The 117,188-nt window shown below is 45.5% G+C and overlaps 3 protein-coding genes and 1 long non-coding RNA gene across 6 annotated transcripts; 2 read left to right on the top strand and 2 right to left on the bottom strand.

The window, feature by feature from the left end:
- Positions 1 to 2,567: 2,567 nt before the first annotated feature.
- On the top strand, positions 2,568 to 6,160 carry Vkor (Vitamin-K epoxide reductase). Its single transcript, XM_050169616.3, has 3 exons — positions 2,568 to 2,852; positions 3,644 to 3,753; positions 4,232 to 6,160. Exons 1-3 carry the CDS (start codon positions 2,665 to 2,667, stop codon positions 4,438 to 4,440), a joined length of 507 nt encoding a protein of 168 aa, XP_050025573.1. The 5' UTR covers positions 2,568 to 2,664; the 3' UTR covers positions 4,441 to 6,160.
- A 2,605-nt stretch (positions 6,161 to 8,765) lies between these two features.
- Tfb4 (transcription factor B4) lies at positions 8,766 to 25,871 on the bottom strand. Its single transcript, XM_050169606.2, has 12 exons — positions 25,708 to 25,871; positions 25,471 to 25,541; positions 24,858 to 24,964; positions 24,655 to 24,779; positions 22,743 to 22,805; positions 22,574 to 22,632; positions 22,434 to 22,508; positions 17,919 to 17,972; positions 16,767 to 16,835; positions 15,012 to 15,147; positions 10,816 to 10,852; positions 8,766 to 8,949 (listed from the first exon to the last, which is right to left on the bottom strand). The coding sequence occupies exons 1-12, from the start codon at positions 25,715 to 25,717 to the stop codon at positions 8,874 to 8,876; spliced, it is 882 nt and encodes a 293-aa protein (XP_050025563.1). The 5' UTR covers positions 25,718 to 25,871; the 3' UTR covers positions 8,766 to 8,873.
- Positions 25,872 to 30,902: 5,031 nt separating this feature from the next.
- On the bottom strand, positions 30,903 to 61,034 carry Snr1 (SWI/SNF related, matrix associated, actin dependent regulator of chromatin, subfamily b, member 1). 3 transcript variants are annotated; one of them, XM_050169598.3, is made up of 10 exons: positions 60,832 to 61,034; positions 60,606 to 60,711; positions 55,958 to 56,084; positions 53,678 to 53,812; positions 41,027 to 41,164; positions 37,434 to 37,561; positions 36,298 to 36,464; positions 34,458 to 34,648; positions 33,120 to 33,251; positions 30,903 to 31,214 (listed from the first exon to the last, which is right to left on the bottom strand). In XM_050169598.3, the coding sequence occupies exons 1-10, from the start codon at positions 60,910 to 60,912 to the stop codon at positions 31,175 to 31,177; spliced, it is 1,245 nt and encodes a 414-aa protein (XP_050025555.1). In that variant the 5' UTR covers positions 60,913 to 61,034; the 3' UTR covers positions 30,903 to 31,174. The 3 variants fall into 3 exon arrangements, with proteins under 3 accessions (XP_050025555.1, XP_050025557.1, XP_050025556.1); XM_050169600.3 differs by lacking the exons at positions 53,678 to 53,812; positions 55,958 to 56,084 and adding an exon at positions 56,224 to 56,350; XM_050169599.3 differs by lacking the exon at positions 53,678 to 53,812 and having other exon boundaries at positions 60,832 to 61,033.
- A 2,165-nt stretch (positions 61,035 to 63,199) lies between these two features.
- Positions 63,200 to 97,513, top strand: LOC140216350 (uncharacterized). The gene is made up of 3 exons (XR_011892995.1): positions 63,200 to 63,366; positions 94,726 to 94,845; positions 97,326 to 97,513. It is a non-coding gene; the product is annotated as an uncharacterized lncRNA (long non-coding RNA).
- Positions 97,514 to 117,188: the final 19,675 nt, after the last annotated feature.

The following is a 117,188-nucleotide window of genomic DNA, read 5'->3' as shown; positions in this document are numbered from 1 at the left end:
AAAGAGGAGCAGCTACAAACATTGTTAACGCCGTTCGAACGGTGCTTAAAATAAGGCGTTGAAACCTCCCAAATGACATTATTTTCAACATACCCTAACATTTTTTTTTACAACAATCCTCTCAGAAGTTTGGGGGCTTCTTGAATCAGAAGAAAAAGTATCTTGACGAGGTACAACTCGATGGTGTTCGGATTGCTGACAGGCCATTGCGGAACATGTTAACTTATATTTTCACAACGTGTTGTTTTCCGTCCCTTCTGAAACAATCAGTCTCCCCCCTGTGTCGTGCTCTGATCTCGAAGATATTGCATCACTACAAGGTGTTGTGGCTATGCTTCTTAACCTGCAGACTTACCTGTTCCAATTGTGGTCTTCCAAATGCGTTCCTTCGTCGCTACGATGAAGTGCTCGCCCCATTCCTTGCATGCGTTTTTCGCGCATCCATATCATCTGCGGATCTACCAGCTGACTGGCGAACGACACCTGTGGTGCCCATAGACAAGAAAGGCGACACTGCGCTGATTTCAAATTATCGTCCCACACCTCTCACTTCTTCGGGCTGTAAGATGCTCGAACACATTGTCGCTAATTGTATAACCAAGTTTTTAGCAGATAACAACATTCTCTCTTATGCTCAACACGGTTTTAGGAAGGGCTTTTCTACGGTGACACAACTAACCACAGTAATTCACAGTTTTGCAAGCGTTATCGACAAGTCTGGTGAAACTGACGTAATTCTTTTGGACTTTCTCAAAGCGTTGGACCTTGTTTCCCGTCTAAAGTTAATCTTGAAGCTAAAAGACGTTGGGATCCCCTCTTTCATGATACACTGGATTTCCGTCTTCTTAGAAAACCGCACACAGTCGGTTTCTGGTAATGGTCACCACTCGCGTCGTTTGCCAGTTGCTTCCGGGGTACCACAAGGTAGCGCACTGGGTCCACTCTTATTTTTTATTTTTATTAATGATGTTATTAAAGCTACAATTGAACCAGTACAAGTATGTTTATTTGCAGACGGCTGCATCTTGTTTCATGAGATTACTTGCCGAGAGGATCAGAAACTTTTGAATGCTGACCTTCATAACATTTATTCATGGTGTAAACAATGGGACATGAATCCGAATGAGAAAAAAAAAACAGTATACATGCAGATAATTAACCAAGTAAAAACGCAGGTGGGTGTTTCCCTATAGTCTTCCTACTCATCCTCTCGGTGAAGTAAATGAATATATAAATATTTGGGTATGACACTAACTAAGAACCCAAGTTGGAATTATCTCCAATGTATCTGCTGCATCATTTCGCAAACTCTGTATTCTGCACCATGAACAAAATAAGCGCCCCCAGAAACTAAACTCCATGCATACACTCATTAAGCTGAAACTGGAATACGTATGCATTATCTGCGATCCACATAATAGGCACAATATTATTGCATTAGAAATGATCCACCGGAAAGCAGTTAGGCTTACTTTTTCTAACTACCGTATGACAGACTCGCCAACAACTGTCACGCACCAATCAGGGTATACAGACGTTACAACCACGGCGGAAAATTCTAAGGCTTAAATTTTTTGTTACTGCTCAAAAATAATAAACTGTCGATCCATCCTGCTCCACATGTGCGCCCATTAACTACAAAACTAACCAGACATCGCCACTCTGAATCCCCAATTCCCTATCAAACAAGAACCAACGCAGAATGGAACGCACTACCTTTATCATTGTTAAACAGCACCGACTCAATTGATCTGGTTAATCTTTGATCGGTTAACTTGGTAACAGAGAAGTGAGCGTTTTGTTTGTTTGTTTTGCAATACATGTATGATTATTTTATGAGTTCTACCACTCCTGCTTGGGCCTGCAGTATTTTGTAAATAAATAAATAAATAAATAAATAAATAAATAAATAAATATCCAGTTAAAAAACAGAAGCCTAAACGACGGATATGTTTTCAAAGTTGGCTTATGCCAAAATCTGAGAAAATTTTCTTTCTAACGTAGTTATGGTGGCTATAGCGTAGTGAAACAGCCCTCCCCGTCTCCCTTAAGAAAACGAGCTAAATAACTATGAATTCTGCATCTGGATTTGCTTGTTATGACCCCTGAGATTCTGAACTACCTCCTTGTGCGCGGCAATCTCTAAGGCCGTTTATTTTTATTATGGCACACTACGATCTAGCTGCTCGTCCTCAGATAAACGCAGAGATGAGATAGAGAGGGAATGTAGAGTTCTTTCTACTGCAGTTCATTTAGGTCGTCGAGAGTAAACTGTTAAGGACCAAATCATAAACACCCGCTGTATACCAGGACTTAGTTATGTTCAACACATATAGTTTTTAAATAACTTCAAATAAATGTGAGACAACACATTAATGCCTAACAGACGGTGATTCGCATGTGGAAAGCCGCATGCAAAGTGCATTTGAACACCGGTGACTTAACGCTGGCCTCCGTGATTTGTAGTTTCAATCTTCAATGCTAGGTGACGCTAGCTACCAGAAAAATACGACACAGCCCAGTTTGCGTTGAACTATCCACGCGCGCTGCACTCGCTTTCTAAGCTATCAAACGCAGCAGTAGCCATTTGGTGAGATTTGCATTTTCTACGCTCCTGCGGCGACTTCGGCGGCTTCCGCATCCCGGAGTGTGTGTCGTTTGGATATGTTACCCGCGAACCATCAAGCGAGGCGAAGACGCCTCAAAATTTACAACACCGTGGTCTGCTTCTTGGGTGTTCTGGTTTCGGTCTACGCCTACATCGTCGAAACTCGTGTGGAGCACGACCCGAAGTACGCGCCGATGTGCGATCTGAGCCCGAACGTCAGCTGCACCAAGGCGTTCAATTCCTCGTAAGTATGCGCGATTTCCTCGTTCCGTGTTTGATTGTCTTTCTCAAAACCTGATGGTGCGTCGTAGCGCTTTCTACAGCACAAGCTGTACGACTAATTCCGTTGTTTTCTTCGGCGTCCTGCAACAGAAATGGACTTAGCGATTTCTAACAAACCCATACGGATGCAGTGCGGCGGCGCAGGTGTCAAAATTCGGAACATATTAGAACGCTTGCCATGAACAATAGCGTGACGTCAAGGTTATCGCAGTATATAAGCAGGAGATGTATTGGCGCTAAAGACAGTTGCGTTATCGATGGGGCGGACACGTATAGTTCGTTCACCCGAAGAACAACATGTGCACGAGGGGCGCCGTAGGGAACAGCAACGAGAATGTAAACGGCGCCGGCGCGAAACGACCACCAACGAAGGACGTTCGCGCGATGCTGAACGAAAACGACAATCGCGAACCCGTGCACCTCCGAACGAGCAATGACGCCAGACTCGCAACGCAAAATAACAACCATTCCACTCTGTGAAGATAGAATGGCAGCGAAAGCACTTTGATTTTCGTTTGAGAGCTTTGACTGTCGTCAGCTTTCGCTGCCATTCCATGGATCTTCACAGAGTGGAATGGCCCCCTTTCTTTTTTCTAATGTGCGAACAGAAGTGGCAGCAAAAGAAATAAACGGAAAATGCTGACGTGATGCGTTTTAATTGTGCGATACCGCACTGTGGGCAATTAATTGTGAAGAGCGTTAATCTATTGTTCATCATAATGCGGTCATTCATTTGATTTCTTTATTTCTCAGGTACGGCAAAGGATTGGGACTTCTCCAACGTTTCGTAGGTTCCGACTCTATACTCGTGCAGCCGAACAGTGTCTATGGAATCATATTCTACTGCACCGTTTTGATCTGTGGTAAGAGGCCAGGAAGCGCTGTTACAGTTCATTTTTCTCCGTTACTTTGTCACTGTAATAGAGGCCGAATACGTTTTCAAGCTGCTGGGACATATTTTTCGCTATGTAGGTATGATTGCGGTTCCCAGGATGTTTGCATGGAAAGGTACACCCCCTCTGATTGAAAGAGTCTGTCCTACTCAGTCTATCGGCATAAACAAAAAGACATGAGCTTTGCATTAAAGCCTGTCCGATTTCCAGGTGTCGCAGCTTGCTAAATGCAGTAATACTTTGTAATTCTGCCACTTTTGGAAAGATAGTAAATGATATTTTCGAATGAATTACCCCTCTCTGTAGAGCCTTCAAGCCTTCACTGTAAATAAATAAATAAGTAAATAAATGAATGAATAATACAGTCAGTAATAATTGGGACAAATTCCTTTCCGAGGTTCTTTTGCACCTCGCAGCGTTCTGTATGGGCACATTCTCTTGCTTGCAGGTATGTTTGATGGAAGACGCTGGGACAAATTGCACCTTGCTCTCTGCATCCTGTCAAACATCACATCAGTCTACCTCGCCTACCTCCTTTACTTCGTACTGTATGCCCTCTGCGTGGTTTGCGTAACAACATATGTGTGCAACGCCTTGCTCCTTGTAGGCAGCATATACCGTCTGAGTGCTGCTGATGTGAAAGCAAAAAAGGCGTAACTCAAATTTTCATTACCAAGCATAGCCGACCGTGCGCACATTTGCAGCTGACCAATCTGTTGTGTGATAAGGCAAAAGTATTTTAACAGCGGTGTGAATATCTATATGTAACTGTGCTGCCATGTGAAAATTAAGTCGTGACAATGAACTAGCAAGGTGCTTGATTCGCTTTTTGCACTTTTTGCATGGACATTGTACCGTTGTTTGCTTGGCATTTTGTTGTATGCAAGATTAGGTATGTCAAGAAACTGCATTGCATCCCTCTGATTCATGGAGGAAGCACTTCATGGTTAGTCTGTTTATACAGCCTCTCTTATTTCGCCTGCAACAAATTTCCCTGAAGAATGTGTTTATGTGAGCTCTCTGCAGCTTATTCTTACACAAGTGGCAGATGACTGCATCAGCCTCGTCTTGAAAAGGTGTACACGCCAGGTACCACAGATGTATACAGAGAAAGTTCACTTTCGGAAAACCACAAATGCCATGGAACAAGATGTGCAAAAGTGATAACCTTTTTACAAGGGATTGTGTGACACTGTTTATGTACACTCTGTCCCCATTGGATACACTTAAAGACACCTGAGCACATGGTCTAGTCATGTTGCTGTACCAATGCAATTGTGGGGTGTAAGCATGTATGTATAGAGTGCTCTTATAGTTGTCATTGTACACTTTAATAGTGAAACGTGGTACCTTATGTGGGTGGTTTCCTTTCTGTGGTTATCAACAATCTTTCACCTAGCCTCTACTGTCACTCCACAATGAAGTGCGAACTTGAGAAAACTAACTACAAGGCACATTTCCTTTTCCGCATTCGCTCATGTGTGACTCGTGTGATTCATCTATATACAATTACTTTTCGGTCTAAAGCACCTTTAGTGCCTGGCATGCGATGATGGTACATGATAATTTCGAGTACAACTGTACCTCCTTTTAGTGAACGCTGATAAAATGATCATATATAATAGAGTAAATCTACAGTAGTTATGTAATGAACACATGCTTATAACAAATATTAAATATAACACATATTTTCATGCTGGACGTGACTTCCTTGTAATACGGTTCAGCTGTAGTATGAAGCATAAAAAAAGCTGTGATTGCTTTGTTTCTCCTAAATGACCTTTCTGATGCGATAGTATGTATTCATTAGAGGTGCGAGGACTTCATGTGCAAGCATTCAGGTGTTACAAGTGATGGAATGAAGGCACTGTTGATAGGTAGGTGCATGGTAAGCCTTTGCCACTCCATTTCAAGCTATTGCATCATGTAAATTGTGCACTGTTCATTTATTGATACTGCTGTCGCCCAAGAATATGTATGCATGCGTGCATGCTTTGAGTTTGCTTAACATTACTAATGTGAAGTTATAGTCACTGTAGCAATTTACGCTCGCTAGTCTCTATAAGCACATGCACTGCACAACTGCTTTTAGTAGAGAGTCCACTTCATTGGTTGCTACACTGAACTAGGGTAATGAGACATGTGCACGAGATTACATATGCTCACAAGTTATTTACCAGCGCTGCTGTGCATTGTACCAGTGTCTCAAATGAGCCTTTAATGGTGTTCAAGTGTAGTACTTTTGTAACGTATATCTACAGATAAATATATATTTACTGCTTATTTTAATATACCATCTATACATGTATTTTTCATGAATGTCTGTATGGAGTCTTCTGAAATAAAGTGTGCACAGATTCTTCCTTTTTGAGCATGATTGGTGTCAATCTGGGTTGTCTGTTTTCCATAAGCGGTGCAATGGAGGTCCTAATACAATGGTCCCATGCACTGCAGTACTGAAGGTTTGAAAAGGCAATGGCTTGGTCTTTTTTTTTTTCTTCGTTGAATTGTTTACCAAAATAAAGGTTTCAAGCTCAGCAGGTTTGTGCAGTGGGTTGCAACTAAGGCTTACCATTCCTGTTTTATATTTTTGGAAAATAATATTACAAGATTTTCAGACCTTCATTCTCTACAAGAGTAAAAAAACATTTGTGTTCTCTAATGAATGATCACATAAATGTTTTACCTTGGCATTTAATATTTGCAATTCTTGTAGATGGTATACATTCTTGAACCGCGAGGGTTCAAGTTTCAGATGTTCCTGGAAACATCTACCTAAGTAGACAAATTCTGAATTCTCTACTGCATTCTTAGTTACTCACAGTAAATTATGCTTTCGTGTGCAATGTTACTTTGTGGGCTGGATATTACTAAACGATGGTGAATTAAAACAAATGGCATTACAAAGAGGAAGCAGAACGGTACTTTTGCATTTAGTGTTACCTTATTTGCACGAATATAATGCAATTTCTTTTTTGAAATTTTAGGCCTGTGAATGCATGTCGCATTCGGGTTCATGACATGAATACAGGAGAATCTCATTAATTTGAACTCCAAGAGGGCAGAGTTCAGACTAAGGAGAGCCCTTTAAATATAGCGCCCGATCAATTGTGCAGTACAGCGCACAAAACCGACACTAGGCTCGCATTGAAAGTTTCCTCCATCAGTGCGCAACAACATATGCTGGAAAAAGCCTATAGGTTTCATATAACTCCCGCATGCAAAATGCTGGAGATCACGTGATCAAGTGTGCGGCAATGTGATGAAGTGCGAGCTAAGGTCTTTCTGTTCTGATGGGAAAGGAGTGTGCACTCCGCTCTACTTGCTCCAGTTCGATCTCAGTTTCCCATGTGTCTTTCCTCATCATTCTTTTATGGCATGTGACATTATGGTAGCCAGCGAAGCAGTGAACCTTTGCCTTTGGCTCGGCCGGGTTTGTCTGAAAAGCAGTTCATGGGATTCAGAAAGTTTGTTCGAAATAAACACTGCACGGTTTTTCGGAGTTTGAATTCAGCTTTTTTTCTTTTTTCTCTATTGAAATACGTGGGTCATTGCCAATGCCAACAGAGCAGTTCATATTAAGGGATTTCGAATTATCGGGATTTCCCTCTAAATGTTTTTTTTTTTATTTGCTTCTGGAGCTTCAAACCGCAGCGAGTTAAATGACTATGCATCAATGCGATCACTACCACATGCGGAGCCCTCCTTTGTATGCCTCCACTGCATTTTGCGCCATCTTTGCTCTCCTAATTTAGGCTTTTTAGTGCTGCATGTCAAGAACATTCCCAGTAATACGCAATTACTAATTGCGAGTTAAATAAATGAAAAATATATGTCTGTGATCTCAAAATGAAGAAAAGTCATTTCATCTTTGCACTATGTGTAGCTGCGTCTGCTGTGCGTGGCCTCCAAAATGGCAGCGGCCTGCAGTGTAGCGTAGTCTGCCTTGGGGGTCGGGGCTGGCTATGTCGCAACACTCAACTTTTGGCTGGGGCTTTTACTCTCTTGGCTTCCCCGCTGTGTAGCTTTCAGCGTGCTAGCAGAGATGAAAAAGAGAGAGAAAGCTGTGTATCGATGCAATAACTCCACTTATAGTAAAAGGATTCAAACAATTTTTGCAGCTTGAGATTCGTGGGACGGCGTTCTTTAACAGTGAAGCCATGCTACGATTAGTTAGAAAATTGTTTCAGGGCTCCTTTAAGTTGCAATAAGCTGTAGACGGTGCCTAGATAATGATGAGGGCTGTCATGTAGTCTTGAAGGCAAGAAAGCTTATGCTTTCTGTTGATATAAGCAAAATTATGGTTAGAAAAATAAATCTTAATGCTTTATTCCATGATGTGCACCGGTTTCATACAAAATCTGCTTCCCTGCAACCAATTTTTTCCTGAGTGACATGTTGGAAGTACAACGCAGTGAAATGGTAAAGGAAGCAACAATGCTGTATGTCCACCTGGAAATGTGGCTGTGACATCATCATCATCAGCCTGGTTATGCCCACTGCAGGGCAAAGGCCTCTCCTATACTTCTCCAACTACCCCGGTCATGTACATCATGCTAAATAGTACTAGTTTCTTTTTTATATCACGTTTGTTTAGTAAGAAAGTGTTTACTGCACTTTATACTGCCTTGAAAACTACCAGCCTTACCTCAAGTAATAATTTAATGCCTTGAGGTTGCTGTCAATGCTTTGCCCTTTTGGTGAAATTGCAAATTTACTGCATCTGTGATCAACACTGCTAACTACAGGTACAGGCTGTACACCACAGGAACACGAGATGAACAAAAGTGGGCACAAACAGCACTGTGTGCATCTGTCCATGTTCATGAGCTGCACCTACAGTCAATCACCGCCAAAAAGCCAACATTCCATCCTCTTGCAATGCTGTTACATTTCTAACTTGCAGCCCATAATTCAATGCTGCTGTCCATTAGATGTTGCTCAGAAACTTGATGAGAATGTGGAGGAAGGACCAAATAAGCTGCCCTTGAGTGACAGTTTTAATTTTCCGATGCACGATTCTGGATGTTAATGAGGGTGCTGACGGCTCTGCTGGTTCTGAAATGATTTCCTTGTATTTGGCAGGGAAATTAGATCCCGAGTTTCTGTTTTTTCTTCTTGGCTTTAAGCAGTGATGGTAAAGGCCCAGTGAACTTGAAGGCAGTCCTGCAGGAGAAATGGAAGAGTTGTGCTATCCAAAAGCAGCAATGCTACAACGAAAGGGTATGACATATTAGGCCAGTTTTTGAAGGGGCGGAACACACACACCAAATAGAAAAACAGCAGCGCATTTCCAAAACGACAGATGGTACGTTTTGCATGGCATGATGAGCAGACGGCGCATGATGCAGGAAACCGAATAAGTAGTCAGTCAGTGACTAATTTGTGCTTTTCTCTTACTCTATCCATCTCCTTGTCTTTGTACAATTCGTCTCCTTGAGCAGCACTGTTACGTGCACATGTGTTTACATCAGGGAGGAAAAAACAACAGTCTTCACACACTGTTCACACAATGGCCAAGGTGGTCACAAACCCAGACGACTGTATTTTAGTAACGGAAGTAGCAGCCATGAGGCAACAGGCATCCCTGCGGGGAAAACTGAATGGAACACAGAAATTTGCATTCGATAGGCCAGGCAACTTCATTAACGCCTATGCCGAGCATGAAATTATTCCACGAGATGAAAAGTTTAGTAGGAAGTTATACAGCACACTTTCGCATATCAAGGCTGCATTCAGTTAATCACTCTTAAAACATACTTTCACTAAGGTTACTTTTGTCTAGCACAGAACACGTTGGTGTCTTCAAAGGGCAACATTTCTGGCACTGTTTGAAGGTAGCACAATTAGCGCTGTGCCAGGAATGCTATTGCATAGACACTAATGCATCCGGTACCAATTGGGTGAATCCTCATGAGAATGAAATTGTCCCCTGCGAATATTGCCCCAGGTTGAAATGCAGACATCACAATGAGCAAATATTGTTTAAAGAGAAGTTTGGTTTTCTTCTCGCATTGTTGGCATGCACGAAATGGGTACATGCTCCCATAGTGTATTCAGTAATGAATACATCAAAAATAGGTCTGCTGCCAAAGATAGCTAACCATGGAGGGTCACATTGTCAACGCAGCCATAGAGCCAAAGCTGGTGATTAGCTGGGCGAGAGGTATCCTTGGTGTAAAAAGCTGTTCGTGGATGCCACACTAGCCAATATAAGCGGGATAAGTTTGGAGATGTTCTCAATAGATGGCACTATGTGTCCGTTTCAGGGGTGGTCTGATTTCTTGCATTTGCCTTATATCTTTACTTGACATTTCTAGGACATCTGCACGTGCATTCTGGCAACTATGTGCCTTGAAGAGGCGCCGTGGGTGCATTTCTCATGTCAGATTCCACCAAACCCCGGCAAACGAAATCTGTCACGGCAGCGTGGACTATGCAGTGCAAAAAGGAAAATAAAAGAAGAAAGAAAAGGCGACAGCACGACTCGGCACAGCCTAGACCAATTGTGTGGGGCAAAACTGAACACATGTTTCGAACAAGTCTTACATCGTGTCCCAGGTCAGCATTTAAAAAGTGCTCCTTTCTAAATGACTGAGTGTTCCAAGCTTTTCCACACAAAAATGAATCTGTGAATGGCAGTTGGAGAGCTGAACTGAAAAGTGCTCATTCAGATTGTAAATGAGAGAGAAAGATAGAACATGTTTATTAAAGAAATGAATAAATAAAAGGCAACCCCTGTGGCACTTTTGGTGAGCTACCTAGAATTTTTTTTTGCATTTTTTCAGCATTTATTACCGAACAGCACTATTATAATGAATCCGATTATGGAAGTTTACATAGCGTGCATATGGGGTAATTGGAACAGAGGGCCACACAGGGCGCACAATACTATATGATAGCCAATGAGTTAAACACTGCGAAGACAATTCTTTTCACACGATGACTCAAAGGCATTTCACTGAAATCTTTTAACACCTGAAATGGTGCAGCACAGCCACAGGAAAGGTTCAGGTTAAGAGGAATACTTACTGGCATGTAGAGCAGATGGGACTGAATGCACAAAAAACTGAAAAGAAACAACAGTGTCATTACTTTTGCAGAAGTTCCATTTTGCAATCCAGGCACAGAGTGCTTGAAGCTATGCAATGCAAGACACCCAAACATCATTTTCGGCAGATTGTTGAGTGTGATTTACTAAAATTAGTTACACAGAACTGCAGCAACCCACCCTACACCAATCTTTGGCACCTTCTTAGTTGCCATGAGTTCACTCTATATCAGCTCACTGCAAAGCTACTGAACCTTCTTCAATGAACATGAAGGAAGGCAAACCTTAAGTAACTATGTGATGACCTTACATTTACCAAGTCTATTAATTAATTACATTCAAAGGTTTCATGAACCAAACCCACGATATGATTATGAGGCACATTGTAGTGGGGGTTATGGATTAACTTTTACCACCTCGGGTCCCTTAGCATGCACATAAATTTAAGTACATGAACGTTTTTCCATTTCGCCTCCACTGAAATGCAGTTGCTGCAGCCGGTATGGAACATGCAACTTCGAGCAAACGGCGCAACACTGTAGCCAGTGGGCTACTGCGGTGGGTGCCAAGGAGTATGAGACTGTTTTAAATTGCTTGTCTTTCACAGTTCACAACACTTGATTCAAGCAGTGGGTTGCTGGTTGAGAGATGGAGATCATTAAACAGTGTGTTGTTGGTGCTGTGAGCACTAACAAATTAGATCACAACGCTGTACTTACCATAAACACGTTATCTTTTTCCCCTTCAATTTTCAATATAAATCTGCACTCCGCGCTGTATTTGAACACTGCTACAAATATAAAACAAAAGCCTTTTCGTTTAGCTCCCTGTCATTGGGCTTTGCTTTTATGTGTCTCGGCCATGGGAGAAAGCTAACACTAGACCGGACGCGATATTTTCTTTGCGAACTTTCCTACACATCAGCAGAAGTGCGAGGATAGTGAAGGCCCGGCTACGTCAAAGCAAAGATTACAAACAGGCTTACTGCATGGATAAAGGACTCCCTTTTTCCTTTGCTTATAGGCACTAGTATAGACGCATGTCCATGATATTTCCCCTATGCCTTTGGGGTTGTCGTATATACCTGTAGCATCAGGTTGCATTTTTCTTTTAGTTTCCAATGAACCACAATATATTCAATGACACAAAATTCAGTGACGTTACTGAACCGTTCAGTAACGCCACCATACAAGTCTTCTGGCACACCAATCCCCGAAGTGAAAAGACAAATAAATGCTGTTGTGCAGATGTTCCCTTAAAGGGGCCTTAAACACTTTTCTAACCAACCATAGCATGGCCTCACTAGTAAAGCACGCCACCTCTCGAATCTCTTGCTGGAAAGGTATTTTAAATCCTTCAAGTATAAGCGGAGTTAGATGTAGTCATCGCACCGATGAGCAGCTTTCTCTCTCCTCTCATCTCCACTAGCGTGCTAGAAGCTACTCATGGGAGGTTGCAAAGGGGCATTGCCAGGAAGTTGAGTGTCACACTGGCAAGAGGGCTTGTCGCAGCACCCCGTAATGGCTGCGGCATTTACTTTACACAGCACGTCGCTGCTGTCTTGGAGCCCAGCAGCTACATGCAACTGTCCTGTGCAGACTGGTAGCGTAAAGATGATGTGCTTTTCCTGTCTTTTTGAGATCGCAGACACACACACTTTTCACTTATTTACCACAAAATTAGCAATAATAGTATTACAGTTGAACCCACTTATAACAATATTCAAGTGCAATGAAAATTCCACTGTTGTTATAACCAGGTTGCACGAAAAAAAGAAATCAAAATGGGATGGCATAGCCGTTTCTAGATAACTATAATGGCAGGGAGGCCAGTTCTCCTCCCCACCACCTTCCTCCATCCGGCTTCTGATTGCGTTGACTCGTTTAACTATTTAACTCTGCTTCCTGCATGCTGCGGTTACGTATTGTTAACAAGCCGGGGCTGTTGGTGTTCAAGAATGGCAATGCCATAACTGCAAACAGGGGTCAAGGGTGGTAAGTGACATACGAGCTTCGCCGAGGCATCGCTTTCGTGGCCTCAAAAGGCACCTTTTAAAAAATGCGGAAAGGTTGCCGTGCCACCATCTCAGCTTGTGAAATCCAGAAGAAATGCTGGGACGGGATAGCCACAAGCATCTCGCCACGTACTTCCCACTGGCTTGCACGAAAAAACCGAATGTCCGTCAACCTTGCTTGCTTTACACGAAGCTTGCCGACATCCTTCTCCAAGGCATCCAGGTGCTCTAGAGGTAGTGAAGCGGAAGGGCCCTCGCAAAAACAAATGAGGGACTGAATCATCTACAGGACCTCCAGCGGGGACAATGTTGAGGCAGCCTGCCCTATCACGTCAATGCTGCTGTCGTGGCCATCACTGTCGCTATCCGATGCAAGCATGTTCACGACGATTGCCTCATCAGTTAGAAGCACTTCGTTTCCAAACCTATAGCAGCGTGCTTTCTTTCCACCGTCAACATCAAGCATTGCCGATGATCAGCGGGCGAATCAGCCATGTTCCATTTCAGCGGCGAGTCAAATGAGGCTGATAGCTAAGTCACCAAGAACGACTTCAACGCAACAAACAAAGACAAGCACGAGTGACTTAAGCCATTAGCATAATTGCGCAGAATGAGGACCAGCGACCAATCTGGGAGCAGCATTGTCATTGCGGTTTGGACGGTCCATTCGCATTAAGGAGGGTGGTGCGGCACAGAGCTGTGGGCGCAGCCCATTCGTGTTTGGAGGGGTGGAAGGGTGACAGCAGAGATGCATGTGAGGCTGGCATGCATCTTTCATGGAGAGAAGCGCGCAGCGACAGTTGGGGTGGCGGGCGATTGCACAGCGGCTCGCATTTTACTTTTGTTTTTTTCTTTTCAAGGATTCCGCATTCCATTACCTTTTGGCACGGACACCCAGCAGCCAGACTTTATCATTATAACTGATAATGTGGCATGGGGACATTGTAGTAAGCGGGTTATTTCTCCATAGAAAATATACAAAAGTTCAAGGTGCAGCAGCAGCTTTTCATTGTTATATATATATATATATACTCAATTATAACGACACCGGTTTTAACACTATATATATATATATATATAGTGTTAAAACCGGTGTCGTTATAAGTGAGTTTGACTGTACCGAGAATGTTCCTACGATCACGAAATCAGCCATTAGCTATTGGTGGCCTTTTGCAATGACGACATTGCGAAGGTGATAGCAAGAAATTTTTTATTGTTTCAACACGAGATTGCAAATTCCATACTGCATGCAGTGCAATAATATTTGGCTCGAATGTTCACAGGGGCTTCTCCAGATCCCCCAAGGTTTTCTTTGTTGTGTTCCAGGGGACCTTTAACACTAAGTCGCCACCCGCACATTCTCTACTCTCAGTAAAAGTAACATGTCTGCCATGATTTCTATATTGTGGTCATCAGTCTATCTGAACTATTTTGCTTTAGTGTCCCTAAAGGAGGCCCTGCAACAATTTCTGAGCACAGTAAACATGCATAACCACTAGACAATGCTCTCGTGAACTGAATATTGCTGTACAGGCAGCAGAGCCTACAATTGTGCTCAGAAGTGTACGCATTTGGGCTGTTTGGTTCACAGTTTCTGCTCACTTCTGCTAAAGTGTCCTTTCCCTGAACTTCTTAAAAACTGGCCGTTTTTCCGTATGCATTGCGGTGCACTGATGGACATTATAGCCATCGGCCGGATTTCTGGAGGTGTCGCGACTAAGCAGTGCCTAAGGTAAAACTAAATCCAAAGGCATCTGACGACTAATAAGTGGATGGTGCCATCTGGTGGCCAGAAATGATTCCACTGTGCCAATACAATGATCTATGAGACCAACCAATGCAGTGACCCAAACTTGGAGGCCGTGCCGATTCCAAAGGTCAGAGCGACAATGGACAGTGCAATGCAAGGTGGCACAAATTCCAGTGCAGCACCAAGGATGAAAAGCAGAGGAAGGCTGTCTAAGCCCAGCAGGGACACCACTTGATTGCATCATAACTCATACAAGGTGCATTAAAAAATATCAGCGATATTTTTAACAACCGATAATACCAGGCATATTCCACACCTTTCTCAGAGCATGTTGGAGGGCTCCTTGAGTGAAGTAAAAAAACAAACACAGCCCTACATGGCCAAATTACATGGAACATCAAGAGAAAACTCACTGGAAAGGCAGACCGAGCATACGTAGCCGATCTCGATGAGATTCCTGTGGCAAAAACAGGCTGCTCTGTAGTCTACATGAACTGGTGGTGGGAATACCAAATAGTCCCTTGTTGACTTATCCGGAAGGAACAGCCACTGCCAAGGAATAGTCATAATGAGAAAGAGAAAAGACTCTTGAAAACTTGAGACAAATTGCTGTTTGAGTTGGTACTGTTCTAAGAAATCAGAATGCTGACTCGCCACATGTGCAGAAGGCTTTCATTATAAGCTGAATCTCATTACAAGAAATGCTTTGTGAATGATTTTGAAATTACATCGCTTGCAACCTTGCCGTCCAATGTCACTGGCTATCGGCTGTAGAAATTATTTGCACTCATTACATTCATTAATGTGAAATCACAATAAAGAATGCACTTGAAACTACCTAGAACATGCGAAACATAAGTAGATGCACTCAAGCTACATTAAAGGAGTTATGCAGATCCCACACACTGTAACAATCAATATTATGTGAAGCATTCTGCAGGTAGGTACCTAGCATTTATTGGGGTTCTAGAAAGATACTACAAGATGGTGCAATGCGTCCATGTAAGGCAAGCAATTTAGAGTGTGACACAAGCATGCAACTGCAAAGCATAAATGATGGAGATGACAATGGCTCAAGAACAACGACAGGGAGGATTGCCCTACAACTAACTTAATTACTGCACTCTGGTGAAGACACGTTACAACTTGTTCCATTACGACCTCGGTCAATACTGAAGGTAGCACATTGGGTAAACTGGGGCCAATCCCAAAAGGTGAAGGGTGCAATGTAGCATAAATATCACAGCGCTAGCTGCCACATGGGAAGAATGGTGGAAAACTGGCATGCTCCTGCGTTCATAAATTGTTGTTATGCAATTTGTTGCATAACAAATTGTGCATGCGAAGCGTGGCTGGCTTTGCCTAATTCGTGGCGCAGATGTGGAGATATCGTCGACGTACGCGGCACCAAGGCGCATCGTTCGTCGCCGACTGCCAAATTTATCAAAATGAATTGTTTTCTCATTCAAATTTGCTTTTTTCAATTGAGCGATAATTCGGAAAATTCTGTGGCACCTTTCTGTGAAAGAAAAATTTATCGGCGACTGTACTTATTTGCATGAAAGGTCGAATTTCAATAGAACGAAATTTTGATACAACAACACAAATTACCGATTTTACTGACTTCGTTATATCGAGGCTTAGCTGTGTGTGTGTGTGTGCGTGTGTGTGTATAACCGCTTGTTATTCCCCAGTGTCATGCATGTGTCATGGCCTGATGGGTAGAGCATCATGCTGTTGCCTTGGGGAAACCTATTTCAAATCCCACCATTGCATACGTAAATTAAAAAAAATATTAGAACGGCCGCAAACTAGGCGAGATCAGAACACATACCTTCTGCAAAGTGCTTGGTAAGAGGCCAAGAATGCTTTGCACTAGAAACATCAAAATGCACAGTACAGAGCCCTAGTAGAATTTTATGAAGTGACAGGTGTATCCTGACATTCTAGCACAAACTGGGTGAGAACATCTTGCATGAAAACACTTTAAAACTTGGCTGCTTTTGTGGTCCACTCTGTATTCTATTTAAAATGCTTCAGAACATTGCCTCACTGAACTCAGACATGTTACGTATATAAGGCATGACATGACTGACTGTCACATCATTTTAATATTGCTGACCCGCAAAATAACAAGAACTGCCATAGCTGGGACGAACAGGACTTACCAGTAAGTACTGTAGGAGACCTGTGTGGTTTGGCACCTTCATGTACTTCCCACCAGTGATGTCACAGCCCTAAGAAACAACAGCGACACAGAGTAGGCTTTTAGCATCTCCCTCATGTCACAATAAATGCAAACCTAATTGCACAACTGTGCCATTGTACAAACAAGATGTCAAGAACAATGCTACATCCAATCTTGAAATACGTTCCTGACTACACACATGATTTTCTCTCAAATAAATCTTGTAACATTTATAGTTCCTGTCCATCAGCTAGTAGTTCGCACACCCAAAGCAACATCTCTGGAAATTGGGTTTGGGCACAGAACAATGTAGTTAATCATATAGATTGCCAGCTATCATTAGATTAGCTGACTGGTAATCCAGTTGCACTAACGCACATAATGTCTCAAATGAAAACAAAACCAAACCACACGTATAGCAGTATTCAGCTGCGGTCGCTGTCTGTGCAGTGTTGCAATAACCGCAGAAAAGGTTGCTTGCATAACACAGATACCTTGCTGTCTTACTTTGTTAGCATTTCAAACTTGTGGTTCTTATCCTTATTTTATCTTGGCATGTCTTGAGAGGACAAAGGCTGCCGCAGAATTACCTCTTGCAGTGACAGAAAGCAGGTTTGTTAAGCACAGAGGTCATCTCTGCAAAACTGCATGCAGAATGTTAAAGAGCATGATGGGCTGATTAGGATCAAGTGACTTTGACTCATTTGCCAATTCTTAGTTCATCACAACTATGTCATTCACTGGTTAATTTGATCATCTATCCATTAGTAATTGAACCATACTAGAAATAGTCATTCCGGAGTATGGCAAACTTTAAATCAAGCAAATGTACTCAGCCACGTGTATGAGATTTCAAGAAGTACATTACTAGAGAGCAGCACATGCTAATTTGTGGAAAGCCCTCAATTAAGTTTATTTTTTTTACTATCAGGAAAGTTTTGTTTAAAAAACTTTAAATAAGTACAATTCATGACCACAGCAGATAGTGGTAGCATAGGTCCATGCCTAATTTCTTGAATCACTGGCTACCGTACAAGAAACAAATGCTACTATAAGATGCTGGACACCAAAACAGAAAGTGCACTGGTAACATGAAAAATAAGTGATGAGGGCAGAGTAAAAAAAGGCTCACCTGCTGAAGCAAGCCAGAGTCCTTTTCAAGGACACATGCATCTATGATGACGTTCTGAAAAAGTAATGCTTGGTATGAGGATCAATTCAAAAGCACAACTGTGAAGTGCCTACATATTAATTTTTTGTCAACTTACATTTGCCAGCACCACCATTAAAGCGCAAAACAAAACAACAAATTCTGCGGTTTTAGGTGCCAGAACCACATCTGATTATGACGCACGCTGCAGTAAGTAACTTCGAATTAATTTTGACCACCTGGGGTTCTTTAATGAGCACCTAATTTCCACTACAGGGTTGTTTTTGCATTTTGACCCCTTCGAAATGCGGCCACCGAGGTTTTGATTTCATCCTGTGAACTCGTGCTTCGCAGCACAGCCACACAGACACTAAGGCACCGTGGAGGATTATAAAACCAACTTTTGTTGGCATACATACTCCTCCTGAAAATCTGTTGGGATTGGTCACCCAGTGACGGTAAAAAAACAAATTACGTTATGTCAGCAGAAAGTCACTGATGTTGTGTACCGACACCACTCTGCTGGCACAGTTTCTGCACGTGCAGTGCCCCCTCTGTGCCAGCCTGCAACTCCCCTAGGATGCCAATGCACAGCCTCTGAGACTGTCAGAGCAGCAGATGGTTCCTGTGCAGTGCCAAGGATCTCAGAGTCGGGAGCACTTACAATCCTCTGTACATTATTGAGAAGTTTAAAATCATGGAGAGACATGCAGCCTTGAGTGGCAATTTGCACCTCAGCTTTGCTCTCGTTTGCCACACAATGAATGCTAAAAATTTTTGAAGAGTGTACCTTACAGTTGCAGAGATATGCATCATGTTTGTTGTTCACGCAGACTTGACAGAGCACCATTGCGTGCAGTTGCACACATCAATGCACAATCCTCCATGATAAGGCTGCCAGGTATATTTTAGCAGATTGAGTACGATATACTTCGTCACATCTGTGCCACTGTGCGAGACGCACTCACAATATGACTGTTCATGCAGTTCAAATGTTGTGGCCACATGTAGAAAAAAAGGACCATTTTATCAGAGTTTACCGATTATAGTGCGTTCTTGAACACAGAGGCCTATCTCAAGGGAATCTGGAATGTATGATGATACTCATGTAAATAGGGGACTGCATGATAGCAGCATCATATGATTCGATGACTACCTACTGCACTTTTTGCTTCCACCACCAGAGTTCTACTTTGGTTTAGAAGGCACAAGTTCACCCAATAAATAGTTACTTCCGCGTTTGTCGTTTTCCTGTTTGTCTGCCTGCCTACTTACCAGCGCATGTCACTACTACATGACAATGTAACCAGCCTGCATGCTGTACCTTGATAGGCATTCTTCTACAGGTGTAGAACAAGCACTCGATAGTGGTTAAAGAGGCACTAAAGGAAAACATAAGGCCAAGCTAGATCAATATATTATTTGTCTGGAAATCCACAATGGTTTCCTGCATGCCCACGCGTCATTTTGTAGCATAGAAAACTGTCACAAAATGTCCCACTTATGTCCCCAATTTGAACCACTCACATCTCGACAGACGAGTTGACATATTCTCCCTGTGACCTTCTTCTATGATGCTGTCTGTGAACGAGACAGTGCCGATGTGGCAGGTAAAGTAACATAATTCGCTAACAAATGGCACCACTTCGATTTTACATTTTTGTCATTTTCTCACTTCAGAAAGCTCTGTTCTTGCTACCAGTGATGAACTTGCTATTACAGAAGCCTAATCTTTCAATCTAGCTCGATTTAATATTGTCCTTTAGTGTCCATTTAAGGGGCAACTGGGTCTTTGAGCAAAATTTTACTAAAATCTTTACTCTCCATGTTACGGTGCTACAAATGCATGCACACCAGTAAACTTACGGGCTAATTTTGAATATGAGGCTTATTTCTGTTTATTTCATTTGGTTCTAATTTTATGGAAGTTTCCTTTACTTATAGGGCAACTCCGGCGATTTTTTGGTGTCCACTTACCTCAATCAAATTTTCAATACAAGTTCTCCTTTGCACTCTGACTATCTGTTCCAAACGGTATGGCTGCAAATCATTCAGTTTTCTTGAAAATTAATTTCAAATATTGTTTGCGTGTTCCCGACTCATGCCCATGAATGTATGACTGGCCACCCTGTGTTTGTACTGGCCAGCCTGTGCTTGGGACGTCAGAGACTACTACGCCACTTTGCCCAGAAACAACGAAGCTGGCTCCTTTCTCTACGAGACGGCAGTTGACAGCCATCGTTTTGACAGACATGATTCTCTCCGTCTTGCCAAAGCACAATGCGGTGAGCTTGGGCACGTCAGCTGCCCCGCACGATAGTAGCTGGTCAAAAGCAAATGGCAATCCTTCAGCACTCCTACTGTCGCTGAAATTGCCGCTGCCTAGTTCGAAAGAGCTTTAAAAGCTCCCTGTGTCATCAGGAGACATCACCAGCTTCGCTCTTTTGACGTTGGTGCCTTGTGTGCTGTGTGTTTACATTACGGTAGTGTATGATCTGATGTCATCGACTCATTGTGATGTCACATGAAGCAGCTACGAGTTTCGACTTTGGTACGTCGTTCATTGGTTATATAAAGCTATTAATGAATTTCTAAGTAAATTGCACCATCCTACCAGTTACAGGGCTGTCAAGCTATTTCAAAATGACAATATCCTAATATGGGCAACAAAAAAACGCTGGAGTTGCCCTTTAAAGGGGCTCTGCAATGCCCCTGACAGAGGTTGTTGGGCAGCACTAATAGCATCATCACGAGGTGGCGATTTCATGCACGTCTTGTGACAGACGTGACATCAACGTGCAACACTATGATCATCGTTTAAAAACGGAATGTGCGATTTCTGTTTGCATGATATTTGATTACGTTTATGTTTGCATGACATGACAAGACGAAAACTGTGGCCTGACCTTCAACGGCTATATTAGTTATCGCATAACTACCACACAGTCAGGTACAAAGTGTTGTAACCATGGCAATGATGCACCAATATGCCACGCACATGGCACGCCAATGTCCACCTTGCGGCAGCCGTTGTAACCGTAGTAAAGATGCTATGGCCTCTGAGAATGGACCATGCACTGCCAGATTGTGGAGGCCATGCTGACGCCATCAACAAGCTGAGTAGCCTAGACAAACAAGGTGTGCAAATGTTCGCTTTGTCACGCGAATGTCCTGCTGCTAGCGGGCACTGTAGTTCTACCTCATGGAAGAGCGAGATGCCACATCCAGAGCTGCGAAAAATTCTAGTTCAGGCAAACTCTCATTTTGCTTGTACCTTGAAGTTTCTGTAAATGCAACTTGAGTTTGTGTTCGTTATTTATCCTGATTACAGTGGTGGAAGAGGTGTGTGACCTATTGGCGCAGGCAAAAATCTGATTTGGCACAGCGACAAACACCTCTGGTGCAGTGTACAACACACCTAGATTCAAGATATGGTAACGATTCCAACTTATGTGTATGTGTGTAATTATGTGTATCAATGAGAGATTCAGGCTAAAAATTACCAGAACAGTTCAATCAATTTTTAACAGTATTACCAGAATGGCTTTCCTTGTGTGTATATCCCGCTACAGAGTTGCTTCTAGGACTTTGGCTTTGCCACATACGGCTCATCTCAAAAGAGCAAAAACAAAGAAGTTCGCTAAACTAGAGCATGTCAACAAGACCATGCCCTGGAATGTGCACGATTAAATCAAAGTTACAGTTAAGGCATCCAAGATGGCTTCTAATGTGCGCATGGCAGGAGGGATTGCCATGGTACATACACAACATGATGCATGTGAAAGCTGATTAAATTACAACAATGGAATCTGCTCTTCCGATCATGCAGGGATGTAAAGGACGTCCCCAGTCACAAGCAAGCATATTATAAGATTTAGTGGCACCGGACATTCAACGATGCTTCTTTTTTGGTCCAATATCCTCTTTTGCAAACTCCATGCCATGCTGGTACAAGATATAAACTGTAGCACGAACAGCAGTAACATGAATATCGCACACTGGCTGTACATTGGAACATTTGCCAAAGAAAAATGCAACAAAAGCATGAAAACAACGAATGAAGAACCGTCAGCATCTGTTATATCCATGGCTATGGCCACCTCGGTGACTTCCACAATGATGATGACGATGACGGCATGGCTTAAATGGTTTGTTTTACTGGCCCGAGACCTTTCGCTCTTATGCTTCATTTGACTCAGGCTTGGTGCCATTTTGCACTAAAATGCTACTTTGAGCAGGACGGCACAAGGGATCGCTCCTGGTGCAATCTGGTGCAAGTGGCACAGCTGTTGCAAACCTGTAATTCCTCCCCATAGTTCCAGAAAAACACGCAGGTGAGTGTTTCTCTGGAACTATGTTTTACTCGCACGTCTGTAGGAGCAACAGATACCCATTACACGGTATAGGTAAGCTTAACAATTTGCCTTAATGCCTGTTTAGATGCAACAAGAACAATAAAACTACAATGGTAATGAAGTGAATGGCAGCTGCAATTACCTTTTTTTGTGCAGTAAAGAAGACATTCATGAAGTTGAGGTACTGAGAAGCACTTTCACCTGATGCAGATAGCACCTGTACGGAGGAAGAAAACATTTAACTATTCGTAAAAATTACACCCATCATTAAGTTAAACTTACCAGTATTCGGGATGCTATTTTTTTCTGACCTGCCGTCTCCTTTTCTATCCTGTGAATGTCTATGGTTTTTATAGGTTCAGGAGAATATGCACCAAATTCAACACAAACAGATTATAACATTTCGAGCAAAAAAAAAAAAAGAAAAGCATCCAATTCCCGAAAAAGATACAACAAAGGGCAAGGCTGAGTCCTCCTGTCAGCAGGGTTTCCGAAATGGGTGATTCACACTTATCTGAAAGTGAGAAGGAATGCAGAAGACAATGTAATACTTCTCTGCACTGTGCCTAAATGACAGAAGTACTGCATTTGTTTCTCCTTCTGTTGCCCGACAGCAAATAGCATCCTAATAACAGTCACCATGTCTACCATGTTCACATTGCATGTGATGTCAAGGCATGGTTGGGACACTCAAGAAATGCTGATGGTCATGAGGTAGCACACAGTTTAACCCTTTGAGACGCTGTCTACACAATTGTGCACAGCAGGAGAGCGCATCAATAGCAAAAGCACTGATGAAAGTAATGGTATTTAAAATGTGTTCCATACATCTTGAAACACTTATTATTGGAACTGTGCTTCAATTTTGAATAATGTCCAGAATGTTTTAGAAAAATGAGTGAAAAGGTAGATGGCTGGGTGTTTTTTACTGTGTCAGTATGTTGTATGTAGCGGGTTCACTTTTCATTGTTTTTTACAATGTCATGCGCCAGGCATAATTTTCAAGTGGCTGGATAAGTGCTTTTCAAGCTTTTCAAAATACGAAATAGTACATGTCCTCATATTTTGTGTTCCTGTGGGGAGATTTCGCATGGAGTTGAAATTTTGTAAACTTGCCAAAACTCACTAAACAATTGAAAGTTCTTAATCTTTTCTGCAGCTGTACAATTTCTACGATTCTGAAGATGCAAGAGATGTAGTGAAAGCAACTTTTGAATCAACGGGATAAAGTGGTGTCTGAAAGGGTTAACAGAGTACAGGCAAGCTGCATCACTAACAGACTGTTGTGTTATGCCTTAATTATGGGCTTGAGCTGCCCAACCATGATGTTGCCTGCTCCACAATATACACCAGCTGCCTCGCATGACATCGAGGTGTGCACGTAAAGGTGCCCTGTTGGTTATTAGCCATAAAACGGTTCAATCAGATAAGATGCATGCATGAATCATAGGGTGAGTTTCCTTGCAGCGTGGATGCCAGGACAATAAAAATTGTCCCACAGTAAGACTGTTGGAATGGTGCAGGACTGATTTCAATAGCTGATGGTGAATGGTAGCTTTAAACAAATGACACAAGGGCATATAAGAGCACAGAGTGGCATGTGAAGCTTATAAGTTCCACGGCACACAATGTTACGAAGTACTGGAGTGTTCTCAGGAAATGGTTGCTGTAGACATGAAAACAAGTGAAATGTTCAGGTGTAATATGTCTAACTGGTGTAATAGGAGCAAAACTATGAAAGTGCATTTTCAAAGCATAAAATTAGCTTTGTGCATTCTCAAGTCGAGTACACATGAATAAATACCATATAATTCCAATTACTCCTCTGCACATTGACTGATTACTTTCGGTATGTGCAATGAAATCCATCAAATGAGAAGATCATTAGGTCACGTATATCTACTGGAGAAACCAAGAGGAAGAAAGCCCAGAAAAGCATAATGGAACCAGTGTTCTTAATTTCACGGAGCTATTTATGTTTGGCTCTTGATATAATCTTACAAAGGTAATTCCAAGTTCCAAACAAATGGTTTATGACAAAGCAATACAGTGTAACAATCGGCAACATTGCAATATTAGCGGTCACTAGTATCACTGTTTTCACTAGAATGTCTATTTGGGCACATCCATATTCAATAACAAAGCATTTAGTGCAGCACAATTAGCAATAGCAAGATCATGCAATGAGAACGCTGTCTGGCCGTTGTAACAGCTTGCTGACAATAAAAACATAACTTCTTTATTTGTGGCGTTATGGCATCACTTTTAGTACTATATTGCTACTGAAACACAGCTTTGCAACACACTTCTTAGTCCTTTCTTAGAATTCTCTAAACATGATTTGCACTTGAACTAAAACTTACCTGACAAAACTAGTTCTTTAACGCCTTCCTTGATGGCATTTGTAACCTCGCTGAAGAGTTCGTACTGCCCATCCACTGAAACGGTTTCTTGGGCAGAGGGCAGAGCTTTGGGGTACAGAAAAATGCTGAAAATAAAATGGATGCGTCACACACAAACCGTCACAGCCATTCCTTGCACCAACACACACTTTTGCCAACCGTACCTTTTGTGTGAATGGCAGGCAATGACTGCCAACCTGTTGCATGGGTTGAGCATCAGATGCGAATTGCAGAACACAGTGGCCGCATCGAGAAACCTTGATACTATCCCCTGCAAACATAATATACACTCAGTCATCAATCAGATGCAGCCACACACTCAGTCATCAGATACAAATGCCAAGTACACAAGCTACACGGTGCTGCAGCAGCCAGTAAAACTTCAACAGCTGACCCTTGGAAAGGCGAAAACATTACACTGTCCGGCAGTTCAACACAGGTACGTACGCACTGTATGCGTACACGCACAAATCTGCCTTATAGTAAACCAGAGCATTGCAATTATCTCCTTGTAGGTAACGTTAAGTGTGCGTCAAGGACGTGTGTGTGTGTATCGGCCTCCGTCAAGCTGAACCTCCGAATATCTTGATCCGTATCTAGGGTGCGCCGTTCACAACACTAAACTCGCAACAGTACGTTACATGAGAACATAATTTGCACATTTTCCAGCACTGCAAAGTGCATGAAGGATTGTGTTGCGACTTTTCGAGCCAGGGATAGATGCAAATGCAGAATACATGAAAAACAACATGATGAGACCTTGCAGCAGACGCTCACCTCTTCATTCTGAAGTAAACTGGCGCAAGGATTTGTGTCGATGATCGTGACCAACAAGCTCCCTTCATCTTCTGTTCAAAAATAAATTACAGAAGAAATGTGAACTATATGCAATCGTTCTTCATAATTATCCGACAAGCAAGATGAAATCGTCGGGACAATTATTAATGAAACGAAAATTGTTTGTTCGCTCGAAGATAGATTCTAAAGAGAACAAACGTCAATGAGAGAACATACCGCAGGGCATGGTGAACGATATTCAAATACTTTCGCTGTAGTATGCAGTTAGAAACAATACAGTATGAAAATAAACTTCGAAAACATTCCCAGTACATGAATGTACCGCGTCGCACGCACGATATGCCGGTATGCCGGCGACGGAAAGTTGCTTCAAAGCCCACAACCATAGAGTTTCTAAAAATACCCTAGAGGGAAATGTGGCGCTAGTGTCTACGGGGGTTCTCATGCGCGTTCCTCAACCTACATGGGAATGATGGGAAGTACAGGCTTCGGATTGACTTCGGTCTTTAGACTAGCGGCGTTTGTTTCTGGCGCAGTAAACAAAGCTATACTCAAATATTATCGCGTAAAATCTAATTCTATTTCTGCAGTGTGTTATATAATGTACAACACGCTGCATAAACTTTGTATGACTTTGAGATGGAAGCATGGTTTACTATGGTTTGTCACCAGGACACACCAGGGTGTGCATACTTGTGCGATTCTGTTCCCAATTTAACGCCAAAGAATAATTATTTATTCATTTCTTCAACAGCAAAACAACCGTGCAAGTACTTATATAAAAATATTCATCATGTATTTCTGGAAATAAAAATGTTGTATTGTGACAAAGCGTTGCGCCCTTGAGAGGAATGCTACAAGTGTCGTCTGCTACGACGCCTGCTCGCTGCAAACGCGAGACTTTTCTCGCAGACGACAGGCACTTGCGAACTCTCTCGCTCTTTCGAAAGGTTGCGTCGGCTGTCACGATTGCTGAACGTCTTCAAGTACTTTTAAGCACATCTGCTGCAGTGCTAGCTAGGACGCTAGTGGCCTCCTACGAGTATGCTGCATCATATTTTATATTGGCGTACCGCTTCCGAAGCGTTACAGCGTGGCTTTGCGGGTACCCATTGTGCGACACTAGACTACAGCTAGGAAGCAGCTATCTTTCCTACCACAAGTAAGTTTGTGTTCTCAAAGTCCTAAAACACGCATTTCAATGAGCACATAAATGAGCACATAATGAAGCCCTCAATAAAATTTGATTGTCAAGCCACTAGAAGTACAACTGTATATGTCTTGTATCAGTAGTGCCTTCTTTGTCCTATTCTGAAGTTTCATAAAGCACGTAACGCTACAGTGCGAACCTAACACACTTAACAAACAAAGGTCCAAACGCTCAAAACATGTTCTTTCAACGTTTACGATGCCGCCGCTTTCTCGTCACGGCTTCGACGCCACACCGCGACACAAGCATCGTCCCAGTCGCTGGCCCAGCGCGCTATCGCCACTCCGAGCAACATAACAAAGGCAAAGAGCTTTGCGTTGCACTGTCCAACTGCAGGTTATAGCAATTGCGCTTGGAGCGAAACCAAAACTGCCAAAAAAATACTTGTACACTAGTTCGCCAGTCAATAGAATGCCAATCCGAAGCCTGTACTTCCCATCATTCCCATGATGGTTGAACGATCGCAGCGCCAGATTTGCCTCTAGGTATACTAATATGAAACTCTATGCCCACAACCATCCAAAAACTATTTTGCTGTCAAAACGTGAAGTTTAAGGATGGCGGCTGTGACGTCAACAATTGCTTAAAAGCGTGGTTTTCGGAATTTTTTTTTTATGTCGCTTGTAGGTGTTAGACGTTCCAAACTTAAGAAATAAGCTTATCCACGTTTTATTCAAACGTTATTTTTATTTGAAAACTTAAGATGCACAAAAATACTTGCAAGCAGTCACATGGAGCCAACCGAGCCAACTGTAGCACTGGCTGCAGTCATCATCTGCAAGGACGAGTCGCATCGTGAGGTCGTCGGTGTACAGGCTGAACTTCTCTGCTTCTACACGCGCCAATCCCAGAACTTTTTCACGATGGCCGGTGGTTTTGCGACCACACTGTACAACGGTGTCTTCAAGAGATCCTCGACATTTGCGTTAGCCGCAATTGTGGGCGCATTTTTCGTGGAGCGCATCACGGACATCACAGCGAACACGATCTTCGAGTCGGTGAATAAAGGGGTACGTCCAAAACTTCATACATTACTTACCTCAGAGTAGTAAAAGGGCCTCCAAGTAACCCGCCTGTCAGCCTTGAGTCGCGCGGACCGTTTTACGTTTGCCCTACGTTGTTGGTTGCGACCCACTGCACCAGTCAACATACGCGTCTTTATCGTTTCATAGCTGGACTGTACTACACTTCAATAGTCGGAATCTTGCCCAGCAGAGCTCTCCTATGCCACTGCATGACGCAAAGGTGCCTCAGAAGCCACAGCCTATCTGGATATTATAAACTTTTCATATGGAGATTTGATAGGAAAGGGCACTAGTTCTGCTTCTCAGTAGGGAGCATAGCTCAGCGCCAATAAATCGTTTTATAGTTCTCGGAACTTTCTTCGAAACCTACTCGATGCATAATTGCTGTAATTTGTAAGGTTGTGCGAGGGCTTGCATTTTTATTTTGCCAACTGAATGTGCACTTACCGCTGTTTCGGTATCGCCAAGTTGCACAACAGAATTATTTGGTTCCCGGCAATAGCTGCGTCAGCGCTGCATTTCGCTTAGGCGTCGAGGTGCGCATAAAGCGGAGTTTTTTCTTTCCCCAGGATATACTGGAACATTGAAGACGCCATTTCTTTTTATCGAGCGGCACGGGCCAAAATATGAGCATTGCTACGAGTGAAGTTTCAGAAAATTTCAGAAGGGATGCTTCAAAAATTGAAAAAAGAACTCAAGTCGCTGTATATCTTCCGTTATCAGGTCATCTTCGTGCATTGGTATGTCTGCTAATTGCGTCTGCAGTTATACAGGATGCTGTGGTAACTGACACAACAAAATAGTAGTACTAAAGTGACATGAAAACAAAATAAAACATGTTAGGCTGCTGTGCTGCTCACACAATTTTTCTTGCATTATTTTTACTTGCAGAAGCTGTGGAAAGATATCAAGGGCCAGTACGAGTAGAAGCTGCATCGGTCGGCGTAGTACTTGGAAGACCCTGGAATGGCCTCTCCACCATTGAAAAGCGGATTGTAGGCCACCCAATTCGAACACTCACCTGTTTAATAAGTAAAGATGTGATATTCACATTTAAGCTTGGATGTTTGCATTTTGTCATTCTTGCAACACATCTCCGCTGTGCTGGCAGACATATTTAAGCCAAGGAAGGGAATGAAGCTGGGTTGGTTTCATCACTTGCATGGAGAACACCAGCAACCTCAGACATTTTCACCATGTGTGCAGGCTAACTGCCATCAATGTTACTTTTATGTCAGTCATTGCATGACAGGTTGTCGAATTGACTCATTCCAGTTCATGGAAATCAGTCCATTCCGGTTAAAATCCCAAATGAAAAATTGTCCAGAATATTGTATGTTCATACATATAAGTGAGGAAAGATTAGAAAAGAGAGCATATGTATTTTGTAGAGGAAGTTTCATCAGCAAATCAAATAAGTGGTCCTCGCAGTGACCTGACATTTTTGCACTAGAGAGAGAAAAAAAGGCATCCTCTGCAGTCTATGCCAATGTGAGTACTAGGAGTATATATGCTGGCTGTTCTCGATGATTCATCACATTCTCACCAACGCCTTGCTTTTACGGCCGCTTTGGGGCTCCAAAGCAGACTGCTGCTAGGTGCTCTTTACCACAACAGCTATACTAAGCACTGCTGACCTCTGATGCGGAGCTGGCACAGCATGATGTGATAAACAAAAATTACGGATTACTGGCTAAAAAAATGTTTCAAAGGTGCTGCCTGTCCATGCGAGGCGAGGTGTACGCAAGGTAACTTGTGTTGCATAATTACTGATAATTAAATTTCAAAGCAAAAATTTGGGACTCCAAGGCAGGTTGCGTTGCCGATTGGTACCGAGCATGCCACTGCACAATAACTGCTGTGAAACTACTTTAACAGTTTCGCTTTACAACTCGCAGGCGGAGTGACTAGGTGTAGGGTATAGTTAAAAGTTTCATCCCTGACCAGCTTGCACATCATTCTCTGTAGTTCATGTACCTTTAGTGGCTTTACAGCTAATTGAATTTTGTGTTAGAACAGTGAAGCATATTCAGGGCCATGACACTTGCTACGGCTGCCAGAAAGTATTGTTATATATAGAAGCTGGTGTTGTATGGATACTGGTTTGAGCACCTAGCTCAAATTTTTTTCTGTTTTGCTTGACGTACTGCACATTCTGCAGAGTAATCAACAGACTCTTGGCGATTAACGCCTTGGGGCTAAATGGCTAGTTACGGGCACAGGTGACTGTGCCACTTCTACCTCTTGTAATTGAGTGAAGCCAATGGTGAACAGAAGACCACAGGGCTGACAATGCAATGCACTAGAAATCCCAGCAATGTTCCACCTGTGCAAATTAAGGAATACATACTGCCCTTGCTAGAGATATATAATGTCCCTTAGTGCGTGGTATACCATGTTTACCGTAAATTATTGCATCTGCATGTTTTGAGTATACATTATCATAAGAGAAGTTGATGTGAACACAGTTTAATCTCAATACAGTCGAACCCAGATATATCGAATTTGAAAGGAAATTATTTGTTATGTGGGTACGATATAACCGGGTTAGAGTGTATTGCAAGTTATTGCATATAAGGGAAGTTAATCTAAAATGTTTTATCACCAGCATCAGCATGCTATGAATATACAATGTAACAAAGGTATTTCTGTGTTGGGTGCTACTTTATTATAATAATAATGAGGTGTAATTTTTTTGTGCAAGGTTTCCTTTTGGCTACTTAAGGCAGTCACATGATGCAGAGTACACATTGCTGTCACACCTACTTCAGTTATTTACGTATCCACAGGGTCTAATGCAACCAACTAGCTATGGGAAGTACTTTTTCAGTGGTGCTAGTGTAGGTAGCCTACCTCCACCAAAGTATTAAAATGTTGGCCAAACTTAATAGTGCCACTGCATTTAAAATTGATCTACAATATCTTCGGAACAGGAAATCTTCCTGTAGTTTCTGTAGTAATCGGTAACATTTTTGCTGAGTTCTTGCAGAATTTTTCATTTACCACTATTCAATTCAGTTACAATATGGCACACCCTGCTGCTTGAGGCATTTGCAGGATGTTTAACAGAAACTTTGCAAAGACACCATCTACAGTGAGGCGTCACACTGGACATGCGAAAGTTGCCATTCCAGGATATCGCCACATGCCATAACTCGCCTTGAACACTACGAATGTCATAATGGCAGTACTTTTATTTCGTTTACTTCACAATTGATCTTGGAACTGAGCACTGAAAGTATGACAATTCATTACTACATAAACAGGCAACATAGGTTCAGAGGCAATGTTTTTTCACTTATTAAATTTATATTGCATGCTGTTTTTTTTTCTAATATATATACAGAAATCACGATGATCTTGAGAAAAATGCCTGGACTGATGGTACGCAATGGGTTATTAGATTCAGTGTGTGATGATGATGGCCTCCTTGATGCAGTGGTCAATATTACCAAGTTGGTGCAGTGTTGGCAAGTCTTCTCATGCGCCTGAAATGAGAAAAAGCGAAAGGGGGGATGTGATCTAGCTGTTATACCTGCTGTGCATTGCATGCCTCCTCATTTAGATAACTCTTTCCAGTTATGTGCAGTAGCGCCATATCTACAGACAAGTCATTTGCTGCATGAAAGCATGGCAAATGAAATTTGTAAGCTTATGGAAATATCAATTTTGGGTTCGAAACAAACGTTTCGAATAGTTACAGAATTTGCCAATAGCCAACATCGAGCTACGATCGGCTACATGGTGTAGATACCATGGCTGCCATGGGGTGCAGCCATGAGTCTACTGGCTAAACGCACTGCGGCTCACTCAGGACAGCTGCATCATAGGCACCAAAGGTGGAAGTCATGGCGTCTACGTCAACATCCAAAATGAAATTTGAACTGCGCGCTATGGTGACAATTAGAAGGCAGGGTGTTGTAGGCATGCCCCGCTGCGCCGTAGCCTTTGCAGTGCAAGGCACTGAAGAAGGAACGGGAGCACAGAAGAGGCCGTGTTTGAGTTCCAATAATTCTGCTCAATGCATCGAAGTACTTTTTACAGCAAAGTATTTTTCAAATAGCCTATCTTCACTTCACATGCCTTTCCCCACTTCAATAAAATGTGGTTCAGGGCCCCTTTAACCCGCTCCATCCTGAAAGCGCACAGATGAACACGGTAGGCAAGCGCCAATGATCTCGAGCCTCATCACTAATGAACAAACTTTCTGTGACGGCGACGGTTTGCTGTCCGCCTTGGCTCTTAGGCCTTACCAATGCTGTTTAGCCTGGTGTTGGCCACTAAAATATAGTTTAGTGCCGCATAGACACAAATCTATTCAGAGCAGCTGTACGGGGCTCAGGAAAGCCGTATGGCCACTGCAAATAATAATCCAGCAGATGTAGAAATCAGTAGGCAAATGTAAATGAATTCGTCTTTGCCTTGGCTGGGCTATTAGCTATGCAATGCAAGTGGTCACTAAAAGCGAAGCTGTCATTTACACATCTTTTAAAATTTACTATATTGTTGCATGCACAACTTTTTTTTTTCTGCATTGAACAGTAAAATTGGGGTGCCAATTTTATGCGAATTTTGACTTGTGCAATTTCACAGCAGCGCTGATTTCCCCTGGAGGTGTGGTGTCACGGCAGTGCGGCCTGTGTGTCACGGCAGTGCGGCCTGTGCTGCCGTAAAACGTCCTTTAGGGCAAAGGTCTGCTCCATTAGCATCACTGCGGTGGTGCAGAACAAAGCCACTGGCGGAAGATACGACATAAATAATTCGTGCATCTGCGAATGGAAACTATTTTTACAAAGATTTGGACATCATATGGAGTTACACGTGGACATTTTCTTTTCCTGCAATGTTGTAATTTGGGGTGCGGCTTATATGTTAAAAATATGTATATTCATTTGTTTCGAAAACTTTGAATACTAAAATTTACGCCTAAGCAAATATCAAATAGCATAATATTCGATTGAATGTTTGCACAAGCCTAGAAATTTGATCACTCAATACCTCATAGTTGGTTCAATTGAGCCTAAGGACGGCTACAAAGAGGAAACATTTAGTGACATGCAAGCTTTTCTTGTTTCCTAGTGCCTTATCAAAAATGTGGACATTAGCGCAGAAGTTACAACTTTGAATGGCAGAATATAAGTGATTGCATTTGAGCTCACTCAATCATTCACTTGCTCGAGCTTGTTGGCATGTTTCGTAGCTCAGTTGCCATTTATGGTGATTAAGGCAGGAGGTGAAGAACATGCCAATGTCGTCAGATAAGGATGCAGGAATTGGACGGGGCACAAGTTATGTAAGGTAGCAATCTTAGCGAAACTGGAACAATGTTCTCAACAAGAACAGGTAATTCATTTGCATGGTGGTAAAGTGCAGGCTGTGTCGGCAATGCTTACCGAGTATTCCTGTCTTGGTCCCGAATCTTCTTTTCCATCTCTGCATCTGTAAGAGTCTCCAGGAATGGGCACCACTGGTCGGCCTCAGTCTGAGTACGGAACGGAAGCTCAACAGTCGGCAGTGGTGCCTCGCTGGATCAGAGAAAAAGAAATAGAGGCGTACATTTGAAAAGCTTTCTTCATTTTGCAATGAACATGTGGAAACCTAGTTTCTTTGTGGCATCTATGTTCTGACAACTTTATATTGGTATATTCAGCCGGTAGCTCCTTTCCTACAATTCCAAGCTGAAAGATCCAGCAGCAATTCCATCCCAGTTAAATATGCGTCAACATTTGAGGCACTGATATAGTCTGGTGTAATCTGCATGTGTAACAGGTTGAAAAATGGATGCTCTACAGTCTAGCGTCTTGGCGCTGTTATCGTGGCCAATAGCATCTGGCATGCTTTGGCACCATCAGTGAGGAAAAAGGATGTGGCCTATCTCATGCCATAGCCGCTTGACCATAATGCACCATGCACTAGCTTTGCATGCCGGTATACAGTTCATGTGCATGCAAGAATATGTGCTCAGTATGTGCCTGCACCAAATGAAAAAGCGCTTGCTCGGCATCATGCATGCACTGTGGTAATAGCCAATTGCCGCACCCTTTCCCACCCCGCTCAGCTCACCAAACAGTACGTGGGGCAGATTTTTAGTACATTTATCGCTGGTGCAACATATCCAACTTCATCGGCCGCTGCCTGGCACACCCGTAGCGCCAGACACTATATGCGGGCAATTAATTCAGAACCATGCATGAAGGAAACTTCTAAAGAGATTCAGGTACAGCACTGCCATTGTTGTGAGCGGGGATAAAGAATCCTGGTTGGACACAATGGGTAGCACTCCCAGTGACATTGTCCATCTTCACATTGACATTGTAACTTATGGTCAAACAAAACAAGGCCAGACAAACAAAAACGCAACATTGGACGACAGCACAGGGTCAAAGGTGTGAATGAACTGCCTTACTGCTGCTGCTTGAGCTCAGCTATGTTGCATGGCTGATATTTAAAGAACTCTGCGTGTTCCCACCTGTACGTGCTCCCACCTGTAACTGTAAGTGCTTCGGAGCACTCTCTCTCAATAAAAAAGAGATTCTAAAAGACAAATCAAATATGTTTGCAGCACTTTCTTAAGCAACTCAAATGTGCTGCATAATATTAGAGTGCTTGAAAATGATCAGCTTGAGATGCGGTCAGTGTTAGTAAATAAAAATATTCGAGGGATCTTCAAATTAGGCGATTTGTTTATTATAAAAAGTTCTGCAGCAAAAAAATTGCTTTTGTCACCCTACCTGAAGGCGTATGTTCGCTGGTGCCATGAGAGTTGACCACGGATGCTGTAGGCAATGGCGGTGACGAACTCCCCACCCAGGCCCAGCTCTGAGCAAAGCTTGAGTGCAAACTGCTCTGGGCTGTTCTCTTTCTCGGACATGTCCCATTCAAACTGGTCAACGAGGGAGATGTTGCCCACGTGAATGTTGAGCTGCATGAGAGGACAACAGCCTGCTGTACGAGCACGGTCTCAAGTGTTTTCTGAAGTCCCCACACTGATGCACTGCAGTGTGGGGAGCGTTTTAAAGCACAGTACTGCGTTGTAAAACAACGCGGTACTGGCTCCGACAAGTGGCACTTTGCTTTCCTCAACTTTGACCTCTTCATTTCGTTTACCACATACGTAACGATGATGCAAACATTTTTATCATTTAATGTTTGCTCGTAAGACTGGGAGAGTTGGTGAATTTTCAGATCTAGCACAGAAGTTTTACCACTGGCGCAAAACAGTGACAACAACATACCGAATAGACTTGTGTAAGGGCCGCACCCCCAACTTGGCAGCCCAAAATTTGGAAAAACATTTCTAATGGAGAAGCAATCGTGTTTGGCGCAGCGATGCCACATGCACGCATTGGAGCATTTTCGTGCGCGGCATACTTTCGCATGCCACTACTAGATGGCGAGAGCTGCGCGTTGACCTCTGATGCAGTAGTACATCCAGGGATCTGGGGTGTGCACAAGGAAGACTGCACCGGCACCACTTTGACCAAAAGGTTCAGTCGCGCGTAAGCGCCGCAGCTCGGCAAAATTGTGGGAAAAAAAAAGGTGCGGCCCTTAGAAGAGTCTATACAGTATATATATCTATGTGCACTGTTATGCGACAAAAAGGTTCGGTCATGTGTAAGAGCTGCAGCTCGTCAAAACTGTGGGAAAAAAAAGGTGCGGCCCTTAGAAGAGTCTATACAGTATATGTGCATTGTTATGCCAAGAAGGATGCTCAGCACGTCTGTTAACAGCTTTAACAGAGAGGAAATAAACATGTGTTCAGGATAACTACAGGATATGATTTCTTCTCTTTCTCATCCCGAGTGTAATTTTGCATCACTGGCTTCAATTAACTCCTTTACCATGAGTGTTCCATTTCTGCTGTCTCGTTCACCTTAGCCCACAGCTTGGTTGTAAGCCGCTGCCCACCCTTGGCACTCGGACATTATCAATATCCTGGAGACTGGTCGAAGTATAATTTTTATAGAAGGGAAAGTCCCAGGCCCGAACCAAATGAATTATCTTCTTTTTGTAACTTTACACATTTTACTTTACTGTCATAATGACATGATGATGATACTTACCAGGAAAATACTTCTGCATTTTATACTATTGCAGTAGTATTACTATTTACTGCTGTACAAGTTGCACTGCAATAACGTTCCTTTCACAACCGAACGTTCACATTTCCCTATGAACGCACTGCCCACAGTGACTGATCGTGTCTCCTGGTAAGCACATAATAACTGAAACCGAGCCACTGATTCTGAACTGTGCACCCAAATGCTAATCCGAAGCATTTACACGAACTAGTAGTGAACCAAAAAAAACTTGAGGGTTTTCACAACGAAAAAATGGAAGAAATGGCTTGTCATCCTATACGCCCATTTGGATGCATGTACCGTGCCTCTAGAGTTTTCTCTTCTTTGGATTACCAGTGGCTTACATGCAGTGATAAACAAATTTAGTAATGAATACTTATGCCACTTTGAGTTGCCAATGAAAGAACAGGCTTTTTATTCTAACAAACAAAGCCCCAACCAGATTTCCGAGATATACGCTCAGGAGACAGGTCCAAGACTCGCAACTTGCCTTGATGATGACCCGCTGGTCAGTCTGGTCGTCAAGCAGATTGTCAGTCGGAAAGGCGTCAATTTGCTGGCGAATCGACTGAGAAATGGCTGGCACAAAAGAGAGCGGAGGAAGGTCCAAGTCATCGCACAGGATTTCGGCAAACTGCTCCGGTGTAATCTGTGTCTCTGTAAAAGATGGCGCAAGGCTTTGTTAGAACAAAACATATTACATTTGCAAGACAACTACAAAATGAGCTGCGATTCTGCATTAAGGCAAAAGCACCTGCTTAGGAGAAAAAGAGCTGCAACATAGCCTGATACTTGGCAGCATTTATTCCCATGTTGTTCCTTCCTGGAAAAGTGCATGAAATTTCCTATATTTTTTACTTGAGCCACATTTTACAACATTTTCGATTAAAAATACTAACTATGGCTTATATTTCAAATTAAATAAAAATTTTGACGTGTAAGACATCAGCAGGAAGTTTTCCTCAAAGTACACAAAAGTGACCTGAATGGTGATCTGAATGATCGTAATCACCAGAGGCTCCTCAAATCTAGACCACTCTAGTGCAAGAATTTGATGGTAGCCTTTAGGCTATCACACCGACAACAAGAGTCCGGCCAAGCTCCCAAGAGAACCTTCTTCAGACAAAGGCTGGTTGAAGAAATTTGACAAAAGCAAAGCAATGTGCACGTCAATGAGTAGGATTCTCCGATGGCAACGTTGATACAAGCTGGCAGTACAAGTGAAGCTTCGGCTTGAGGAACGAAGCATTTAGACGCGTATACAAAAAAGTTCTTATGTTTTTCGATAGTAAAGGATTAAATTATTCTTACTGGAAACTGCCTTTTATTTAAGAGCATATTTTTGATTTCTGGTGGCCAATGTCAAGATCAACAGTAATTTGTGGGCACTAAATTCCATAAAATGTGTAAACTATTTGTGTATTCAAACACAACTGTGAATTAGTTGCCAACTCATTTTACTTGAACTGAATGCTGTTCCTAAAATGTAATGTTCTCGCAGAAATTAATGACGATAACATTATGCTGTTCAACATGTGCATGCAGCATGCAAAGCACGGCGACAGGTCAGACTCTGGTTCCGTAACGCCTAGCAAACAATCAAGTCATGGAGTGACATTAACCCACCATTCTTGTTCCATGTGAATGTGTCACGGAGCTTGTGGCCCTCTATTTCCATGTCAAGCCGTATGGGGACAAGCACCTCAGGCTGAGCTGAATTCTCATGCAGCGTTGCTGGGTCCAAGTCATCATATCTAAACACATCCATCCATACAAATATCATTAACTAAACAATATCTCAAAAAATATTTTGGCAGCAATTCAAATAATTCACCGGGTTTGCAACTCTGTACCAAATGTATAACAAACTACCTATGCGCATTTCATCAAAGCAACACTTCCTTTCTAATCAGGGGCCCTCATATACTTAATGCAAAACTTATAAATCTTGTACTATGCCTTTTGCATAAAGCAACATGATAAACCACTGCCATCAAAGATGGACACTTGACATTATTTAGTAGTTGTCTTTTATATTGTTGGTGCACTTTAAGAACTAGACAATTTGAAAACAATGCTGACCAGAAATTTTTTTTCAGGACTCCCTCTTTCACAGTTTAGCCAATCAATGTGCTCTCAAAGTGACAAACCTCAAATCAAGCAAGGTGACGCGACTGGAACTCATTAAAGAGAATATAACCCCAGAACATCTTATCCTGCTTACATTAGTTGCAAACCTCAGTACACATGTGAGGAAAAGCTTACAGACCAGAGGATCATAGGAAAGTATTCACAGACGATTATGACACTCCCTAATGCGAAATCTGAGTGCAGCTCTATAGCATGTGTTTTAATTTCGTGATATACTGGTGGGTGCGAACAATCTGTCTCGTGCAGCACGTTGCAAACGGAGTGAAGTGTGGCCTGTGCCACTGCCTCGCTAATCTGGAGATTGCGAGAGTCAGCGCATGGGTGACGCGTGAGTGCAATTCACAGCAGCCGCCAGTGACAGACCTCCCAGCCACCATCGCTACGCTACGCTTTTCCTCACCCTTTTGCCACGGCCTCTTCCTCCACTTTCTACCTCACGGTTTCGCTGCACTTTCCCCTCAGCTTTTCTCCTCGCGTATTTTTTCCCCCACTGCACTCCGCGTTCACTTTCATCTTTCGCTGTGCTCGTTCGCTCGGTTACGCCGTAGGACAACGCCGACACTCGCCGCAGAAACGGCCGCCTAAGAGCTGCGCTTCGGAAGCGGAATGCCTTTGCAGTTCAGTCATGCAATCCCCTAATATTGATTATTACAGTGCAAACTTGACCACACAAACACCACAGTGCTCCTGTAAATTTTCAGCTGTGTCTTAAAGATCCCCTCGCCAGGCCCCACAGCAAATTTTGGTTATACACTGGAAGTTGTTACGTGTCCTCTAGGGAGTGTTCTGCCACAAAAATTTTTCAAATCGGCTCATTAATAGCCGAGATAGAAATATGTCAGTGCCGCGAACCCATGATTTCAGCAGGCGGGCTCCAGTGCCAAGCAAGACGCTCTCTCCACTCGCCCCGTCTAGCCTTGGCAAGCGAAATTCCTTCCCTGCGTTCTCCCGTACCAAACCTTGAGGATCGCGTGACGCATACGTTGCAGGCCCCGCCTTAATTTTTTTCTCCTCATTTTTTTTTTCCCCTGGTGCTACGCATTTAGACTGACGGCTTAGCGCACAAGCTGTTGTCTCGTTCGCGCAGCGAACGATTTTGCATGCTGTGCACAAGGAAACATGACTTGCGGTATAATTCAGTGCCACATGAATACCGAGGCAGAACAAGCTGATTGCAGAGCATGATCACACGCTGGAGCATGGTAGAAAATGGCATAGTTTCGGTACCTATGCACGTGACCGCACAACTGTGGGAACATGCAGACAAAGCGGAAGTAAATCTCTTTTGCTTCAGTACAAAGTAAAACAAAAAACATGCAGACATTCCCTTTGTGTGTTTTATTATTTCTCTAAACTTCAATTCGTCAATTCAAGCAACAGATCACACAGATAACAAACGTCTTGAATAATTCTCAACGTCACGAGTCACCACGAACGACGTCACACTGTGGACTAGAGTACGTCATCCTCCAGCATGGAGCGCGGCGCCCGCGAGAAGGAAACACGGCGTTTGGTTTGAAATTTCAGATCTTTCCGCGGCGCGTAGCGATGTAATACTTTGCAGACACGATCATTATGCAATGTATGCTCTGCACTTGTCAGCTCAAAATGGCCAGACCTGGTGAAGGGCCCTTTAAGAATGAAAGAATTTAATTTCTTCTAGACACCTGTGGTGTATAAACTTTTGATAACAGTTGTACATATGCTGATGTGTGACACTGCAATAATACTGGAAATTACTATTTCATGAGTAACAGGCCAAGCACTCAGATGAGTTTATAGCCATTTGCACTATATTATAGTTCTTGAAGCAACATACAATCTTAGACAGTTTTAGTTTAGCGTGCGCTATACCATTGCATACGCTATAAAATAGCGGGTTGTCACTGCGCATGTGCAGAACGCTAAACAACCCATAGCGTATAGTGTACGCACACAATTTCTCAGATTTAACTTTTTTTTTTTTATTGAAGTGAGTATTAGGAGAGGTTGGCGCCTTTATGGTGGCACCGGCTACTCCTTGTCACTTGGCAAAGGAAACAAACTTGCGTAAAAAGGGAGAATAGCGACACGAAATATGGCACTCAATAGAACACTGGATGAATAAAAAATATACAGTCCAACAGTACATCAGGCGCAAAGTTCTGTGCATTAGTTCAGTCCACGTACGCATATATAAAGTCAGATATTTTGTACGGCCGAAACACACAGCACATGTACCGCACTGCAAGTACAGAAGAGAATTATACATACTGCGTAAAAGTTGCGATCACCACATAAACCAATTATGAACCACAGACATCGCTTGTGTTACTCATTTAGCGTATTCAAATCATCTGATACCTAATATTTTCCCAAAATGCTGGTGTCCTCTAAAAACTTTTTCAGAGCAAGAAGCGCTCTTTTTTGAAGGCCCGCAGTTGGCCATGGGCCAAGTATTAGCGTCCTTGGGTGGTTTCCGTAGTTTGTGTCAAACATGGCAGCGGTCCCAGCTGCCCGCTTCGAATTGAATTTGGTGCTGCTGTTGTAAAATGCACTTCGTGCATAGCAAATGACAGTGTAAATGACTTTCGCTTAGTCTCAGGGCGTTTCGATGACAGGGTATTATGGATAACTTTGTGGTGTTTTCAAGATAGCTTCTCATTTTGAATGAGCCGAAGCCTAATGAAAGAAACATTCGAGATGTCAGCACCACCTATTGCTGCAGTTGGGAGATAGCCGCAACGACGGCATATGGCCTTTGCGATCCGAAGATCTCGCAGGGCAACTAAAGCTGTAACAAACATGTGCTGCTTAGCATACGCTATAGTTGTGTACACTATACTATAACTGTCTATTAGCGTCACTGAGCCATCATTGTTGACCAAGAAAAACTACCTATTAACACTACTGTTACTAAACATGTCTCAAAACGCAGCTCATGCCTTAAAACAGTCCGTACAGATAACACACTTGCTCGTCCCCATATTTGCATATAGCTTTTTCCAATTAACTGTTGATGTCTTCCTTTGAGATTGCCACCAATAAAGACAAGCTGCATGCATGCACGTAAAAAGAATTGTACGTACAAAAGTGGAAATGTGCGTATCTTCTTATGTGCTATCCTATTCCGATTGACAGGTGTGGAGCAGGGAACAGCATCTAGATGGTGCGAACTGTTTGGCAGAGTTGGCATCCATGTGGAGCCACGCTTGGATTTGGTTTCCCTGAGAAAAAGCAGAGAAAGAATGTCAGACGTGATGCCAGTGATACACTTTGATCACCAAAGCACTTTCATTTTACCACTTAAAAGCCAGCTTCAATTAAATTTCACTTTTGCTGAATTGTTTATAAATGTGCAGTACATTACTATTGAAGGAATTTTTTCGCTATGCCATAGGGATAGTAGTAGTCTAATTTTCTTATTAAAGAGAAAGACTAAAACAGTTTTGACAGATAAAGCGTTATTTAAGAACTAACTTTTGTTAGTTCTGAAGAAATATATTATCAGAAAATAAACTGAAGATCAAAGTTCAATATTTTAAATTTCCTACTGAAACAACAGCACCAGTACGTCAGTGTGACATCACGGACTTGAAATATAGCCGAATTTTGGTTTTAGATGGTTGATGTGCCATACATACTTCATGAAAAATAAATGGTGCAACACAGACGTGGACGGAGAAACACGAACAGGACATGTACAGGATGTGTACGTGCACAGGCATCCATCCTGTTGGATATGTTTCCCTGCTTGTGTCTGTATTACGCAGTTTATTTTTAGTGAAGTATTTATATCATATTTATGGCCATTGTGGCTCAGTAAAATACTAAGTTTAGTCTTTGGCTCTTTTAGGATGACAATAAGTCCATCTTTACCAATAAAAAGTTAACTAGGCTCAAGCAGACGCACTTCAGATCCATGATGTCATGGAAAGCTGGTGCAGGTATTTGAAGGTGGCATCAGCAACCATGTTTGCTCTTGCATTTTCCTTGGTTTACCAAGCCTTCTCTCACAATAATAGTGGCTTCACTGGTATTGCAAAAGGATAACTTGCTATTACAGCTCAAATAATTGTTCTCTTTAATGTACCTTTAGGAGCCTTTACACAACACCTTGGCAGATGACCTGACACAAATGATGTGACACAAGTCCTAGCATGTAGTCTATGAGATTTTCTGTGTGCCATGGGCACCACCTGATCTCAAATGTCATGCCAAGGAGCCATGCTGGTTCTTAAAATTCTGGGTTCTGTGGCATTTCCGGTGAGTGCATATGGCGGTGTTTCTTTTGTTATTTTTTTTTTAATTCAGCGTAAAAAAATGCCCATTTTTTTAACTTTCATGATGCGCCCATTTGTATTTCAAACATAAAATTTTGTACGAAGGCTGCAATAAACCTACACTAGTATTTGAAGCTAGGCTTTTTCAAGCGCACCAAAATTTCGTCGCAGTTGGCGTTTAACAAAACATGCTACGCAGGATAATCAGATGAAACACACTAGCACAGACAAAATAACACTTTTGTCACAGATAGCATGTCAATGACATTGCAGTAAATCTTGCAGAGTTTCCAGAACAAAAACTTACAAAAGTACCCATGAAGATAACAAAAGTAGCAAAAAGCCACCGGATTGAAGATAGAAGGTGGCCAAATAGCGACTAAAAGGCACCAAAGTAATCCACACATTGCACAGCTCTTTGCAAATGTGGTAGGCAGTGGATAAACAAGTAATTTCTACGGTAACTCAAAATAACTTGTTCTAGGGCTAGTTGATTTATACATGTGAAGCCATTGTAGGACAAATTTCACAGGACAAAGAAGAGAAATGTGCGAAATGGCCTATACGAGAAAGACAATTCAGGAAAAACGCACGAATACATTCACGGCACAACACAACACAAATTTCCCCTTGTAAACCCACTATGTACTTCTAGGCGTCTTTATAATCATCTCAGCCTCAAGGAAATATTTGGTAGAACCAAACCTTTGAAATCCTCAGCATTGCCACAAGCCACTCTAGAACGATGTTGCTGAAAGCCTTGTCTCCATCGCTAACCGCTGAACATTCCATGAGAATTCATACACTCACTTCTTGTAAAGTTAAGTGTTAACTATTGTATAGAATTTTTAGTTATTAATAACACTCATGTGTTCCTGTTTGTGCTCTATGTAATTTTGTTGAAGTACTTCTTCCCACATCACTCAATGTTCCTTTTGGAACCTGTGGTGTATTTATAAATAAATAAGTACATAAATAAATAAATAAGAGGCATCAATCATATCAGTGACACTTCTAAGTGTCTATTTGAAAATAAGACTTTTTTTATTATTTTGCTGTGATGAACCTGTCTGCATGAGACTGTGCATAAAAACACAAGACTGGACACAAATTTCCAGTCTTCTGTTTACTGTGTCTATTTTATTTGAGCTACAATGGCTTCACTAAGTTATATGCAAGTACGCAAGGTGAAGGAAGTGTTTCGAAATGAATTGGCTTCATTTGTAGCTTTTTACAGCACCAGGGTGGATGACTATTTTCCCTTTCATATCAAAGACATAACCCAACAATGATGAAATTTGACAGATATATTCCAACAATGGTCTTGCATTTTAACATCATGGACAATTGTATTGAGCACAGCTGGGTACATGCTGGTGTAATAGTGTAAAATGCGGTTCTTTATTCAAAATTAAATTTTATGATAATTTTTTACTTACTGCAATTGTATAGGTAGTGGTGTTATACTCTATACTGTTAGCAACAGCAGCTCAAAACTAGGCAAGCAATAGAGTAGCTGAAATTTTTATGGCTAAGGGACACTGAAAGTAGGCAAGCCTGAAAAGAGGCCAATACTTGAATGCATGTGAACAAAAGCTACAAAAGATTTCGTTCTTTGTTCCTGTCTTGGCAGCCGGTAAGAAAAATAAGTGTTGTGAAACTAGTAACAAACGAAGTTACTTCTGTATTCTAGCACAGACAAAAAAAAGAAAATGATTAAATCAGAAGTGCAAGAACCAAAGACAGTGCGACAGGTGGGCAACATACTAGTGTTGTTCAATCTAATTTTGCGTCGCAAAGCACTTCTCTTTGGAAGTGAAAGCCTATGACATCTTTATGTGATGTCTATCAAGAGGCCCTAGCATTATTGTAAATTGGATTTTAGACTGTTCAGTTCGTAAAAATCATACTCGCATGAATGCAACGCGACAGTGAATATAACAGCAGGCACATTTGAGAACTCAACAAAAAAGAAAACAAAAATGCTATTCAATAGCAATGCAAGGTAAAGGTCAACATGCAACCACTAGCCAAGGGGTTAAAACAATGTTGTAGCATAGCGCAAAGCGTGATGTGCATAGACACAGGGCAACCTGCCCGTGTATCAAGGCCTGAGCACCACAATGATCTATAGAACTACTAGAGTGCCATGCAGCACTGCCCTCACTTTTAGTGCCTTTTCACACCTGTAGGCATGTTATTTTCGCTAGGACAGACACAGGCCGCTTTACTAACACAGCTCAGCCACAGTGAAACAGCTCACTGCAAAGCAAAATTTGAAGTCCTTGAGCACACAATATGCACACTATGCTGATAGATGTAACATGTATGCATATGCAAATTGCATATGCCTACTATGAATGCAAATACCATGGTGCATGATATTTTATTCTTGTTCCTTTGTCAATTAACTTAAAAGTGCATAAACGAAGCTGCATGTCCTTCTTTTTTATTATTTGAGAAAGTGGTATCCATACCATGCAGGGAGTGAGGAAGAAAATTACAGCAGAAGCCATCCCATGATCACTGTTGACGGTAATGCAATTAGCATTATTGTTCAAGTCACGTGAATACAAAAATTGTAGTGATAATTTGGGACCTCCGTTGCTTCAGCTATATGTAGCATACGCTGTCTCCAATATCAGCCCACTTTGCTATGGCCCTTACTTGCCAAGGCCACCCATAAGCATGATGGCAACTTTATGACGATGCAGTGAGGACGATGAGATTATGAAGAAGGAATGATGGCGATGGAACAACAAAGGCTGTATAAGAACAAATGTATAACAATGATGGCATGACGATGACAGTATGAGGACAACAGGGTGATGAAGCTGGACTGATGGCAATGGCAGGCCAATGACGGTATGACAATGGATGCATGACAGCATTTGTTGGATATCTCAATGACAACGATGGCATGACAACGGCAGCATACTCACAAGTGAATTATGTACAACAGCATGATTACAATAGAATGTGAAGAACGAATGACGTTGACAGAACGCCGAAGGTAGTACAACGACGTTGGCATGGCGACAATGGTATGGCGACAACTGTGTGTGAAGATGGCGTGGCGAGGACTGTATCACAAAGACTAAGACAACGATGGCATGACGACGACAGCATGATGAGAGCCGAACGACAAGGCTTGACTAATGAGAATGCAACGACCACTGCAGCCTCATGGCAACAGTATGAATAATGTATTATAACTGCATGACGACAATGGCATGACAAAATTACGATGGCAAAACTTGAATGACGACAATGCAAGAACATTGACAGCATCAGAGCCACAAGCACATAATTAGCTATTAGACAACTTGAACCACTGAGTCGGTGTAGGAGGCACGATGACGACGGCATGACGAGAGTCACATGATGAAGCTGGAATGACGGCAATGGAACAACCACGACGGCATCACGACCACAAGCAAATATGAAGTGGCCCGAGCAGGCAGAAAACTTGGGTCACTGAATTGACGTGACTAGACAGGCAGAATAGAAAGGCTCAAAATGCCTGAAATAGGCAAAGAATGCTAATTGCATTGGAAGCTTTAAGTTACTATTCACCCCCTACAAGGTGTACGGCAATGGCAAACATGATTTATCCTAATAAGAGAGAATAATGAAAACAGCTATGCACAGAATAACTACAGAACACCTACAGAATAGCGTTCATGCATGCAGGATCTGTTCATTCAAGAGATGTAGACACTGGCAAAGATTGTACTATGCAGCCTGAATAAGCAAATTACAATTTATTGCCTCTAAACTTGCAAAAGTGAACATAGGACAGTACAGTGATGGAAAGCAAACACACGAAATGCTGCTATTTCATTCCAAGTGCATTCTTGCAAATTTAAGGATGAATCAACAGCTTGCTCAAATCTATACTCTCATACTACCTTTGGCACAGGGGCCATTGTTTTTTCCGTTTGCTACATAGGTGACACACGAGACATGTTGAAGTGCCACTGCTGAATGACAGTAGGGCTACCTATTTATTATATGCTGCCCATCTTACCTTGGGACTACGACAAGTGCCTCAAGACAAAAATGAAAGCCTCACTGCAGTATGCTGCAACACGAGTGCCATTTCATTTGTATAGAGATTTGTTAGGTTTAGAAAGCACCAAAGCAATGAACACAGTTAATTTCGACAACAGCAGCAACAACAACAAAGAATGGCTTACCATCAGCATAACTCATCAACAAGACGGTTACATTATCACCAATTAGCACACTCACAGTGCAGTAGGCTCCACGCAAGATGTATGGTACACCCTAAACAAACCCTAAATATAACAACCATTATGGATGATCGCCACCAACACAGATGGCCACACAACTCTGCTGTGCCATTTTTACCGAAGTACATATATTTTTTTGCCACGTTAACTTCGCAAAGGTAAGCGCTTTACAGAAAAAGACTGAGAATTTTCAAAATATTTATCTCATGACCAACCACAGTATTCAGATTCTCAAAGCCTCTTTTCCAAAACATAAAATACTTGAAGCGAATCAGATTTGTACTTTCGAACTAATCCATCATTTTAAAAAAAAAAAAAAAAGAAACGAACGACAACCCAAAAATAAAAACCAATACTCAGTATTATCTGCGCAAAGGACTTTATTGAATAGTTATGGAAATAATATTCACTTATATTCATCTGCCCAAGATATCAGGTTACTGTTAAACCGCAATTAATATTTATATCCTAGCACATTTGTATAATTTTATATTGATCTTATAAATTTTATGTAGAATTATTTTTCTGCACAAATTTTATCAGTATTTCTGTTATAAAACTGAAAGCCAGTCTAGTTGGTGTTTATTAATAATTGACTCCAGCGCGACAAGGTGACAAAGGACTGAAACTAAGTGAACATGCAGAGCACGCTGTAGTGGGAGACTCCAGATTAATTTTTACCATCTGGGATTAATGAATGAATTTTAACAGGAAACTTCACAGTTAATTTTCAATGTTAATGCATTTTTGCCACCTAAATCTAAGTACGAGCGTTTTACATTTCTGTTGTTGAGTGTCCAATGCATGAAGCTTCTGCATCTAGTAGATGTCTTGTACTCGCACATCTTCCCGTATGCATGTGAAACTTGCACAAACAAAATGCCACATTGAGAAAGATGTCTTGCCAAGCATGTGCTTTTATCTCTCACTTCCTTTTTGTTCGAGTACAAAAGAAAGGACAAACTTCAATTTGAACGACTGTTGAAAGGCAAATACTTTTAAGCTGGCTTCAAGGTTCAGATTCCAGAATAGATGTCCTTCGAACCACAGCAGCGTTACAGCCAGCCACACAGGCGAGCTCCATGCCATTAGGTGTCGAGAACATTAAGCTTAATAGTTACATTGCTGCTACATACACATTTTTAATGACAATCAATGTTGTGATAATGGCAACTGTGGTGAATGTATTAAGTTCGTCTGCTGATCACAGTTAAAAAAAACATCTGGTTGATAAAAGGTGCGAGAATTGGCACTAAAAGCATTAACATATACCTAATCTATAACAACAATTTTAGTTTACTACAGAAATAGGTTTTTCATACGCACCAATAACTGCTTGCATTGGAAGTAGAGTACGCATTCAAAGGTTAAATGAGTCATTAAAATTAAACTAAATTCTGAGCTTTTACGAACCAAAATTACGACATGATTATGAGGTATGCTGCAGTGGGAGACTCCAGATTAATTTTACCACCTGCGGTTCTTTAACGTGCATCTAAATCAAAATACACGAGCATTTTTCCATTTCTCCTCCACCTGAATGCGGCCGCTGTGGCTGGGATCAAACCTGTGGCCTTGAGTTCAACAGCGCAATACCATAGCCACTACACTACCACGAAGAGCGCTGAATGAGTCGTAAAAATGGCACTTTGCAAATGACATTAACCACACAATGCACTTTATGTTTGAAACAGTGAGAAAAATGCATGAAAAAAAATTAGAAGTCAGAGTGCTGACTACCAATGGAAATTTAAGAAAATACAAATGCATATATATAAATTTCCCAAGCAAGAAAAAGAGTAGTGGAAGCATGCATACAAAAGAAGGTGTCATTCATGACTATCTAGGAACAATATATTTTTATATCTTTATTTGTTTTTTTCCAGCAGGGCGAGCGACGCCTCCCTAGCACACTTATTTCAAGCTTAAGCGACAAAAATGATGCCTCTGCAATTTCACATTCCTGATTAGGTTTGCCTTTTCTAATTTTTTTTTTGAACTTAGCTTTACTTAACAAAAGTGCACAAGCTCAATATGTACAGTGATCAACTAAGTGATTGCCATATCTGTTTCTTGAGCTGTTTGTTAAGTTTTGATGCCTTAAAGTAGGTCCATGGTGCACCATGCAAGTGGCATTGAACTTTAGTGTACCTTTAAAACAACCACTGCCATAAGTCCGTGTAGCGCAGGCATTAGTGCTAGAACGCGCCAGAAAATAAAGAAAAGTGTGGCAATATTTGTGCCCAAAAAAAAATCTCAATCTATGGCATGCAGGCACAAAAAGAAAGTTGGAAAACAACCTTCCTCTAGGAGATTGTGATTACAGAAAAAAAGAATAAGCTCGTGTTACTTTCAAAGCAAACAGAGCTGCTAGTTGTGACACTGACGAGCACTGGGGCTCAAAAATTTTTATATCAACAAAGCTCTCCTGCACCTTCAACGGTTAGCTGGCACGATAAGCAGCACACAGGGCAAGGGCAATAAGCACAAGCCATATTTTCATATTTTGTAGCAGCATAAGGCATAATGCCACATCACTAGTTTCAGAAACTAAGCATAGAGCATACTACATTGACCAGTTCTGCGAGTGCATGCAAGGCAAAAAACAATATAAAAAAAATCCAGCTTCATAAGAATTTTACACCAGATCCCAGCAAAAGTTGACATTTTTGCGACAATGTAGGTTTATACCAGTGCCAGCCAGCGATTTCCCACGCATAATTAAACAATTGAAGAATAAGAATTACCTTTAAAATTATTCTCACATTTACACTTGACCCTAACCATCCCTTGTTTCAGGTCAGCAGAGCTACAATAATCATACCATCATAATGCACAGAGTCGATTAATACAAAGAAATGCAACACTGTGCACTTAACCAAAAAAATTTTTTGCACTACCTTAATTAAAATAACTGTTAATAACGATACTAAGCTCGACACCTATAGTAAATGAACTGGTGTGTTCAAGAAGGGGACTTGTGCAGCAAATATGAGAGAAAGAAAGGTTGGGGCGCCTTGGTTGTTGCCAATGTCCTGGCGATAAACTAACAGACTTTACAGTAAAAGAACTAATTAACCACTCGAAGTTTAAGTCCAGCATAATAAGCAACCAGGATTCTCATATGCTGTCCTTAAAGCTTGTGGGGTTTAATTACCGTTTCTACGGGTTGGATCCTACATTAAAGCTACAGATTTCATCGAACTTATTCCACCTTGATGCAACTTTACTGTGCCGCCTCTGGTTAGGGGTGGCTCTTAAGAAAGCCAACTCATAATGACCTTATTGGAATGTCTGACACACCGATCTGTGACTCGTGCAACTGTGAAGAGACGATTGAGCACGGTATGTGCTTTTGTGATTTCTATGACAACGAATGTGACGTTCTTTAGAGGGTGTAAAACCGGTTAGACAACAGACCATTTTAAAAGACTAAGATTCTCGGACCCTGGCCCCATGCGTCGCAGACTTACAAAACGATGCGGGCACTGCTACGTTGCATGAAGGCGACTGGCCTCAGTGACCGAATATAGGAGCGAAGTTATGGACATCCGCGTGTACTCACACCGACAGTACCTCCTTCCCTCCCTCTCCTTTCTTTTCTTCCCTTAAACCTCTTTGCCTGTGTAGGGTAGCAAACTGGACGTGCATCTGGTTGACCTCCCTACCTTTCTCCTTCCTTCCCTATCATACTCCTCTTTGTGAGGCTTCCGTAGGATAGTTGTTTACAGCAGATATTCCGGGCAAGTCTAGAGCTTCTAGACTTGGTATGGCATTTCAGCCAACATGAGAACGAATAGTAGATGAATTTGCCTAAAATTAGTCCTTTTGGCTTCTGGTGGGTTTGTGACTTGGCACATTGATCATTTTCGATAAGATATTGCAATATACAGTCGAACACCTTTACAATGAAGTGCACAGGGCCTCTGAAATCATTCGTTATATGAGTCACATTGTCGTAAAGGTCAAGCCTCACTCCCCCACAATAGAACTTGGACAGAATTTGTCCCACTGTTATACATGTCATTTCGTTATAGAGGCGTTCATTGCAGAGGGGCTCGACTGTAAATGCAACGAGTCACAATGAGCACGCATGCGTGCAGAGGCTTTATTGCCTTTATGCATTTAGAACATGATTTATTGGAAATTTCGAAAGACAAAGCATAGCAAACAACTTGGCAAGAATGTTTGGAGTCACAAGCAAAGAGATTAGATAAGTGCATCTACTACCCATAATTTATATGGCAGCTCAACAATCACAGCTCCAGGTTTTCCTTTAGTAATTTTAGTAGGAAACTCTATGCTTAAGGGGGGGCCATCAGTACAAAGCACCAGGTCGGACAAAGTTCCACGGGGAAATCGCCACCAATTATCAGATCAGTGTGCTGTGGCACTGCACAAATGTGCAAATACATGAGCCAAAACCATGTTCTTGCCATAGCATGTGCACAAGTGTACAGCTATGGGCACTGCTAATTTATAAAGACAGCGCAGCACGACAGTCGGTGGAAGCTTCCTGTCTAGGCAGAAAAACACAGGGGACACATTGGTGATGTCAACATGCCACACAGAAGCAAGGGAATGTCACGTCTTGTGCCCATCCAGAGCTAACTGCTTAGTCCTTGTTTAGTGCATGTGATTTGTTAATGGGGGTTGGAAGTAAATCCAACGATCTGATATGGTCTTCCTCAGTTGATGGACCACTTGCTAATTAAGCATGGGTTCTTCAGTAGCTCTTTGGCAGTGCATAGGTCTTTGTGCATAAGGAATTGTGGCATGATAAGGAATGTGTAGAGATGGCTCAATTCTCCTAATATTATTTGATTTCATTTTTATTCCTTAAAGACCCCGTTAAGGGGTATTACATAAGGGGTGGGTTACATATAAATAAGCAGAAACCATGTGTTAATCTATGGTGAAAGGTGATTGGTGACGCTTTCTATGAAGGCGGATGGACGAGGGATGGTAGCAGTGTCGCCCGGAAGGCCATTCCAGTCAGTAGCTGTACGAGGAAAAAATGACGTAGAAAAGGTAACAGTGCATGCACGTGGACACGCGACTTGAAGAGGATGACCAGTGCGATTAGATATGCGTGTTGGAGGAACAATGTATGGCGGGATACCTATCGAGCTATGAAAAAGTTTATAGGATAAAGAAAGACTGGCGATACGGCGGCGACATGAGAGAAAGCGTAAATTAGATTCGAATTTTAGTGATGACACACTCACATCATAAGAATACGAACAATAAATGAATCTAGTAGCACAGTTTCAAAGTGACTCAAGGGTGTCTTGAATATAAGCTTGTCGCGGGTTCCAGTTGCTGAAGCATATTTCAATTATGTTCACACAAGAGTTTTATAAGCTAACAATTTTACGTTCTTAGGTGCGTTATGTAGATGACGTCGCAAAAATCCAAGTGTTTTTATTTGCAGATGATATGACATTAGTGATGTGTAAAGCCCAAGAAAGGTCATGGCGGAAAGTGACTCCCAGATACTTGAACGACTGAACTACTTCGACAGGAATGCTGCTAATTGCATAAGAAAAAACAAGTGGAAAGCGGCGGCGGTTGAAAGATAAGGTTTTGCATTTGTGAGGGTCAAGTTCCATTAGCCAATCGTTGCACCATTGCTTTACATGGTTAAGATCACTTTGAAGGGTTAATTGATCAGAAGCGTTAGCAATAGTGCAACAAATAACACAGTCATTGGCAAACATTCGGATATTACAAGATACATGAGTTGGTAGGTCGTTAATGTATATAAGGAATAAAAGCGGGCCAAGGACAGACCCTTGCGGAACGCCTGATGTTACTGGAAGGGAATCAGAGGTAGCATAGTTAACAAAAACAGTCTGAGAGCGGTTATTAAGAAATTCACGGATACAATTTATGATGTCGGGGTGAAGATTTAACAGTGAAAGTTTGAGTAGAAGGTGCTTATGGGGTACTTTATCAAACGCTTTCGCGAAGTCCAGAAAAATGGCATCAGTCTGAAAATTGCAATCTAAGTTCGCATGTAAGTCATGCGCAAACATGACCAGTTGAGTTTCGCACGAAAAACCCCTGAGAAATCCATGCTGCGCAGGATTGAAGAAATTATTCGAATCAAGAAAGTCCATGATATTTGTGTGAATTACATGCTCCATGATTTTGCACGGGATACTGGTTAAAGAAATGGGTCGGTAGTCCAGCGGTGATTCTCTGATACCCGATTTGAAGACTGGAATGACCTTTCCCTATTTCCAATCGGCAGGAAGCTGGCCAGTGGAAAGTGACTGTGAGTACAGTAAACAGAAAAATGATGCACAAATGTTTTGAGTGTTCCTTAGAAATTTTGAGTTAATGTTATCAATCCCGGCTGATAGTCTAACTTTGTCAATTATGGAAGAAATTTCAGATGCGACAAAGAAAATTGGCGGCTTAACAGTTCCGAAGAGACTGGATTGTACAGGGGATCGCATGTCGGTTTCCTTACTAAATACAGATGAAAAGGCGCTGCTAAACATATTAGCACATTCAAAGTCAGCGACCACTTCCCCTGATTCTTTTGTAAGAGCGACAGTGCATGCGTGGTTTGGGTTTATAACCTGCCAGAATTTCCTTGGGTTGGCAGTCAGCATTTTCGGCAAGTCGGCATGGAAAAAAGAATGCTTAGCGTTGCGAATTGCCGATAGGTATGTTTTTTCCGCTGTATATTTCAGCCACGCGTTTTCATTATCCCGCAGTTGGGCAGGGCGGAAGAGGCGTTTTTTCTTGTTTTCTAGTCTTTTAGGTGTTTTAGTAAACCATGGTTATAAAGGTCAGGTTGACATCAAACTGAAGCAGCCCCTTCCCTGAACTTCATATCAATAAATTTGGTTGTTTAGTACTAAATAAAATGAAAGTAGAAAGACAGGAAATTCTTTCTGGCCTTGCTGCAACTGTCTAACAGTAGTGGCCAATAGATGAATGACAGTCAGCAGGAGGGGAGGGGGTTTAGGAGGAATAAGGATGAGGAAAGAGGATAACAGAGGATAGCAAAGGCCGATACACAATTACAGGCAGATCGTGTCTAAAAGTTTTATACTCCTCAAGTAAAACAAGTGTTAATATAAAACCAGCACCCAACGCCTCATGTGACATGCAAAACAAAGTATAGAAAGAATAGAAAACATGGCAGACAGTTGCCAATTTAAAAGGTGGTTGAACCTGTACTCACTTCTCTGTTGTATGTGAATTAGCATCCAATTTAACTGAAAACTTAGCTTGCTGCCTCCTGTGTGTGTGAGGGGCGCCATTCAAGCTGTTGATATGTTTCAAAGACTGTGTTTTAACGACAAACCCCGGTGGTCCACTTCATAAAACGCCAAGAAAAGAAAACAGGAACACAGGTGAGAAAAAAAACCACACTGAGCAATCTTGCTTCTGCACTCAACAGCATTTCTCATGTTCTAATACCTTGCTCATGTCTAACATTTTTAGTGAAATGCTATTTGTGTCGTTAACTTTAGCTTAATAAGACTTCTTATGCAGTAGCACTGCTTTATGTTATTCAAAAGCAAACATCTAGTCATGATCTACTAGCATATAAAATCAGTACTGTTGGTACATTGCTTCAAAGCATAAAAATCTTGTGTTATACATAAGTATAGCTAGCGAAAACACCCTTAAGAAATCATTCTCTGTCTGTCACCCACATCATTTCCATTACTACCAACACTACATCATTAGAGAATAAAAATAATAATGTGAAACTTAGAAAGTACTTGTGCTCATTTAAATTAAAGTCTCTATTTCATCTCAATAGTATGCTTACCTGCAAGGAGTTTATGTCTATATGTCAGTTACATTTATTTGTCCACTAAATATGTTACGTGGCAAAAGAATTGCCGAACAGAATAACATAAAACTAGGAAAGTTGTACAGGTGTTCGCTTAACTCAACATCTTTATTCAGTGATGGAACAGCCATTTGACCTTTTGGCACAGTGTCGAACATACATCTATAATATTGTCCCGAAGACAGCTGATATAGTAGAGCTGGCTCATGTGCATTAATGAAGCAGTCAGGATAAAAATCACTAACTAGTTTATTTATTTCACTGTAATTCCTCTCCCTCTACACATACTGCAATATAAAGCCACTTCTACCATTCTGACCTGCAACAGGCAAGCCTTAGGAAAAGCTTCTGAAGATGCACTGTCAACAACTATGCTGTAATATGTGTGACTGGACAATATCTGAGCCTTCTTTTCCGTTCAACATTATCCTTGATCGAGCTCTCTGAGACATAAGGAATACTGATGTGCAGCACAAATGGCACAAACAAGACCGTGCACCTGCAATGCACTGAACCTTCACTGGAGAAAATCGCAACAAAAGAGCGAAAACAATGAAAAGCCGGCTGTTGACATCAGCTAGATTAGTAGCTATGGCTGTTCATTGAATTCAATTACTATGATACTTGCATTAGATTTGGCTTCCATTTTGCAAACGAGGTAACACCAATGAAATGAGGTGTTTGTCCTTATGCTTCTTTTGGTGCAGGCTTGGCGCAATTGACATAGCTCTTCCATCACAGCTTTATTTCATCTAAATAGTATGTTTATCTTTTAAGTTTGTGGATTACATTTTTTCTCTCTTACATGCTATACCAGAATGCAAAACTTGGAAAGTGTTTTAGGTGTTGGCAGCTTAATGTCCTTATTTTATCTAGGATCTTCACCAGATGAGGATATAAGGTCATAAGAAAAAAACATTGTATGATAGGCCACCGTATGGTGGAGGAGAGCCAGGTGAGGTGGACCGCCTGCCTATTGTCTCCTTCCCACTCCTGCCCTGCACTCGATGCATCTGGATGGTAGCCACCACCCAAATGGAAAGCATCATCTACGGCATAGTAGAACTATTGATTTCACTACCCATGTACAGTGTAAATAGTGCAATGTGTGCAAGTCAGTCCAAAACAGGGGCGGTATTCTCAGGAAATCACTTTTGGAGATACTATCACTCTCGCGTGACTTGAGCACCAGCACCGTATATGGCCGACAGTGTTTCTCGCACTGTGCCAAGCTTGTTATCTTCGCACGGTGCCAGGAGCGCTGATGGCCGTATACTTTGATGAGCCTGGTGCTGAGTCAGGCGAAATTTGGCAAAAGAGATAGTTTGTCCAAAAGTGATCGCTCAAAAATACTGTCCTAGGAAAAACAATATCATAATAACAATATGGTATTATCCCATAGCCACCACCATTCAACAAGGCAACAGGTTTTGCTAATAGAACAGGCCAAAAGCCAAAACCAGCAGGGCCCTCGCTCAAACCAGACACCAAACATTTTCCGAACACCACGGAAGCGTGCAGTTCACCGCAGAGACACCAGAGGGAGCCAAGGAAGTGAGCAAGCAGCACACAGGGGGGCCCGGAGCAGATGTGGCACACGATGTCCTAGCCAGCCGCAGCAGCAGTTTTTTTTTTCCACAACGCACCAAAGAAACTCACCTGGGAACCGGCGGCTCTGTGCTCACAGAAACGGCACGGTACTTGTCATCTTTGCCGTCAAAGATTTCATCCACCTCAGTGGCCCTAAGTAGGCTGATGCTTGTTGCGAGACTGTGAGGACCCAAGCCTGAACACGACCCCATCGGCGGTGGCACCAACAGCAGCAGCGGCAGGATCCACAATAGACAGACGACAGGGAGAAGAGAAAGAGAAAGAAAAAAAAAGAGGGGAGAGAAAGACAAAGTGATCAGGAATGAGGAACTCACCTGGAGACCGGGGGCTCTGTGCTCACGCACACTGCCTTGTACTTCTCATCATTGCCCGCTACTATCTCATCCACCTCAGAAACCCTGAGAAGGGAAACGTTGGTGGCCAGAATGTGCAGCCCAACACCTGTGGCGGAGACACATGGCGAGGAAAGGGAGGTGGGAGTGCTGTGGTTGTTCCAGCATCTTCCCGCACCGCTCTCAACGAACCGCAATGCCAAGCCCACCGAGTTGTGCAGAGTCGAAACAGCCATCCTAGTACCATGTCCCAAACAGACGAGGATACAAGTAGACAAGAAAGTGCCGAAATTGGAACAGACAGTAGAGGAGATCACATGCTTCAGCCAGCCACACTTTTCCATGCCCAGTGCATGCAACAGTTGTGGTAATGTACAGACTTCCTTCAGACTGACATAACAGAAAGTCGAGGTGGTACTAGGCTGCAGCAGCTAGCCAACGCTGGCCCCTGAACAGTGTCATAGCCACACTGACAGAAAGCTGTGCTTTCTGAATGTACACACGCTACTGCTCTACGCTTCTCACAAACATGCACATGAATGGTGACAAACCAAGACTCGGCAGAGCGGTCTGTGCAATTTTCGACAAAGGCTGCCTGGTACCAAGAAACTTGCAAAGGTGGGTTGAGACAGATGACAACCTATATCAATGGTTAGTCCTTGACAGATACCAGCATCAAAGGGGCACTAGCAACAGCTTCAACGAAAAATGTGGAATGTGTCTAGAGTTGAAGGGCATTGTCCCCTCACAAATCTTTTTGTCAAATGAACATCCTGGGGCACTTAGCATAAATGATGCTAACAGCATTCAAATGCAGCCTCTGCCATGCTTTCCTAATTTTACACTCCTATTTGTCATTTCTATGGTGCACAAATTTGTGTTGCCACACCCACACGGAACAATCCCTGCCATGCTACACTCATCATGCTGATCTTCAGTATCAGCATGGCCTCCAAAATTGGGAGCCAAAGCAACAGTACAGTGGAATCCTTCACCAGCAGATCGCACCTTTACCTTATCAGAGAGGATATTACTGCATTTGCTTCTCACGTAGGTGCTGCTTTATCATAATGTCTAAATAAATTTTTTTTAAATCCTAGACATGGTCACCATGGTTGTAAGAGTGTACAAATGTACGTGCAAAGTGAAAGGAATTTCCTGAATTTGAAGGAAAAAGCAGGCAATCTGTAGAGTGAAACATAGAAAGGTGTCTACTACAATGGCAGTTTCAAGTTCCCCAACATTTTAGAAAATTCCTTGGCAGTCTATGACCCTGGAAGCTTTGGTACAAGACAAAAACTGGTGGTTTATAACTTGCCAAGTTACTATGCCAGCCCACAATTTTCAACTGCTACCAGTAAGCTATAAATAAGGTGGGATGCAATATCAGGTTTGATTGAATCATGTGATTCCTAATATTCCAACCACTCCACCAGCCTCACACAAAACCAGCACAAGACACCACTGCTTGTGGATGGTATATGTGCTCACTTAAAAACTCTAGCATACTACTAGCTTCACCATAACCACAGACAGGTACCAATGTCCCTGATTCTAAGCAACCGAAACGAAAATTCCTTGTTCTTTCCCTGAACGTTCCAGAACTGATGAATTCATTGAAAATTCCAGGTTTTTCCTGATGGCAGACACCCTGTATAGGCACCAAGTTGAAGGTACAGAAATAGTATTTGGCTCAGATATTCATTACAGCATTGGCCAGCGACTGTGTTCTCCCCAATTATTGTGCTGTACGTCGGGTGAAATAAGCAGAATGGATGCATATGGTCGATGCCAAGCTATTCATGGCTTATTATGAGCACGTATGCCTGCAAGCTCCTGAAAACTTACGTAAGCGTATCTGTACTTGCCACTGCATAATGGTTTAGGTCTGAAAAACGTTTGAAAAATGGTAGAAGGCTGCATTATCCCCACACCTTCCCAACATCCACGTACCTGTGGAGTGTGTAATTAGAAAAAATAGGTGGACACCTGTTAAAATTTTGCCCAAAATGGCACACTATGGAGCCAAGAGGTGATTCATAAGTCCAGACAAATAAATGTGCGCATGCTTATTCCTTGCAAAAATGTGCCGAGCATAAACTAAAAGTACTTCTATACTTCATTCCTGAGCTGTACCAGAAGGATTCCATGCAGAATGAAGAAAACCCAAAGTTGCTAGAAAGATATGTTAGATAGCTGCCTTTGCAAGATTCCTACAGTTGCTAGTTGCACTTTCTGCATCTGTCTTGAAATCCTCTCCTCCTTTGCTGTGGCCTGCAAAGGTGTATTCATGCCATATGATGGATCACTGACTCAGTTCGTAGATGAGTGTGATAAGACTTAACTGTAATTAATTGTCCCACAAGTATTTTATCACAATTTAATAGCACTGAGCAATGTCAGGCTAATTTCTATAATTCTGTTTGTAGCGTGAGTAAGCATCGGTTCTCAACCACATTCCGCAACTTTACAACATGCAAAGTATTCTGTGATTAAAGAACTGTGCTATGACTGTCCAACTATTCCAAGATTGAAGAACTGTAAGATGGCAGCCCTTGTTCGATGGAGAGAAGAAAGGGTCTGTACAAGATTTCTGCACATAAAGCTTGCCAGAGAAGGTGGGGAGAGAGACCATGGAAAGCAGGATGCTTCACATGCACGCACACATGTGCTGAATGGTGCAGAGGGGTGCAGTCACAAGGGTTTTCTGTCTGCCACAGGTAGATGGGTTGCAAATCCCGAGGCACGCCACTAATGCCACAGTCGGAATTCCGAAAAATACCCAAGCGGTGCGTGTTATGGCCATGCACTCTGCTGTAGGCTCCATTGACATTCCAGCTCCATTTACTGCAATGTACTTCTGTGGCCTTTTACCCCCAAATTTGTCTTGTGCAATTAAAGAGATCCCGGTAGAAACATAAACAGACACGTGACATGCAACACATGTGGATCAATGCCCACATTTTAGTGAGAGTAGAGTGGGATTATAACCCTTTGGTTTTGAAGCAACCACTAAGGCTTGTAGCAAAATACACACACACATAAGCACATAACAGTCAGAGTCAGAAAGACGACAAAAGAATGTTTGGAAAAGGCATTAACGTTCCCGTAATTTAAACATGAGCATACTTCAGCTTAGTATTGAAACTGCCTAATTAAATCACAAAACTTAGCACACTGCAGTGGAAGCTGTGGGTTATGTCAGCCATTCAGGAATGAGAACAGGCTGTGTGCCTAAGAGAAAGGAGAAGGTCTTGCCCAATGTGCGATACTAATCCCTGTGTTATCCTTCAATCCAGCTGCCCCTACACATAATGGTATATTAGCAGCGGAAAATGCATTATTTCTGCTTATGGCTCATGGTAGAAAGGCACAGCATGAAGCTTCCACTGCACTGCACAATAAGTAAGACAGAGCACACCTGTAAACCTGCGATTAGGCTGAACACAAACAACCACCTCAATGCTCGCTTAATGGGCCCCACACAGAAGTGTAAGGTCTACAGTGCATTCTTTAGGGCTGCCCCAAATATAGAAATGATCTTACTGTCGTTTAAAAATTTGATGTTGCTTGTATGTCACACTTACTTATAAGCTTAACATTAAAGCCATGTACTCATACTTTGGTATATACTTTCCAGCCAGAGTCAAGTAATGCAACAATTGTTGTTCATGCAGGTGATAAAACATCAGTGCTGCCCAAATAATGGGGAGGAGAGAGAGAAAGAAAGCTGTCAAGACGTTTAGGTTTCACAGCCCAAATGCTAAGCTGCCGCTTGCTTTGGCCGGGTAAACAGGTCCACTTTATGGCCATCAGCTATTGAAGGTATTCGAACAACGTGAAGTTAAATGACTTACTAGTGCAACGCTTCTGTTTTTCAATACAGCATTCATTTCAAACAAACCTTGTGAAAGCGACTGAGGGGGGGGGGGGGGGGGTTGGATACCGTCTAAGGCATTCACTATATTTTTTCTTTTCTCTTTATCGTTTTAAGGTTAGTCGGAAACCACTGAGAAATCTCTAGTAGCAAAATGCAGTGGTGGTTCTGTAGTCCAGCATGCTACTAGTCATGCGAACTAGCGACGTCGCTTTCCCGGACATGGGCCATGATTAAACAAATAGCAAGAAAAAAGGCAACTGGTTCACAAGCGAGAACAAATCTGCCGAACTGATAAAACAAGAGGAACCGGAGGGGGCTTCGGCTCTCGAGAAACTGAAACTGATCTCTGCTTAGTTACACTCGGCAGCCGGATAAAAGCGCTGTTCTTCATTTCATTTTTTTAAAGGCAGTGCTTCAGTCACGCGCGAAAAGAAATCAATAGAAAACTTGCATGCAACCTAACCGAATTCAAATGATAGGTTACCTAATGAGGCGATCTTCTTGCGTTCGTCGACGGTGACCAATCGTCGCCAGAGCGACGGGTATTTCTTGTAAAGTGATCCACGAAACATACGAAGGTAGTTCCCCACCTAACGTAGACAAACAGAGCAGTTGACATCGTGACAAGCGATCAACGCGCCGTGAAACAGCTCTCGCCAAGAGCGAATGCCGGCGTAATAAGCGGAAAGCACAGCACAAAGCCTATTCACCTCGGACCCAATATAGTAGAACTCGCCATCTTCTTCCAACTGGAAGGCAGTCGGCTTGTCTCCAAATGTTCGCATAGTCATTTTGAACAAGTATGTGAGAAACTCAGCCGATTGTAACACAATCAGAAACTAATATGTCAAGTTAACTAGCGAAACGACTTAACACGACCCCAATGGACGCCGCCAACGGAACAGACGCTTCGTTTTGGCTTGGCTTACTTACTGGCTTTAAATCAACACTGTTCTAGTTTGGTTGGTTTCGGTTTCGTAATCGATGCGTTCTATTCTATTTTCGACATCCGACATGATCCAATACCACCTAGATATCACATGAGGGCAGTGCAAAAAAGAGTAAGCAATACGATCACAGCATCATTATTTCGGTTGATAAAATGTTTTTGTGGATAGCTGATGCTAACATCCTTCCGTTCTGCACGTAATCAACGCTGCTACAAAGAACTCAGCAGCCCGCGAGCAATAATGCAACAACGCTCGCTGTCTCCAGTAATTGTAGAATATTCGGGCTCTCTGTCTATTCAGTGCGATTAGCAGTCTTTGGGAATTTCACCCAATTTGCGGTGTGTTTGTTTGTCTGTTTGTATTTATTTTTTTGCTCTAAACTCTCTCACGCCAACTTGGCTCACTGGGTAGTCCATGGTCTAATGGATACAACATCAGGCTGCTGTGCTGAGGGCACCGGGTCTAAAATAAACAGTCGGGCCAACTTGGGTAGGGGCTACTGGATATGTGTCACTCTACAATGAAACTCCTTGACGCCAACCTGGGACTCGCGCCACGCGCGAGCTTCGTGGCGGCGCGGCTAGGTGGCGCACCGTGTCCAGAAGGAAGCGCGAGAGAGGGGAGCGACTACATTACACACCGCGTACATAACGCGTTTCTGCGGCGGCAATACGGCGTGCTGCTGCGTTGCTTCAATATGCTACGGGGTGATCATTTGCAAGTTTCTTGGAATTCAAAAAAATCGTCTGCTGCTAATATCAACATTCTAGTCCTTGACCTGGATAATATCCAAATTGGTGCCACTCTGTAAATTCATTCCAAATGGATACGCCTTGCGAACTAACCGGCTACAATTCGCAAATTGCAATATGTGCTGTGAAGTAATGACTCAAGAAATTGATTAATGATTTTCTTTTTAATTTGTTGAACATGTGTTTCGAATTCTCGTGCCAGTAATGTCCGCCTCTTGGAATAATCCGGCTGAGAGACAAAAAAAAATTATGCTCTCGGCCACGGGCGATGTTGAGAAATTCTGGAAAATATAAAAATTATCACCCCGTATATTGGTACGTTGTAGCGTACCAATATACGGGGTGATATTTGTGTTGGGTGATATACGGAGTGAGATTGGGTGAAATGTCAGTCGACGCATCCGCCTCAGTGATAACTTCCTGTAACGTAGCATCTCTCTTTGTACGAAATTTCACGAGCCTGCTCCTCTTTGTAATCCGCGAAACCGCATATTTCATTCGGTACGCGTTTCCGTCGCCGAGCACAAACGCCTGTCGAGGTGCCATTGCCTGCGGGCAAGCCACGTCGTTGGTGCTCGCTTGGGAAGAAACAAGCTTTTCGGGAGACGACGCAGTAGGCAGCCTCTGGCGCAACTGCTTTCGTTTCTTCTTGTTTAATTGTACGTTCCACCCCTGGTCATTCTCGGGCTCGTGTCCTTCCTTTTCTTTCTTTTCTGCATGGGATGTCGGTGGTCTGGCTCTCGTTCATGTCACTGCTGTGGGCAATTTGCTTCAACGTCGTGGAGGGTCCCGGCACTCCATCCTGCCCAGATCCCGTTGCCGGGGCTTCGTCGGTCGGTGTTAGGTCGCACCGTCTGATAGTATCCCGGCCTAGGGAGACCCGTCGTAGTTCTTCCATTTGAGTCTCTAGGGCAAGTCGCTTGTCCTTTTCTTCGGTGGGCTCCATGAGCAGTGCCCGCCTTTCAGTGGCAGCCTTGTCAATTTCTTCCTTACATTCTGCCTTTACATTCTCCAAGGCTAGGTGCCAACTCTCCGTTTCGCGCTTCATCAACAACGCGAACTCTTCCCTCAACATCCTAAGCGCCGCGCATTTGTGGCACATGAACGACGCCGCTGTCTCCGCCTCCTCGACAGTCTTGAATGGTGTGCTCGCAAGCTTGACCCAGTCTTCGCATCCCGAACACATCACCCACTCAACGATGGGAGCATCTTCGGACAGCGCCTCGCGTGCAGCCCTAGTCTTCTTCGTTCGCTGCACGGTTTTCATGTTTGGCATTTCAAACGTTTCACGTTTGGCATTTCACGTCTGACGGCGCCCCTGACGACAGCGCCGCCCTGCGGCATTCACGCGAACGGGGGCCAGTTTTTCCTGGCCGGTCATTACACCTCCCCTTTCTAGATAGTAAGGGTACCAAAGAAAGGAATGATGTTCATGGCTACAATGAACGCGGGCTTTCATGTGAATTCGGCAATCGAAGGCCGTCACTACGTTATGAATGCGGCCAGCACAGGTGCCCTGCATCAGAAAGTGATACATCACGGGGTAAGTGAATGCATTCTGTTGATACAAATACACTTTTGTTCTCAGAAGCTATTAGCTAATAGCTTCTGCTAACCCTACCAAATTTTACCAAGACATCTGCTAACTTTACCAAATTTTTCGTAAACGGTACGAATTCAGCTTCGTTCTACACTTTTACAAATGTTGCGTCACATATTAGAAAAAAATATTCGGTAGATATTTAACTTGAAGATATGCTTGACTTGATATAAATGACGCATGGTGTGAATGCGCTCAAGACACTCAATGCGTTTCCTTTGGTGCGTTCACGACAGGCGTGATTTAAATCAAGTCAAGCGTGGGCTTCAAGTTAAGATGCATTTCTGAATACGGCGGTTAAGACTTCTCAAGTGTAGTAGTAGCATAAACTTTTATTTAAAAAAAAATCACATTCAAGTCCAGTGGGTGGGTCCCTCAGTCCAGGGCCCTACTGGCGATCGCGGCACGCCGGGCTTGAGAAGGGCCAATTGGTCCTCCCGCACCGTGCTGGCTAGCCACACCTCCCACTGCCTACTGTTGGAGTTTTGCCCCATAAGGGGTGATTGGATTTCTTGTGGCCGACTCTGGCACGACCATGTGATATGGTCAAGAGATGGCCGCCCTCCGCACCAAGGGCAAGTGTTGGGATACCGGGTGGGGTGTGTGTGGTGTAGTAGGAGTAGGTGTGGGTATGTACGGGTTTGTAGTCGGCGCCAGTCCCGCATTTGCGCTGAGTCCAAGGATGTGTCTGGAAAGCTATACCGTTGCCTTCCTCGTCTCTGTGTCTCCAAGATATCTTTTGCTGTGATCGGAGATTCTACGAGAGTGCGTTCCGTCGCTCGGATGCTATATTCTCGAGCGAGGCGGTCCGCCCTCTCGTTACCCCTCACTCCGGCGTGCGCCGGACACCACGTAATAGCGTGGTGTTCCGTGAGATTTCTTCCTAGGATTTTGATGGTGAGTTTGGGCAGGGTGCCTGCCATGAAAAGGCGACATGCCGATTGCGAGTCGGTTAGTATTAACGCATAACGTGCTCTATTTTCAGCGTCACGTATAGCCAGAGCCACCGCAGTAGCCTCTGCTGTGGCCACCGACTCTGTTCTGACTGTTGCGGAAATAGTAGTTTGTGCGTTTGTGGCTACCACAGTAAAAGTTTTGCTATCCTGTTTGCACGCGTCCGTGTAATAAACCTCCGGATTTCTACCGAACCTGCGTTCGAGTGTCCTGGCCCGTGCAAGGCGCCGTTGTCTGTGGTATTTCTCGCTCATGTTTTTAGCGATTGGGGACACAGAGATCTGAGCTCGTATGTTCGGTGGGAGGAGTTCTGTTTGGTCGTTACAATGTGCCGGTCTGAGTGGATACCCTAATCGACGGAGAAGTGTTCGACCTTGCTCCGTGGAATTGAGCCTTTCTCGTTGTGCAATCAGTGTTGCAGCCACGAGTTCTTCAAATGTGTTGCTAATACCCATTGCATTAAAAAGGGTCGTGCTAGTGCAAATCGGTAGACCAAGCGCCGCCTTATAAGCTGTGCGTATGAGGGCGTTTATTTTAGTTTCCTCTGAGTTTGATACTTTTTGGAAAGGAAGGCCAAAGGTTACACGGCTTATGATAAATGCCTGTACGAGTCTTATTGTCTCTTCCTCCTTGAAGCCTTTTCTGTTTCTTGCTACTCTGTTTATCATCCTAGACACGCTGTTAACCGTTTTCCGGAGATTTGCGATCGTGTGCCCTACTGCTCCATTTTCCTGTATCCATAGTCCGAGTAACCGAGCTTTAGATACCTCCTGTATTGTTTGACCTTCCAGAGCAAGCTTTATCGGAAGTCTATCGTCCTTTCGTGTATAAGGTGCTCTTACTCGGATTAGTTCGGACTTCTCCGGGGCGCAATTCATGCCAGCTTTTGTTACATGATCCTCAACAATGCTAATTGCCTTCTGGAGGGTTTCCTGACGTTCCCCTAAAGATCCCTTTGCGGTCCAGAGAGTTACGTCGTCCGCGTAAATCGCATGTCCTAAGTTTGGGATCCCTTGTAGTTTCACCGCTAGTCCTTTCATCCCTATATTGAAGAGTAGCGGTGAAAGAATTGAACCTTGCGGCGTTCCTCTTTTGGGGGTCTGTAGAACATCTGAGCGGGTGGATCCTAGCCCTATCGTGGCTGTGCGGTTGTCTAGAAAGGATTTTATGTATTCATAAGTGCGCTGTCCGCAGTGCATGTTCGATAGTTCCGTTAAAATGCTTTCGTGCGAGATGGTATCGAAAGCTTTCTTTATATCTAATGCCCCTATGAATCTGTCTGCATTTCCTCTTTCTGTGTTTAATACTTCTTCTTTCAGTAGGAGAAACACGTCCTGTACCGACATATGCTGTCTAAAGCCGAACATAGTTTCCGGGAAAAGGTTGCTGTTTTCTATGTACCTAGTGAGTCTCATCTGTATAACCTTTTCAAAAAGCTTACCCAGACATGAGGTAAGGGATATGGGTCGGAGGTTTTTTATGTCCCTCGGTTTCCCTGGTTTCGGTATTAGAATTATCTCTGCGTGCTTCCATGCCTGTGGGATTTGACCTCCTTCAGTCCAGACATGTTTGTTAAAAAGATCTGTTAGCCCTGTTAAAGCATTGAGACTAAGATTGCGAATCATGGCGTTTGTTATTTTGTCCGGTCCAGGCGCCGTATTTTTCTTGAAAGTTTGCGCTGCCGCGTAAACCTCTGCCACCGATATAGAGGCATCTAGCTCCTCATTGTTCCCTCCTAAATATGTGGGAGTATCATGGTTTTGCGTGGAATTTGCTCCTATATACATGTCTTCTGGTGTGTCTAGGAGATGGGTATCAGCGTCTCGAAATTCGCATTCAAGTAATCGCAGATCTCGGTTCGTCGCTGTTTTTGTACTTGCAGGATCTATCATGCTTCTCAACAAGGCCCATGTATTTTTTGTGTGTAAGGTTCCTTGTAGAGATTCACAGAATTGGTGCCAATTATTCCTTTCTAGTGTTTGTGCATAAGCATTAGCCTCCTGTGTTAGTTGAGCTATACGTATTTTGAGCTTTCTATTTAATCTTTGTCTTTTCCATCGTCTCGTCAGGCTTCTGCGTGCTTCCCATAAATGTATGAGGCGGCTGTCTACCGCTGTTATATCCGATGTTGTAGCAATCTCCCTCGTTGCTCTTTCGTGTGTTTCGCGTATTTGCTCCACCCAGGTTTCAATATCTTCTGTGAAAATGAGCTGCTCTTGTTTATCTCGATATACAGTCCAGTCTGTAATGCAAGCCCTCCCTAGGGAGCGACGGATTTTGGGGGAATTGATACCTATCGAGACAATGTTATGGTCACTGCCCAAATTTTCCTCCAAATTTCACCACCGCGTCTCCCCTGGATGGCTCGAGAAAGCTAGATCTGGGGTTGTATCCGCCGCTACACTATTGCCTAAACGTGTGTAACACCCCGGTATTGTAATGAGTTCTAACCCGTATCTATCTGTCGTCTCAAGTAGTGATTTCCCCTTCACTGAGTCTTTGTTGTAACCCCAGGCGGAGTGTGGTGCATTGAAGTCACCAACCACTAGCAGCTTGTCTTTTCGCTCTATGTCTGATATTGCATAAATTAGTAGGGTATCGAAGCATGGTGCTCGCTCTCGAGGAGGACTATATATTTACGATTACAGTCTTGGCTTTATTTCTTTTGCATGGCCACACCGTTAGTATTTGATGCTGTGTGTCGTGCTGTGGCATATACGTGACGCTGAGGGCCAGGTCTTTTCTCGCAAAGCTGGCGACCCTAGGATAATCAGGATTGGAATACGTCTCGTATCCTTTTAGTTTTTGTGTAATTTGCCGAATTTCTTGTAGGCATATAATGTCGGGTAGGACTGGCGCTGACTGTATATATTGTGCAAGGGCAGCTTGTTTATTACGTAACGTACGGCAATTCCATTGCCATACCTCAAGGTTTTCAGTGTTTCTGTGTGTCGTGTCAGCCATGAATGGTACTATCGCTATCCGTCGTCTCTATCACTTTAGGACGACGGGTAGGAGCTCCTGGGCTATCATTAAGGCGCTTTCGTGTAGTTACTTTGATGCAGCTTAGGGAGTCGTCTACGTGTCTCTTAAGAGCACGCAATTCTGCGAACATTATCAGTACTTGATGTGTGATTGTTTCCAGCTGCTTGCCTATGGGCTCTTCTGGTGTTGGTGTGGTTTTACTAACATGTGTTGTAGACGCTTCGTTTGTTTTGTTTGCGAGGTCGTGTATTGTTTGCTTAAGGGCAGCCATCTCTTTCTTCAATTCTGCCAGACTGGCTTTTAGTGATCTATTTTCTTCTATAAGTTTCTGATCCGCTACCGATTTGTGATTCGTATGATGTTGTGCAGTGGGAGCTGCAACTTGCGCCCAGCTTACCTTTGGTGCCGCCATTTGTGGTTGGCCAATGGTTTCCCTGGACTGAGGGTGTTGAGGTGTTGCGTTCTTCATCTTGGACTTCTCTGGTCTCCGCCCGGTTTCTTGACGGTGTACTTCCGGGAAATTTTCCTGGTCGAAGGGAATAGATCCTTCCGTGGTATATCCGTGCTCTTCTTCCTCCGACTCGAATCACCTTTTTTTACGCTTGAGGCTGCGTTCCTTTGATGGCTTCCGTTCTTGGCGTCCTGACGACGGTTCTGGTCGGCGAACCTGTTTTAGACGCTTTCTGCAGCTTCGGTCCCCCGTTAGGTGGGCTTCACCGCACGAGGCACACTTCGGGTTACATTCGTGTCCGTCTGCAGGATCTTCCGTTCCACAAATACTACACACACACAGTTCCGGTTGTGGGCACACATCAGTTCTGTGACCCACCCTTTGACATGTTTTGCAGACTTGCACTGTATTTCGATACGGATAGCAGGCCATTTCGCCTCCCTCGTAGTACACATATCTTGGTACTAGGTTTCCGAAGAATACAATGACGGCACTCTTAGTGTCCCCCAGCATCCGTGCGTGAGCGACTTCCACATTTAGCGTGCGCACTCTGATTTTCGATTTAAGGACGTCTGAGGGCGTATGTGGGGTGAGTCCGTGGATTACCCCCCGAACTGCTCCGTCCCCCAGAGCTACATACGCTTTCACCGCATGGGGTTTTCCATTTATCTTGAGTGATGTAATCTGGCGCAATGTGTTTGCGACTTCCTTTTCTGGGGTTGAAACAATTACAATGTTCGATCCAGGCTTAATGCGTAGCAGAAACTGCTCACCTTGGATCTTTTCATTGCAAGCCTCTATGATAGCACGGGCCAACACGGGAGTTGTAATTGCTCGAAGCGGGAGTCCTTGATGCGGTCTCACAATGACCTTGAAATCGTCCTTTGGTAAGGGTGGTAGTTTCTTCCCGTTGCGTCGCGGGCGAAATCTCGGCTTGTCTGCGTTCTTTGGAGATTCGTTCTTCCGGTGCTCCTGCGCACGTTCTCTCCGTTGCATTTTTCTTTCCCTGACGGACACAACTGTGGTCCATCCCTCTTGGGCGTCTTGAATGCGTTTGTCGGTCGTATTGTCACCGCTGTTGATGGTGGACGGTGATGGGCTTATCCCTGCGTCTGTGGTCATCGCCTGGTGCGGTCGGATGTCCGTGCAATCCATGTGCTCTTCGGTGTTGGAATCATGGCTGGTCGAGGCTCTCCCCGCTGAACCGCTTTTCGCACAACGCGCAGGAGTTTTGAGACGCCATCTGCGTCGGCGTCGCGGTGGTGGCGGAGTCGCAGCCGGCGTCGCGGCTGCCGCCGCTCGCTACTCGTCGGTAGGCTTACACTGGCTCACTTGTGGAGGTAGCAATCCCTTGGTCGTATTTCCGTGATAAACGGTCCAAGGGCCAAAATTCTGGCCTCCCTGGCTGCCGCTTGACTTCCCGGAAACGATGAGGTGCACTTTTCGTAGGTTCGAAGAACTGGACCACACGAAAAACATGGAAATTGCGGAGCGTGATGCGAGTGCGTCCACACTCCTCGATGCCTTGGACGCGTTCTCTCAAGTGTAGGAATGAGAAAACATTTGCTGTTTGTAGACCTCATAACGTCATAAACGCTCGCATTCAACACATGAACGTACTCATAAGTGCACGCATTAGGCGTCAGTCAGCGAGAACTGTGGAGTCGCCGTGGCGGTGGGGAAGCGGGCTCATATGACAACCTGAAAGCCCAAATTCGATTCCCACCCAGACCGAAATGTACAAAACTTTATTTTCAAGCCAACAAATTTACTATGTTTACAGGAACCTCTCTGAGAAATCTGACGTCAATCCGAGCATTTCTGACGTGTTTTAAATTTCTTGACTAACATTTGCCGATTTAACAGTATCTATCTATCTAGCCACCTGCGTCTAGGTGCCCCCAGGGTCATTTCGTTAAATTGGTATGTACTAAAATTGGCATACTAAGACAGGAGTTCATGACGAACAGAAATGATTGGTCTTGACATGAATATCAGACATGTGTATCATGTAGGCCATTAAACAGCCACCTACGTCTTGATGATCTCGCCGTCGTATCATTAGCTTGGTAGGTACCAAAATTGACATACTATTACGATATCATCGAGCGATGCTCAAGAGACGAGCCGCCGCGAGAACGACGAAGAAGTTGGTCGGTGCCCTTGGCACAAGCGAGTGTCAGCCTGGCTGCCTGGCTCCAGTGTAAATAGCGTGTATATAGCATATTTCGCCAGTGTTTTTCCACACTTAACATTCTGGTGGAGGTCAGCGATTCCCGTCCTCACCACGGAACTCCGAAGTGGTCGGCACACCGAGCTTGTCACCATGCCGCCCGGTGACGAGCCCGCCTCTGCAACGGCTTCGGCTTGTCCGACTGCTCCAATCGTCACGGTTGCCCCACATCGTGACCCAGGTGTGTTCTCTGGCCTGGAGGGGCAGGATGTCGACGACTGGATCAGGCTCTATGAACACGCCAGTGCTAATAACAGGTGGGACCCAACGATTATGCTCGCCAATGTCATCTTTTATCTCAGCGGCACCCCACGCGTGTGGCACCAAACGCATGATGACGAAATAACCAGTTGGGACGGCTTCAAAGAAAAGCTACGGGAACTGTTCGGCGACCCCATTGGGTGCAAGGCTGCCGCGAGAAAGGCTCTTGCGTCTCGTGTTCAGTCAGCTACAGAGCCATACGTTTCCTACATCCTCGACGTCTTGGCTGACGGCGTTACTCATAAAGTGCTCAGGAACATCGACGCAGCTCAACTTCCCTCACTTCTCGAGGTTTTCAACTCCGTCTGGCGCAGCGGCATCATCACCGCCAACTGGAAAGAGGCGATCGTCGTTCCCATTCTGAAGCGCGGCAAACCAGCCTCGAACGTCAGCTCCTATCGCCCAGTATCGCTGACCTCGGTACCCGGCAAAACGATGGAGTCGATGGCTTTGAACCGCCTCGAATGGATCGCCTCCGCCCTCGACGCTCTTGCCCCGGAACAAAGTGGCTTCCGCCGACTCCGCTCGACAGCTGATTCCATCGCGGACGTTGTCGCCACTCTCGAGCACGCTGCAAGCCGCCACGAAGCCGCATACCTGGTGCTGCTCGATGTCGAACGCGCGTTTGACGGCCTCCCGCACGGCACCATCATCCAAGCGCTTCGCGAGCTGCGCATCACCGGCCGCCTACTGGACTATGTGTCGGCCTTCCTTAGCGACCGAACACTCAGAGTGCGTGTTGGCGACGCGCTCAGCACCCCCCGTAGCGTAACCGCTGGTGTTCCTCAGGGCAGTGTTCTTAGCCCCTTCCTATTCAACCTGGCGCTTGCAAGGCTCCCCGATTTCATCCCGAAGCTGACAGCCTTCGAAGTCCGTGTGGCGATTTACGCCGACGACATCGCTCTCTTCGCTTGCGGACCCACGGAGTACGGCTACCAAGTGCGCCAATCTCTTCAGTCGGCGATCAACGCCGTGTACGAATACCTCACCAGCGTGGGGCTTCAGCTCTCGGCGTCAAAAACCGAGGCGCTAATGATTCACCCCCGTGTTAGCCGTGCACGCTTCGAAGTGCCCACTCTCTCGCTGCGCGGAAGCCCCCTCCCGTGGCAGAGAAAAGTACGCTACTTGGGCCTCCACATAGACTGCCGACTGAACTTTAATGCGGCCGCCACCCAGCTCTGCAGGGACTCAAGGAATGTTGCAGGCGCCGCACGCTCCCTGCTCGCCCGTGGCCGTGGCTGCACACCGCACCTTGCGCTCCGAGCTTATAACTCGATCGCAACTTCGCGAGCGCTCTACGCGCTCCCGCTCACCAACGCCAGTGCAGCCAACTGGAGGGCCGCTGACGTCGAACACCGCACTGCAGTTCGCCAGATGTACGCGCTTCCCCGCTTCTCGCAAGTGGGGGCAACTCTCGCCGAATCGGGAAACTGGCCGCCCTCACTTCGTGCGAGGAAACAGGCGCTGCACCACATCGAGCGCCTGCAACGGTCGCCACAGGGCCAGTCTCTCGTGTGCCGCCTCCACACCTTCGAGGGCTCGGGCATGGATCAGCATGCCACCGACTTCAGCACCCGCATCGCGTCTCTGCCGCAACTCCTTCCCTTGCCGCCATCGCCGCACGCTTCCCCGCTGCTTGACGTTAACATCAGCGTCCTGGGCGTCACGAGCAAGCGCCGAACAGCACTGTGTGCCATGCAGCAGGAGACGGCTGCACTGCTTCACGAACACCTACGCGACCGCCTCCTTGTCTACACTGACGGCTCTGTCTCCAGTGATGGTTCCGCTGCTGCCGCGTGCACGGCACCGGACATTTCTGCGTCCCGGCAGTGCCGTCTCCGTTTCCCTGCCTCATCCACAGTCGCCGAACTCGCGGCCATCGACCACGCGGCTGACCTTCTTCACCAGTACGGTGTTTCGTCTGCTGCGATCCTGAGTGACTCGCGCGCGGCTCTGTGTATGCTGCGGAAAGACTATGCCGGTGTCCCACTTGTGCAGCGCGTGGGATCGAAACTGCGCCACGTCGTAAATCAGGGCTGCGACTTGGTTTTCCAGTGGGTCCCCGCGCACATTGGCCTGCCCGGAAACGAAGCAGCCGACGCCCTCGCGAAGCAAGCTCTCGCGCCTCGGCGGCGTCTCTGAGCCGTAGTGCTCGAGCCTCAGCGTGGTCTGGATCGGCGTCCAGGGACAGCCGACCTTGTCCAACACCGCGAAAACCCGTTGACCACGATCATGGATGTGGAAGCTACCAACAGCGACGATCCAGCAACAGAAGGATATCCAGAAGACCCGGCGGATGGATCATGGCTCACTGCTCGCGGCCGGCGGAGACGCCGCGCCGACGCTAAGTCTGACCCAGCAGCCCGCCGCCAAGAGACGCTGCATTCGAATCAAACTGTACCACGACGACCCCAGAGGCCCCCACCTCTGCCCATTGACGATTTTAAAGTCATCCTGCGCCCCAGAAACGGTCTCACATTCGGTGAGTGGCCTCGCCACACTCTGACTCGCGCCGTCGGCATCGAGGCGCGCCTCAAGGAACAAGAGGTCGACGAACTTCATCTACGTGTTCAACGTGCCCAAAACATCGCCCTCATCAGCACGCCAAGTGAAAGAATAGCGACCAGCCTTAACAAGATGACATCGCTTGCGCTTGTCCCGCATCGCTACCCCATCTCAACATACATCGCCTCCCCCGATAATTCCTGCAAAGGAGTCATCACGGGTCCCGACACAGGGACTACATCAACCGAACTTTTAGACCACCTGTTGGCACCTGGGGCGGAAATCCTCCATGCTCGCATGATGGGGCGAACAACCACGGCCATCATAACATTTGCTGGCCTCAAGGTACCGCGCTACGTTAGGTATTATGGGGCCGAGTACCGATGCTACATACACACCCCGAGGGCCCAGGTGTGCAGCGTATGCCTCACAGTGGGCCACCGTGCGGACGTCTGCCCCACGCCAACCATCAAGCTCTGCATCACATGTGGGACTGAAAACCCATCCACCACCGAACCTCACCAGTGCCAGCCCCGATGTCTGACGTGCAAAGGGGATCATCCGACAACCGATCCCAGCTGTCCGGGCCGGGCACGAAAGCCACCCAACAAGCAACGAGTGCGCCAGGAACTCGAGAAACAAAAACGGCAACAGCATCGTCCTCTGGCCCAATCTAGAGAGCGACGAAGTCGATCACGGTCCCGTTCCCGATCTCGGTCCCGATCCCGGTCACGATCTCGGAGCCGAGGCCCCTGCGAGTGTTCTAAGAACCGCGAGCGGGTACCGCCATCATCTTCATCATCATGCTCATCACCACTGTCGTCACCACCACCAGTGGCACCACCACCGGCCAAGAAGAAGCCGCCACCACTACCGCAACAGCTACCATTAGCAGCGCCCGAAGGGCCAGCCGGACCTAAAGGGGTAAGTTGGGCGGAGGGCCCGCCACCTTCACTGCGCAAATCTCCCTCACACTCATCCGAGCCTCAGTCCCTACCACAAATCCAATCCCAATCCCAGGCGCCTCGCGCGAAGATCCCTCCCCAGTCCACAACTGCATTGTGCCGCGACCTCCAGCAGGAGCTTCGACGAGAATTGCACCGAGTTATACAGGAGATGCGAGAAAGCATTCTTACGGAGGTTAAGGAAATGATCCGAGCCGCCTTTGTAGACTTCCATACCACCGTGCTGAAACCAATGCTACATGAAATTACTAACGAACTCAAGCAGAGCGTGAGAGAGCTCACGGCACAACCCCTTCCCCCTAAATCATCATCCTCCTCATCCTCACTAGTCGCACGCGCTACACCAACCTCAGCGCCGTCACTAACGACAAGCGAGCGCGCTCACCCGTACGTTCGCCCAGCCCAGCTACAGAATGATGGCTCCTGCAATGCAAATGCAAAATAGAACGTCGGGACTGACGATGTGGCAATGGAATTGCAGGGGGTACCGATCTTAACGGGGCTCGCTGCAACAGTACGTTGCCGCATCGTCAGAACCGCCGGACATCATACTTCTCCAAGAGCCGGGCGCCACCCTTGTAACTATCAGTGGCTACGAGGCCATTAGGGGCTCGGACGAGGCGAAAGTGTGCGCGCTTGTGTCCAAGAAACTCACCTATACCCATACTACTCTCACGTCAGATATGCCTCATCAAATCATTGAGGTTGTCCCCGCGGACACGAGACAAAATAGCCTGTACATCTTAAATGTATACAGTGCACCTCGGGCTCGGTGGGACAATTTTCAGTATCTACTCTTGGAACTCAACAAGTTGGGCCCGGTGTCCGTAGTGTGCGGTGACTTCAATGCCGCACACGTGGCCTGGGGCTATCGCAGTAACACACCAAAGGGCACCCGGCTTTGGGACCTCAGACATTATCACCGATTCACCCTCATAACAGATCATACCCAGCCTACTCGCCAGGGAACTAGCGTCGAGAGAGACACTTGCCCGGATCTCACTTTCACGAGTGGGGGTCCAGGGCGAGTGGCTGAACACTGGCGAGACGCTGGGTAGCGATCACCACATTCTCATCATCCGCATCAATCACACAAGTTACAAACGCCCTGAAAAGAAAATTTGCATTACGAATTGGACCAAACTTCGCGAAATCCGTAAGGATCGAGCCACAGGAGATGAAAGCCCCAAAAATTATGCCAGTTGGCTCAGTGATTTACGCAGTGATCTAAACAAAACGACTAGCCGCATAACCACGACGACAGAGACCCCCGAGGTTGACCCGCATCTCCTACATTTGTGGGACGCGCGCCGAGGTCTCACGAAGCGATGGAAGCGGCAAAGGTTCAATCGAAAACTGCGCTACAGAATATCCCAAATTACGACAGCAGCCCAGGAATACGCAGACCACCTAACTAGTGCTAACTGGCAAACGTTTTGTGATAAGCTAAGTGGTACGCTGGGCACCGCGACAACATGGGCAATCCTTCGGTCGCTAATAAATCCGAGAAACACGAAATCCCATAAAAACCGGCAGCTTCAAATTTTCCTCCACCAGTACGGAGGAGACGGAGACCAGCTCCTGAAGGACCTTGAACAAAGGTATCTCTCCCGTAACTCTAAGCCAAGCTATCCGGACTATCCGTATAGAGAAGAAAGTGACCCGCTAGGCACTGACATAACTGTCCAAGAAATCAAAGCCGCACTCGCAGACATTCATAGGAACACCGCACCCGGAGAGGACGGGATACGTTACACTCTGCTGCGAAATCTCCCGGACGAGGACCTGGAAACGCTCTGTGCTATGTACAATCCGCACTGGCACGCCGGCACTCTTCCTCTAGAATGGCGACGTGCCGAGATCACTTTCATGCTCAAGCCCGGAAAACCCCTGTCGATCCAAAATTAGCGGCCGACTTCCCTCACATCGTGCATCGGAAAGCTGCTCGAGTATGTAATCCTAAAACGGCTTCAACCTTTCTTGGAGATGCAAAATTTCTTCTCCCACACACAGTTTGGATTTCGCCCCCATTTGTCCGCTCACGATGTTCTTCTTCAGATAAAAGAGGATCTCGTTGACCCCCCCATCAGGGCCCAGACGAGAGCTGTTTTGGCGCTTGACGTCAAAGGAGCTTTCGATAACGTTTCCCATGGTCTCATCCTTGAGAACCTGGTCCACTACCACTGTGGCTCCGGTATGTACAATTACGTGCGAGCCTTTCTCAAGGACCGTTTAGCCACAGTGGGAATGGGCCCATATCGGTCAACAGACGTTAAAGTTACCGGAGCGGGGACACCTCAGGGGTCGGTGCTCTCGCCGACGCTATTCAACATAGCTATGGCGAGACTACCCCAGTTACTGGAGGAGGTTGAGGGGCTATACCACGCGATATATGCTGACGATTTGACTCTCTGGACGTGCACCGGCTCGGACGGAGACATTCAGGACCGCCTACAGACGGCGGTGGATATAGTGCAGGCGTACCTCGCGACTGGAGACCTCGAATGTGCGCCAAATAAATCAGAACTATTACTAATCCGACCCCGAAGCACCTATGAAGCGCCAATCCCAGTTATTGAAGTGAAAATACAAGGCATACCAATTCCCACTGCACAAAGGGTCCGAATCCTTGGTTATCACCTACAATCCAATGCCAAAGCTCACTTCACGGTAGATCTCCTTGGTAGACAGTGCGAGCAAATCATCGGTATGAGGAGGCGTGTTAGTAACCGCCGCTCAGGACTCAAGGAAGCCGATATGCTGCGGTTGGTCAAGGCATGCATTATCAGCCGGCTAACCTATCACCTCCCATACCACAACCTGACGCTCTCTCAGACCAACCGTATAAACACAATTATTAGAAGAGCCGTTAAAAAAGCACTCGGAATTCCTGTATATGCTTCCACGGAACGACTACTTGCTCTCGGGGTACACAATACCATCGAGGAACACATCGAAGCATACAGAATGGCACAACTCGAGCGATTGAGACTGACCCCTACAGGCAGGCATTTGCTCTCACGGCTGGGCTACCCACAGCATTCACCTTCTACGCGAGAGCATGTCCCAGTCCCATCAAACATCCGAACCTTACTCACCATAGCGCCCATACCGCGCAATATGCATCCAGAGCATCATAACGGTCGCCGGGACGCACGTGTTAGATACCTTCGGAAACTGCTCAATGCCCAGCCGGAGGGCACCGTCTATTATACCGACGCTGCCCACTATGCTCTTGCGACCAGAAACAAAGAAAGACAAGTGTCGGTGGTGGCGGACGATCAGGGGAATATCGTCACCTCGTGTAGCGTCCAAACCGAGGCTGCGCTCACAGGAGAGACGTTGGCCATAGCACTCGCCTTCAACCACATCGTCGGTCACATGAAAAGATCACCAAAACACGACCACATCATTATTACAGACTCACAAGACGCTTGTCGAGCCTACCTCAGGGGTCATATACCCCAGGAAGCCAATCGCGCTCTCACCAGCACACGTAAGCTCCCCGCCATTCCAGATCCCTCAATACCACGCATCAGGCTGATTTGGACACCTGCTCATGCCTCACTGTCGGGCAATGACCGCGCTCATGCGGCTGCCCGAGAGCTAACCTGCCGGGCATCTGGCAGTGAGGCGAGCAACCCATATCAAGCCTCCCAGAATTTGCCCAACACATACCGGGACACTCTAGACTTTTACAGACTAGGGCGCTTGCAATATCACCCTCCTCCCAAATCCTTCTCCCGGAATGAAGCCGTATCCCTGAGACGGCTTCAAACCAACTCATATCCGAACCTCCTCCTTCTTAACAAGCTCTCCCCAACCTTATATCCCACCACCTGCCCAGGGTGCGGTGCACCACCGACGACGTTCCACGTCACGATGGAGTGCCAGAAACCACCTAAGGATATCCCACTTCTACAATCCCCCCAACCAACATATGCGCAGTGGGAGGCGATCCTCCGTCGCTCCGAGCCTCAGGTCTGGCTGGCCCTGATACGACGAGCACGAGCGGTAGCGACAGCCATTGGGGCCCTGGACTGAGGGCCCCAACCACATAAATCATTCCACTTTATAATATAGTTTCTTCTCTCTCTCTCTCTCGCGGCTCGCTTCCCCCTCGCCACCTCTGTCACTCTCTTCGACGTGGCCAAGACGGCCATACTGCGCACCCGCCGCGCGCATCATCCTGACTCACGTGTTGCTGCAGGGACGCCCCCGCGCCGGCCTCTCACGCTGGGACCGCTCCTTTCTCCTGCGGCTGCGCGTCGGCTGCTACAGCACGGCCGCCCGATTGCACAGACTGCACGGAACAGGCAGCCCCGTGTGTGCGGAATGCGGCGAAGATGAGACACTGGAACACCTTCTGCTGCGTTGCCCATCCTTCGACGTTGAGCGCACCACGCTCTGTGCTTCATATCGCCGAGTGGGACTTCCTTGCAGCTCGGAGGGTGATCTCCTATTTCCCGCAGCCCACGCCTCCATCGCCAAGAGAGCGTTTGCTGCCCTCCTTGACTTTTGTGTCGAGACTCAGCTGAGAGCGCGGCTGTAAGCCCCGCATTGCTTCTTTAACCTTCTTGTCTTTTTTTTTTTTTACCGCTCTCTTTCATTCTCTCTGTAATCTTTTTCTCCCCACTCCCCTTACCCTGTGCAGTGCTGTTGAGGTGCCCTCCCTTGAGAGACAGTTACGGCATTGCACTTTTCTCTTCCTTTCATCTTCAATATCACTACTACTACTACTACGTCTTGGCTCTATGCCGTAAAGCTGACGATATGTCCGAAGCAGATAAAGTGGCACATGTGCTAGAAGGCATCGCCGACGACCCTTTCAATTTGCTTGTTTTCGGTAACGTCTCGACTATCGACGCCATTATATATGAATGCCGTCGCCTTGAGCAGGCTAAGAGCCGCCGTATCTCACACCACATTGCGCGGTGTTACGTTTCGCCTACAACGCGCGGTAATGCCGGCGCGGATGCAACGGACGCCGGGGCTTTGTTCAAAGCGGCGGACATTTTGGCCCGTCCGACGCCGCCGCAACGCCTACCCGCCAAGCGTGCCCAGGCGTGTTTCAGTGCCACGTGTCTTCGTGTGTGCGTGTGTGTGTGTGTGCCCTCGCTTGTCAAAGCGCGGCAGCCGGGGAGCGGAGTTCCCCGAATGAGGAGCCTGGAGGTCTCTCGGCTCAACTGTTCGCGCCGTCGTGTGGGTGAGGGTTGGCGATGCGTCACTACACTCGGTTCAGCAGGTCTCTCGGCCCGACAGTTCGCGCCGTCGTGGGCTCCTGCTGCGCCGTCCCGTGACCTTCATCCCGTGACCTTCCCTCCTTCCCTTTTGGACCGCGACGCCGGGAGTATAAAAGCAGCTGCCCCGGACGCCAGAGGAGAGGCTCCGATTTGTACTGTTGAGTTACGTGCTCTCCCGTCTCTCCACTTCGGTCGACCTGACCGGCCGCTCTTTTGCTATGTTAGAATAAACAAGTTGTTTTGTTACCAGTCTTCTCATGCTTTGCCGGGACCTTCGGATGCTTCCAGTGCCCCAGGCCGCCAGGCCAACGCTACCCTTGGGGCTTGCGACCCATTGGCAATAACGGGCGTCAGCACCGAGACCCCAACAACTCGGGCCAGCGGTGCGATTACAACATCTGGTTGCCAGCGGTGAGATCGCGACAACGGAGGCCAGCAGCGAAGAGATGCGGTTGACTGTATGCTGAGCAGCACAACGACCATCCGGGAGCAGTGCAACGAGCCCTGTGTGATGACTGGTTGCCTGCAGCGGAACGACTGCGCTGAAGTCTTGGCTGCAAGGTTTGGTGAGTGCGGGACTTTCTTCTTCTGAGTTTTGCCAGGCTTTTGTTAGTGTTAGAAACAGAGCTGGTAATTGTGGTTGTCGTTGCTACCGGGTTAGTTTGCGGCAAGACAATAGTAGGCAGTAGAGAAAGCAGCATTCAGAGCAGCCATGGATTTGAAGTCGTTGCGCAAACCGAAATTGTTGGAGCTTGCGAGAGAGTTGGGTCTGGATGTCTCAGACAAACTCAGAAAACCAGAACTGCTAAGGGCTATTCTTGAGTTAGAAGCTGAGGATGACGAGCTGTCGGAATGCCTTGAGACCATTGAGGAGAGGGAGACGGCAAAAAGACAGGAGCGTGAACTTAAAGAACAGAAAGAGAAAGATGAGCGTGAACGAAAAGAACAGAAAGAGAAACAGGAGCGCGAACTTAAAGAACAAAAAGAGAAAGAAAAAGAAGAGCGCGACCGTCAACACGCGTTGGAAATGAAGCGTCTCGAGTTAGAGATGGAACGCGCTCGTAATGGAAGTCAGGCACACGGTGCAGGAGAACGAGTATTGTTCAAAATGACTGACCTGATGCGGCCGTTTAAGCTTGGAGAGGACATTGGTTTGTTCCTGGTTAACTTTGAGCGAACGTGCGAGAAGCAGGGGTTCTCTCGGGAAACGTGGCCACAGCGCTTGCTCACTTTGCTACCCGGCGAGGCGGCCGACGTAGTCGCTCGCTTGGAGAGAGAGGAGGCAGAGGATTTCGACAAAGTGAAATCGAGTCTGCTAAAAAAGTACCGGCTGTCAGCGGAGGCGTTCCGTCGGAAGTTTCGGGAAAATGAGAAAGGCAAAAGTGAGTCATATACAGAGTTTGCGTACAGGCTTATGTCAAACATGCAGGAGTGGCTCAAAGAAGAGAAAGCGTTTGGTGACCATGAGAAAGTTCTGCAGTGTTTCGGGCTAGAACAGTTTTATAGTCGGTTACCTGAGAACGTGCGGTACTGGGTCTTGGATAGGCCAGACGTTAGTACGGTGGCTAGAGCCGCTGAGCTAGCCGAGGAGTTTGTGACGCGTCGGGCTCGCGGAGCTAAGGACGGTCAAAAGGGTGAATTTGGCTCCAAGTTGGAGAGGCCGAAGTTCAGACCCATGAGAGCAAAGGGGGATACACGTAGTGCGGATGCGAGTGAAAGCAGTCCGACCGAACGTAAGGAGACGGCGGCAACCGAAGCCGAACGCAGAAAGCGGTTCGAGACGAGGCAAGCGCGCGTTTGTTATACGTGCCAGAAGCCGGGTCACTTTTCGGCGCAGTGTCCAGAAACAAAAACACAAGTCGTGTTTTTGTCTATATGCAGCACTGACGAGAACATGAAGCTTCTCGAGCCTTACATGCGAGACCTCCTCGTGAACGGGAAAGAGTGCCGAGTGCTTCGCGATTCCGCAGCTACAATGGATGTAGTTCACCCCTCTTACGTAGAACCCGAAATGTTCACGGGCGAGTGCGCATGGATCAAGCAAGCAGTGGAAGCTCATAGCGTGTGTCTGCCGGTAGCAAAAGTGCTTATTGAAGGACCTTTCGGAGCACTTGAGACGGAGGCCGCAGTGTCATCTATGCTGCCCCCCCAGTACCCGTACTTATTTTCGAACAGGTCCGATCACCTCCTGCGCGAGAAGGGGCTTTTGTTTGGTGAGGCTAGCGTTCAGACCTTAACCAGATCGAAGGTTCGGGAGCTCGCTGCAAAGGCGGTAGTTGCGGGGCCGACGTTGTTGAACGATGAGAAAGGGTCAGAGGCGCAGCAAGCTGGTATTCAGAGCACGCCCGAACGGGATAAAATTGAGCCTGTAGCGTTAAAGGCACCAGATACTGGAGAGGAAATTCCCGATGCGGGAAATTTAGAAGAGCTTCCGGTCGAGCTTCCGGGACTAGGCTCAGTGACGAACAGGAAAGACACCGATCAAGTCATTAGTGACTTAATAAGTAAAGCATCGCTGTCGCCTGAGCAGAAAACCGAACTACACCAGCTCTTACAAGAGTTTCAAGGTCTGTTCTCTGAGAGGCCTGGTAGGACTTCTGTCCTTACTCATGACATAGAACTTACCTCCCCAGAGCCAGTACGATCCAAGGCGTACCGGGTGTCACCCCGCCAGAGCGATATTATGGAGGCTGAGGTAAAGAAAATGCTACAGCTCGGTGTTATTGAAGCGGGTGAGAGTGATTATACCTCCCCTTTGATTTTAGTTGAGGTACCGGGCAAGGAACCTCGTCCTTGCGTCGACTACCGCAGGCTTAATTCCATCACTAAGGATCAAATTTATCCGATCCCTAACATCGAGGAGCGCCTTGAGAGAGTGAGTAGCGCTCAGTTTATTTCCACCCTAGATCTTGTCAGGGGTTATTGGCAGGTTCCACTTACAGAAGAGGCTAGTAGGTATGCGGCGTTCATTTCACCCATGGGGACATTCCGTCCTAAAGTTTTGAGTTTTGGTTTGAAGAACGCGCCATACTGCTTTTCAAGCCTCATGGATAAAGTGTTGCGGGGACAGCAAGAATTCGCTTTACCGTATCTAGACGACGTAGCGATATTCTCCGCATCCTGGCCGGAACATATGGCGCACTTGCGGGCAGTGCTAACCCGCCTGCGCGATGCGGGCTTGACAGTCAAGGCTCCCAAGTGCCAGTTAGCACAGGCCGAGGTTGTCTACCTCGGACACGTGATTGGTCGGGGTCGTCGCCGCCCCTCTGAAATAAAGGTGGCCGCTGTGCGAGACTTCCCGCAACCGCGCACGAAGACCGATATTCGGTCGTTCTTAGGTGTCGCCGGCTACTATCAGAGGTACATCCCCAGGTACTCTGATATCGCGGCTCCCTTGACGGATGCTCTAAGAAAGACAGAGCCGCAAACAGTCGTCTGGGATGAGACGAAGGAAAGAGCTTTTAGCGCCCTAAAGAGCGCCCTAACAAGCCAACCTGTGCTACGATCGCCCGACTGCACAAAAGGGTTCGTTGTTCAGTGTGATGCTAGTGAGCGAGGCATGGGCGTTGTACTGTGCCAACGGGAAAATGGAGAAGTAGAACACCCCGTCCTGTATGCTAGTCGTAAGCTGACGAGTCGTGAGCAGGCGTATAGCGCCACCGAGAAAGAGTGTGCGTGTATCGTGTGGGCCGTTCAGAAATTGTCATGTTACCTAGCTGGCTCGAGGTTTATCATTGAAACGGATCACTGCCCTCTCCAATGGCTGCAGACCATCTCTCCCAAAAATGGCCGCCTCCTGCGCTGGAGCCTCGCTTTGCAACAATATTCCTTTGAGGTGCGTTACAAAAAGGGGAGTCTCAACGGTAACGCCGATGGCTTAAGTCGAAGCCCCTAACGTGGGAATCAGCCTCAAAATTGCTTGTTACTGATGTTTTTCTTCCTGAGGCAGGATTTTTTTTTAACTTATTGCTTTTGTGTAGTGTTTCAAAGTGATGATGTGCTTTTTAGTGCAATTTTTCCGATTTGTGGACGCGTTCTGAGTGCTGCTAAACTACTGTAAGGAACTAGGCAGCAGTATAAAAGGGGAAAGAGCCTGGCAGGGCTTAATGAGGGTTGTGCCGTGCTTGCTAACTGAGCGGTTGACTTTTGGCGTGGTTCTAACGCTTGCCGGAAAACGAGAACAAAAATGTCAACTCTCCCGAAGTCACTTTGCAGTGTCCTGTGTGCACCTGAACGTGAGAACGAGGCCTTCTCTGTGCGCTGCGCTCAAGAAACGCCCAAGGACGCCCAACTTCGGTTATGAGCATCATCGAGCGACATCCCTCCGGACAGCGGATGCAGTCCCCTGACCTTCGGGATCTCCTTCCCCCGGCGGGGCGGTCTGTTACGTTTCGCCTACAACGCGCGGTAATGCCGGCGCGGATGCAACGGACGCCGGGGCTTTGTTCAAAGCGGCGGACATTTTGGCCCGTCCGACGCCGCCGCAACGCCTACCCGCCAAGCGTGCCCAGGCGTGTTTCAGTGCCACGTGTCTTCGTGTGTGCGTGTGTGTGTGTGTGCCCTCGCTTGTCAAAGCGCGGCAGCCGGGGAGCGGAGTTCCCCGAATGAGGAGCCTGGAGTACTCTCGGCTCAACTGTTCGCGCCGTCGTGTGGGTGAGGGTTGGCGATGCGTCACTACACTCGGTTCAGCAGGTCTCTCGGCCCGACAGTTCGCGCCGTCGTGGGCTCCTGCTGCGCCGTCCCGTGACCTTCATCCCGTGACCTTCCCTCCTTCCCTTTTGGACCGCGACGCCGGGAGTATAAGAGCAGCTGCCCCGGACGCCAGAGGAGAGGCTCCGATTTGTACTGTTGAGTTACGTGCTCTCCCGTCTCTCCACTTCGGTCGACCTGACCGGCCGCTCTTTTGCTATGTTAGAATAAACAAGTTGTTTTGTTACCAGTCTTCTCATGCTTTGCCGGGACCTTCGGATGCTTCCAGTGCCCCAGGCCGCCAGGCCAACGCTACCCTTGGGGCTTGCGACCCATTGGCAATAACGGGCGTCAGCACCGAGACCCCAACAACTCGGGCCAGCGGTGCGATTACAACAGCGGCTACCCAACACTGCTGCTACGTCAACATGTGAGGGTCGACCGCGTCAGACCACCACCTGTGACGACGTCACCCGTATTGTTCGCCGCGAACTTGAGGCCGCCTGTTCGCCAGCCTTCTCCACGACGCCTCCCGATCCGCCCGCAACCACCATTGCGATGATTCAGGCCGTCGTCAGACAGGAATTCGAAAACATGGGTCTGAACACCGTGTGTTGCACGTCTCGACCCAACGTTCCCCAGTTATCTAGCGGCCCTCCTCGTCCCCGGCAGTCCTTTTCTGCCACATCTCGCCGCAACCCGTCCGAATGGCGTACCCCTGATGACAGGCCGATCTGCCTCCAGTGCTGTCGCATCGACCACGTCGCCCGTCACTGCCGCAACCGATGGCCACCACCTCCTCGGACTTACGCCGCCATTTATTCCCGCAGCTTTGGACCTTCTGTACCCTATGCCACACGCCATGAACCCACTACCGCTGATGTCCCTGCTCCGAACCTTCGCTACAGCCGCAAGCCCCCACCTCGTCGCCACCAGTCTCGTTCGCCCCAACCCCGTCGCTTCTCTTCGCCGCCTATCGCCTCCCAGACCAAGCCGGAAAACTAGGCACTGAAGCTTCTGGAGGTGAAGCTGCGTTGTCAACCCTGCCCTCACATCCTCTGCTCACGTTACCTACTAACCGAAACCTACATGACGTTGACGGCTATCCTGTCACGGCACTCATCGATACAGGAGCACATCTTTCTATTCTGAGTGCTGCCTTCCGACGATGACTGAACAAGCTCGTCACCCCAGCGTCGGCACGCGTCGTCCGCGTTGCGGATGGCGGTACTGTGCCTATCATCGGCATGTGTACGGCACGTGTCAGCATCGCCGGCCGCCACACTCCTGTCCTCTTCACTGTAATTGCTCATTGCCCCCACGACCTCATTCTCGGCCTCGATTTTCTCTCTGAACATTCTGCTCTTATTGACTGCTCTTCCAGTACCCTTCGCCTTGAGTTGGCAATGCTCTCAGAATCTTCTGACGCACCCCACTGCCGCTTACGCCCCACCGGCTTTCTTCGCCTTGAGTTGGCAATGCTCTCAGAATCTTCTGACACACCCCACTGCCGCTTACGCCCCACCGGCTTTCTTCGCCTGCCGCCAAAGTCCATACCCTACATTGTACTGTCCTTTCCCACCCGTTCCTGATGACGAGTACCTCGTCACTCCTCTGCCCGACATACCAATACAGTATGACGTCACCGTGCCTCACAGTATACTTACTATTACTGCGAACCACACTCGCATGCCTGTCTGTAACTTTGGATTGGCAAAACAAATTCTACCGCAAGGTATTTGCCTTGCCACCATTGATTGTCTCGGCGACCAATACGTGGCAGCGTTATCGACCGATGGTTCTCGCGAGCTTAGCATGCCCCTAGCGCCAGCCTCAGGCGTTGATCCCAACATAAAGAAAATGGTTGCGACGGACCTGTCCTCTACGCAGGCTGAAGACCTTTGCGAAGTATTACCGTCATACCGCGATATTTTCGACTTCGACGATCGCCCTTTAGGCCAGACGCTCGCGGTCAAGCATCAGATTCTTACTGGCGATGCGGCGCCTATTCACCGACGACCGCATCGAGTTTCTGCGTCGGAACGCCGAGTAATTCAAGATGAAGTCAACAAAATGCTCGATAAAAACATCATTGAGCCTCCATCGAGTCCCTGGGCGTCACCTGTGGTGTTGGTTAAGAAGGACGGCACGTGGCGCTTCTGTGTAGACTACCGTCATCTGAACAGCATTATAAAAAAGGACGTCTACCCGCTCCCACGTATAGACGACGCCCTTGACTGCCTGCACGGTTCCAGATATTTCTCGTCTATTGATCTTCGTTCGGGATATTGGCAGATTGCTGTTGACGATATGGACAAAGAAAAAACCGCGTTCATCACACCTGATGGCCAATACCAATTTAAAGTGATGCCGTTTGGATTATGCAACGCCCCTGCCACCTTTGAAAGTATGATGGACTCCTTGCTCCAAGGTTTCAAATGGTACACAAGCCTCTGCTACCTCGACGACGTCATCGTCTTCTCGCCAATGTTCTACACTCACCTTGAGCGTCTCACAAATATATACTTGATGTATTTCAAAAGGCGAAGCTGCAACTTAACTCGTCCAAATGTCGTTTTGGCCACCGACAAATATCTCTTCTGGGCCATCTCGTTGACGCTTCTGGAGTACAGCCTGATCCCGACAAAACTCGCGCTGTCTGAGAGTTTCCGGTTCCGAAGACAGCCGCAGACGTTCGAAGTTTTGTAGGGCTGTGCTCGTACTTTCGTCGTTTTGTTCCAGATTTTGCGACAATTGCTAGGCCCCTAACTAATCTTTTGACGAAAGACGTACAATTCTCATGGGGTACTGCAGAAGCCACCGCCTTCTCTCGTCTCGACATTCTTCTACCCTCACCACCTATTCTCGCACACTTCGGCCCTGATGCCCCTACAGAATTACGTACAGACGCCAGCGGTCATGGTGCAGGTGCCGTCTTAGCCCAGCGTCAGCGTGGCTAGGATCGCGTTATTGCTTATGCGAGCCGCCTCCTATCACCATCGGAGCGCAACTATTCCATTACGGAACGCGAATGCCTTGCTGTTGTCTGGGCGGTTGCGAAGTTCCGTCCTTACCTTTACGGTCGCCCTTTTTCCGTCGTCACTGACCATCATGCTCTCTGCTGGCTGTCATCGCTAAAGGATCCTACAGGCGCGCTTGGTCGATGGGCTCTGAGGCTACAGGAATTTTCATATTCCGTGGTGTACAAGTCTGGCCGCCTGCACCAAAACGCTGACAGTTTGTCGCGTTACCCTGTTGACGACTCTGACTCCTCCAATATTGCCAGTGCTTCTTGCGTATTCTCTGTGTCCCAGCTGCTTCATTTCGCCGACGAGCAACGCCGTGACGCCTACATCAGAGCACTCATCGACCGTTTTGAACACACTCCGGCCGACGCCACACTACGCCTCTTCGTCCTCCGCGATGGTACTCTGTACCGTCGTAACCTTCATCCGGACGGCTGTGAGTTCCTACTTGTCGTGCCTAAACACCTCCGCTCAACCGTTTTAGAAGAGCTTCACGACGCACCAACGGCAGGACACCTCGGCGTATCTCACAACTATGCCCGTGTACGTCGCCGTTTTTTCTGGCCGGGCCTTGCTTGTTCCGTACGACGTTACGCCGCCGCTTGTGAACTTTGCCAACGACGCAAGAAGCATTCCCAGCTCCCCGCTGGTTACCTGCAGCCGCTCGACATCCCTGCCGAGCCCTTCTATCGTGTCGGCTTGGACCTTCTCGGCCCATTTCCGGAATTCACATCAGGAAACAAGTGGGTTGCAGTCGCGGCGGACTACGCGACCCGCTACGCCGTAACCCGTGCTCTTCCGACCAGTTGCGCAACTGATGTTGCGGACTTCCTCCTACATGATATCATGTTGATGCATGGTGCTCCGCGCCAATTGCTTACAATTGCACCTTATTGGCCAAAATCATTGACGACATCATGCGTGCCTGCTCAATACAGCATAAATTTACGACCTCCTACCACCCCCAAACGAACGGCCCCACTGAGCGTTTGAACCGCACCCTTACAGGCATGCTATCCAAATACGTTTCAGACGACCACCCTGACTGGGACCTGGCTCTACCTTACATTACCTTTGCATGCAACTCTTCCCGTCACGAAACTGCTGGCTTTTCCCCGTTTTACCTCTTGTATGGCCGCGAACCGACGCTACCACTGGACACTGTGCTTCCGTCCGCCACAGCTTGTGGGGATCGCACGCGCATCCCGATATCTCCGGAGCGGCCACGCGGTTATCACGCGATAATCACGTGCTCGCTCGCGGAGGGTAGCGGGGAGAGGGCACCTTCGCCGCTCCCGCTGCTCTTCGCGCCTGGCCGCGACGCTGCAGCCAAGGCACCCCGTTCCCTCCTTTCCCGTTCTTGGAACCGGGGAGACTCCCCCTCCGCCGCTCGGGGAGAAGCGCTATTCTCCCGATGCACCGTTGTCTTTCGGCTGAAGAGCTTGCGACAGGCCGCATCTCAACTCAGCCGCTGAGACCGCCGCCCGCCGTCCCCCTGTTGCGCTCGGCCTGTGTGAGCGACTGACCGCCCCAGGGCCCGAGCGCGGATCCACTTTGGGTGAGCTGAACTCTTATCAGCCTCTTTTGTGGTTCCCACATTGTGCGGTTTGTTTCACCCCAGACGTGCGGAATGCTCCGCCGCTGTGGTTTTGTGTTGTATTTGTATGTGTTGTTGCTGTTGTTGCCACTTGGTATACTTGTACTCTAAGGTGAATAAACGCCTTAGGTCGAGACTCACCCTGTCCCCCCTGGCCTGAACCCGCCGTGGTCGCAACTCACTGCGAACCGCGGGTTAGGGTTCACAGCTCTGACTGTTAGGGCTGCTGCGAAAGTGCTAGTGAGCGACTGCCGCTCCGCCGGCGCTGTGCGATCCAGAGAAGGGTCAGGTGCGCACGCGCGAACCTGAGTAATACCCCTATAAGCTTCAACTAGCGATTATGCCCGTGATGCAATAGCCGTGCTGACCATGCTCGCCAACTTGCGCGTGCTCGTCTACAAGTGTCTCAAGACAAGCAGAAACAACGCTACGACCGCCGTCACCGTGATGTCCATTTTGTGCCCGGCGTCCTCGTGTTGCTTTGGTCACCATCGCGTAAAGTCGGCCTTTGTGAAAAACTGCTTTCCTGTTACACAGGCCCATATCGCGTGACACGCAAAGTGACCGATGTCACCTATGAAATCGTTCTAGCCACGTCCACTACGTCCTCCGCTGTGATAACCAATGACATTGTCCACGTTGCCCGACTCAAGCCCTCCATGCACCTTGGATATTTAACAGCACCGTGACGGTGCTTTTGCCGTCGGGGGGTAATATTACGATATCATCGAGTGATGCTCAAGAGAGGAGCCGCCGCGAGAACGACGAAGAAGTTGGTCGGTGCCCTTGGCACGAGCGAGTGTCAGCCTGGCTGTCTGGCTCCAGTGTAAATAGCGTGTAAATAGCATCTTTCGCCTGTGTCTTTCCACGCTTAACAATACTATGACAGAAATATATGCCGAACATAAATGATTGGTCATGACATGTCTGTCATGTAGGTCGTGAAACAGTCACCTACACCCTGGTGCTTTCCTAGTGGTTTCGTTAACTTTGTAGGTACCACAATTGGCATAGTATCACAAGAGTGTATGACGAACATGACTGATAGGTCATGACATGAATATTATGACATGCGTGTCATTTAGGTGAGGAAACAGTCGCCTACGTCTTGGTGTTCACCTGGTCGTTTAGTTAACTTGGTACACTTCCCGCACACTGCTTTGCATAACATCGATCCCCACACGGCGTGGAATCTGCCGGCTTTTTTACTATTTGAGCTGTCGGCCATTCTTGGCACCATTTTTCGGTTACGCCTACAGATTTTCGCGTAATGGCGCATATAATGCTTTCACATTAAAATCCTTTTGTGAAAAAGTTCCCCTCGTAGGTCTTTGAGACATTCCTGGAAGTTTTCTCATGGTAATATAATACTAGAGGGATACTTGCTTCGAGCAAACTTATTCAGACGAGCTCCTACAGCATACAAAATTGGCAGCAGCAATTTCGCTGACCATATTGTGAAGGTAGAAACTATGGGGCTCTTGCATTGCCCAGGGGACGCTGCGAAAATGGTGCTATAAAGCACCCTCTGTAATGAACTAGGTAGTACCAAGCTCGGTCCTCTGCTTCAGAAAGCACGTTTAAATATGGACCCGCCACTTTCGGTTTTGTTGTACCACGGCTTGTAGCGAATATCGGGCGCCGAATATTTTTTCAGGGGTGGCACGCTACGTAAAGGCAATAAATTCTGCGACGCCGAATACGTGTAGCCGTTCAAGAAATAAGCGGCGAAGTTTTAGCGCAGTGTCAATCCCAAGTGAAGCGGCCGACGCCACACTACGCCTCTTCGTCCTCCGCGATGGTACTCTGTACCGTCGTAACCTTCATCCGGACGGCTGTGAGTTCCTACTTGTCGTGCCTAAACACCTCCGCTCAACCGTTTTAGAAGAGCTTCACGACGCACCAACGGCAGGACACCTCGGCGTATCTCACAACTATGCCCGTGTACGTCGCCGTTTTTTCTGGCCGGGCCTTGCTTGTTCCGTACGACGTTACGCCGCCGCTTGTGAACTTTGCCAACGACGCAAGAAGCATTCCCAGCTCCCCGCTGGTTACCTGCAGCCGCTCGACATCCCTGCCGAGCCCTTCTATCGTGTCGGCTTGGACCTTCTCGGCCCATTTCCGGAATTCACATCAGGAAACAAGTGGGTTGCAGTCGCGGCGGACTACGCGACCCGCTACGCCGTAACCCGTGCTCTTCCGACCAGTTGCGCAACTGATGTTGCGGACTTCCTCCTACATGATATCATGTTGATGCATGGTGCTCCGCGCCAATTGCTTACAATTGCACCTTATTGGCCAAAATCATTGACGACATCATGCGTGCCTGCTCAATACAGCATAAATTTACGACCTCCTACCACCCCCAAACGAACGGCCCCACTGAGCGTTTGAACCGCACCCTTACAGGCATGCTATCCAAATACGTTTCAGACGACCACCCTGACTGGGACCTGGCTCTACCTTACATTACCTTTGCATGCAACTCTTCCCGTCACGAAACTGCTGGCTTTTCCCCGTTTTACCTCTTGTATGGCCGCGAACCGACGCTACCACTGGACACTGTGCTTCCGTCCGCCACAGCTTGTGGGGATCGCACGCGCATCCCGATATCTCCGGAGCGGCCACGCGGTTATCACGCGATAATCACGTGCTCGCTCGCGGAGGGTAGCGGGGAGAGGGCACCTTCGCCGCTCCCGCTGCTCTTCGCGCCTGGCCGCGACGCTGCAGCCAAGGCACCCCGTTCCCTCCTTTCCCGTTCTTGGAACCGGGGAGACTCCCCCTCCGCCGCTCGGGGAGAAGCGCTATTCTCCCGATGCACCGTTGTCTTTCGGCTGAAGAGCTTGCGACAGGCCGCATCTCAACTCAGCCGCTGAGACCGCCGCCCGCCGTCCCCCTGTTGCGCTCGGCCTGTGTGAGCGACTGACCGCCCCAGGGCCCGAGCGCGGATCCACTTTGGGTGAGCTGAACTCTTATCAGCCTCTTTTGTGGTTCCCACATTGTGCGGTTTGTTTCACCCCAGACGTGCGGAATGCTCCGCCGCTGTGGTTTTGTGTTGTATTTGTATGTGTTGTTGCTGTTGTTGCCACTTGGTATACTTGTACTCTAAGGTGAATAAACGCCTTAGGTCGAGACTCACCCTGTCCCCCCTGGCCTGAACCCGCCGTGGTCGCAACTCACTGCGAACCGCGGGTTAGGGTTCACAGCTCTGACTGTTAGGGCTGCTGCGAAAGTGCTAGTGAGCGACTGCCGCTCCGCCGGCGCTGTGCGATCCAGAGAAGGGTCAGGTGCGCACGCGCGAACCTGAGTAATACCCCTATAAGCTTCAACTAGCGATTATGCCCGTGATGCAATAGCCGTGCTGACCATGCTCGCCAACTTGCGCGTGCTCGTCTACAAGTGTCTCAAGACAAGCAGAAACAACGCTACGACCGCCGTCACCGTGATGTCCATTTTGTGCCCGGCGTCCTCGTGTTGCTTTGGTCACCATCGCGTAAAGTCGGCCTTTGTGAAAAACTGCTTTCCTGTTACACAGGCCCATATCGCGTGACACGCAAAGTGACCGATGTCACCTATGAAATCGTTCTAGCCACGTCCACTACGTCCTCCGCTGTGATAACCAATGACATTGTCCACGTTGCCCGACTCAAGCCCTCCATGCACCTTGGATATTTAACAGCACCGTGACGGTGCTTTTGCCGTCGGGGGGTAATATTACGATATCATCGAGTGATGCTCAAGAGAGGAGCCGCCGCGAGAACGACGAAGAAGTTGGTCGGTGCCCTTGGCACGAGCGAGTGTCAGCCTGGCTGTCTGGCTCCAGTGTAAATAGCGTGTAAATAGCATCTTTCGCCTGTGTCTTTCCACGCTTAACAATACTATGACAGAAATATATGCCGAACATAAATGATTGGTCATGACATGTCTGTCATGTAGGTCGTGAAACAGTCACCTACACCCTGGTGCTTTCCTAGTGGTTTCGTTAACTTTGTAGGTACCACAATTGGCATAGTATCACAAGAGTGTATGACGAACATGACTGATAGGTCATGACATGAATATTATGACATGCGTGTCATTTAGGTGAGGAAACAGTCGCCTACGTCTTGGTGTTCACCTGGTCGTTTAGTTAACTTGGTACACTTCCCGCACACTGCTTTGCATAACATCGATCCCCACACGGCGTGGAATCTGCCGGCTTTTTTACTATTTGAGCTGTCGGCCATTCTTGGCACCATTTTTCGGTTACGCCTACAGATTTTCGCGTAATGGCGCATATAATGCTTTCACATTAAAATCCTTTTGTGAAAAAGTTCCCCTCGTAGGTCTTTGAGACATTCCTGGAAGTTTTCTCATGGTAATATAATACTAGAGGGATACTTGCTTCGAGCAAACTTATTCAGACGAGCTCCTACAGCATACAAAATTGGCAGCAGCAATTTCGCTGACCATATTGTGAAGGTAGAAACTATGGGGCTCTTGCATTGCCCAGGGGACGCTGCGAAAATGGTGCTATAAAGCACCCTCTGTAATGAACTAGGTAGTACCAAGCTCGGTCCTCTGCTTCAGAAAGCACGTTTAAATATGGACCCGCCACTTTCGGTTTTGTTGTACCACGGCTTGTAGCGAATATCGGGCGCCGAATATTTTTTCAGGGGTGGCACGCTACGTAAAGGCAATAAATTCTGCGACGCCGAATACGTGTAGCCGTTCAAGAAATAAGCGGCGAAGTTTTAGCGCAGTGTCAATCCCAAGTGAAGCGAGTCGCGTACAAAGTTGAATTTCAGGTAAGGTTTGCGCGCTGCTGGATTCAGGCGCACAAACGTGAGGAAATGCTTGGTTTGAATGAATTCACAGCAGTGACAAGCAGACATCATCTGTACGGAACTGCTCGAGCGCACGACGTCAGCGGTCTTTCGACATGCCGCGGAACGGCGGGCCTCCTGCAATCTTTGTTGACCGCATGCCGCTAGACAAGTAGTTATGCCTGCACTGAGTAGCCGCCATCTCTCCCTTTAGCAACTGGTGAATAACTGATGCAATGCATATGAGCTCGCAGTAACGTACGTGCGAATCGCGCTGCAGCGTGAGCACGTGCGCTGCTCGCTTGATGTAGCTTTTAATGACAGCGCTCGAACATCGATGTGATGCAATCAATACTACGTTGCTGCGCTCCTTCAACGTGCTGGCTTGATGTCAAGGATGAGCACTTTTAACTCTCTAACCTGTGCTCATAGTGGGGTAGTGAATTGTCACCGAATCAGCCCGACCATTTGTGTTCATTTGCACACACCTGGTCACTTCACCACTTTGCACCAGTCGAATTGTAAATTGTCGCTGTGGCCGGGTCTCGTATTGTGAATCACCAACCATACCTGCTGCTATGTCGGTCTGCCGTCGGGACTGTAGGTGCGAAATACCGAATTTTAGAACGCGGATAATCAAGCAAGCTTCGAGACAGGCGAAGCAGTCAGCATGGCGCGAAGTTTCGCTTACCCAGTGCGACGAACTGCAGCTATCCAGCGGGCCCGATGCTTCGCTTCGTGAGGCCTTGAAGGAAAATGGTAGAATCTGATGTTGGGATTTAGGCCTTCTTGTTCGTGGCAATCCACGACGCAGAAGTAACGACGGTGACGCTTTTCCGAGGCTGAGCTAGGTCTCTCCGGATCGGCGTCGCCGATTCCTTTTGCTTCCAGCATTACGGCTCACAGAGAGTCCGTTCTCGTTAAACTATAGGCTGCGGCTAGCTCGCAGCGTGGTCTGTGAGAAGTGACAAGCCTTTTCGCACTCGCAACAGGGCAGAAGAAAGTGCGAATCAACGCAAAGCTCCGGCTAGAAACGTGCTTCGCCACACCAGGGCTCAATACTACCCTAGCTCGTACTGCCCAGATAACGTCTCGCGCGCCGCCGCCAGGGGCCGCTACTATAGCCCAAACTCCATCGCAAGACGCCCATAGCCCTCTGTCTTACCCTTTCTCTTTTTCCTGTTAAGTTTCTTTCGCGCTAGAAGCTATGTCACTGAAAAAGTCACTGCTAACCTCAAAAAAATGTGCTGCTTATCAGTCACTGCTCTTCGAAGTTCTTTTGCTGCTTGTGTGCTGCGTCTGAAGGTAAATTTTATCGTTGAAAAAGTGCGCATGTGTCCTACAAAAGTGTACACCTCTTATTAGTGGTTATTTTCGTTGTTACTGCAATGCTCGGATGCCTCTGCTTCCGCGAACACCAATATTACTTCAGAAATGAAATTGTCCTTTTTTTGCTATTTCATTATATTCCCTGCTATGCTCACGAACGTTAGATATCTGTAAGGTTGGGATTTGCTTGTGATAATTTGTTGGGGGAGGAGGGGTGAGGTACGGCAGCAGAATGCTAGAACAATTCTTCCTTTTACAGATGACAGCGCACTTCATTGAAGCTGACCACCTTGTGATTCGGGTTGTAGACTTACATCGGCCGAGGAGTTCCTGACGAACACGGAAGAATTTGATGCCATCGCTCTTCCTGGCCAAGTGGGTAAGATATTTCCCTTATGTCAAAATTATTTTGCTGTAATACAATGTGCTTGTGCAACAGAATAAGCGATACACAAAATTAGAAATGCAGTCACTGATCTGGCACTTGTTGCCTTTGTGGGTTGTGGCAAATAAGATGCAAAGACCAGCGTTACTGTAGAAAGCCTAATATCATACAAACCCGATTTAATACAAGGGATAATATTAAGATACTCGGAGCGAAAAAAGTTTCGTCAGCTTATTATGCATCGCACCAATCCTTACAGTGCTTAGATATTTTCTTCTTTCAGTCTGATACCAATTACATGGACACTCCAGGCACATATCTACTGTCGCCGTTGCCGTGAAACTCCGTATAATTAAGGCAACAAAATCGTCGCCGCGCGCCGTATGCTGTGTGTGCGAGTGAAAGTGCGCAAGGGTGAGCCGGCGGGAGCTCGCGGCTCAATCTCGCGTATGCAAGGGATAAAGAACCAGCTTTAGAGAAGAGAAACTGTACCTACCGCAGTGGTACGAAAATAGGCAGCGGCAGCGAATGGAACTTACCTAGGTGGACGCCAGATGGCGCTGCTTAACCAGGAAGCGGAAGTCAGTTTTTTATTTAGTGCGAAATTCAATATGGCCTCTTTTTGCCGGTTGCGTACGCTGGTACGCGCCGTGCTTGCCCAAGAAATACCCAAGAAATACCCAAGAAATTTGGATGGGGAAACGGCGCCGCTGTAGCTGAATTGGTAGAGCATCGCACGCGAAATGCGAAGGTTGTTTGTTTGGTTCCCACCTGCGGCAAGTTGCTTTTTCATCCACTTTAATTTCCATTAATTTATCGTTTCTTTATTTTCATTTATTAAGCACAAGTAATTTCCCCTATGTTGTCCTTGGTGTCAGTGTTTGTTGGCTTCTTATGATATGACTAATAAAAATTCGGCCCCTCGGTTAACTCCCTTTCTTCTCGTAGTGCCTACGCAGTCACATATTCGTGGAGCCAAGGCCACCAGATTTTCTCTTTCTCACCCGCTCTACTCGCGCTTGCACAGAAACGTCGAGCGCCGCGACAAACGCCACGCCCCGCTGTACCTACTAGCAATTGTAAATATGCGGCCGCTCATATACCTTTGTGTGTGCTGTGTTCTCGCCGCTGTTGCGCTGCGGTGATAGATAGCACGAAGGTCACTTTGCTCCCTGCTGCTGCCGCGCTTGCTCACACCAGCATTTTGACAGTCAATGTCCGCACTCATGGAATGCGAAGTGTTCATGTTTGCCTGTGCGCGATGCTGCCATGTTTGTTAATTAAGGGAGCAAGTGAATGTTTCCAAGTTTGTGCGACCGGTAAAACTCCCATCCTTCGTAATTTGCTGTCCCAATCGATGCTTCGCCTTTCGAGCAAAAGTGCGACTTTATTTATTAAGGCCATCCTGCCTGCTCATTTCCTGTATTCTCTTGGACATCGCGTTGGCGGGAGACACACACACGCAGATGTGCTTATATGTGCCTACAATGTGTCCGATATTGTGCACTTAAAGGCACACATGGCCAACTGCGCCTACATAGAAGCGAGCGTGGTTCATAATATAGGTAGTCGAGTGCTTACTAGTCTTGCGCGCATCGCAGTGCTGTGATAACTTAAATCAAAGCAGCTCCAGGTCTATTGCATAAGTAGTTTACTGCTGAGGCTGTAAGTATTCCCCACGCTTGAAAGTTAGCCTACAACTTGCCCATAAGTAACCCCTAATTTGAGGCAAATATAATGAGGCTTTATGTTTAGTCCAGCGAAGATAGAGGAGAAACCTTGTACAAAACTTGTTAATAGCGAAACAACTAAGGGTCCAACAAATATTTGCAACGCTCCTAATTACATCATAAATGTTAACCGTGCCACGGCTTGCACTTAACATGTGTCTCATCTCCATTGCCATACAGTTCACTAGCGACATTAGGAACATAGCTGATGACAGCCGTTGACGCTGTCGAAGACCAGCTTTTTTTTTTTTTTGCGACCGCTGTAAATATAAGGAATTTTTTTAGACATTGCATAGGCATCTCACATAAAATGCTCCTCATTCTCTCAAAATTTCAACTTTGTCACAGAATGAGTTCTTCCAGGACATTGGGCAAACTTGCGTAGTTCCTAATTCGCTCTTGTATAAGCAATATTAAACAGGGGACGTAGCGGGAGCAGGCTTCTGTTGAATATAGAGAGAGTTTGAAAAAAATGTGACTTCGCGCTCCGCTAGCTCCATGCAGCGTGCACGCCTGCATAATTTAGCTGAGCTGTTCACGGCAGTTTGTGCTACCGCGAACTGTTTTTTTTTTTTTTTTTGCCAAGCCCGAAAGGTCGTTCAGGATCCCATTAACTGAGTCTCCTTTACACTGACAGGAAAAAGTGCTAACTCGTGCTCCGCTCCCCATTTCCTTATAGGAAAAGTTGTTGGAAACACTTGTGAATAGAAGCTCTTGTATTTAAAAAGTTCTTGTGATTTGCAGCCCTGGCTAACTGTGTGCTCAGAATGCGACTCACACGGTGGCAAGACGGCGGCCACGGCGATCACCTTCATCCCTTCGGGACCGAGCTGGCGGTGACTTACCGGGGCCTTAGCCATACGATTGCAAAGAAGATTATTTCCCTTGTTCTAAATCATGCTCAAGCGCAATAAATTGGACATCTGCCTGAATTGTGTTTCCATCATTGGATGACATTTCAGTTGAGACCTATGCAGCGAATAAACAGGAACACTGCATGAGAATAAACGTCGCATACGATAAATGCGTCGCTATAAAAGCTTATGCTGAGGGTAGTACTGCATATTGCAGCGAACAGTGGGCTTTTCAATATATTGAAACATAAAGTAGCTTAGTAAGTAATTTGCCTAAGTAACCAGAAACACAATGGAAGTTATACAAAGTGGTATCTTTGTGGCACTGCGTTTAAGATTGGTTCCAATTACAGATGCACAGCCGTGGTTCCTGTGGTATATTAAATGTTTACATAAGCAATTTTCCGTGTCTTACCAGGCTCTTCTTGCTTGTTTGGTAGGCAGGATCCTGCCTAACTTAGTTTCGGGCCTTACACATGTACACACACACACACACAAAAAAAAAAGATCATGAGCCATTCAATCTGTGAAGGTGGTTGACCAGCGAAGCTTTTTACCACGCGACACTGAGGTGACACATAATTTTGAACAAAAATACGAGCTCATTTATTGTCTTGATGAGTGGTCGTCGTGGCGAAAAGTACGCAGACTCATTTATTGTCTTGATCGGTGGTAATTATTTCACTCGCAACTGCAATCACATTCTTTGATAAAGTCAAATCGATGCGCGTACGCCGCTGGGTGGTCGGGTGGGCTGGATCGGTGTGGCATCGCAAGGGATATGTCTGCAACACGGAACACTTAAACCGCTCCCTTTTCGGTACCGACACATCCACATTGAAATCACTGACAACGATAACAGGGGTAGTCTCATTGCAGCTAATTCTTGCAAAGTGAGTAGCCATGAACCTTACGGGGCCGAGTCATTGCCTAAACTGCTACCTTTTCGGTACCGACACATCTACAATGAAACCACAGACAAAGACGACGCGGGTAGAATCATCGCAGCTAATTCACGCAGAGTAGCCATGAACCTTACGGGACTATGAGTCATTGCATTTTTTGTCGGCAAGTGATGGCGACACCGGCCAGTACTATATCCATTGAGATGTTCCAGAACATGCGGCTGCTTCACAATCCGCTTCTCTTCTTTACGCAGGTGGGAAGGCGTCATGATAAATGTTTTCGATCTAGTAGCCCATGTTTGCTGATGCTGCCGTGCCCATTGATGAGTTTTGTATTGCACGTGGTACTTTATTCACTCAGACTGTTGTTACTTGGAGGGGATATTGAGTGAAATCCTGGTCCTGACCTATCACAAATTGCGAATCAACTGAAATTGATGGCGTCCGACCTCAAAGATATCAAAGACATAAGATTATCCGCTATTGGTGTTAAATTGGACGCTCTGCCTGTCTTGGATGAGAAAATTTCTTCATGCCAGAATCAAATCGAACACATGAGTAACACAATTCAGTCACTTGAGGCGCGAATTGACGATTTAGAGAACCATAGCAGACGATCCAATTTAATCATTTATGGTCTTTCGGAATCTGTGAAAGAGGATACCGAATCACTTGAAAAGGCGATCAATGAAGGTATTTTAAAGAAAATTCTTGAAATTAATGACATTGATATAGAGCGCATTCACAGGTTGGGCCGACCAAACACTAGAAAGCTAAGGCCAGTGATTTTCAAGTTAACGGACTCGCGTAATAATGTAAAAATTCAAAAGAAAGGTTATAAACTAAAAAAATACTGAATATTCTATTGGCGAAGATTTCTCGTTTAAAGTACGTGAGGTCAGAAGAAAGTTATGGGCAATTGCAAAAACAAACCGTGAAAAGCATGATAAGGTTTCTTTGGCTTTTGATAAACTGTATATCAATAATGTGGCCTATGTGTGGGATGAGAACAAAAATGATAAAGCACTTCTGCAAAAAAAAAAACGAAAACAGCAAACCAAATCGCCCTTTGACGCGCAGTTGCATGCAAATACAGCACAAAACTTGAGCAATAGTATCAAAAGCAGCACTTCATCACACTTCTACAATGAAACCGTTAGTCATGTTACTCGCGCTAAGCCAAAGGAAAAGTACCTGAGACTTTTAAATATTAATGCCCGGAGCGTTATTAACAAGAGAGATAGCCTGGAATTAAAATTAATTGAACATGACCCACACATTTCAGTCCTTACTGAAACTTGGTTGCACAGTGATATAGCAGACCGACTTAGTCTTTCCTTCTTCTTATAAAGGTTTTCGCAGAGACAGAGAAACGAGGGGCGGGGGCGTAGCAATCCTTGTTAAATCTTCAGTCGAGGCAGTGGTACTCGACTGCTTCCGCGATCTTGAGTGTTTATGCTTAAAAATATCTTGCTGGGGTCACAGCTTCATCCTGATAGCACGCTACAGACCACCTGATTGTACTCCTGATTACCTAATTAAATTGCGAGAGTGTATGTACTTCTGTCGCAATAAGAAAGTGTTCTTTTTGCTGGGTGATCTTAATTTGCCCAGCGTCGACTGGGAGCGATTGCAAAGAACTAGCAAATTCAACAAGAATATGAATATTGTCTTTGATATTATGCTCACTCATGACCTGGTTCAAGTTGTCAAACAGCCCACTCGCATCCAGGGTTCATCTTGCTTGATATTAGATTTGGCCTTCATAAACCGGGATTTTACTGAACACACTGTCATAGTTGAAGAAGGTTTATCAGACCACTGTCTTGTATATATGTCAATTCCCCTAGTGAAATTTGCTTCTCATAAAACTAGTACCACACGCTATTTTAGAGATTACGATAGAGCTAATGATGCTTCTGTGGTTGCACATATGGAAAATTGCCTGAGTGATTTTGCTGAAGAGCATCATAATGTATGTTTGCTATGGAAAAAGTTTGCTGATATGTGCGATTATTGTTTGAATACGTTCGTACCAAACAAGCGAAAGAAAGTGCATAAACGTACACCCTCGGTAACGCGAAAAATTATTCATCTGAAACGGAAAATAAAACGGGCTAAAAGGTCTACTCCCAATCCTATTATCATTAATGGTATCAAAAACGATCTCACACGTGCAATTCACCAGTCTAAGGACTTCTTTTTCACAACTTTGCCCAGCTTTATGAATAATGAACCAAGAAAATTTTGGGATTACTTGAGCGATGCTGACAGGCACGTGATGCAGGTTTCGGTTGATGGCATCTCTATTACAGATCCACAAGTCGTCGCTGAGTATTTTAATACTTATTTTACTGGAGTGTTTTCAAAGGCAAGTACAACCGTGAATTTGCGTCACGGGACATTTTAGCATCCCAGGTTGATTTTATTTCATATCACGGTGCAGTCCGCAATGCTGTTAAATCTGAAAACAAAATCGACTTGCGGTCCTGAGGGTTTGCCCAATATTTTTCTTCGTCGTTATTCCGAGACTATCGCTAAATTTCTTGTGATCTTGTTTCGATGTTCACTATTAAGTGCGAGGCTACCTGATGAATGGAAGACAGCCCAAGTTATACCCGTCTATAAAAAAAAGGTGACCGTTTGTTATTAGAAAATTATCGCCCAATATCCCTAACATCTTCTTGTTGCAAATTATTGGAACACGTTGTAGCAAAACGCATCACTCAATTTCTTGAGGAAAACTCCATACTCTCAAGCTTTCAACACGGATTTAGAAGAAATTTCTCTACTGCAACACAATTGGCCACGGTAGTACATTAATTTGCAGCATGCATAGATAATTGTGTACAAATTGACGTGATATTCTTAGATTTTAGTAAAGCATTTGACAGAGTTATTCATGATAAATTACTCAATAAACTCGTAAATATTAACCTTCCCGACATTTTGGTGTCTTGGGTTTCCGATTACTTACATAACCGACCGCAGTTTGTTTCAACTGATGGTTTTGATTCCTGCAGTCTTCCTGTAACATCGGGTGTGCCTCAAGGAAGTGTTCTGGGACCCTTGCTGTTTCTTTTATATATAAATGACATTGTCTCTGTAATTACTCCTGGAACTCAAATTAGGTTATTTGCTGATGATGATGTCTTATTTCGTGAAATCAGAGGTGTACATGATCAGGTTGAGTTGAATTCTAATCTCATTAATGTATCTAAGTGGTGCACAGATTTTGGCATGACTGTTAACACCGATAAAACTGTTTATCTTTGTGTAACGCTTAAGAAAACTCCTCTAAAATATATTTATAACCTGACATCTCTCCCTTTGAAAAAGGTTACCAGTTACAAGTACCTAGGAGTGACAATCACTAATAATCCCTCCTGGAATCTGCACATTGATAACATTTGCTCTTCAGCTTTCCGCATACTTTGTTACTTAAGACATAAACTTAGTAATTCTCCTAATGTCCAACTTCTTAGCTATTTCACATTCATTCGACCTAAGCTTTCATATTGCTCTATTGTTTTGGATCCTTATACTAAGTTTAACATTAAGAAGTTAGAAAGGATTCAGCGAAAAGCTGTCAGGTTTATCGATTCCATATTCAAGTATACCGATTCTCCTTCTGAGCTCATGAAAGCTAACATTGAGCTACTTGAATCGAGAAGATAAAAATGTCGTTTAAATTTTTAAAACTTGCTTCTTAACGGTAAAATGGCTATTGATCAGACACAGTTTCTTTCCCCTTCGACCAGAAGACCTACGCGACATTACCAAACTCACTTTCTAACCCCTTACTTTGCAAGAACAGACATTTATAAGTTTTACTTTTTTCCGCGTTCTGTGTTCGACTGGAATAGACTAACAGAACCTCATGACGCACTATATGACTAGATGATTATGTTCTTTTTGTGTTCTTTCCTCTGGTACTATCATGTTTTTTCTTGTTGTTGTTCCCCTTTTGTGTAAAACAGATATTCTGTAAATTGTATTGCCCGTCCTGCTTGGACCAGATTGGTCTGCAGTATGTATTAAATGAATAAATAAATAAATAAATAAATAAATAAATAAATAAATAAATAAATAAATAAATAAACTCTTTTCAATGTTACAATTATGGGCCTTACTTCTGAACTTCCTAACATGGTGAAGATTAGCACATATGCGGACAACTTTTGCATATGGGCATCTCGAGCCACCCGTCCCCAAATGCGTGTTAGGCTTCAACGTGCAGTGACAATCACAGCGAAGAATCTGCGGCGTCAAGGCCTCCGACTCCCAAATGAAAAATGTTCCTTGATTGCATTCACGCGGAAACGAATGACAAGGTATCCGATAATCGTTAACGGAGTAGCGATGCCTACAGTAACACACCACAGATTCCTTGGCTTACGGGGATTATTTTGGTCAAGATACATCGCTGCACTGAAGTCAAAGCTGAGGAGTTTTATTCACGTCCTTCGCGTCGTTGCAGGAACAAGATGGAGCCTCTCGGAATCGTCACTACTCCTATTGTACCAAGTACTATTCGTAGGGTATCTACGGTACAGCATTCCGTCGCTCTCAAGCTTGGGACTTACCTGTGCGCGTACACTGGATAGCACTCAAGCTCAAGCATGGCGCACATGTTATATATATACCAGTGAACCACTAACGTCTCTTCAACCTCTGTAATTGACCCGAACGTCAACGTCTTAATGTCACGTAGATGTTAAGTCTTTCCTACATACCTTTTTTCATAAGAAAACGCGTGGATGTCTATAAGATGTACTATCTACATGAATATTAGGCTACCAGGTAACGTACTATGGATGTAGTACATAAGATACAATTCAAGCACCATAAAAATTAATTGCATGGTGCCTTATATGTATAGTTCCATGAAATTGGTATATAACACTCAGTTTCCCACATCTACGTTTTGTAGGCGTGTATGTATGTAAGTATGCGGTGTATTATTATTATTATTATTATTATTATTATTATTATTATTATTATTATTATTATTATTATTATTATTATTATCATTATTTATCTCGCGGAATTAGGGACACGAAGTTACGCACGCATTTAACACGACGTTACGAAATGATATATTTTTTAGATGTTTGAGTAAGTAAGGATTATAGGAAATCTGAGGCATTATAAATATGCATATTTGAACTCCAAGGCTCACGTGCAATCCACTTCAAACTGTATATATATTCCCCACGCAGCCTCGTAATATCCGCACACGACACTACAGATCTAAACTGTTCCAGTGTAATTGCTGTGGTGGTGTGTTTTACTTCTTTATTATTTAATATATTATTTTATTATGATTATCATGTTATATTTATTTTGTTGCTTTTGTAAGTTTAAGTAATGTTAAAAAGGCAACACTTCCCTGAAATATATGAACAATATTACAAACTACGTATCTTTTCATTTGGTGGCGTCGCTTCCGCTGGGAGGCGGCTCTCAAGAGTTACATAGGCTCCTGTAATGTCTAAAAAGCCACAGATAACGGTCTGCTTTCTAGTCTTCACATTTCAATACAATGAGTAAGAACAACTAAGTGATCATCCAAACGCCGGCCTATTCTGAACCCATTCTGAAGTTCTCCCAGAATGCCATTATTCTCTGTCCATGCTTGCAGCTTTAACTTAATTACGTGCATTGCTCACCTGTATATTACCGATGCAGTGGTCAACGTTCTATACGAGTGAATTCTATCTTTCTCCCCCTCACCTTAATAAGTTAAATTCGTTCTACTTTATTGCCAAATGTCCGGTATTCTTCTTTTAGACTTTCTTCTATTGCTTTCAACAGTGATTTGTTACATTTTGGTCTTAGTTCAATAATCAGCCTAACGGGAACGTCGTCTAGCCCTGTGGTTGTGTGCTTCGGAATTTTCTCTTCGGCTTTCTTCCAGCCGAAATTTGTCAGCACCAGCTCGTTTTCCCTCTGGTTCTCTTTCATGCCCCCTTTTTCCTCAGCTATAACCTCATAAATGCCGTGGAGAGATTCGGCTGTTATTTCCGGGTGTTTTTTAATGTCGTGTCCCTTTCGAAATTGTTTGCATCTTCGTATAGGATATGTTCTTGTATTGTTCCAGACATTCTGCCTTATACTTTTATGTGGTTCCAAAATATTCTAAGTGCGGCCTTCTTTTTCACACGTATTTCTGACAACCAACTTTCACTATTACCTTTTATCATTGCTTACAGCAGTATTTGAATCATAGCTTTGTTCTCCCGGTATATTCCCCATCTCTGGCTACTTCACCCGGTGGCAACTGCGCATTTTTGTCTGCCTGTGCTCTCGGGATGTTTTCTGTCGTTCGGCGATCGCTTCTCTTACCTCCCTTCCTGTCTCCCTGTCGTTCCTAAACGGAAAAGCGGCGATTGCTTCTCCGTTTTATTTCCAACGTACACGTTGCTTCCTTTTTCCTATTTATTTCGTTATTTCACTTAAGAGTCCCTACATTCCCACAATTTGCTTGGACATTTGCCAAGTTCTTCCTCGACTCTTATAACTATGTTTGTTGTTTGCTTAGCGTTCAAATTTGTACTCGCCATCTTGCGCTCATTGCGCTCTTTCCCAACTGCACATCAAATTTTCAAAATCATGTGTTAATGGTCACTCCCTATGCTGATATGGCCGTCCTAGTCGATGGCCATTTCTCTGAACTTGTCCTGAATTCCTTGTGTCATCATACAGTAATAGATGGTCGATTGCTGGTTTCCCACTTTCCACCTGGCCTGCCCGCGACACTTAGGACCTGTATCCACGTTAGCGGGGCAGTGTTGCTCGCAAAGATCTAGCACTGACTTACCGTTGTTGTCAGTATAGCCTTCTAGATCCTGTATGCGAGCATTCATGTCCCCAATTAGGATAATTTCGGCGCCATTCCCGAAGCCCTGAATATCAGCACTTTGGAATTTCCCTAACTCTTGATTATATGAGCAACTATTTCCGCTCCACAAGTACGTTACGCCCAGCCAAGTTTTCTTTCCAATCATTAGGCCAATTGGCCTAATGATTGGCCATACAAGTGCCATTTTGAAATTACTGTTTTCCATTTGGCTTCCTGATGGATTAGCATTCCAACAGGCGTCTTCGTCTTGGTCATATTAAGGCGGCATGTCCACGAGAGAGCGAGGCATGTAGCCGGCATCAGAGTGTTTTCGGCCGGACTTGTAGATTGCGTTCATATATTCTTCCAGTCTGAGGCTTCACCGTGCCAGGTGTTCTGAAGGGTCGTTTTAAGTTTCCTAGCGAACACAGCGCGTGATAGTCGCTGATGACTTCGAACAGCAGGAGAGCGAACGTAAAGCCGCAATTTTGCTGTAGCCCAAATAATGGCGAGGCATTCCTTTTCGGCTGTAGAATAATTTCTTTTTCCTTTTCACACCGACCGGCTAGCGTAAGCTACCACTATGTTCATGTCCTCCTTTCCTCTGGACTAGGATAGTACCGAGGCCTATGCTACTGACGTGAATGTAGATTTCTGTATCGATAGCCTCGTCGAAGTTCACAAGTACCGGTGGCAACCGCATGCGTCTTTTGATTTATTGAAATGCGTCGGCGTGCGGCGTTTCGCATTTGAACTCGACACCACATTTAGTTAGACGTGTCAGTGACTCGGCGATGCGTTAAATGTGTTTGACAAAGAACCTGCGGTAGGCACACATGCTAAAGAATCTACGCACTGCCTTCCTGTTGATGGGCTGCTGGAACTTTACGATGCCAGCTGTCTTCTGCGGGTCGGGGCGGACTCCAGATTTGCTGATGACGTGGCCCAGGAGCAGAAGCTCATCGTAAGCGAAGCGGCACTTTTCCGGCTTCAGAGTAAGCCCTGATCACTTGATGGCCTCATGTACCGTCGCAAGCCGCCGAAGATGATCGTCGAAATTCCTGGCGAAGGCGACGACATCATACAAATAAACAAGACAGGTCTGCGACTTCAATCGTGCTAACACCGTATCCATGACGCGCTGGAAGATTGGAGGAGCGTCAGCCGACGATAATTGACGCAGAAATGCAGGCTTCCGTCCTTTTTCTTCACGAAGACCACGAACTTTCTCTCACAATAAAAAATTTGTAATGTTTACTTTTGTTTTTTTATGCGTTTCTTAGGCGTTTTAAAGTTTAAAACGCCTAAGAAACGTAACCAAATGCCTGAAATTTTCAAGGCTAGCAAATGAAAATGTACGCACGGTGCAAGTCCATCAATGGCCAACTTTACTTCAGGCTGAGCCTATAGCAATTGCGGCTGCCCTTCGGGAAGCTCAAGTGACCTTTGGATTTATTTTCCCACGATGTCAGCGATCGAGGAAAAGCAAGGCTGCCATCTTGGAAACATCCTCAGAAGTTTCTCTCACGCGACCGCTCTCTGATGGTCTCGCGTATGCCGTCGGTGCCCAGTTATGGAACTTCGGCGTAGTTTGCTGGGATTGTGCAGTGGCTGAATGGGTGATTCCGCATTTCCAGAGTTTTTTGATGCTGGTGGCGTTGCGAAGAAGATCTTTGACGGTCTTCATTCGGTTTCGTATTATTCCGGCGAAAAGTTCTTGCTTCATACCGTGCATGAGTAAGCGAACTTTCCTCTCCTCGGACATTTCAGGGTCGGCGTGGCGCAATAGACAGCTCATTCCTTCTGTACAGATGTCAGCGTTCTCGTTTGATAGCTGCACTCGGGCTTCCAATAGAACTTCGGTCCTTTCTTTCCGGCCAACGATTGTGACGGTCCTCAGGAATTTACAGCAAAACAACTCTCACGTCGTGAGTGTGGACCCATTCTCGAACGATGTTCTCGTGGCATCTTACAAGGAGGTATAGAGGTCCAGTTGTTGAAAGGTGCGATCCTTCCGAAAATCTCGAGCCAGGTTATGGATCATCCGACGAAACCCCATGGAAGGTAGATGGATCGCTTGGCTGATGAAGCAGGGGACGCTGAAACTGAGATTGTTTGTTGACTTGGCGACAATATTCCTGGTGGGCTTTGAAGGATTGAAGTCTGTGGCTTGCTGCTAGTCCGGGACGACTTTGCTTCGTCGTGTTGGTGTTACGGCGCATAACGATGGAATTCCTAGCAGACACGATCATGAGTACCCAACTGCGCATGTCAGCTCAAAATGAGCATTCCTTCTGAGGGGACTATGTTAAATAAAACTTTCGCCAACTTGGGTCACAGAGCATATGCCACTAAGTTTGTGCGGCAAGCAAGGAATCATTTCGCAGTGTTTTAGCCGTTAATGGCGCGCCATGCCCCTCCTATCTTAGGCTATATTGTTCGGAATTCTCTGCAGTACCACGTGTTGCACCACGTGTCTGAAAGGAGCGGAGAATGGAGACCCGTTGCGGCGTGACGCGCCATACGTTTCGGCGCTCACAACCGCCCTGCAATGTGGCGCCGCTAGACTACGCCAAGTGTTCGAGACAAGCATGAAGGAGTAATCGTGCTGCGTACACGCCTCATAGATAACTCGTTTCAGTGGTGGCAAAACAATATTTCAGTTACAACACGCTGCTACTTTTACGCATGCGACACACTTCTGCTGGAACGTTTGTGAGAATGTATTGAGTTAGCAACCTTCCACCTTCCTCCCAAGGCCCTCCACAAAGCCCAGTCTACATACACCTTGTCAACACATGTACAGATCTGAACTACTCTCGCACTGACCCGTCCTACCTCCGCGACATACTAGTGGTGTCCCTGCGCAGCATTCCCACCGGTGTAGATTTTACAGTGATGAACCGAAAGTCACGGATATTAATGCAGGACATCAATACCCTCGAAGTACTTTGTCGGCCCGAGTGGATCCTCATTCACGCATGTGGAATGAGTGTAGTGAAACCTATACCTCCCATCGCCGAGACAGTATATTATATATTGTCGGCCACGGTTCTGGTCTATGTCTTATAAATAAATAAAGCATTAATGTCAAGTAGTTTTCATTATGTCGGTATATATTGCACACCCTCCTGACACCACCATCAGTATGATCATCGTCATCATCATCATCGTATTTTATCTCCACCGGAAGGCGAAGGCCTCTCCCTGCGATCTCCAATTACCGTTGTCCTGCGCCAACCGATTCCAACTAGCGCCCGCTAATTTCCCAATTTCATCACCCCACCTAGTCTTCTGCCGTCCTCGACTCCACTCCCCGATTTAAGGTACCCATTATGTAATCCTAATCTTCCAACGGTTATCTAATCTGTGCATTAGATGGCCTGCCCAGCTCCATTTTTCTCTTAATGTGAATTAAAACATTGGCTATAGCCGTTTGCTCCTGATTCAAACCACACTCTTTCTGTCTTTTAAAGTTATGCCTAACATTCTTCGTTATTTCAATCTTTCCGCGGTCCTTAATTTGTTCTACAGCTTCTTTGTCAGTCTCCAAGTCTCTGCCCCATGTGTCAGCACCAGTAGATTGCACTGATTGTGCATCTTTCGTTTCAATCGTAATGGTAAGCTTCGAGTTAGGAGCTGACAATGTCTCCCGTATGCGATGTAACCCATTTTTGTTCTTTTGTGAAGTTAGTTTTCATGATCAGGGTTCCCTGTGAACAATTAACCTAGGTAAACGTACTCCTTTACAGACTCTAAAGGTTAAGTGGCGATCTTAAACGCTTGTTTCCTTGACCGGCTATTGATCATTATCTTTGTCGTCCGCATATTAATTTTCAATTGCACTCTTACTCTCTGTCTGTTAAGGTCCTCAATCATATCCTGTAAATCATATCCTGTAAATCGTCTGCAGTGTTGCTTACTTGAACCATGCCATCTGCAAACCGAAGGTTGCTAAGATATTCGCCATCGATCATTACTCCTAAGCCCCTCCAGTTTAATAGCTTGAATACTTCTTCCAAGCAAGCAGTGAATACCCCGGGAGAGATTATGCTTCGTTCTATGACCCCGTCCTTCATAGATCCATTCCTACTTGTGTAGAATTAAGGTAGCTGTGGACTCCCTGTAGATACTTTCGAAGGTATTGACGTAAGCGGTCTGTACTCCTTGATTATGTAATGCCTGTATGACTTCTGCTATCTCTACTGAATCAAATTGCTTTTCGTAATCTATGAAAACCATATAGAGACACTGATTGTACTCTGAAGATTTCTCGATTACCTGATTAATGACATGGATGTGTTCCATTGTAGAGTATATCTGCCTGAAGCCAGCCTGTTCCCTTGGTTGGATAAAGTCCAGTGTTGCCCTTATTCTATTGCAAATTATTTTGCTGAATATTTTATGTAATACTGGGAGTAAGGTAATGGGCCTCTGGTTAAGCAATTTTTTAATGTCTCCCCTTTCGTTCATCAGTATAATGTTTGCATTCTTCCAGTTTTCTGGGACCCTTGAAGTCGACAGGCATTTCGTATAGAGAGCCGCCAGTTTCCCAAGCATTATGTCTTCTCCATCTTTGATTACATCGACTATTATTCCATCTTGTCCTGCCGCTTTTCCTCGTTTAATGTCTTTCTAGAACCGTCTTACCTTTTGACGAGGTCAGAAGTAATAGGAGAAGTTTCTGTATCTTGTTCATTATTGCTTTGAATGGAGGTATCCTGATTCTTAGGGATACTGTACAGGTCAGTATAGAATTCTTCCGTTGATTTTACTATACCTTCGAGATTGCTGATGATGTTACCCTGTTATATATCAGTGCATATTTCTTGGTTTGATCTATGCCGAGTTTGCTTCTCAATGATTTCAGGCTGCACCGGTTTTATACGTCTTCGTCTGTCTTTGTCACGTTATAATTTCGAATATTCCTTATTTTCGCTTTGTAGATCACTTTTGACAGTTCCGAGAATTTTATCTTACCTCTTGAGTTGGGCACTTTCATTCTTTGTCGTTTGCTTATTAGGTCCTTATTTATTTCGAAGAGCTTACCTACTGATTGTACTCCAGGGACTACAAGCTCAAGCCCTAAGGACGTGTCTCGGTCTTCCGAGGTGTGCGTCTACAGCGGCAACGATTGTCATAGCTCGAGATCACCCAATATCAACGTACTTGGTAACCGACGCTCTCAGAGCGCATATTCGCCACGTTGCCCGGCTACCTTCTCGCCACCTTGCCGCTCTACCCGCAGACAGGCCACACGCAACTATCAGTCGTATGATTGTTGCCAATCGCACCTCATTGCCATTGAACTACATGCCTGCAGCAAGACCATCCTCACCTTTATGGTGCCTGCACAGACCTGAAGTACGCCTCACCATCACAGGAATCACTAAAAAGGCTAGCATGCCATCGTTTGCCCTGAAGCAGGCCACATTAGAACTTTTACATGAGGTGCACAGTGGCCGCGTACACGTTTACATCGATGGCTCAGTCACATCTGCAAGTTCAGCTGCTGCTGTGGTGATACCAACAAGATCCGTCGAAATGCAGCTAAAAACGTCGCATGTATCATCACCGACAGCTGCTGAACTGGTAGCCTTGCGTGCGGCTCTTCATTTCATTCACGAGGAACCACCCCATGCATGGTCAGTCTTCTGCGATTCCAAGGCAGCCCTACAGATTGTACTCTCAGCACTGCGCCATGGATCACATGAACAGCTCGTCGCAGAGATCAGAGAAGTACACCATCGCATAGTTGACGAACGACACGATATCATATATCAGTGGTTGCCTAGTCACTGTGGCATACACGGCAAATGATCGAGCAGACGCAGCTGCCCGATCTGCCCATGACGGCGTCAGCTGCGTTGCCATTCCTATTTCGAGAGCCGACGCAGCGAAAAAACTTGCCGTACTGGCAAACGACCTGACATTAGCGCAGTGGAATTCATCCGATTTCACAAGTGCACGACTTCATACCCTGGACCCTAATTTACAACTCCGTATTCCGCCCGAGCTTCCACGACGCGACTGTACCCTTCTAGTTCGTCTATGGCTTGGAGTAGCTTTTTCAAATGCGTACTCCTTTCTTATCGGAATGTCCAACAACCCACTTTGTGACTTCTGCGGGTGCAATGAAACAATCGCGCACCTTCTTTGTGAGTGCTCTCGTTTCAACCCGCAAAGAGCAGTCCTCTCAGCCACCCTAGACAAACTGGACAAGCGCCCACTGACAGAAAACAAGATCCTTGGATACTGGCCTACGCGAACATCAGCGCGATCGGCTATGAAGGCGCTGCTGCGGTATTTAAAAGACACTGGACTTTCTGGCAGATTGTGACTTCACTGTGTCAAGCAGGATTGTACGGTGCACTGCATAACACTAGGAACGCCTTTGCGCGCGCTACGTGACAGTGCCCACAGAAACAGTTTGTGTGTACGTGCGTGTGTGAGTAGTTTTTTTTAAATCCTTCTCTCTCTCGCCTATCGCATCCCCTTGCCCCTCCCCCAGTACAGGGTAGCCAACCGGAGATAATCTCTTGTTAACCTCCCTGTCTTTCCTTTGCCTTTCTCTCTCTCTCTTTTTACCTACTGATTGCCTTGGTGCCTTGCCTCCCACTTCAATTGCTGCCTCTATAGGCAGTGAATTACGGTTTCGTTCTTTGCCTCTGTCATCTTCGTCTGTCTCTTCTAAGACTGCATATTTGTTTGCAAGTGATAGCCTGAATTTGTCTGCTTTTACCCTTACTGCCTCTACGTTCGCCTGTTTCTTCTTGACCAATTTTACTGTTTCTCTCTTCAAATTGAGGTGTATCATAGCCCTCACATCTTTAATCACTACACTTTACCATACCTAAAACTTCTACATCCTGCACTATGTTGGGATCGGCAGAAAGTATGAAATCAATTTAATTTCTTGTTTCAGCATTAGGACATTGCGAGGTCCACTTTCTGTTGCTACGCTTCCTGAAAAACGTGTTCATCATTGGCAGCTTAATCCTTTCTGCGAATTCTACCAGCATCTCTCCTCTAGTGTTCCTTGAATCGACACCGTCGATGCCAATCGCTATTTCAACAGCCTGCCTTCTTCCTCACTTTTGTATTGAAGTCACCCGTTTCTACAGAATGCTGAGTTTGCACTTTTCTCATTGCTAGTTTGACATCTTCATAAAACTGAGCTACTTCATCATCATCGTGACTGGATGTTGGAGCATAAATTTGTAGTATGTTTAATGCATGCCTCTTATAAAGTTTGATTGCGACTCTTCTACCCTCTCATTAGTAATGTAAAATTCGTCAATGTTTCCCGCTAGGTCCTTATAGATTAGAAATTCTACCCGTATTGCTTCTTTTCTGGGACTCCTCAATAACAGAGGACATGGCCGTCATTCAGCACTGCATAATCATGACAGTCAGTTTAATCTCAATAAGCGCAATGAATGTCTGATAATTCCTCAAACAATCTGGCTAAGGTAGCCGCACTCGAAATAGTTAGGGTGTTAAATGTGGCCGGGATTAGTTTCCAGTGGCAGCCTGTCCAGGTCCAGAGATTTTTAGCACCTTCTGCTGAGTTACAGGTCTGACCGCCCCCTCGGTCAGGTGCTCCTTCGTTGCTGGAGACTTAGGGCCATGGGCTAATGGTAATAATGATTAGGGGGAGCGCGGGAGTGGCCGAATACTTCACCAGGGAGCCCAGTTTCTGTTTTGGTGAAGGTGGGTCGTTTGTTGAAGCTTAGTGGGCTTCTTAAATTGGTTGTGCCTGCATTAGCATAGCCCCATTCGCTCTCGAATACTGGCTCTCGAAGTCTGCGAATGTAAAATTCAAGCTCATCATCGTCAGATTAAAACAAGATCATACAGTGATTTGAACTTCCGAATATGGCAACCTACCATCCGGAATAAATCAGTTAGCTTATCCCGTAGGCGGCGAGGCTACCATGCCAGCGAAAAGTCCAGCCAGGAGGGGCTTGCGTGCCTACGAGATACGTTGATTTATCCGCCATCGGCGGGTTTTGCTCATCGCCGTACGTTGCAGAGCATAGCGTCAATTATCAGTGGTCCCAACATCGTGGTTCTAGCATCTCACGAACGCATGCGGCCATGAATGCGCCTAGGTACTCAATATATTTTCGGCGAATCTGAACAGCACTTAGAGGAACCCTGCAATGATTTCGACGATTTTGTACAAATGTACCGGGTCGCTAGAGTACGTCCTTCTGATCAATAATTGACGCATCTAAGTGCTGCGCGTAAAGCGTGTAACTTATTATTAAGGTTTTAAAAATGTTAAGGTTTTAAATTATTAATGTTTTAAACGCCGCCCAGTCACGGAGAACGCGGCAGTTTTTGCCACTGATTTTCATGTCTCGTAACTAAATCTCTAGAAACCGCACGTTGAGATTATATCTACCTCTATGACGTTCCGCTTGACGTTCATTGTTGCGGCGTTGCTTACCATGCAGGTCACATATTTACTGGGAAGCTTACCAGTTCTTTTCTCCACTGTGAATCAATGCTCTTCCTTTAGAAATATCTTAACACTCTCTCAGCCCATTTACTTTCTTGGATATCCGTCAGTCTTTCGTCTTTTATTTACAAATATTTATTTACAAATACTGCTGTTTCAGGTTGGAGACAGCAGGAGTGGGTAAGTACATCAAGACAACATACAATCAACATGTCACATGTAAACGAACTTCGTCTACAAAACGCTCATGTGGCGATTCTCGGCAATGATCTATGTAGGTTATTCCACATTTCCATGGCGAATGGCAAGAAGGAAAATTTGAAGCTATCTCAGTGAGCTCGAAAGGGAACAATATTCAAGGGATTGGTTTTTCGTGTTACACGTGCCGAGGAGCTAACAAATGTCACAGGCACGTCGACAATGACAGAAGCATGTACAATTTTGTGCAACATTCTAATCTTTTCACACGTGCGCCTATGTGTCAACGGCTCAAGCGATAGCAAACCAGCATGCGAAGAAAGGGAGAAATTGCGATCGTATCGATTACAAATAAATCTAACAGCTTTCTTCTGCACAGCCTCGAGCTTTGATACATCAGATACGCAGTGAGGTGACCAGACAACAGATGCATATTCTAGAGTGGGCCTCACGAGGGATTTGTAAGCTGCTAGTTTGCATTCCGTGGTTGCTGTTCATAGTGTTCTTTTTAAATATCCAAGTCGCCTTAGTGCCCTGAAACAAATGAAGCCGACGTGTTTGTGCCATTTTCAGTTGCAAGAAAAAGTTACACCAAGATATTTGAACAAGTCCAAATCTTCTCATCATTAGTGTAGGTGAATTTCAGGGGTTCCTTTTTGATCGAAAAGATCGTAGATACCTTTTGATCGAAGTTAATTTCTATTTGCCAGGTCTTGCTCCAGTTGCAGAAGGCATTGAACGTGTTGTTCAGCATCTCCTGGGCATTTATTTATTTATTTATTTATTTATTTTTTCCTACCTCAAGTACCCCATTTGGGGTTTTACATGAGGGGTGGGCATGTTTAGGTCATATTTTCAATGAATGCCTTGAACGATGAATGACTGGAGTGGTGCACCGCATCCGTAGGTAGATGATTCCAGTCTTTCGCTGTTTTAATGAAGAAAGGGTTAAAATGAGCGATGGTGCGAGCTGGAGGGGGATAAACAGCCTTTGAATGGTTATGACGGGATGAACTGCGATGCGCAGGCGCGGTGTCGATCTGGTGAAGCAGCGAGTGATAAAATTTGTAAAAAAGGCACCGTCTTGCTGTATTGCGGCGGTGCTGGAGGGTTGGAAGGTTCAGAGATGACTTAAGTTTAGTAACGCTAGTGTGGTAAGAGTAGTCAGAATGAACGAATCTTGCCGCACTATTCTGTATAGATGCCAGTGCTGTGACCAGGTTAGATTGGTGTGGATGCCATACTGAGCATGCGTATTCTAGTTTGGGTCGAACGATTGTTAAATATGCTAATAGTTTTACTGAGGGGGGAACAAGACGTAGATTACGGCGCAGGTAGCATAGCACATGATTGGCATCATTCCTAATGATGTAAATGTATGAGGACTAACTGAGGTTATTGGACAAGTTAATACCTAAGTACTTATAAGAAGTCACAGCACATACTTCAGAATCGGCGATAACGTATTTAGCTGCAATAAATGATTGACGACGATGGAAAGTAAGTAGCGACATTTTTTTTTATGTTGAGGGACATTAGCCAATTATTACATCAAGTTTCAATGACGTTAAGGTCAGACTGGAGAGCATGAGAAGCAGCGTCCTTAGTAATAGGGCGATATATTACACAATCATCACTAAATAAACTAATTTTGGAAGAGCAACCTCTCGGTAAGTCGTTAATATATATTAAGAAGAGTAGTGCCCCAGGACTGTGCCTCGTGGCACGCCAAAGATAACGGGTGATAAATTAGACGAGCATTGGTTAGCGTAAACGAACTGTTGGTGGTTTGTCAGAAAGTTGCGTATCCATTGGAGAACACAAGGGTTAAGATTAAGACGCGATATACAGCTTTAGGAAGCGCCGTTCATGAGGAACGTTGCCGAAAGCCTTTTGGAAATCTTGGAAAGGTCATCTATGGGTATGTTTGATCAAGATGCGAGCTGATGTCATTAATGAAGAGAACTATTTGAGTCTCGCAGAACATGCCTTTCTGAAAACCATGTTGATTAGTATTAAAGAAATTACCGGATGTTAGATAGTTTAGAACATGAGAATAAATTATATGCTTGAGCCACCAGCTTGGAACAAACACTGATGAGGGAAATTGGACGGTAATTGTGGCTCGAAAACGGTGATCCTTTCTTTGGCACTGGAATTATGTTACCTATTTTCCAGTCTTGCGGCGCCACTACAGATTATAATGATTGACACTGGTGTTGTTAGAGTACATGACACAGTCGTTTGTCTACACACGGAGCAGTGTTAGTAATAACGTTCTTTCCTTAATGTAAATAATGAGTAAAAGTGGCCCTAATAAGACGCCCTGTGGGACGCCGGAGGAAATATCGACTAAAGACGAGTGCTCCTGATTAAATGAGACAAACTGGGACCGCAGATGCAAGTAGTCTCTTATACAGCCAAGCATGTTAATTATTGCCGTGTATACCTCTGAGGATAGTGTCAAGTTTCATAAGTACCTTAGCATGACATACATTGTCAAATGCTTCGGAGTAGTCAACAAAAATGGCATCAGTGTGGCCACGATTATTAAGTGTAGTGGCAACGTCATGAGTGAATTCAATCTTTCGCGTAACCGTGGAGAAACCCGATGTAAAACCATGCTGATGATGTGAAATAATGTTGTTAGTGTGAGGTACTCTATATTATGCTTATGAATTATGTGTTCTAGTAGCTTACAACAAGTAGATAATAACGAGATTGGTCTATAACTGGAAATTGCTTGCCTCTTGCCAGATTTGCGTATTGGTACAACCTGAGCATTGCAACCTTCCAGACGCTGGGCACAGTTTGTGATTCGACAGATTTTTGAGAGATGATAGTCCGATACAGCGCACACTATTCCGAGCACCTCTTTAAAAACATGTTTCGAATGTTATCTGGTCCTGCACTTTTACTGGTATCAATATTTAGCAAGAGGATGCGAACTGCGCTGAACGTTATCTTAAGTTTTGGAAAACATTCTTAAGCACTACCACAGTGAAAAGTATGGATAATGCCGTTATCTTCAACAAAAACAGATTTAATCTATGTATTGAACGCTTCAGAAATCATGACGGCATTAGAACACGACTGTCCATTAATGACCATAGAAGTGGAGTTGGAAACAGGAGGAGGAATCGTTTTTCAGAATTTGGATGGGTTACCTTTTAGGAATGTCGTCATAGTGTTGTTATAGTAGTAGTCTCTAGCATGGCGGCATTTTAGCTTTAAGAATTTTTCTAAGTGATGTTAGCACTGAGTTTATCGGGCATTCCGAGTGCGAGAGCCACGGCGAAAGCGCTATATCCGGTAAATCAACTGTATAATCCTTCTAGT

The sequence above is a fragment of the Dermacentor andersoni genome, chromosome 3, assembly GCF_023375885.2.
Source record: "Dermacentor andersoni chromosome 3, qqDerAnde1_hic_scaffold, whole genome shotgun sequence".
In the NCBI taxonomy this organism is placed as follows: domain Eukaryota; kingdom Metazoa; phylum Arthropoda; class Arachnida; order Ixodida; family Ixodidae; genus Dermacentor; species Dermacentor andersoni.
The sequence above is the reverse complement of the archived record's forward strand: the minus strand, read 5'-3'. Positions and strand labels throughout refer to the sequence as shown.

What these genes read in the sequence shown, in the direction of transcription:
- Vkor (XM_050169616.3), top strand. Translation starts at nt 2,665, where the DNA reads ATGTTACCCGCGAACCATCAAGCGAGGCGAAGACGCCTCAAAATTTAC. An exon ending in ACCAAGGCGTTCAATTCCTC is followed by an intron (nt 2,853 to 3,643) that starts GTAAGTATGCGC and finishes TTTATTTCTCAG; the next exon opens with GTACGGCAAAGGATTGGGAC. An exon ending in CTGCACCGTTTTGATCTGTG is followed by an intron (nt 3,754 to 4,231) that starts GTAAGAGGCCAG and finishes TCTTGCTTGCAG; the next exon opens with GTATGTTTGATGGAAGACGC.
- Tfb4 (XM_050169606.2), bottom strand. An exon ending in ATGCTCGGTCTGCCTTTCCA is followed by an intron (nt 10,853 to 15,011) that starts GTGAGTTTTCTC and finishes GTTTCTTTTCAG; the next exon opens with TTTTTTGTGCATTCAGTCCC. An exon ending in CCCATCTGCTCTACATGCCA is followed by an intron (nt 8,950 to 10,815) that starts GTAAGTATTCCT and finishes TTTCTCCTGCAG; the next exon opens with GACTGCCTTCAAGTTCACTG.
- Snr1 (XM_050169598.3), bottom strand. Translation starts at nt 60,912, where the DNA reads ATGACTATGCGAACATTTGGAGACAAGCCGACTGCCTTCCAGTTGGAA. An exon ending in ACAGAGCCGCCGGTTCCCAG is followed by an intron (nt 53,813 to 55,957) that starts GTGAGTTTCTTT and finishes CGTTTTATGAAG; the next exon opens with TGGACCACCGGGGTTTGTCG. An exon ending in GACCAAGACAGGAATACTCG is followed by an intron (nt 31,215 to 33,119) that starts GTAAGCATTGCC and finishes TTCTCATTTCAG; the next exon opens with GCGCATGAGAAGACTTGCCA.